General features: G+C 49.7%; 1 protein-coding gene across 3 annotated transcripts; it reads left to right on the forward strand.

Annotated features, from left to right (window-relative positions):
* Positions 1 to 1288: 1288 nt before the first annotated feature.
* Positions 1289 to 79667, forward strand: LOC141949258 (gamma-aminobutyric acid receptor subunit alpha-3). Of its 3 annotated transcripts, XM_074882632.1 has the most exons (11): positions 1289 to 1304; positions 10721 to 10849; positions 15095 to 15216; positions 41097 to 41164; positions 44971 to 45191; positions 54909 to 54991; positions 58590 to 58733; positions 60383 to 60535; positions 63158 to 63369; positions 70949 to 71161; positions 79396 to 79667. In XM_074882632.1, exons 2-11 carry the CDS (start codon positions 10761 to 10763, stop codon positions 79417 to 79419), a joined length of 1329 nt encoding a protein of 442 aa, XP_074738733.1. In that variant the 5' UTR covers positions 1289 to 1304; positions 10721 to 10760; the 3' UTR covers positions 79420 to 79667. The 3 variants fall into 3 exon arrangements, with proteins under 3 accessions (XP_074738733.1, XP_074738734.1, XP_074738732.1); XM_074882633.1 differs by lacking the exon at positions 70949 to 71161; XM_074882631.1 differs by lacking the exon at positions 79396 to 79667 and having other exon boundaries at positions 70949 to 71516.
* Positions 79668 to 105168: the final 25501 nt, after the last annotated feature.

Here is a 105168-nt window from a genome sequence, read left to right on the forward strand (position 1 = left end):
GTCTGGATACCTGGATTAGTAAAGACCATGCTTAGATCAAAGGGAGCTGAAATTTTGCTTTTAAAGACCGTCTGTGTTTTCTTCCTATTGTCCAGAAAGAAGTCATGGTGAATGCTCCTATCTCACCGAAGTTGGGATGGCTGTGGTCTGTAGGGATAAGGTAGAACAGTGATAGCCTTTAACATTCTCTTAGATGCAAGAACTGGGTCATTTTCCAATATCAAAATGAAGAGAACTGACAGTTAAACTGGATTTAATCACTCATGCGTTGAGGGGCCTTGCCCTGAAGTATGTTTGCATGCTATTTTAAGTATTCAAAAACAAGAGTATTTGGAGGAATTTTGGGGCGGTCAGTAACGCCTGCAGTTATGATCCTTTATCTCATCGCTCATCCTCAGCGCTGGAGGAATGGTTATGTACCTTGGAGTCACAGCTGCGGCGGAGTTTTGCAGTGCGTGGTTAACAAGGAGAGCTCTGCAGGGACAATATATTTTGAGTGCGCCTTACTGTCAGCTTTTGCCTTCCCAGCTCCGCTGTCGTGTGGCTCCGCAAAACCTCCAAAGCCCAGCCAGCTCTGCCCAGGGCATCCCGCATCCCCCTTCCTGCGGGATCCCCGCACTGCCACGCTGGAGCTGCCTACTCCTCGCTGCGTTTTAACCTCTCTTCCTCCTCCCCCCTTCTCCGCATGTGTTTTCCGCTGCGTGTTTTATTGAGATAGAAGCCGCAGCAATTCCAACTTGCGGGCCAAACTTCCCGGGATCCGGCCGGGCCTCGCAGGGAGGCGGCGGGTTGGGAGGGGGGGAGCTGGGGCGCAGCGCAGCCTTTGGGGTGCTGGGCACCTCCTCGCAGGGAGCACCAGCGCCTTGGGGAGCCCCCCCCCCCCTTCAACAGGTAGACCTTGGGAGCAGCCAGCCTTGCTCTGCTCATCCTCCTGCGCGGAAAGGCCGGCGGGGGCTGCGCGGGGCTGGGAGCCCGGGGCAGCGCTTGGGGTGGTGGCCCCAGCCCGGGGCAGGGAGGGCGGCAGCGCTGCGGGGGGGGGCAGCTCCGCACAAAGCGGGTGGGTAAACCCTCCTCCGGGGCGCGGAGAGGAGGAGGAGGAGGAGGAAGGCGGGGGGATGCTGCTTCCCTCCCTCTCTCCCTCCCTCCCTCCCTCCTTCTCTCCCTCCCTCTCCGCGGCCGGAGGAGCGCGCAGGCGGCGGCTGGCAGCGCGGCGGGCTCGGGGGCGCGCAGCCCCGCGGAGCGCTGCGGAGCGGGCTCCGGCCCCCCCCCCCCCCCCACCCCCGGCCGGGGCAGCGGGAGCGGCGGTGAGTGCGTGCGGGGCGCGGCGGCTGCTCCCCCGGGGTGCCCCCCCCCCCCCTCCGCTCCGCTCCGCGCCTCCCCGGCTGCTGCACCGGGCGCCCAGTAACCGCCCCGCCGGGGGCTGGGGGGGCAGCGCGGACCCCCCGCCGGGGATGGGGCTCCCGGGGGCTGCGCCGCCCCCCCCGGCTATTGTCTAGGGGCCGGGGAACAATAGGGGGAGCGGCGGCCCCGCGGGGGAAGAGGGGGGGAGGCTCTGCCCTGCTCGCATCCCCCGGGCGGGGCGGGGGGGGGGCGGGGGTGCGGTCGCGGGGTCGGAGCATCTTCACTCCCGCAGCAACTCCGGAGCGTGTTGCTCCGGAGCAGAGCGGCCGCCCGAGCCGTGCCGGGGTCCGTGTGTTGTGTCCCCGTCCGTGTGTGTGTGTGTGTGTGTGTCCCCCGGCTGGGGACCCCCGGGGCTCCAGCGCACCCGGCTGGGGAGGGGGGGGAGAGGTGTAAGCGGCTCGGATGGAAATGTCTGGCCGAGGGCAAGAGTGAGCCCCGTGCCTAGAGCCGGCCGGTGGATGCAGGGGAAGGGCTGAGCGGGGAGAAGGGTGTAGTAAAGCAAAGTCAAATTTCCCCCTGAATCCTGCAGCCAGGCCTAATGGGCACTGATGCTGTGTCGGGCTGGGGAGGAAAGGGGGGAGTCTGGGGGGCTGCGGTCTCTGAGGCTGGTATGGGAGGAAAGGGAAAAGAGCTCCAGATCTTTCCTCCTCCCCCCGGAGTTACTAGGACTGAGATATGGATCATTAAAAAGGAGTAGCGTAATGCAATTAAGCATTAGACAGTCCCCACTGCAACATTTATCCATTGTTCCTCGCTCTGCCTTCTGCCAGAGCAATTCTTGTCTGGACAAGAGAAGTATAATTGAACAAATAGTTCATTTCCCTGGCCAATTGCATCCGTAGTCTCTCCCCTGAATCTTCTGCTGAGTGGCTGCAAACACAGCAGCGTCCTCAGACAGAAACAGAGAACCGGGACCCTCTGGTGAGACTCCCGCTGCCGTGGGCTGCCCGGCCAGAGCAGCTCTGAGTGGCCGCTCACCTGAGTTGTTCTGACAGCGGCAGCAGAGCAGGTTTGCTCCCTCACCTCTTGGTCCTCTTAGCTTCCTTGTGGGGAGTGGGAAGAAGAAAAATAACAGGTGGTGAGGCAGGTCCAGCCTACAGCTAGAAGATACTACGTGTGGTTCAGGCAAGTGCTCTCCTTTCCGTAGTCTGTCTCTTAACTTTGGCTTTGCCCTGGAGGATAAAGGATTTCAGGCTGGTTTGAGGTGATGCTGTTGCGGTGGAGTTTGCCAGCCTGCCCTTCAGCCTGTGCCTGGGGTGGTGGGTGCCCTGCAGCACACACACACGCACGCACAGAGGCAGGAGTGCACGAACCCAATGCTCTTGCTCTTTTCCGAGAGCTGGGAGCAGCTGGAAGGGTTGCGGCTACACCTGGGCCCCTTGGTACATGCCTGGCTGGAGGCTGTGTCCTTTTGCCTGGAATCGCCTCCCGGTTCGCAGCACACAGCAGAGCTCAGCGCATGGGGACGCACAGATGCATTGTCTGCACCGCTGTGAGACATGCTCTGCACTGGGAGGCTGCCGCTTTTCCTCGCTTCTGGAGCTTCTTATCGCAAGTCTGCATCACGCAGCTTTCCTCCTCCTGTTCCTTCTCCTTTCCTCTTTCTTTGTCTGTAGACTGCCGCCTGTCCCGCTTCACTCTCAGCTTCTCCTTCATCTTCTCCTGCTTAATCCATTCCTTCACCTCAGTTTCTTTTTCTCTAAGTAGACCCTGTCCTCTTCAGCCTGCTTCTCAACACTGGAGAAGCAGCCCAACCCCTCATCTCAGTAGGAGTATTCCTGCCAACTGTTTACAAAAAGTAGCACAATACCCAGGCTGAATGCTGACATAATTACATACTCAGCCAGAGAGTGTAGTAAATAATCCTGCCTTTCAAGCTTTTGCCCAGTGGTGAGTCTTTTGCCATCTCCTTTGCCCGTGGGCTAAATGTATTATACTTGGCTTGCATTTATTGCATTCTGGAAACACTAAGGCAGCGCAGCGCACAGCTGTATGGGATCAGAGGGGATGTACGCTGATGGCTTGCGCCATATACACTTACCGTGCCTGTACGCACCGTGTGTCTCATACGCATCACACGGCTCTGCTCCTGGGTTCGGGCTCTGACAGCCGGGCTTGGCAAGTGCAAGGGCTGCCAGGGAAGGAACAATTGCGGAGGTGTGGATATTGTGCCACCCGTGAAGGAGAGATGGCTGTGGGGTGAAGGTCAAGAGTGCCAGCAAGATGTGCAGGGCTTGGCTAGCCATGCTTGCGTTGGTTAGGGTGCTAGCTAGTTTTCCAGGGATTTGTGTGTACATAGGATTGCAAACTGTGGGCACTGTCAGCATGGTTGTATTTCCAGTTGTGCTTGTGAGCCTGAGTCTGTCTGCAGTTGCTTTGGTTGTGAGTCAATCTGTCTGCAGTTGCAGTAGCTGTGAATCAGTGTCTGCCTGTAATTATGTGGGTGAATCAGTGTTGGCTTGTTACACTTTGAGTGCAAACGGTTTCCCATAGTGGTTGTAGGTGTGAATCACTCTACAGTCCCTCTGGATGTGTTTTTGAGTAGAGATGCAATACTGGGATTAATTTTGTTTTGATGAGGAAAAACAGTCGAGCGGCTTCTCGTTTTGAAAAATTAAAGCTGGGTTGGGAGTTGGGCACAGAGCTTGCTTCTCCATTACCAGCTTTCTACAGAAGAGATCCACTTCAAAGCTTGCTCCCCTTGATCCAAACCTGTAATTTCTTTGTCTTGTGCCTTTGGTTTCGAGTGTCTTCTTCTGCTGGCATCTCTCGCAGAGCTGCAGACAACGCATTCAGTAACCATCACGTGTGCCTCGTGCCTTATGTGTGTGGCAGATTCATGGGAAGGTTGTTTATGGCTTGTGCAGTGTGTGTGTTTGTGGGGACCAGCCAATGTGTGCCTCTCGGGTAGGGAAGCACAAACATTTTCACGCTTGTGAGTTGAAGACTGCGTGGTTCCTCTGCCATGTGCCTCTTGCTGTGAGCCAGTGCCGTTTCTCTAAGTAGATGGTAAACAGCAAGTTTGATTCAGGTAGGTGGAGGTACTGCTGCCTGTTTCTTGTTCTCCAGTTCCTATAAAACGCTGTAGTAGCTTCTGGCCTTCAGCAGCATCTAAACAAAAGCAGCGCTAAACTGAGAGGCAAGTCGGAGAAATCCGGGCTCTCTGAGCTGGTGGAAGCAGAGCAGTCCCTTCAGTCCAGACTAACAAACTGAGCCTTCCCCTGCACTGGCTGGTGCAGGTCTAGAGCGCGATGCTGGCAGGGCTGGACTGCTTCCAGTACGCACTGGTGCGGGGGTCTCTGCCTGCGCTGTGCAGTGCACGCATCCATCCCAGTTAGCTCAGTTCAGAACAAAGGGATGCAGTAGGACAAGGGTCTTGTGAAACACCACAGTACCTTATCCCATCATTTCCAGGCTTCCACATGAACCATGTCTGCTCGTTGCTGCCCCTGCCCTCAAAATAAAAGGGTGGTTTTATTCCAAGGACCCTCCTTTTAAGCTGAAGTGATTGAGAACTGAAGCAAAGCCTCCCCAACAGGAACACAGGGCAGCATGTGCATTGCCTGCATTTATTGCTGCTGCTGCTGCTGCACTGAGCGCTTGCTGCCTGCCTGTCTCTGCAGAGAGAGCTTGGAGCTTTACCTGAAGAAGTGCTAGAAGAGGCTGGTGTGCTTGTGGAGGGCTGGGGATGGTTGGGCAGAGCACAGCCTATACAATTTGGACTATTTTGGAATCCTTGAGAGGTGTTGGAGGGACCTCTCCTGATGCCTGGGACCTGTTTTGCAGAGGCTCCAGTGCAAGGAGGAAGGGCTTTAAAGAGCTGCTTGTGCTGTGCAAGTGCACCTGACTTTGGGGGTAAATATGCAGGTGTTGTGAGGTCACCTATAGTGCTGTGCTTGCCTGTGCTACTGTGCAGGTGTGGTGGATGTGCTTGGCAACCCCCAGGTCTGCATCACCCTCTTCTCCCTCCATGGAAGTGCTTGTATCTGGGCTTTTGGACTGCGGCTGCCTCGACTTCCCAGTCTGTTTTCCAGCTGGTTTCCCAGCATCAGCCTCTCACTGCGCACCCCTCCCCGAGATACCTGACTTGGCAAAGACGTGGAGCAGGTGCAGGTCCTGGGGGCTGGGGGCTGAGTGGGAGCTGGAAGTGCTCAGCACTCCTTCAGCCAGTGCCACTGGTGTAGGTGCCTGGCATGGGGCCACGCTGACCTAATGACACTGCAGGTACACACCTCGGGGCACAGTGATGAGGCAAATGCATCCTTGGGGCTGCTTCGTGAATGCTGCCTGCATGATGCGACTATTGCTAGGGGAATCAGATTGTTCCCTTGGCTGTGCGTGTTCCAAGGAGGCAGTAATTTGGGAGAGAGACTGATGTGACTCTCACAAATGTACCCAGGTGGGTTTATGGGCCTCGCTCTTACCTCTCTGATGCTTGCAGTCTCCCCCTCTCCAGGCTGTTCTCTCAGATTTTTTTGCAAGCTTTACCTTTCAGTCTCCACCTCCAGAGCTCTATCTGTCTTTCCCTTGTCAGCAGTAAGGCTGTGCTAATCACTTTTTCCTAGGAAGGCATTTCAGAATATTTAATGGTTTCTAGAATAGGGATTTCTGAAAAGATCAGGCTCAGTATGCCAAGTCAGGAGATACCCAATGTTAGCATAGTTACTAGGGTACCTTGCTGATCTGGAAGGAATCAGCAGTTTTTTGGTTCCCAAACCCACCTCAGTAGGAGCAGGGGCTGGAGCATGTTGCTGTCTTGGGGAGAAGGAAGCTTTTGCAATTCCTCATTCCAAAACTGCACATCCAACAGGAAGGCTGTATTTCTCAGGAGTGTTGTTATGCTATGATGCTCTGGAGATTGGACAGACTGCATATGTTGGAGAGGAGTCAGTATGTTTATGATGCCTTTAGGTATGTGGTTATAAAGAGACCTGCCAAAATCCAGGGTGCACAGAACTGTAAACTTCAAGTATTGCTGGATTCCAGCTGCAAAGTGTTAGCAGGGCTCCTTAGAAAATCTGCGTTTGATTCATCTGTGGAGGTTACCAGCAACTACAGAATTAGTGATGAATGCATTTGCTAACTGTGCCATTAAGAAATGAGCAATGGACAGATGGAGGAAGGAAGCGCAGAGCTGCTTTGAACATGTACCACCCCTATAGGCTCCATCTCGCGTGGGCATAGACGAGAACCAGCAGCTATAGGGTGATGTTCTTCAACTTAAGTGAAAGAAGAGTCAGTCTAAGGAGTTGTACCACACTTGTCTGAGCTTAGGAGTCTTTGCATTCTTCTTTCTTCTTCACAGACACTATGCAGCTTCCCTTCAGCTCCACCTAGTAAGACATTTTGGGTTTTTTTCTTTTTTGAGACCATTACCATACAATTAACATTCCTAAACTCGCAATCAGTTTCGTGCAGTTAAGTGCATGTTGCCTGCATCCTCCCTCCCTGCAGGGATCTCAGATCGAGATGTTGACTGTTTCAGAGCCCTCCTGAGTGGGAAGTGACAGCTGAATAGCATTTTGTTTAAGCACCTCTGCAAGGACAGCACCAGTTTGGGCTGGAGGAGCCCCAGTGTTGCTTTTCCTGAGACACGCTCATGGGTGTTTCCGTTCTTTTCCATTGCTTGAGATGGTGCTGAGCGCCAGGGGACCCCTTCCCGCTGCTCTGCTGCAAGCAGTAACTGCCATGAGGCAGGCAGTCTTCTCCAAGAGTGACTCTTTTTGTGCTAAAATCTGAGGAGCTCAGTTGCTGGGCTGTTGAAACCAGGACTGGTTTTACAAACCTGCCAGGCCAGATACCTTATTAGAGAGGCTGTGTGGCCAGTAGCTATTTGGCTTATAAAGCACTTGCAACAGCTGAGATTTTTGTGTGTTTCTGAGGTTGGTGCTGGGCCTGGGTAGCAAGAGCCCCAGGAAAGGGGAGAGGTGATGCTGAGAGCTGCTGTGCCATGGGGACCACACTAGGCTTTGGCTATGGGGAGCTTTGGAAGATCCCTTAAACTGTATGAAGGGTGAAACCTCCTCCTCTGCAAAAGACTCCTTGCATCCTCCAGAGATATGTTTCCTGCTCGGCAGTGGGGTGATGAGCACCAGCGCTGGAAGGGGCTTACTCCTTCTGCTGCTCCCCCAGAACTGCCTGACCAGCCCTGGCTCAGTGTCACAAGGCTACCAGGGTTCATCACCGACAGTTAAAGACTGTGTTAAATGGGAATGTCAACCACAATCCTCAGGACCAGGTCTTCTTCTCAATCCATCTCTATGTGTAAATGAGCCAAAGAGCAAGGAAGATGCTGTGCAGCCTCTTCTATCCAGCTCCCCAGGAAAAATACAATACGAGAACCAAAGGAAAGTGGTAGAAAACAGTGCCAAGCTATTTTGCATGCTGTGTTGTCCTTCCTGAGTCTGTAAGTGCAGCCATAGCAAACCAGCCATCCATGTACTCTCACCCCATTTTGGGGGCATTCTCTGTGCCAGCAAACTGAGCTGTGGCTGGCAAAGTAACCACTTGGGCCAGTAGTGAAAACAGATTTTTTCTCCAAGTGCAGGTATATAGAACTGGTTCTCATGCTTAAAATGAGACTTAAGCGTGTATCTAACTATTCAAGAAGCCCTGTTATCCTTGGCGAGCACCTTCAACAGAACTATCCAAAGTAAAACACTAGCCCTTCATCTCCATATAATATTGAAGGAAAACTGTATGAACAAAGCTTGGTGGAAATGCAGTTGTTTAGAGCTTCTTGGCACAGACAGGCATAGCTTACACACAGTTACATGGGCGGTGTAAGTGCTCCTGGCTTTTGTCGCTGGTCCCGACCCTATCTCTTTCTGAATTACCTTGCTGCCCCATTTTCTAGTCCTCTAGCTGCTCTGTTCCACCTGTGGTGTATAATCTCCCCAGCCCATCTAATAAAGATGGTCTGAAATGTTCTAGAGGAGTCAGAATAGTCCCTGAAGAGGCGGGAGGCACCTGCTGCAAAAACAAAGGGTCCTCGTTTGTGTGGGTATCCCTGGTCAAAAACTGCTGGCAGTGCAAATTCTGCCAAAACAAACCATTTATTGAAATCAGCAGTTGAATGGAAAAGTGTTGATTTCAATGAAATTTTTCAATGGTGGTGTGAGGAGGGGAGAGGGAAGCCAGCAATTTTTTTTTCCTTTTGACTAGTGTTTGAAATTGCCTTAGGAAAAAAAAAAAAAATCAATTAAATCCTGTTGTATAATTTGCAAGTTTAAGTGAAATGAAAGGGAAAAGTTGAAAGGAAATCTGTTGAGGAGCTGCTAATTGAAGGAGTTTTGAATTTGCCTTGTAAGAAACATCAACATTTTAGCTGTCCTTGTTGTGATTTGGAACGAGTCTCCCCTAACTGTTGGAATTTCCCACAGAACAGATGTTCAGCCTCTTAATTTGTGCTTCGTCAGCAAATACTTGAATTTCCAAGACTGCATGTCCCTTCTCAGCTGGAGGGTGGCAGGAGCTGGGGGAGCCACCCCGAATCAGGGCTTGTCTCCCCCGAGGTGTAGGTGTGCCCTTGCCAGAAGGCTCCTGCAGCCTCTGGTAAGTGTGTGCTCCTTTGGTGTGAAGGCTGCGCTTCCCTGGGCAGCATCCTGATTAAATAAGGCCCGAGCACACCGGCGGATGCTCACATGCACAGTAATTAATCCGTGCGCTGATATTTGCAAGGATTTTGAGTGATGGGGAGGAAGATAAAAGTAAGACGTCTGAGGTACGCTCTGTGCAAGGCAATGCTGGGGCTCAACGCTGTTCCTTTTTTTCCTGTGCCTGCCATTAGTGAATATCTTGCCAGAACAAAAGCTGAGGTGGGTGGATGAGGACTTGTAGTGTCTGGCTCTTACCTTCTGCCTGCGTGGCAGCTCACGTCCTCCCAGAGCTGAACTGAGCTAAAAAGCAAGGATCGGGCACAGTATCTAGGAAGGCTGGAGGGCCAAAGTGGTGTGGGGTGACCAGGAGCAGATAAATGCAGAATTGTGGTGTAACACACGACCCAGGCAGGCCTTGTGCCCCGTCTCCTCCTCCAGCCAGCTGTGGCAGGGCTAGCCAGGTCCACATCACTACACACCCCATACACATCCTCTCCAGGCGTTTCCACTCTGCGTGGCTGAGCTCCCTGCTCCCTCCGCGTGGGATTTCTGTTGGGGGTTCCCATCTCCAACGTCTGTGTGCAGAAACCCCTGCTCCTTGGTAGCACTTGCATCACTCAGCTGCCCCCTTCACCCTGGGGCACCCTCCCCTCGCTGAGAAATGCTGTTCAGGTGGTGGGGTTTGGCTTTCAACCCAGCATCTCCTTCAGCGCTGAAAGGAGCTGCCTGAGGCTCTGCAGTGTTGGTGCCTACTGAGTGGGGAAATCCAGAGGTCAGATTGGGCTGGCAACAACATCTTGCCCTGGTTTCTACAGGCTGTGATTGAAGTGTGCCTTCACTGACGTCTTTGGGGGCTCACACTGGCCGGTTGTGCCTGGCTGCCACAGTGCTGAGCCTCTGCTGGGCTGAATCCTGTGTATGCCAGACGTGAGGTGTGCTGGGGAGACGTCACGACAAGCTGTATTTATACAGGCTGTTGCTTGGCAGTGCTGTTCCAAGGTGCATCAACATAATGAGATACATAAAAGGGGAAGGCAGTTAAATGTGCAATAACATCACAATAAAAGTAAAACTGAGCATTAATGAAAAATCTGAGCACACTAAGTGCAATACAGTTGAACACTCCCACTACCTTGGGCCTCGGTGCCCAAACTTAATAATTTTTGGCAGTGTCATTACCAGAATTAAATGAGGGCCTAACTATCCAGTAAAAGATGTTTGGAAAAAATGGGTGTTGGGACTTTGCAAGTGGTTCTGCTGTGTGGGCATCCCCAAGGCAGCACAGGTAGCAGGGGATCTGAGACTGCTGCACGGGGGGGGCGGTGCCTGGGAATATTTGGTGAGGAGGAGGAGGAAGCGGTGGGTGGAAGAAGAACCGGTGTGGTCATTTTGGAATTGGAGCGCTTGCTGCCAGGTGCTGAAGCAACGGGGGAGCTGCTGGATGTGCTGTGAAGATGGGATGAGGGTTTGTATGTGTGTGTACGGGCTTGGCTCTGACCCCATGCTGTGACTTCCCCAGGGCCAGCAGTGCTGCAAGGGATGCTGCTGCCTTTGGTCCCTGGGGGGGTCTCTGGGACTTCACATACAGGACCCCAGAAATACTGACTGCTGGCTAACACGGATGAACTGCCGGGAAAAACTGAACTAAGCAGATTGCTTTCCTCCTAGTAAATATAATCTCTTTTCTCTTCTCTCCTTCCCCTCTGTGCCTACCCTGACAGGTTTTGGAGGCTTGCTTGCCAGTCGCTGAGTGCTGACGCCATGGCGCTGAGGCTCCCCGGAATGGGGTTGCTCTCCCTCGTTAGCCTTGGAGTCCTAGTCCTGGTTTTGGCTCTCCCTGCTGATGCTGGGTAAGGTGGTGAGCGCTGAGGCTGTTGGCCAAGGCTGCCGTCCTCTTGCTGTGCTTAAATGTCCCGGGGCCGGTACCTGTGTGAAGTAGTCCAGGGCAAAGCACTAAAAAATGTCTCTGCTGTGTTTGACTCTCCCCTTGTCCACGTCCCCACGGCTTTCACCCAGGGACTGTTCAGTCCCTCGTGGCTGAGCTGACTGATTACATTACCATTTTTTGAGGTGCTCTCAGTAAGGACAGTTGTCAGCATTTTTTGCAACAAAACCACTTTTCAAATTTGGCTGCTGCACAATTCACTCTGAGCAAGGACTTGGCTTGGATGAGTTATTAACCTGGAAGAGAGACTCCCCCACACTTTAATTTTTTAATACTCTTTTAAAGAAAAGAAAATGAAACTGCTTCAGCTGTTTGTTTATGGTATAATGGCCAGCCCTGGCTGGGCATGCTGCTTGCCCTCTGCCTGGGTTGGTGTCCCTGGGCGTGCAAGCTCTGGCTGTCCCGGCACAGAGCGCACTGCCACCAGCCCTGCCTTCCCAGCCCCTGGGAGCTGTCGGGAGAAGATGAAAGCCTGTTAGTCCGTGACAGGCTCTGTAGCCATCCTCTGCATCCCGTCGGAGCCTCTGTGGAGGCTCGGTGAGCTCGGAGAGCCCTTCGTGGAAGGGAGGCAGAAACACCCCCAGCGCAGCCTGCCAGCGGCGGGGAGGGGAGAGCCCTGCCCAGAGGGAGAGGAATGCAAATAATACATGACTGCTATAAAAAATTTAGAAAAGCCTTTGGAGTGCCAGGTATGGACACTGAAATGCTGTCTGCTGAGTTACAAGTCCGGCAGTGATCAAGGGTTTTCATGCATGAAAAAATGTCAGTGCCGCCCCTCCTCCTTCCCCCCGCGCACCCCCCTGTGTGCAGCCGCTTGCCCAGCTGCACATCCTGCCCCGTCCTGCCCACGCTGCTTCACCTGCTTGGATCTAACTTTGGTATAAGCAAATGCATCCCGAGCTGACCCTCATAGCGACGTATGGCTGCCTGCATAGGCAGAGGCAGCCCCAGGTGCTGGCTTCTTGCCTTCCCCCCAGGCTGGAGGGGCTGGCTCCCCATCCCCACGCTGTGGGGTGTCAGCAGCCCCTGTGCCCGCAGCCCTGCCTCTGCCTTCCCCACCGCTGCTGTTTTGCTTCCCATCACGTTTTCACTGATGCCGCTGCTCCCTTGCTGCCATGCGGCTATCGCTCTGGTCCACGGGAGGATTTGTTTCCTAAATTGCATACAAGGGCACCCTTGTTCGGAGGTTAGCGTGCCGATGTGGCAGCCAGCTCTCCAGAGAGCATGTGCACAGGGACTGGTGACGAGGTAATGACTTTTCCTCAAGCCTATCCTAATTAAATTTGCTGTAAACCTCTGTCTTCCCTGCCTAAAGGCTTTAATTATTTTAAAACCATGATACCTCTTTGCAGTTCCTTAGAGTTCTTCACTGGGGCTTTGAGAGATAAATGAGACCTGTTTTTATGCCTTGCTAAAGGGCAGCTTTAGCTTTATGTTAAGGTTAGGTGAGCCGGCCCAGACCTGGGCTGGACTGGGGAATTAGCCCAAATCAGGTGCCAGGCAGAGGTGCTGCTGGCTCTCCCCTGCCTGCCCCTTTCTCTCGCCTCGCCTGCACTGCTTTTCCCCCAGCGCCTCCCGAGTGAATCCCACGCTGCTCACATTGAAGTCGACACCTCAAATGTCAGGCTGAGTAAAACGGCTTTGAAATTTGTAAACTAATTTTTCCCATCACCGCTGAGCCTCCACCAGGAGTTCCTTCACAAAAATCTGTCCTCTCACTCTTTATATTACCGGTAATTTTTAAAGATAGCTTATAAAACATTAATGAATGAGCTTTCATGAGCATGCTAGCTATTCATAAGTTATAGATGGTTATATACCCATCAGCAGACACTGGTACAGATTGCTTTTAACCATGACATCTATTGAAAGCTGGTACAATTGAAACCTCGCTAATTACAGTAAGCATTTGTTAAATTCCTCAAAATTCTACTTACCTGCAGGGAGTTCAGCTATTTCAAATATTTCAAGTCCAGATGAAAAGCCAAAACCAATGTTTTGATTTGAATGGGAAGTCTTGAAGGCTGCGATGCAGTCTGTAATACTGGTTTGACATTTCAGATCTGACAGGTTGCATTAGGGCTGGGACAGGTGTTTTCCCAACCATACCCTATGGGAACTGCAGTTTAAGCACTTTATTACCCTTGTTGGGCTCTTGCAGGCTGAACTTCCTGGCTTGACCATTTCTCCCATGATAGCAGGTATTGGTTTGCTTAAAATCAGAGGCCAAGCGGCCTTGCGAGATGTGGGATCCGATCCCTGAAGAAGCAAACCTCAAGCACTTGAAATGCAATTTCCCCGAGTGTTTGGTCATTGATGCCGACGCAAATTAATGTAAAAATTGCCCAAAACGGAATATTTTAATTAGCTGCAGCATGCTGAATAGTATTGATTCAGCCTGACTCTAAAAATACCCATACCCTGCTCTCAATTTTTCCTCTTTTGCTAGAAAATACTTTTTCCTCCTCTTTCATCTTACAGAAGCTGGGGTTTCTGTTAGGAGAACATTTTGATAGAAAACTCCAAGCCAGCTCTGCTACTTGTCACCCTACTGACCCTTCACAGGGTATTTACAAATGGAGCAGTAGTGTCAGGAGTAACTAGTCTAACCAGAGGTAATGCAGCAGGATTAAGCTTTGAACTCCTCAAATGGTAGTCTTCTTTCTGGTTTTTTTTTCCCTCAATTGCTTCTTGATGCGTGCTTAAACCAGTGGCTGCACACATCAACTGGAGCAAGAGAAAATGAGGCTGGGAAGGAGAAGGAAAGGGGCAGAAGTGTTAGCAACAATTTAAGGGCTTCTCTTCCCCCAGCTGTGGGGAGTGGGACCCTGCCTCAGAGGGTCATAGGTGCCCTCCCTGGTAACTGTACCCACGTCTTGCACCACCAGTGTCTCTCTAGTTTGCTGCATTCATGGTCTTCACCCAGGCAGTGGTCCCCAGGCACTTATCTCTGGTCAGTGGCACGGGGCTGATTTGCCAGTCAGGGCTGCCCCGCTCCCGAGGGGTTCCTGGTGCTGCTGCTGAGGATCCTTCTGCTCCAGCAGCCTGTTCTCCCCCTGCCTGTCCGTGCCTCTTAATCTTTTTTTGGCCTCATTGGTGTCTCTTTTATTTCCTCTTCCATCTTTGTTGCAATCTCTGCATCTATAGATTTTTCTTTTGGTTTTTCTGTTACTTAATCTTCTGCCTTTCCATTTGTTTTGGTCCTAACAGCTATTTCTGCTGGGGAAAGCTGCGCTTGGAGCCACAGCACCAGTGCTCTGTGTTGTCTGAAATCTCTTTTAGAGCCAGACAGTTTCAGAAGGTTTTGCAGGCTCCTTTTCTGTTGATTGAAAGGGAGACGCAAAATGCAAATGTATTATTTGAGCCCCTTGGGCTTGCAAAACTGCATTGAAGATTTTGTTTGGTGAGATTAGCTTTGTTTGAGAAATTTACTACTTATTTTATTCCACCTGGGGCAAAAAATGACCCGAGGAAATCATCTTATTTGGGGGCTTCCAGGCTTCTAGCATTGAGCAGAGATAGGAACGTGAAAACTCATTTGATTTTATAAACAGGGAAAGTTCAACAAACCGCAGAAATGGTTCACAAAGAGTTTTAATGCTGGACTTGGGCTTCAAGCCTGCTCTACTGAATTCCTACTTTTCTGCCTCTCTTCCCTCTTCCCAGGAGCAGAGAATTTGGACATGGCTTGATATGGTAAACAGCTGGCATCACTTCTTCCCTGCTGCCTATAAGGAGATACTGGCACTTGAGTAACTGAAGCTCCCACAGCCTCTGTTCATAAAATGCCCTTTCTTAGGGGCAGGTGGGGGATGCTGGGGTAGGAGAAGGCTCCTTAAAAAGCTACTCATGGTGCCCCTGGCCCTGAGCATGGAAAGGTGGGGAGGGGGCAGCAGGAATGCCTCAACTTCCATGACAAGGGGTGTGGTGGAAGAGGCCAGAGGGGGGTTGATCTGAGATGCCCTGTGGGGAGTCCTGCAAGCACATCACCTTATCAACAGGCATGGCCCATCCTGCAGTTCAGGGGCCACTGCAGCACAGGCTGAAAAATGAACCCACATCCCTTCGTTTCCAATAACTGTTCAGAGCATGTAAAGAGTAGGTTTCTCTTCTGATGACGTTTTTTCCTCTTTTTGACCCCGCCTGCCAGGCTTTCTCAGAAGCATGTTTCAGACGTCGTCGATGACAGCAAAGATAACATCACCATTTTCACCCGCATCCTGGACAGGCTGTTGGATGGATATGACAACCGCCTGAGACCTGGACTTGGAGGTCAGTTGGTTGGAGAGATGATGTTTTCCACAGCTGTGTAGCTTTAGAAATGAGAGGCTGCATGGATGACTTATTAATAAGTCTGGTGCTGTCAGAAGGAGAGTGTGGTTCAGTGCCAGTCAGTCTGCTGCTGGTTTCCCCATTTTGAGTCTATGTTACCTGGTTTGATATTTTGTGAGATCAGAGGTGCAAGTCTCTGACTGCTGTGGTCTTCTATGACATTACATGGATAGGCCTGTAGATGGAGCAAATATGATTAAACTTATTTCTTCTCCTTTTGTGGGCATCACCATTTCAGGAATGATGATACTACCAGTTTGCAGGACCTTCAACTTGTGTTGGCATTGCTTTTTAGTCAGTGGGCTTTGCTATAGAGCCTTTATCTCGCCATCTTCTCTGTTATTTCCTCTGTAGCTGCCACCTGGCAAGCTCTACTCAGCGTGCTGGTCTGGACACCGGGCAGCCAGCCAGGCTGTGCTGCCTCCTGAGCTGTTTTTAACACAGCTGCCGTTATAGCTACTGCTGCTGAGTTTCTCTCCAAGCACCTACAGATGTTTAAGGTGCTTTAGAAAGCAAAACCACGGTAGTCACCTTCCCTCCCAACGCTTATCGCGTGATGTAAGGAGGCAGAAACAACGGGGAGGTGTGTGGGGAAGACAGACGTGAGCTGTCTTGGTGAGATGAGGGATGAGATGAGTGATGTGTGGTTTCTTGATGTGCTGTTGCCAAGGGGCATTGCTGTGGCAGAGAAGATGACCCCTCTCAGGGGCCACAAGGGCTGCTGAGGTGATGTCCCTGCACTGCTCTGAGCTCTCCTGCTTGGCTGCAAAGGTGTGCTGCCGGACCACGATTCCTACCCAAAACTGGAGTCGCCGTGTGCTCCCCCGTTCCCTGAAGGTCCCACTGCCAAGAGAGGTTGGGAACGAGCTTTCCTGAGCTCTTGCATGCTGATGGGGCTCCAGTGCTATAGTGCTAGCCTGGAATTGCACTCTGTGTTCCTCAAAGCAGCCTTGTTGTCTCTTCCCAGCCCCATGTCCACCTCTGTGCCATGGCCTTCTGCCTTGCACCTGTCCAGGAGTACTCTGATCCCAAGCAGAGACCATGCAAAAACTGGGGAAGAAGGGTTTCTCCAGTGAGCATCCTCACCTCTGATGGGCTGCCATGCTGCAGGACCCAGACAGGAGAGGGTTACTGTGTCTGCATAAGCCATCCATCAGTTTTATTGCTTTTGTTGCTTGTTTCTTTCCCCCAGAATTAACTGTGGTCCCACTAATAGCTTTTCTTCCTCAAGTCTCCCCAATGGCTGTATTGATTTAACTGAAACGAGTTCTGAAAGGGGACTGAGGGGGCATTTATGTTCACCGTAGGCTCGGTTGCAGACAACCCTGTGTGAAGTATTAACAAGAGGACTCCCAGGAGCCCCTTGCTGGGGAAGTTAAAACCTTTCTTGGAACATCTCTGCTCTGTTGCTTTAGATCCTTTAATAACATACTTAACATAATAAATTGCCTTTGCCTGAACCAGACTTGCATGTTTAAATAGTGCTTTCACCTCTGATTTCCCCTCTTGGAGCACTCTTGTGGACCCAGATGGGAGGTTTTCACAAGGGCTACAGGTTTTGGGGGCTCATGGCTGGCGATGCGTTATCCTCCATGTGTGTATGTGTGTATGGGGCAGCCTGCTGAGCCAGGCTCTTCTCACTTTTAGCTAGATCTGTTTTCCCCAAGTCTAGGCTTTTATTTCTTGGAGGTCTGTCAGGGCTGCTATCAGTAAGAGCATTAGAGGGGAAGACCTTTCCCACTGCTGCTGGTGGCCAGAGAAGCAGAAATGGTCCTGCTGCAGACTCCGGACTTAGGGGTTAATCAAATAGCCTGGGGTGATAGTCAGCACGAGAGGGGCTCCTGCTGTCCAAGGTTATGTGAGATCTGTGAAGGGGATTGCTTTGCTTCAAGATAGCAGCTGTGCTGCTGGGTGATTTCAGTGACTTAGAAGGTACGTTGGTTTTCCTGTGGGACAGCACTGGGCATTCCCTGTTAACCCTGCACTGGCTCGCCCCGTTTCCCTTGGGAATATCTTCCACGTGCTCTTCTGAAGATGTCAGGTGAGAGCATCCATTAGCACCATGCAGGCCTGCTTTGGTGTCCATGGAAAGGGCAGACGGGGTGGGATTGTGCCCATGTGCAGGAAAGATGGATTGGCCTAGATTGTGAGTTAACCGGGAAGCAGGACACACAGGCTCCCTTCTTGGCCTTGGTTTCCCTGCTCTGTAGGAGATGGAGCCCCCTGAAAACGCTGGGTTGGGATCCAAGCGGGGTGCAGGGCTGCAGCACCTCTCAGGGCTGTGCAGTACTGCGTGTGCCCGGGTGCCTGTCCCCCACGTTCGGCAGAGCCGTTTCCTTGTGTGCCAGGAACCGAGCAATGTTTGTTTAGGCTTTGGGAAGAGAGTCTGTGTAAGCAACAGAGTGTTGATGTGGCGACTTCTCCCCTCAAGATAGCCTCTTTGTATTTATTTTCTTATCCCCTCTGTTTTCACCATCTGCTGCCACCCACTCTAATAGCTCCCATGCCAGAGCTCCTCTTCCTACCAGGATGCTGCAGACACAAACTGAAGCAAACCAGTGCTGAGAGGCTTGGGAGTGCCTGGCACTGCAGAGCCAGGCTCCAGGCAAGGGTGGTCCTGTGCTTTCCTGCTGCTCCTGCTCCCAGGAGGTGGCCCAGGACATCCTTACCAGCAGTGTTGACAGCTAGTAGAGGTTTGGGACCATACTCCAGGCTAGCTCAGAAGAGGAAAGGTGGCTGTCAGCTGTCAGACTCCTCCTTCTGCAGGAACACCCCGTAGCACTGGGGACACGACCACTGGTGTCACAAAGAAGTCTTCCGTGGCTGGTAGGAGGTTTCTCCCTGTCTCTGCCAGGTGAACTGGGGCTGGCTTGCTCTTAAGGACAGAGATGAGTCTTTTGTTTGGCCCCATGACCGCTGAAATACAGTCTGGGCTAGGGGAAGGGGTAGCTGCATAAACAGATCATGTTACAGGACTCAGGGTGGGAGAGGAGAGGAAGGAACTGTCAGCAGATAACCTGTGTTTCCCTTGGGAAAACACAGGGCAGATTGGTTATTAAGTCAGAAGAGAACCCCAAGGGGATGGAGACATCTGTCGTCATGGCCAACCTTGTAGGATAAGAAAATCTCCTGCTGGGAGAGTTTCTATGGACAGTGCTGGCCTCCACTCCTGGTTTGGAGCTGTGCAATCATGCAGATCCTCTGCCCAGCCCTGCGGGGGCTGTGGTGAGGGGCATCTATTTATAGCTCTCAAATTCTCTTCGCTGGGGCTCCCTGTAGAGCTGCTACATGGAGAGGTCTCAGCTTTGACCCTGGAGCTTCCCTTGCTTGAGAGAGTAGGAGAGAGGAGATGTGGCCAGGAGAAAGAGGTAGAACTGGCTGACAAAGGGAGAGACATCGTATACCCAAAAAGAAGAGATGCTCAAGGAGTGGGATGTGAGCAATGGGAACATGAGCGATCCTCCAGGAATGAGTGATGCACAAAAATACCCACATAGCCTTGTGCTGCTTACTGTGAAGAGCGATTGAAGTTCTGTCATTCTGACACGGCCAGTGTGATGCCCAGCAGTCCCCATGAGAGGGGATGTGGTGGTTGGGTTGTTTGAGGTTCAGTGATGAAGCGTTGTGCTGCAGCTGAAACACAGCCATCTTGGGAATGCCTGGGAAGGGGCAGGAGGGCAGGTTTCCAGACTTGCCTCAGCCTTTTCCTTCCTTACAGCCTTGAGAATCATTTTAACATGCTTTGGCAATACAAAGCTATTGCGGGGCACCTTACTGCTCAGGGAGGAGGCACGTGGGGCCTTTCTGTAGCTGTTTGCAAAACTGGGTAGGGATTTCTTCCAGGTCAGCCAGAGACTTTCTGCTTCACGGGGGCTGGGGTGAGGTGCTGTTTGGTGTACAGAGGGCACCTGAAGCAGTGGTGGACTCTGTATTGGGTGGTCAGGGGAAGCCTGCTCTCCAGAAAACAGTTGGCCTTTTCCAGGGGATGCAAAGGAGGAAAAGATTTTGCCCCAGGGAAGAGAAGGAGGGAGCAGACTGTTCAGTTTTCTAAAAGATGGGCTATAAGCTTTCTAGATAAGCCTGTTTCTCCAATTGCAATTAAAAAGTAATTTGTACTGTGTTAAGCAGCTAGGCTAGGATCAATCGGTGTTATCCCTCCTGGGTGCAGCATTGCTTACAAGGTAACTCACAGTATTTCCTTGAAGCTTCTACCACATGTCTCTGGAGCCCCTAAACGGCTGAGTCGGCCCCGCTGAGGGAGCAGCGGCTGGCGAGCGTCCTGACCGTCTGTCTCTGCCCCGTCTGCTTCTGGACAGGGGAGGGTTAGGAGCCTGCTGAAGTTTTCAGAGCATGGGGTTTACTGGGACCGGCAAACACAGGATTAAAGCAATGCAATTCCCTAGGCAGAACATGCACTTGGCCCCTTTGATTTCTTTTTCCTTGGGGACACGGCATGGCACCCATTCTGCGTCCTCAGGGCTGGCAGCGAGTGGGTCCCATCCAGGCAGAGGGGGAGCCCCAGTTTGTACCTTCACAACTGGGTATATCTGGAGAGTAAAAGCAACCCAGGCGCCTGGCTGCCCCCTCTTCCTTATCTCCAGTGGATTGCTCTTTGTGGCTTGGTGTCAGCACCTCCCTGCCCATGTCCCGGCACAGATGCCCTTGGGCTCGAGCAGGTTTTGGCGTGGTCAGGCTCTGTGCTCGCAATAGGACCCAAATCAGGGATACCTGACATGGGTCTACGGTGTCTTTTATCTGGCCTTACCTACTAATGGTTTTGATCTGTAGCCACTGCTGCTGATGTACTCTTTTGTGAGTAAGTGAGGCGCACCTCAGTTGGAGTTTTTCTTGTCTCTTCTTTCTGCGGTGCAGTGTTTCTTCCTGCTTATGTAATGATGGTGTAATTTGGCAGGATGGCTTCTGAGCAAGCGAGAAACATCTGTATCCCTGTCTTGCCGCCTGTATTTCACTGATTCAAGGGCTGATGGTCAAGAGGTTTTGGTCTTAGGTTCAGAGCAGGTCCCTTTAGGTTGAGACATTCCTATGAGATGCTTGGTGTGTTACACCTCGGTGCATCTGTCATTTTGTCCTGACCTGCAGGTAAGTGCTTGTCTGTTATTATGTGAGCATTAAGGCAGGGGGGCTGAAATAATCAGAATAATTAAATTATAAACTTCCTTCTCTCGAAAGTACGGTGCTCCTCAGGCTGAAACAGTGAGGGCTTGTCTGCCTGGCAAGATCCAAGAAGAAATCTGCAGTGAGAGTAACCTAGAATAGTAGTAGAAATTGTTAAATTGTCCAGATTGAAGTTTAGAGAACTTTTATTTCCCCAAATCTGGATGAGATGTTGAAATTGTCCTTTTCTTCTGCAGATAGGTTGCAAAGCCCTGGGGAAGGGACCCTCCCGAGCTGCGGGTGCATGTAGTCACAGCGTGCAGAAGCCCAGCTTTTGGGTGCTCAGTGGTGGGCAGAGGGGTGGAGGTCAGTCTGTTCTTGGTCCCTTGGCAGAAGCATCAGCACTGCCTGTTGCTGTGGGGACACCTGAGCAGTGGTTGCAGAGTCCCACTCCCCATTGCAGCAGAGCTGGTCACTGGCACTGAGCTCTTCTGCAGGTTTTTCACCGGTGCGTCATGAAGCTGCCTGCAGTTTGTCATAAACATTATCTAGATCTCCTGTTTGTGCAAGAGAAACATTAGATGACAAACCCAGTGGTCCTTTGTGGTTTGTTATGATTTCCAGGGTTTCAGGACTGTGTTTAATCTGTTTTTTCTGACTTAATGTTCCACCTCTCCCAACTTCTCATCTCTTCTCTCTGATCTGACTTCATGCCTTGTATTGATTACACCAGGGAGGAATTTGATCCTTAGAAAAAATCCATGTCTTATCTCAGATTTTTGTCTTTGTCTGAGATTCCTTGATGAGTTTTAATTTGAAACTGACACATTGCCTGAACAGTGTTTTCTACTATTTGCCTTTCTGGACAATGGGGACCCTGCTCTGTCTTGTCAAACCTCTGAAGTGAAGATCTATGAACAAATTAAAAAAAGGTTGTCTTCCCCTTGGGTGCAGCTCTCCAAAGGCAGCTTTGCCATGGATTTGCACAGCCCTGATGCTCTCCTCTCTCATGCAGAAATCCCAGTTGTGCTGCTGTTTAAACCCACGGTGTACAGGGAGAGGGAGCTCTGTGTGGAAAGGCATGCACACATCAGAAGGCAAGTGAGGAATATGGGCTTGACAGCTATGCCTAAGGGTGAAAGCCTTCTCTTAAATAAGTTATGAATTTGCTTAGGGCAACAAGCCTGAATCAGAGCTTCAGGGATATCACAAACACTCCGCGGGGGTCAGGAACCCATTGTGAAAAGAGATTTATAGCTTTTGGTATGAACAGGCACCTGGGCTTCAGGTCAGCACCAGGTATTTGGGAGCATCTCACAGCTGCCTGTGCCCCTGCAGCGCCGCGGGAGGGAGGGACCCACCGTGGCAGGTCCCTGCCCAGCCACCCGCTCCATGGGGCAGAGCTGATCGCCAGCGACCAGGCTGTCCTTGGCCTGCTCCTGGGCTCTCCAGAGAGGCTGCAGTCAAGCCTCTGGCTGCTGGAGGTGTTTCATGCTTCTTTGGATGCCTATTTTTCGACGGTGCCTTCATTTGCTGTGTGTGGTTCCAGCGCGGAGCCTGCCCCAGGCTGCTAAGCCCTCCATATATACGTGCACGTAGGCAAGAAGTCAGATTTTTCCCAAAGGGTGAGAAATTTTTCTAGGAAAGTGAATCCATTTGGAGGAATTTTTACCCCAGTAATTTGTACTGGAATAACATCTCAGAGCTGCAATGCTAGATGAGACACCTGCAGTGAACTGGTGTGAATGTCAGCTGATCCCTGCCCGAGGGGAAGCTCGCGGGTGCATGTTGGAGAGGGGATGATGCCATTTGTTTAGAATGACTTTGGAAGAGGGGAGCTGATGTTTAAGCATGTTGAACATGTGTTAGATGGTTTTAAGAACATTAGTAGATGATGTTATAGATGGCTATAAACTGCTTGCAAGAATGTCTTTATTGATCTGTTGGACTATGGCAGCTACTCATTTATTAGAATTTCCATTCGTTTAGACACATGTAAAGGATTTATAATGTGGCTTTGATATGGATTGTGAAATAAGATTTTTTTTTATTAGGTATTGTAGAGTTTAAAAACAACTTTAATTGGGTTATTCTGGGAAGCTGGTGGTGAAACAACTGGTCAAATACTGAGGAAACAGCAGTTCTTTTATTCGTTGAGCTAGAGGGTAAAAAGTTTGCAGCAGTTCAGGTACCTATCAAGCACTGATTATGTCTGATGAGGCAAAGTCATTGATCATGTTGGTGGTGAATTTCAGCCCAGTTCCATCTGAAAGAAGCAATCAAATTACATCTACCTGGGCCCCCTGCAGTGGGGGGATTAATGCTGCTGATTCAGACCTGTTAGATTGTTAAACGCTGTTTCATTTATTTAAAGGTTATTGTTTGGTTAAATAAAAATACTGGAGTGTTTGTGAGGCTCTGAAAAATGCATGGGGCTTTGGGGAGTGAGTTGCTGCAAGACTACAAGGCTGAACTGTGCAGGGTCCCTTAACCAGGTACTGTTAAAAGTCAGAGTGAAATTCTCACCCTGTTGCAGTAAATGGCAAAGCTCTCACTGAGTCTGGTAGGGCAAGAATTTCATGTGGTGATTTCTTTGTCTGTGTGTACTAACTCGTAGCTTACTTTAAAAATCTGCCACTGAAGGACATACAGCTAATATTTATTAAAAAAAAATAATCTTTGTGAATAGTGGCAATTGTAAGCATAGAGTACAGCCTAGAGTTAGTTTTTAATCTGCAATTTGCATTGTGAGAAAAGGACACCCCGTTCCCTTTATCTTCTGGAAAAACATAATTCAAACCAAAGTTATGAGAACAACAGGCATGTAAAAAGCATATGATTTATTTTTTTTTCCCTCCAAACCTGCTGGAAAATCCTATTGATGACAAAGTTCAGACTGAATCAGTGGATGGAGTGATTCATGACTGGAGCGAAATAAATTGTGTCTGAAAATTCAAGACACCATTTCAACCTTGCAGAAGTCATTTCAGATGCCTCTTTTTTGAAAGGATCAATTTTGAAACAAGGAAAGGATCTGATGACCATAAAGTAAAAAGCCCAACACAGAAGTTTGCAAAGGGGAACGTGGCAGAGGCTCTGTACAAGGCTTGCTGCACCCATCTGAATTCTTTTTGAGGAAGTTGCTTGTATCCATACAGGCCAGATCAAATTTTTGCAGTCTTGCATTCCTACTTATTCATCTGAAGACTCATCTGGAGAGATGTGAATGTCACTTTAGCCAGTTAAGGCCACTGTCTTGAAAAAATAAAGGTGCAAACTCTCCTTTCCACAAGTTGTGTTTTCTGTAGAGGGTCTATGCGCTTGTGGGAATTGAATTTCAGGCTTTTGCGCTTAAAAGATTAGAGCTCTTCCCTTTGGAGAGATGCAACTGATCTCACCTGGCATTTGAAAAAGGCTTTTTCTGGGAAGAGACCCTGTCTGCTTGCATAAGGAAGGGTTAAAGAACAAAAGCATGAAATCTCCTTTCTTCTTTCCTGATCAATCTAGCCGTCATTATGAGAGACGCTTTCTGATAGCTTCTCTTTGTCATGTAACATTAATACCATTAAGTCCACTTTGGCAAGGAAAGCAACGTATAATTAATTTGCAAATCAGGGAAGTGGATGTGATTTTTATACAAAAGAGAAGGTCTTTAACTGCAGAAGGCACTGTGTGGGCATGGCAGTGCTGCAGATGGGACCTCTCCTTGCCAGCGGGGCAGGAGTCCCTCCTCGAGCATCCCCCTCCCAGCAGTGATGTTGGGACCCCGAGGTCCCAGGCTGGGCTGGTTCCCCCGTGTGCCCCACTCTGTGCACACACCTTCAGTGGGTCCCAGTTTGCTGACAGCCAGAAGAGGGACTGAATCTAAGAAATAAGAGGGGAACCAGGTGGGGCAGGGAGGAGGTTAGGAGTTAGCAAGTTGGTTGAGCCAGGGGAAAGTATCTTTCACCTCTACCTCCATCCACTGTTCTTTGTTTAAGGCCTTAGCTCTATTAGAATTATTTTTATTTTGATGCAGAATGCATTAAAAAAGGAAGAGCAAAAAAATCCCAAACCCTATCCAGACTGATTTGTTCCCAGAAAGATGTTTAATTTTGTATGTATAATTGAAAGGGGCTAAATATAGTTGTATTAATATTTATGGGCCTTATGTTGGAGTCAATACAAGAGTTGCTGTTCAAGGCAATTAAGCTTTACCTTTTCACATCTAGGATTTCAGCATTTGGAGATGATATTAGTTGTGTGACCTGCATGGAAGAGAGAAAAAACTAAAAGCATGCCATTATCTGTCAAATATGATACCCTGTATTTAAAGCTGTTTGCTGACAGGCAGTTTGTCTCCAGCAAGGGTGATGTCTCAGAAGCAGTACTGCTATCTTAACAGGGGCAAAATTGGAGAAATCAGGAGGCTCAGAGGCTTGCAGTACAACTGTCCCCACAGCCGATGCTGTGTTTTGGGAGGAACTGAGTGTCTAGACTGTCTCATGGCATCCAAAAGTGGGCATTGCCCACCACAGCTGCAGAGCTGGCTGCTGGGGACGAGGGGAAAATTATTATGGTGGCACTTTGTGGACTCTGTTTGTCTTCATACCACCTCCGCCCTGGAGCTGGGGCATAGGAAACGCAATCCTCAGCAGCTCCTCTGCGGAAGCGCCTGGGGCAGGGAGGACTGTTGGCACCCTACTCCTGGGCTCGGGCTATCTGTGCGTGTCTGCGGGGCTAGTCACAATCTTCATGTCATTAAAGCACAGGGAAAGCAGATCCAGTCCAGAGATCTGAGCTGCTGTAGGCAGCGTGTGCACGGGGAATTAGGTCGAGGCTGTAATGATGAAAACAAGTCAGTTTGCGTTAATAGCAAAGGCAAAATGATGATGCGCTTGATTTCTAAAGCACTGCCTTTCAGGAGAAGGGTATCACTAGGATAACGTGACAGGAGTCCTGGCAGTGGTTGAATTGCCCTGCATTGCTGCTTTTTGGAAGCTGCAGCTCCTCACTGCTCCAGTTAACAAATAAGCTGTTAGACGCTGTAAAATCTCACACTGATAAGGGCTGTCTGAATCCTGCCTTTCTACTAAATTTGATCAGTGTGTCAGATTTTTTTCTTTCTTCCGTCTGGACTCTAATAACTGCCTTTGAGAAGGAGGACTGCAGTGAGGAGCCTTCTCAGGGAGCAAGGGATTAACCTGCCCTCCGGAGGGCAGAGGCTCACAGCCAGGGCTGCGGATGGACGTTGTCCCAGTGAGGGTGGGCTTGGTGCTTATCCCTTCTCCTAGGACTCATGCGCTCCACACATTTTGAAGCTTTGTGTGGGTGTGTTTTGGTTCTTTCACTGGTGCATTGTATATTTTGGTAGCTGGAAGCCTTTTAACCCCCTTCAATAAGCATCAGGGGAATGTGTTTTCTGATGGCTTTCATTAGCTTTTGCTGTTGGAACACAATAGCTGCTTAAACAGGGAGGAAAAAGCGGAAATCAAATGGCACACCCGCGGAGGTAGGAATGGTGGCCGTGCTCTTAGTGGTTGGAAATGAGTTTTCAACTCCAAATGGCCCTTCTGAATTCAGCCTTGGCTCTGGGGATTCGCACTGGGTGACGCTGACCCCAGCAGACCGGTATTTCCAATTACAGATGACAAGATCCTTGCCAAAAGGTGTTGGCAAAGGATTGTTCCTTGGTGTGCCTGAGAGTGAGCCGGAACAGGGCAGAGTCCCACCTCGTCTCCATTCCCGAACAAGGGCAAGCCAAGCTATATATTAAGGAACAAGGAAATTGCACCAGTTAAATTTAAAAAACTCATTTAGCTAAAGCAGCACAAGCTTCCATGAATATTTATCTGATGTTATAGAAGCATGTGGACTCCCACCTACTTTATTAAATTGATTTTCAATAAAGATGCCAGTGGAAGACGTTTGATTAATGGCTGGTGGGACGGTACAATTAATGTGAAGTCTGGAGTCAGCAAGAAGTGTCCCCTAAGCCTGTGTGTGTCCCTGCTGGAGACTGGGCTAAGAAAATGTTTCTGAAATTCTCGGAGGGACAACAGCAATGTTTATCTATGTGGTTTTTGCGATGGGGTGAACAGGAGCTGCTGTTTCGCTGCTGTTTGGCTGCTGCGTGGTTTTGCTGTGGGCTGATGTCCTGACCTTGAAGCTGGTGTGTGGCTTTTGTTTCCAGTGCTCTGCCTTTTCCTCTGCTTTTCACACCCCTCCGAGCAGGCTGCACCTGAGAATTAAGCACAGCGGTGAGCTTCAGTGATCATGTTGGGTTTGAGTGAAGCTCCCTGGGCCTTTGCATTTAAACATGCCTGGGATTAGCTCCATCGGTGTCCAGATCTGCTCAGCTCCTACCAATTTACCTGCTTGGATTTGTCTCCTGAAGGAAGGCAATTTGAAGCTGTAATGTTACAGCTCTATTAGAGAGCTCTAGCGCAGTTTCCCAACGGGACACCCCCCAGGGCTGGCGGCACGTCTTTCCGATGAGCCGTCGGGAGCTCGGGTGGGAGATGCTGAGCGTGATGCAAGTGGGGGTTGTGGGCGCTGTGGTACCCGGGGCCCCGCTGAGCCGGGGAGCCTGGAAATCCCTGCGGGGTGAGGGACCCTCCCTGCCCCTGGACAGCCTGAAATAGAAAATCTCCCCAGGGGTCTCGTGAAAAATCTTTGGAAGCCGCTGTGGGTGGGATGTTGCATTTCACTTTCTCTGCAGGGGGTTTCTGAGCCAGAGGCATAGGTTTTCTGGGTGCGATGGTTAGGCGAGGGCTGTGTGGGAGCGCAGGCGGGCGGCATGCCTCGGTGTGGCAGGGGAGGCAGCGCGTTAGGCGAGGAGGCGGCTCTGCCTCAGCACCCCTCGGCTCCATGGAGCCCAGAGCAGTACCACAACTCTGTGCACCACTGCCGTGGGGGTGCCCGAGTGGCACCAGATAGCCAAGACACAAAGCACGAGTCCTTGTCCCAGCCAGTGCGGGAGCCCCAAGCACAGGGGAGCAGGATCGGTGCTCGGACGTGCCCACCTCTTCCCAGAGGGCACGTGGTCGAGGTGATATCAAGGTGCTGGAGCGAGTGCAGGGGAGGGCAACGAAGCTGATGAAGGGCCTGGAGAACAAATCCTATGAGGAGTGATTGAAGGAGCTGGGACTGTTTAGTGTGAGGAGGAGAAGGCTGAGGGGAGACCTCATCACTCTCTACAGCTCCCTGAAAGGACATTGTAGAGAGGTTGGTGCTGGTCTCTTCTCACAGGTGATTAGTGACAGAACAAGAGGGAACGGCTTTAAACTGCAACAGGGGAGGTTCAGACTGGACATGAGGAACAAATGTTTCCCAGAAAGAGTGGTCAGAGAGTGGAATAGGCTGCCCAGGGAGGGGGTGGAGTCCCCATCCCTGGGTGTGTTTAAGGGTCGTTTGGATGAGCTGTTGGGGGATGTGGTGTAGGGGAGAACTTTGTAGAGTCGGGCTGATGGTTGGACTTGATGATCCCAAGGGTCTTTTCCAACCTGAATGATTCTGTGATTCTGTGGTGCCCAGAGGGCTACGGCCAGATGGCACAGGGAGAGCAGCTGGGGCAGAGATGGTGCAGATGCTCCTGATGCTGCCCTCTGAGGCTCAGAGGCTCTTGTAGTGGTCTCTGGTTTGCAGTACTTCAGGTTTTTCTCTGCATGCAAATGTATAATAAGGCCCGTGACAGCTCTCTGCCTGCAGGAGAAGAGGGGGTCCCCGGGCAGCGCCTGTGCCAGCAGGGAGCAAGTGGGTGCAGATAGATACTTTCAGCGTGTGCTGAGTTGGTTGGGCACTCCCCTGCTGCGCTCGCATTACCGGGGAGCTGGGCCGAGACTGGGCTTGGGGGAGAGTGATGGGAACAGAAAGGAATTTGAAAAAGGGAGGAGGTGCTGGCTAATATGTATGTGGCAGAAAAAGAGAGGAGAGTTCTGGTTGAAAAGAGAAGCTGAGAAAAGGCAGATTGGCATCCAGCATATTTCTGGAGACAGCTTTCTCCTCTGTAGGCTGTGAGTCGCCTGAAAAAACGTGTCAATAAAGCACACTCACAGGCGCTGTCTCTAATAAATATATATTTAAGAGAGACATTTCTTCAAAACTTCTGCTAGGAGATGTCTAATTCTGAAGGGACGGCATGAAAAATGACATCTCCAGTGGAAGCAGAGAGTTGCCATGGGAACTGGAACGCTTTGAACACACGTCACTAAAACAAGAAAACATTCTCCCCAGCAAAGGAAATTAAAAATTACATCTGGAGGCATCTGCCCTCTGCTTGTCTCTGATGGGAGTATCGGAGTATTGTGCAGCATATCATAATTCATGTAGTGGGCAGAGCTGAAAATTCGGAATTTGTTGCTGAATTTTTGTGAGTAACTGTGATAAAAAGCCTTCCTGTCCGCGGGACAGACAATGCTGGTGTCTGAACAGTGCTGGGGAGGGGAAGGTTTAGAGCCATAATGAAATTTCCTCTAAAAGGGGTTTGCTCACCTGGGGATAAAACAACAGCCCGAGTGCACAAATAAGCCCATCTCACCCCATGTGGATCCCCCCACTGCTCCCAGGGTTTGCTGGCCAGGGACTTCCCTGGGAGGCACAGGGAAGCCAGGCAAGAGGGGTGTGATGGAGGGACACGGTGCACGTCCAGGGATTTATCTTGCGCTTCGGAGGCCCTGTTTATCCTCGCCAGCCTGGGACAGCGAGCACAGGAGGAGTTCTTCCCACGTGGCAGAGGTGGACTCGCAGCCCCTGCTGTCTGATGCGTTTCTTGGCGCGGCGGTGACGCAGGGAGCTGGGTGAGCCCAGGTGGTGAGGAGAGCTTGCCGTGCTGTCCAACAGGACCCCAGCATCACAGGAAATGCTAAATCGACCAGTGCAAGGCAATGTGAATTAAATAAGTTTATTTCTATGATGTATTGGCATTGCCATAAACTAAATGAGCGGTGGCCATGCAGCCCAGTGACCCGTGCGGGACAGAAGACAGCTCGGTGGAGACCTTGGCTCGTCAGGCAGCTCAGCGGTCACACAGGCAAAGCCGCCGCTGGGGAGCGTGAGGAAGGGAAGGCGTTTGTCTGCGTGGCCCTGGCTGTGGTGGTGAAGGATGCCAGAAGCGTCACCAGAGGCACACTGTCGCAGGAGCTGATTAAGTTCTCCTGCTGAAGGAAATGCCAGCCAGGAGCTAACGGATAAGGGAACCAGAGTGCAAATTACTGTGTTGCTCCCTGCTATGGTTTTCTTGTATCTTGTCTCAGTACCTGGCGTTGGCCTCAGGGGACAGGCTTGAGAATTAAATGGACTCTTCCTCTCAGCTAGCCCCAGGAGCCACTTTCATTTTTTTTCTTTTTTTTTTTTTTTTCTTTTTTGCACACCACAGTCCATCATGTGGTCTGGCAATCCTCAGCCTGCAGAGCAACCTGGAACAAGATATAGCCGGAGACATGGGGAGGCAGCGCTGAGGCTAAAAGGCAGATGGGGAAACTTGGGCACAGCTCAGTGCCACGGTGCAGATTAGTACCAGTGGTGGGGTCGGAGCTCAGAGCTCAGCCTGCAAACCTCACGCACTTCATTTGAGACATCTTGCTTATTCTTTCCCCCTCTGCAATGACATAAAATTAATGCAATGCAGCGTGGGTCTCATTTCATTTTTCTTGCACCTCCCTGCTTGCTTTCTGGCTTGCCAGTCTTTCCAGTTATTTTCTATGTGTCAATGAGTATCAGGTTAGCAATACCAGTTTTGTATTGCACCCTTGTGCTTATCTTTTTCCTGGGGGTCTGCCTTGAGCTCTGATGAATTACAGAGCTCAGCAATTGATTTACAAATGCTAAGAATTTTACTGGCACTGATCTGAAGTTTTTGCAGCTCCTCTTCAAGCCTGTGAGTTGTCTGTTGGGAGGTGATGATTTCTGTTAAAGACTTGCTGAGAAGGAGTTAACAAGAGGTTCAGTGTCTTTAGGAAAGGTGGTAAGCAGTAACCTTCTGCGGCCGGTCTGCAAGCTCCCTGATGGAGAAGCGTCAGAGGGGCACCATGTCCACAGAGGTTCTGGATAAGCCTGGTCTAATGACTGAGTCTCTCAGCTAAGTTACACACGTGTGAAGGGATACAGCAAAGGCAGCAGCCCGGTGACTGCTTTTTTCCAGAGCCTTATCTCTCCTGTGTATGTGCAACTTCAGCCACGGTACTGGGGAATGGGACCTGCTGCAGTCTTTCCCTGAGGCTGCTGTTCACCAAGATCCCTTGATGTGGTCAACAAGAACATTGTCATTGACCCCTAAAGAGGGAAATTAACTGACGATGAGGTCAGGAAGGCAGGCCCAAAACGAAACACGGGTGTTTTGCAGATAACGTGGAGAGGTTTGCCGAATGCTGAAGTACCAGTTTGGCATTTTTGCCCACATCTCATTGTTCCCTCCAGTGCGTACAGCCCTGCATTCACCCTGCAGTACTGGGTCAGCAAAATTCTCCCGGCTTTGGTTTCGTCAGGGTCACAGCCGTGTGTGCTAGCTGGCAATAGTGTTGTCTGAATGCTCTTCCCCTATCCACTGGGAGCGGCAGGGATTCCCTTCCCTGAGCTCCTCTGGCGTAGCCATCAAGGACAGACTTTAATACTGAATATGTTAAATTATGCATGCTAATTTATATTCACACATTTTCTCATTGTATTTATAATATATAACAAACATGTTTATGTAGCATCTCTCTTCCATTACCACAGGGTCTCAAAGCACTGTAGAACCTTTAAAAGCCTGCTCATACATACATATTCCTCCTCTGTCTTCACAGCATCTGAGGGTGTCCTAAGTCCTTAAAATAGTAACTACAGTAGCTTTGTTCATTCTGTCTTTTCTGTCTGTAGCAAAAATAGCACAACTAATTTGTAGTCTGTGTTTGTAGTCTGCATGTGTGAGAATGAGGGGTGTGTGTAAAGCCTCCATGACTGCATGTCCTCTAGCAGTTGCTGCTTCTAACTCTCTCCTCTATCTGACTCTCTCTTCTATTCCACCTGGACTTTATATTTATCAATAACTTGCAACCCATCCTGATTCTAACCTCTGGATGTGATTTTATGCCACTTAATGAAGTAATAAGAATACGTGCGTGTGCATGCCTGCATGGGGCAATGAGTGAAAGTTAAACTCCATGAGCCAAATGCATCGTTCTGTTGAGTCTTGCAGTAGCTTTTGCCTGGGCTCCTAATGCAGTGAGGCCTACCACATCTTTCTTTTCTCTTCTAAAAGCTTTTGAGCCTGTTGGCTGATCTGAACAAAACCTGACAGAGAGATAGACAGATAGATAGATTCAGAGATTTGAAGCCCCTGCAAGATTTGTGGAATTATGCAGCTGAGTGTAAAAACGCCCTGAAGTAGAGAGAGGTAACTGGATGGGATCAACTGGTGTTAGGCATCAGAAAAACAGGCAGCAAAAGCTGATCTGTGGGAAAGCAGCGTTTGTCAGCTCCGCTACTGGTAGCAGCATCTCTCCTAGGCTGTTCTGCTGGATAGAGCTCTAACCTGCATCCCCCACTCTTGGTAAATGTGAGAAAACAGCTTTCTCCATCACGAGAATGTGTGAAATCCCTATAGCACCTTCTACTGCAACGCATGGACTTACCCACTGCACCAGGTGTGCCTAGAGCCCCCTTATCCACTGCGTGTTGAGACCACGGGGCAGTGTAGCATGCTCCGTGCAGGGACTTCAGGCCAGAAAACTGGGCTACCCTGTGCTGTTATTCACATGGAAGTGCTAGGGAGGGAGTGCAGTTTCTTGCCCGAAAGGGACTAGCAGATGCCCTGTGTGCCTCTCAGCACCGTGCTGGGACACTGGCTCCCTGCTCACTTGGAATCAAGGAGGAACAAGTTGTGCCTGACTCCTCTGCTTTCAGCAGTAGTTACGCCTTGATCCAAACTCTGTAGCCAACATGTTATGTAGGTGTGGAGAGAGCTCAGACCTGGGTCAGAGCCACAAGCACATGTAGAGTGCATTTGGAGACTGCTTAGGGATTTCTCTTTCAAGAACTGAGCTGATCTTCCCTACATAACCCACGAAGTGTGTGCCCCAGGTGGCTTGTGCCCCAGGGATCGCCTCGGAATCAGACATCCATCTAGACTTTACAGTGTGCCATAAATCCTAGACAAGCCATGCTCAAGTGGTAACTGGGTCACTTCGTGGTCCTGCATCTAGCTCCTGCAGAGGACACTGGATACAGCTGTGTTTGAAAGCTGGGTATGTGGCATTTAAGACAGAGAACAAATCTCTTCATTGCATCAGCTCTCCTCTGGCCCTGCTAAGAAAGAGAGCCAGGGCAGCAGGCTGTCTCTTTGAAGGCATTTGACAGGCATCATCTCACTTCATCTGGGCTGAAAAATTAAGCATGTGTAATCGTAGACCATGCTGATGTCTCTCATCATGTGAGTGGTTTCACTGTTGGCTGTGTCTTGAGAAAGCCCCTGAAATTCTTTTGAACTTCTTGCTCCCCCTGTGCTGAAATATCCAAATTGGGGGGAGAAAGGAGAGAGAGAGCACAGCTGGAAGTGATACTACATGCGTATCTGTGTTTACAGATTTGATGACTTTTCTCTAGTCTGGCTGGAGGACATGCAGTTGTAGACACTGATGTGCCATCACAGCAGAGAGAAGGTGGTGATTAATCACCCTGGCTCACAGAGCAGTGACTTGGGATCCGGCTGTGCAGCAAACACTGGCAGTCCCAGGGGGTTCGAGCAGCAGTGGAGAGTGATAACCCAACCCCTGCGAAAAGATGCCTCTGCACTCCAGGATGGGCTGCTTTCGTGGAGAGCAGCAGATAGCCTTGTGTCCTGTGTAAATGTGATGCCATTTTGATCACTGGGAGTGTAACTGAGGGGGCCAGATCTGTTACACAGAGTTATTTCAGCTTCATGAGTGAGACAGGGAGACCACTTCTGGAAGCAAGCAAATAGCCAAGCAAAACTGCATTAGACAAATAGTTCATGACACATAGGCAGAGCTAGATACGGATCTGATCCAAAGGTCTCATTGGCAATCCACCCCTGCTTTTGCTGAGATAAGACATTTATTTTAGACATTTATACTGTTTCTTTCCTCACTGAGTGGTTTATTCTGTGGGTACAAATTTCCCAGTGCTCAGTCTTTCGCTGACCCCACTTTGCAGTGCATGAGCATCCTATCATCTTTAAGCATGTTGTCCCACGGGGGAGCATGAGCTAAGGTCAGCCTTCATCCATGGGACCCTGGTCATCCTCATCTCTACACTCACTAGAGAGAGGCAAATGCCATCAGAGGTGGTCAGGTCTGGGCAAGCTGACCTACCTGTGGGATTACCCTACCCCCATAGACAAAATGGACCTAATGGAGTCTCTGTTGTATCTTGATGCTTCTGCCGAAGTGAGTTTTCCTGGAGATGTGTTGATGTTTTAGGTAGTTCAGGGAATTAAACCTGACACCACCGTTAGCTCTGTCTGGCCTGCAAAGGGCTGGGCCAGCTGGCAGCCCTCCTGGTGACACTCTTGGCCATGATCACTGCTGTTCAGCATTGACTTCTGTAGGCTGTGTGGTGTGCTACCGAAAGCCTTTGCTTCTTACTGGCTTCAACTATTTCCATTCTATATAATTCTATGTCTGGAGGCGGTTACAATTTATTCCTATGTAACGAAGGCTGTTGACAGGACTGAGATACCCTATGTATGTTCAGGCTTATTCTTCTTCTGAGAAGAACATGGGCATGCTGCCGTCCACTTTTGAGAAAGATGCCCAGGCTGAAGTTGTCAAACCTGGGTGAATGTGACGTGAGACTTGACTTTTGCTTCTGAACAAGGAATTTTGTCTTCAAGTATGCTGAGGCACTAAAACAGCCAAACAACATCTGAAAATATGTATTTTTACTTTGGGACTGGGAGTTTGAAGAGGTTAACTGTGACCTCTCTATGTGTTGTCTAAGATCCCCAAGTCAAAAACAACTGAGGAGAGAGAAGGGGCAGTACTGGGAGCTGCCCAGATCTCTCTGCACTCCAGCTCAGCTCTCCCTTTTGCAGATGCTGGAGGAAATGTCAATACCTTGGGTTTTTGCTGTCTGTTCCCCAGTCTTCCCCTCCTGACTCCTGCACAGCCTCTGCTCTCAGGATGTGAAAACATCCCAGGTGCAGTAGGGGTATTTGTGGTCCTGACATCAGTAATAGCTCATGCTGCTTTGTGGCCTTTGGGTGGCAGGAGCTCCATCAGTCTATGTCCTTGGAGTCAGCTTTATCCCCTGGCTGGGCTGGACAAGCCTTGGAGGCATTAACAGCACTGCAGTGATGTTCACCAAAATGTTTCCTTCTGTGCTGCTATTCCTGAGCTCCCTAGCAAAAAATGCAAGAAAAGCATCTCTAAAGCATGTGGGAAAGTCTTGCTGGCAGGAGTGCAGCAGTAAAGGCTACGTCAGGGGTTTCTTGTATGTGGTTGGTGATGTGGAAGATGTCACGTCTCCATTTCTGCAGCTCTTGCGAGGGAGGTTGTGGGGAGAGGCAAGGTTACCCTCTCCCCTCAGGCACCTCCCTCTCTGCTCGTGCCTCCCTGCCCTCTCCCAGTACTGGCACGGCAGTCCCAAGGGCAAAGTCAGAGGGTACCCCGTGCCACACCATCCAGAGATGTGCCCTTCCTTCTTCAGTGCCTCTCTTCTTACTGAAAGGAGACACGACTCAGCTCCTGCTTCCCAAAACAAGGCACCACAGGTTGAAAGGCCACCTGGAAAACCAAGGCAGGAACTGGCAAAGGCAGCAGCCCTGGTGCGATGGGAGTGAAGCTGTCAGAGAGGGACCTGAGGGTGGAGTTTCTGGCTGGGGGCTGCAGTGTGCCTGGGTTGTGGTGCGGCTCAGCTCCAGCGGGCTCATGGGACTTGTAGCAAAGATCACGGAAGCCTCTTTTGTTCCAGAGGCTAAAATTGGAAGGAAAATTAAATCCCCCTAGTGAGAGGCTGAGAAAACAAAGAATGAAACACCCAAAAAGCTTCTGTGTGCAGCTGCAAAAATTACCTTCTGCTTATTAATTAGCATGGCAAGGATTTGGGAGAAGGCATGAGGTGGAAGTTGGTAGTACAAACCAACTTCTTGTGTTTCCCTTCCTGGCGATGCTGGGTTAGATGTAAAGCACCATCCTGTCCGGTGTGCTCACTTTGGGTTACGTGACATGGGAAAGAGCTACACAGCATCCCCTCTCTCTTCATGTGACACTGTTCTCGCCGCAGGCTGATGGGAGTCCTTCCCAAAGGATTTTGTGTATTTGAGGGGACACTGGACAGGTCCTTGGAAGAGGATCACTGAATAAGGGGATCTCCTCAAGCTGAGAAACTCTTGAGCTTGTATCAGCAATAGTGTGACCAGCAGAAGCAGGGAGGTGACAGTCCCCCTGTGCTCTGCACTGGTGAGGCCACACCTGGAGTGTTGTGTCCAGTTTTGGGCACCTCAATACGAGAGAGATCTCGAGGTGCTGGAGCGAGTGCAGAGGAGGGCAATGAGCTGGGGAAGGGCCTGGAGAATAAATCCTGTGAGGAGAGTTTGAAGGAGCTGGGACTGTTCAGTGTGAGGAGGAGAAGGTGAGGGGAGACCTCATCACTCTCTACAGCTCCCTGAAAGGACGTTGTAGAGAGGTTGGTGCTGGTCTCTTCTCACAGGTGATTAGTGACAGAACAAGAGGGAACGGCTTGAAACTGCAACAGGGGAGGTTCAGACTGGACATGAGGAAAAAATTTTTGACAGAAAAGTGGTCAGAGAGTGGAATAGGCTGCCCAGGGAGGGGGTGGAGTCCCCATCCCTGGGTGTGTTTAAGGGTCGTTTGGATGAGCTGTTGGGGGATGTGGTGTAGGGGAGAACTTTGTAGCGTAGGGCTGATGGTTGGACTCGATGATCCCGAGGGTCTTTTCCAACCTGAATGATTCTGTCATTCTGTGAGCTGAGGCTAAATGTGGTTGCAGTCTGGGAGGGTGTTAAGGGGCTTTATCAGCTTGTTACTGCACTTTGTGGGTTATGACCATGGTTGGAGATGGGATATTGGGCTGTCTGGAGTCCAGAGCACTTTATAGGGAGCCCAGTGCAGAAACATATACCCCCAGGAGTGGGCCTGGAGCAGTTTGAGGGTTTGTACTCCTGGGTGCCGAACAGCCTGAACAGCACTGTCCTCCTTTCTAGTCTCCGCCATGCCATCATGCACAGAAACACCAGTACAGACAGGCTTGTCATCTCTGAGCTCCTTTAGGTCCCAACACAGCCCTGGGGCAGAGCTGGAGCACAGCCTCATGGAGGTCCCCATCCCTTCGCTCACCCAGCTTATCTCCGAGATAAGGCTGTGCAGCCTCCGTGACGTCAGCGCAGCAGCCAGGAATCCCCTGCACAAAGCCGCAGTGGCTTCGCCCCTGTTTTAATCGTGTACATCGTTTGGGAGCCTCCAGCGCTTGGATGCAGGCACATCATTTCTGCTAGCTTGCAGCATAGCCTCTGGGAACCCCCGCCTGGGAAACGTGACTGTGTTCAGCACATCCGCAAACCTCAAGAGCTGAAACACAACCAGCCGAGTCGATTATATTACGACTGAGATTCTTAAATAAACAGCACTTGATGAGTGCAGCGGGATGTTTAATAAGAGCCTCCTCAGCCCCCCGTGCCCCCCGCCTCCCATAATCACTTGTAGAGGCAGCCCTACAATCTACAGTCGCCGAGGGGAGAGGCAGCGAGGCAGTGTAATTTGTATTCCAGCTCTGCTACTGCTCCTAGTGCTTCCAAGAAGCAAGTAAAAATAGCACTCCGTCATTTTGTAAATAATAGCTATCTCCTCACAGGCCCAGGGAGTCATGAGCACTTAAAAGGGAGATTGTGGGAAGGGGGAGATGTCTGCCTTGAGCCAGGGCTAGGAAGATAGGCCATGCGGACTTGGAAGGGGGGGGGACAGAGGAGGGAGGGGTGAAATGGAAACCCTGAAGCACCTCAGCAGCAGCTGCTGCTGCTTTACACCTTCTGCGTGCTCAAGGGAAGCAACCAGCCCCGTGATGTGGGGCTTGGGGTGGCAGGATCTGGCCCTCCACACATTGCTGATAGGGATGTTTGTTGCCTGCACAAGCAGCGAGATCTGGTGTAGCAAATTCTTGGAGAAGGAGCGGGGTAGCTTTTAAAGAGCAGGCAGGTGTAGGGAGTACCATGGTAACACTGTGGGAAGGGATGTTACAGCTTTTGTTTTACATTTGCATTGCAGATCTGCCCAGCTGTGGGGGATTTCTGCAGGCAGGAGCAAGGCAGCATTGCCTGGCAGGCAGGGATCAGTCTTTGTACCGTGTGGGAGAAGGGGCAGCTCTGATCGACCTGCAGCACCTTGCTCCTGCTCACACACCTGCTCCAGATAACCATCTGCACAGTTGTGCTGAAGCTTGGGAATAAGCTGAGCTTATAAGTGGGAAAAGCCCCCAGACAAGGGATTCAGCCTCAAACAAATGTCTTGGGAACATGGCATGCCACTTGGGTCTCTAAATTCTGCCCATGTTCAAACACTGAAGCTGAAAATCTCTTGCTGTTCTAGTTTCGTGACTGCTTCAGGGTCTTTTTTTTTTTGCTTTCCTGGTCCCCAGGTAGCAGCAGCTTGGGGCACATTGAGACGCAGCAGTGTGGCTGGAGGGTGCTTGTGCAGCCCGCCAAGAGCAAGACCGAGCCCTGCGCTGGGCGCAGTTCCCCAGGGCAGCCGGATCTGGGCTCTGCTCCTTGCTCCACTTCAGCTTCCTACCTGAACCAAGTCTCTCCTTTTTCGTTTCCCCAACTATAAAACAGGACTGGCAGCGTCCGCCTGCCACCCCAGCAGGCTTGAAGGCTCAACTCACTTGTGCATGTAAAAAAACCTTGAGTCATAGGGAAGGATGATGTTAGGAAAGGAAAAATGCCATTTAATGTTCTGCAACAGCTCTAGGGAAAGTGCCTAACACTCTACAGTACAGTCCTTAATTATTAAATCTCTGGTGAGAACTGGGCAAGACAGCCAAGCTGCAGTGTGAGCGTGTTGGATTGAAAAGGAGATAAGGATTTCCCTGCCATGTCTCTGAGCGGAGGCAGATGCTCCTCTCTCAGCTTTCACTTGCTGCAAAAGTAGATGCAGTTTCTTCTTGTTCAGGTTCAGGGTGGGTAAGTGTGAGGGTAAGGAGGGGGGAGGCTGGCTGAGTAGCTCCTAATTACTCTGGAGGAGAAGATCTCACCACAGAGCTCATCAGCTTGGGCAGAGCCACAAGCAGTGCGGATGCTCTTGGGCTGTAGGATCATGAAGGAAGCGAGTCTCTGAGGCTGGAGCTCACGCTGTTCTGCTGGTGTTTTACTTATCTCTGGATTTCTCAGCTCTGCTGAAATCCCTGCATGTGTAGCAATGATTTAATTTCAGAAATCCCTCCAGATCCCAGCCAAATCCTGCCCTTAGGAGCACGTATTAACAGGGAAAGTTCAGTCTGGCTTTTGCCATGAAAGGTGCAGGGAGCCCATTTTTCTAAGTGCTGGGGAACATTGGTGAGCCAGCGACTGAGCCATCCCCTCCAGCTCATCCCTGCACCGGGTGCTGCCTTGCAGGCACAAAGGGATCCCACCGAGTTCAGCAGTTTCGCATGATCTGGTCCAGGGTGTACGTCTGCAGTCTGGAAATGGGGGATCCTCTTCAGACCCGGGCTGGAATTAATTATTAATATTGTTTAATTATTAATATTAATAAATCAATTGTATTTATTAATACCATTATTTTTGATTGTATTTGCCAGTAGATTGAAGGTGTGGGAAGGTGCCTCTGGAGTTCTGTGACAGCCAGGTCACAGCATGATAAGGCCATAAAGGCTCATGTAAAGATAGCAGGATCATATCAAAAGGTGTCCCAAAAGTTCTGCCTTTTCACCTCCTCGTCACTTCCTGAATCCCTTCTGTCGTGCTTGGATCACACTGTAAAGCACGGGTCCTTTCATGGACTGCTGTCCTTCTGCACCCTCAGGTGCAGGGGACAACTCATTCTGCACCTCTCAAGGACTGGCTTCTCCGGCCACGGGCAGCATGGATCCTGATCTGATAATCATGGCTGTAAATTATTATCTTGGACAAACTGAATGCCAAGAAGGGAGGAGGGGAGGGGAGAGAGTTTGTGTTTTCTCTAAAACATAATTAGCTTTCTCTCGCCACATGTGTTAGCAGAAAGAGCCTTGCTTCACTAAATGTTCTTCTCCGCTGTGTATCTATCTCAGCTGGGTACTTGTTTGGAGGGAGACAGAGAGAATACCCCGAGTGTTTAAGTCTTACAGAAGTAACTCATTTTGTTCAGGATGATGTCTTCTTGGCTTCTGGGTGCTTCAGAGAGTGTACTGCATACATATTTCTCTTTAACCTTCTTTTTATTGCATCAAGACGAGATCAAGGGTTACTTATATAGCACAATAATATCAGCCACAGGCTGCGTCAGAAGCTTTCCAGCCATAATAACTAAAGACATGTATACGTATATTTTAGCCATTAAGGAGAAAACCCTGCCAGAATGCATTATCTTATTTTTGGATACAAAACTTTGAAGCACAAAACTAAGCTTCATAGCTCTGCAAAATAACTGTCAGGGGACAGAAGGATTTCCATAACTGAATTGAGCAATGGGCTATCCAGGCTACTTGCAAAGCTCTTGCAGTGGCCACCAAAAAAAAAAAAAAAAAAAAAAAAAAAGTGGTTCTTTCATTGGCAAAGCAGCTCTGAGCCAGTTAATGCCATCCAAAAGAGCACAATGGCATGATCTACCCCTAAAGTGGTGAGGACTTACAGTAACGTAGTGCTAAACTCAAGGCATCTCATCCATCATTTTTTCAGTACAACGCAGTGGGCAGAGCATAGGACCATGAATCACTGTGCCTTGATTTCCCTGCAAAAGGGGACAGCAGCAGAGATTTCAATTCGGAAACACGCCAAAATCATAATGAATCAAGAATGAGAGCTGTATGTGCTGTTTGGCATATGTGCTGGTGGCTGTGTTCTGGAAAGCACTCCAGTTTATCTTTACCTGAAGGCAGGTGATTAAGATTGGGCCTGGGTTTGAGTGCTCAGGGCAGGAACCGTGGCAGTTTTGTGTGGTTTTGCTGGGGCAGTGAGGCTGCTGCAGCTCATCATCCATGAGGGCAATGCAGCCTGGGATGCAGGGGAGCGTGTGATGCAGGCAAGCAGCAGCTCGCCAGGAGCGAGGCACTTAGGAGAACAGCAAACATGATGGCAGTAAAAGGCAATCAGAATATTGATTCTTTTTACATACAGATAAGCCTGAAGCTGTAACAAACCCAGGGTTTCCTAAAACTGGTGGAAGATTGCTAGACTGTTTATCAGGCTGGGAGACACAAAGGGATTTCAGATTAAAAGGAGTTTCAAAGCAGCAGGGCTTACCTCTGTATTGAAAACGTGGATCTGTACCATGTTATGTATTGTGCAGCCGCATACGTTTTGTAAATACTCATTGTCTGGCTGTGTGGGATGTATTCATCCTCGGTGTAAGTGTGGAAAGCAGCAGAGCTACACCAGAGATGAATTTGCCCAATTAAGAGTGATAAAGTCAGCCGTTATTCAGGGCACAGCAGAGAGCACGATGCCGGGTTGCTGAGGGCTTGCCAGGGAGGCACCTGGCAGGAAAAACCACCACGTAACAAAACCCAAACCCTTCCCTGTACAAACAAATTCAGTTCTCTAATTGCTTTTTTCCCTTTTTTTTTTTTTGTCCTAGACAGCGTAACTGAAGTCAAGACAGACATTTACGTGACGAGTTTCGGCCCTGTCTCGGACACAGATATGGTAGGTGCCACTGGCTGGTTACCTCACAGGGAGGGATGGTTTCTGCAGCCACAGCAGACGTGTCCCACCCTTATTCCCCAACAACCTGGGCAAAAGCGGGATTTTCCTAAATTACAAGAACACAAGCAAGCATCCCAAGCTTCTTGCCTGGGTACGAGTGTGCCTCTTCATCTTCTCTGAGGCCAGGGGGAGCTCAGTGCGGGTGGTAGACAAGGATTGTTTCTCAGGTGCATTTGGGCTTTTAGAAACCAATTGATAATGCAGCCTTGGAGGGTCAATGCCTTTGCACCGCTCAAGCACGCTGCAGGCTTTAGGGTCATTTTCTTTCCTGCAGGAGCAACCTAATGAAATGGGGAAGTCTGCCCATGGGACCAAGACCTGTACCTTCACTGTAGCCAGCTTTCTTTGACCTGACTGGGCGTGGAGGAAGGAGTGTCCTTCCTCTGGGAAGTGGAGAGGATGCCAGAATCTGGCCTGTTTTGGTGGCAGTGCCAGAAGAGAACAGTTCACCATCAAACTGTCCATAGTGCTTGAACCAGAAGAGAGGCGAAAGAGAAAAGAGAAAGAGTGAACTGATTGCAATATTTTGACATGCTCAGGGAAAATTATTAATGAAAAGGCCTGAGGTCTGAATTTAGGCTTGTATTCCCACAACAGTTTGTCTTCTAATTAAAACAGGACTGTGGAGCATAATTAATAGTGAGCTTTCTCAACTGCGTTTCTTGCAGCTCGTATTCCACATGCGCCCAGGCGCACAGAGAAGAGTTGGCTGTTGATGGTTACTCAACATTTCAAGGGTGCCACATGAGGACAGTCATGCATTCAGGATGGAGACCCTTCTGCACATCCAGTCCCAGAGGTGACCTGGTGCTGGCATAGCCCAGGCCAGCGATGGGCAGTCCCGGCCTCAGAGGGAGCCCACTTTGGAAGAGGGAGCAGACATTGCTCTCACCGGCTGGGTCAGGCAGAAGCAATGTCCTGCCGCTCTCATGGCCTTTCCAGAGCTGGGACGGTTTCATTTTCTGTGCTGACATGGCCATGAACATTTCTTCAGCTGCCCCACTGACAGTCCTGTGATAGCAAGTGGAGGAGTTGGGGGACAACAAAATCTCTGTGTTTCATTGAGGTGCTAGCCCCGTCAAGCAATCCCATGTTGCTTTGGAAGGACCACTCCCTCCAGGGTTAGAGGTTAACTTGATGCCAGCATAGCCAAGAGTATTAATCTCATCTGAGTTCTCTCTCTATCTCGCTTGCTTTCCTACTGCAGCAGAGATCTGTAATATATTCAGCGATCTTAGCCCTTGGGGAGTATCTGATAATTACTTCCAAGGTGGAGCATATTTGATTAAGGGAGTGTGTATAATGAACTGTGAAGAAGAAATATGAGGTATTGAAAAGAGGAAGGTATTCTCTAAAATGTGATTTGACAAAATGAATTTAAAATTAGGAAGACAGTTAAAGAATAATAAATTATTTTCCTTTCGTGTGCTTTAGTTCCGTGTACTTTACAAATGCATAGCGAATGTGTTTTAGCGTGCCGTTCTGGTGCTGAATGCGCTCAGACGTGTGAGAGAGAGAAACTCCATCTCCTTGGGAAGCGTGGGGAGAGCCTGCTCTTCTGCGGTATTTCCTTTCATCTCGGGAGTGGGGAAGTCCCTCCTTCTCCGCTCACATCTGCCTGGTGATCTTGCTCCTGTCCCTCCCACAGCCATTACCCATTGCGATGGAAAGCCACTCCTGCGCGTCTTGATGCAGACAGAGACTGTAATTATGATGATGGAGGAGAGGCAGGTAAAGCTGCTGTGGAGAGTGGAGGAGAGCAGCTGGTTATGAAGCATGGAGGAGGATGTGTAGACCTTTTCCCTGAGATGCTTCAAGGGACTTCTAATCTCTCTTTCAGTTTGGCTTGGAAAGTAGAGCCTGATAGGACCTGACTACTCTTCAGTAGTGAGCTCTTGCAGCTTTGCCTCAGTCCCCAGGAATTTAAAAAAAAAAAGTTCAAGGGAGTTTTATATTTTGGTGGCTGGACTCTGGAGACAGACTCAGTCTTGATGGTTTTGATCACTTCTATAAGGTGGAGAACAGCATAACATAGAATTAAGTGTGCTCCTTGGAAGGAGTGACTTGGGAATGATGACTCCTCATGGAAAGAAGTATGGAAAAGAGGGGAAGAAGCTGAACATGATTTCTCTTTTCTTCAGGAATTATTCTTAGCATAAAAGAAGGAAAAACAGGGCTTGGGAAGTTGCTATAAAAGTTTTGCTTCTTCATTTGTTTTTTTTTTAATAGGAACAGGGAGTTCTGAATATGAGAGCTCTTCTCATGATAAGGACTTCTCCCAAACCTCCCTCTTGGGACTGCACACAGGCTCATTCCTTTGGGTTTCTCCCTTTAGTGAGCTTCAAGCCACAAAGTGAAGATCACTCCCATGAAGGGGCAGAACATCTTGTACAGGGCAGAGCCTGTGGGAATGTAGGTTCTTCTCTTTTCTTCCCCCAGACAGACTCCAGAAACTTCACATTTGAGCAGGAGTGACTCTGTGGCCAGGGAGCAGGGATGAGTTTCTTTACCAAGATACTTTCATTCAGCTGCCATCTGCTGCAAAACCTGTAGAAACTTCTATGACCTACAGGAAACTGATGCGCAGCAGCTTTTAAATGCTGCTGAGAAGAGCTGCAGGAAAGAACTCACTCACAATGATAAGTTTAGTTGGTCCTGCAGCCTCCAGGAACCCATAAATAAAGACTATGAGTCTGCAATGACAGGGGAAGAACAGCTGGGACAGATAGATTTTACCAAAAGCCCCCATCTCTCTGAAAGCCTCATGAGATAATGAGATCCTTCATTAGCAAGAGGAGGTGTGTGTTGTAGAGGTTAGCAGCAGTGCCGCTCATGCTGATGGGCTGAAGACATGGACCCTCAGAGGATACAGGGTGGCTCAGGTTACAGGGAACAGCAGTCCCTTCTGCCAGGCACTGGGCAGACTGGTTTCATTTTGCCTTAAGGTGGCCGGTGGAGATGTAGCACCTTTGTTGCTTGGTCAAGTGGTTTCTGAGGCTGCCTGCACCGAGGGAGGAGCTGGCCCTGGCTGCAGGGTTTCAAAGAGATGACTTCTAATTGTCCCAGATGGAATTTGGTCTAGGACATGGGTTTCTACACTAGCTGAAAGAAGAAAAAAGAAGAAGAAAAAAAGGGAAAATCAGGGTAAAAATAGGAAGAAGAAGAAAACAAAGTCATAGGATCTTGTAATGCAAGTTTGTGAGGTCCTTCAATGCTTTTCTAGAGGTGGCCTGGGGAACAAAATAACATCAAGACAATGGCATGAAACTTCATTTATTTGTGGAGTTTTTTATGAGCAGGGGTATAATTGCCAGTATCCTAGCCAAATTCCATCTCCAGGAACTTTATTTTTGCCTTTTTAAATTCCTGTGTAGCTGCACACAATGGTTCCCTCCTCTGAAACATCTGGGTAAAGGTGGTGGTGCAGCAGGGCTACCCCAGGACTGGCCACTGGCCACTGTAGGCTGTATTGCAGCTTGTCTGCAGCGGTCAGAAGCACTGAAACACAAATTTTGGCATCCTATGTAAGTGATTACACGAAATGTGGTAAATGCCCTTTATCCTCCATGGATTTCTCCACTGCCATTAATCCCTACTTCTTGTTGCATCATGTTTCATGTCAGCCAAGGTGTGCCAAAATACAGTATGCTCAACAACCGAAGATATTTACCATTTCTTGCAGCAGCTTGTTTGCAATGAAGAGCTGAGTAAAACAAGACTTATTTTTCTCTCCTTTCTCCGCAAAGGAATACACTATTGATGTCTTTTTCCGGCAATCCTGGAGAGATGAAAGGCTGAAGTTTGATGGTCCCATGAAAATACTTCCCCTGAACAACCTGCTGGCCAGTAAGATCTGGACTCCTGATACTTTCTTCCACAACGGGAAGAAATCTGTTGCCCATAACATGACAACACCCAACAAGCTGCTGCGCCTGGTGGACAATGGCACCCTCCTGTACACCATGAGGTAAGGTTGTGTCTCCTGGGCCAGGGTCTTCCAGGTCCCTATACACATGCAGGCAAGGGTGGTACCTCAGGGTACATCACAGCAGGGTTTTTGGAGGCTTCCACTGTCTCTGTTCACACGCTTGAGTTGTACCCTGCTGCTTTCCCTGCTATCCTTGTTTCCTACCAGCATCACTGATACTCGAGCATGTTTTTACAGGTAGCTTTTTTCTCATCATTCATGTTGATATTTTTCTCTTATGTGATGAGGTAGAAGTGTTGGAATCTATAGTTTGTGGAGTTGGTGCACCACCTCACTTATTTTTGTTCCTGACCTCTGATGGGATACAAGGTCAGGTTTCCATTATTGGTGGGGGAACATTAGGATGGGAGAATTTGTTACTCTCCAGCAGCTTGAGAGTAGATCTGGTTTTCTTCAGCATGTTACACTGGAGCCATTTGAAACATTTGAGCCCAAGCTTTCTTGTGGGAACAATGTGAGGTTATTTTCCTACTTCATGGAATCAAAAATCCAAATCTGTGTAATCTATACACATCATTAGGAAAAAAAAACAATCACCAGCTTATTAAAAACTGTGCTTTGGAGGTGCCGGGTTTGGAGAGGCCATTGGAAGTTCCCTGTTTAACTCAGTCCATGTTGTCCCCAGCTGAGCTCTCAGTGGGAGCCCTGAACATGAGGTAGCCCTGCAACATGAGACCCCCCGGCAGTGATACAGCCTGTGCAACCCCACTGTGAGCTCCAGCAACTGGGGCCTTCCTTCTAAAACACAAGTCACTGCTGGGGAGCCATGCTTGGGCAGTCATCTTCTCTGGATTTCTCAAGAACAGCCCTGGTACATACATTTATCACTAAACTACAACAGGTGGAGAGCATGAAGAGAAATGCCTTTGGGTTAATTGTACGTTTGTTCCGGAACTATTCAGATATTTTTGTATGTTTATAAGCTATTCACCCACATAAATAATGTTTGCCACCTGAGGTTGATGTACTAATTTGCCTTCCAAGATAAATGGGCTTATAAACGAAACAACAAGCTACTCATAGATGCACAAGGAAAGTGTTGAGTTGGTTTTGGAACACGGCAAATCTTTGTTTTCAAAAATTATTTCCTCTGCCTCCATCTTCAAGCCAACCCTAACTAATACAGGCTTCGCTGTGGATTTTCTGTGCTGAGATGCTACACTTTCACCTCTGTTTTTTGAGGACCAGACAATTTCATCTCTTCATAGTTAAGCTGGCTGTGAATCTACATAGTGTCAGCAAGTTTTACAACCTGCACTGATAAACAATGCTCTGCTTTTGTGCAGCAGTTCTCAAATATGAGCTAACCCTGCCAGAGCCCTGGGGGTTTAGGTCTTCTCCACACATCAGTGACCTCACGTTACTGAGGCAGATGGGGTAAATGAAGGGAGAAGCCCAACTCAAGTTAAGGGCTGGGTTCTGCTTCTGGCTCTGACCTGTGTGTGGATGACTAACACTCCCCCCATTTGTATCATTGTCTGACTGTAAAGTATTATAGGAGCTACTGGCAGAAGGCAGCAAAAAAAGGACTCAATTTCAGGGTTTTTATATCATTTCACTTCTTTATTCAGCAAACAGCTATTAGCTTCAGCAAGTTTTGTGTGACTGAGGAAGTATTGGATTTACTTTTCCATTTAGGGCTGGGCAGGTGCCAGGATGGCAGCATTGAGAGGCTCCTGGAAATGAGCTTCTTGAAGAAAATGGACTCATGGGATGTTTTAAATAAATTCAACACATCCTTCAGTTTAGCTGTCTCCCAAAAGCAGGGGTGGATGAAGGAGAGTCTGGACCTCCCTTTGTGTGGGCTCCTGCCCACCTTAAATGTACCTTTAAGGCTTTGTGAGAGGTGAAGAGCCCACTCAGAGGTACCCAAAGGTTGAGGGTTGGATATTTTGTCATGTGTTGTATTGCACAGTCTGAGGAGTTGTGGTGCATGGAGATCTTTTCCTTACCCAGCGGAGATTGCTGCTGTGCAGATGTGTGTGAAGCTATCCTGGTGGGGCTCTGGGCAGTACCGGACCAGCCTGATGCTGGAGATGGGGTTAGAGCTGGCCAGATGGCCACCTGGAAGGCACTGCCCACTGCACAGGACAGGGTGTCCCGGGCAAAGCAGGGCTCCTCTGGGTTTGCAGTTCAACATGTCCAGGATGGGACGTCTCTCCTGGTGCATCTGATGATTGCTCTTCTCCCTGCTGCTGAAGGAAATGCCTGCTCAGCGCCACACAGGGTCTTTTGAGTGGGGGCTCAGAAAGGAAGATACAAGGGCACAGAGTGCATGGTCCAGGACTGTGCGCCAGGTTGAGGCTCAGACACCAAGTTCTGGCACTCACACCTCAGTTCCCTTGTAGAATGGTGGTGATGGTATCGCTCTCCCTTGTTAAGTGCATTGAAACCTCCTCCTGGGAAAGGGCTGAAGGAGACTCATGTTTTATGTCCAAGTGGCACATTTTCTGTTCTCCCCCATGCCCAGGGGTGTGCACATGTGTCCTCAAAGGAAAGAGGCAATCTCAACCAAAAAGCCAATCAAAACCAAAAAGCCAATCTCAGCCCCACACAGCTGACATCCAGCAAAGTGCAAGTCCCAAAGAGGCACGCTCTGTCCTGCTGACTACGGAGCAAGTTTGGACCTCCACCAGATTTCCCCTAGACTTAGTGGGACTGCCCAGATGATCCCTTGCAGGCTCAGTCTAGACTGGTACATTGCCATGCAGTTTGACTCCTGACACATATCCTACTCCTTTACCTTGTACCAGCCAATATCCTTGAGGGATCAGTTCTGCTGATGTGCAATTAGAGGCATGTCTCTTGCTATTTATCCTGCTGTGAAAGCCAACTTCTCTTAGTCAAGGCTTACATTTATAGATGAAGTTGCTCTGGTGGAACAGCAACTCTGACACATGCATCCAGCAAAATTACACCTGTGTGACAGTATTTATAGCTCCTGGAGAGAGCCTCTTTATCACTGACCTGAGCTTCAAGGAGTCACACACCAGCTGTAGCTGAGCGTCCAGAGATTTCCTTTAGTCACGGCACAGCCTCCTCACGGATCAGTGCAACGTCACGGTGCAAACATCAGATCACTGACTCAGGCCTTGGCAGCTGGGTGACAAGATGGCCTTTGCAACCGCAGCACAAAATTGCATTTCTCTATTCCCCTCCTTCTGAGGAAGGGACAGAATTACTGATGCCTTTGCCTCTTCCCTGCTACTCCAGCTGCCTTAGAGGGCATGGGGAACACAGCTTTATCATGTAGCACTGCCTCTGCAGTCTTGTTTGTGGAGCTCCTACAGGATCAAGCAGTTCACAAAAGTCGAGCTGGGGCCTCAAAGCTCTGGTGTCAGACCTCAGTACAACAAACTGGGAATTGTGCGTGGATTTACATAAGGTACAGACAAAAACTCAGCTGCTGCAGCAATCTCTGGGTGTACTCTCTGGCTTGAATTGTGTGGGGCACATAGATAGTGTTATGGTTCTTCCTGGCCTTGAAGCATCTGAAAATAGTGAAAGCTCAATGCTGTGCCGATGGGATTCAACTTTGTGAATCCAGGCTTTAAAGAGCTCTCCTGCACTTCACAGGGACTGTCAGAGTGGCATGTTGAGGCTTTGTCGTTATTGTCAGAGTGGTTCCCAGACAATATGTGCTCAAGTTATGCACTTAAAGGATGTTTTCTTTAACTGCCAGGCTGACGCATTCGGCTGCATGCCCAAAGACTTTGCCTCAAGAACCTGTATTGCTAAAGACAACGTGAAGCCCTTCGCAGCAGTGCACAAGCACTTTGGAAGGAGGGTCGGTGAACCCTTGGGTGAGGCAGAGGCAGAACAGAAGGAAAAGCTGAGTACAAAGGCACCCAGGACACGTGCAGTCCTACCGGGGCTGTTCAACCCAAGATAACAAATCTTGTACCTCCTGCGGCATGCTCAGGGGGTTGAGTTTCCCAGGCTGCCTTTTGAAATCACAGAACTTCACAGAGTCTCTCCCAGCAAAGGCTTTGCCTTGTCTTTACTGCCTGGTTTTTTTAACCCCCGGGGCAATTTGTGAGAGCTGTAGGCTGGAGCTCACAGAACCCTTCCACACAGCGGAGGTGCAACCACCATTCTCCTTTCTGCAAGAGCAGCAGCTGGGATATCCCAGCACCACCTCCTCTGGGTAGTTCGGACTGGCAGCTGTTGGGCTGCATCCCCATCAGGGCTGATCCTAGACAACAACATAAATGGACCCGAGCAGACCAAAGCTAGACTGACTGCTAAACATGCAAGCAGACAAATAGATGAGATTTGCATAGCCTGCTTTTCCCTGCCTTACAGATTCCAGAGTGGATCCAAAGACAGAAATTATCTTTCTTCCAGGCTTGGTTTTGTAGTCAGACTTTTGTAAGGAAGCTATCCCAGGAGGGAGAAATCTTCAGAGATCACCTTATCTCGCTGCATTTCTGCCATCATGGGCTGAAATCTCCAGGGGTTGGGGGAGGATGCAAACTGAATTCAGCGCTTTCAGATCCAGTACAAGGATCCTAGAAGCAATTTGGCTTTCAATCTCAAACCCCAGCAATTAAACCTAACCTAGATTCTCACACAGCCTAAACGGTAAACACTATTTGGCCTGACTGTGGTTATTAATGAATCTCCTAGAGGAGAAATCAGGACAAAACTCAAGCAATATCCCTGGCATAAACAAAGTCAGTTCTGCTGTGCAGGGTGCTGTCATGTTTTTGTACCACACATACACCAAGGGATTATTACATTTGCGTCCCAGAAATTGGACTGAGACTCTCGCTCATCCTGCAGCAAGACGCAGGTAACGACAGGGGCTCTAATGACACATCAAAGGCTTTGCTAAGCTCCTGGTAACCATGAGAACGCAGCTGAAGTGGTTTGTTGTACCGTCAGCCCTGGGAGAGGTATGTTTAGCCTGATTCACGCTTCTTGCCATTGTGTTGAGCAGTTCAAAGGACTTCCCATGACTTTAAAGAGAAAAACATGGTTTCCTTCCTGGATGTTCCACTTTTGGTGCCATTGTGGCAGCAAAGTGAAGAGAAGACATGAGGAGTTTGGGGTTTGATTTCGAGACAGTTCTGCGTAAGTTACTGCTAGCGCCTGGGACAGATGAGCCAAAGGATACAACGGCTGGATTATGTGATTGCTGGCAGCTTGGCTATTTTTCACATGCTGTTTTGGCTTTATAATGACATTTTAGGGCTCAGATGTCTGGACCTGAACACTGGAGCAATGAGCAGACCTCTGTGGCTAGCTGGCCATAAGCTCCCTTGCACAGGCTAAGGGGCAAAGTTGAGAATTTCTGCAGCATGCTCTTTTACCCAAATGCTGCAGAGGCAGTGGTAATTGTCTGGGAAGCAAGATACATTCCTCTTAGTTTGACATTTTGACGTTTCATTAGGCAAAGCATATGGTGCTGAGGAATCCTTCGCCAGCAACAGGAGGTGGCGGGGAAGGCCAGCGGGCGGGGGAGCGGAAGGGGACTGTGAGCACTCTCCTGAGCAGTGATTGATTCCACAGCTCACCTAAATACCTCTGCTAATTAGCGCTCTGAAAGATGAGTGTGTGCAAGAGAGGCTGCAGGAGGGGGGTGAAAGATGGCTGAGGGATGCGGGGGGCAGAAGGGGGAGCAGGAGCGAGCAGTGGGAGAGCATCACAGGGAGCCGGCACACCCCAGCGTGCATGGGGGCAAAACGAAGAGGGTTGAGGCAGGGGAGAACACTTGGGAGGGGGAATGCCTGTATTGCTTCCCCCTTCGGCAGGGAAGCTGACTCCCTTCGTGTGTTATCTGTGAACGTGCTGACTTCTGCCTGGCTGAAGTTGCTGGACCAGACTCATCTCACTGGAATGATGTGGCATTTTCTTTTTGATTTAATTTCAGGAGACTTAAAAGCTCCTTCAGTTGTAGGTGGAGAAGTGGCAGATTAGGTTGCTTTTTCAGTGGTTTGTTGATGGATTTATTGTGTTATTTACTGGATCAGCTAATAAAACACACTTTAGATTTAAAATGTGACTGTTGCATTCCCACATACCTATGGAGTCATCCAGCATCCGTATAAAGTTGTCTCCTTCTCTTGACAATACCTGTTCTTGTTGGCCATGGCCAGGAGAGAGCAGGAGGGTATGGCCAAGGCCAGTTTGTGCCCACATGGTCTCTGCTGCCATTCTGGTCCCCTCTGAGGCTCTTTCTGACTGCTCTAAATGGCACTCAACCACCAGACCCACAATCTGCAGTCCTTTCCTTATTCATAGTGGCTGTTGATCACATCCAAGACTTGCAAACAGTATAGTGGATGAAAAAGGCCTGTTTTTTGGGGGGAGTTCAGGATACATCAGAAGGAAAGCACTGATCAGAGGAGAGGTCCTTTGGAAAAGCCGACTTTGGGAACAGCCAGCTAAGAGCCTTTTGAAATAATAATTAGTGAAGCCAACGAAGGAATAAGAAGGTAAGAAAAGGTCTTGTGTGGCCTGCTGAGGAAGATGGGGGAAATGCATCAACATTTCCTTTACACAAGTGACAGTGACAAATATTAGAAGAAAAAAGTCCATTGCAGTTGGAAAGGACACAGAAAGAATAGAGTGGTAAGATTTGTGAGGACATGCTTGACAAGCTTGCCAACCATGAAGCTCCCCAAGTAAATTTTGAGCTGACAGAAGAAAGCATCACAAAAGAAATAGAACAGGAGGAGCAGGACTGTTGAGTCCACACCTTACTGCCAGATTTTCATACCTGCTTCTTGAAATCCTCATCTTCACGCAGATTACAAAAGAGAGGCATTAGAGCAACTGAACAATTTGTTCATGGTGACCTTTGAGTGTCCAGAAGAAAGTACTTCCAATGATGTGCTTGTAGGCCTGTCAAAACCACTGTCAGTCTTTCCGCTGACTTCAGTGAGTCTTGGTTGAAGACATAAAGATCAGGTCTCTCATGTAAAACAGGTACATTCAGTCCGGAGGTGAAGAAGAGATCAGCAAGTCAGAGTGATTTATTCCCAAGGAAGTTACACTGGCCACACAGCGGTTCTTGGATTGGCTGAGAAAGCCAAGCTGGGGCCAGAATAATGCAAGCAGGACAGTCATCACCTGTTTGTGAGTAGAATGCTTACTACAGGACATAGTGGTCACTGTTCATGGACATGGATTCAGAAAAGATTGGCAGACTCGGAGTAGAAAAGGTCCGTGGTCTCTGGTGCACTCAGTCACCTGGATACAGCCTCTGACTCATGGAAGCTATAAGCCACCAGCTGCTGGGAGACAACAGCAAGGTGTGGTTTGCTCTGAATTCACCCATGTTTCGTGCTTCTCTATAAGTATCCACTGGCCTCCTCTACTGGAAGGGGAGTCAGCCTGCATAGACCCAATAAATCTGCTGTGATTAATCTGTTCAGAGTAGGGAGCATTGCATCAGCCATGGCTGGGCTGTGAGCCCGTGGGACCCAACAGTGAACGGTGACTCAACAGCCACCTCGTCAGGGCTTCAGCGCAAGGAGTCCCCATGGGGCGTATGGGGACAGTGTCCTGCTGATGCTCAGTAGCTGAGAGCTCTTCATCAGGATCATACCTGTCCTGATTGTGGGAGCTGCTTTTATAGGGGCTTTTTTCCCACTGTGGGGTGGCTCCTGGGGCACAGGGGGGTGGATGTGCCCAGTGGAGACAGGACAGTGGTACCTGGCATTGAAAAACTGCAGAAATTAATATGGGCTGCTGTTGCATTAAGGAGCAGAGAGGTACCACGGAAACACTGCGGGGCTGTGTTCAGAAGGTCTGCGGGAAACTCGCCGCTTTCCTTTGCTAGCTGATACAAGAATAAGGCGTAGACTTGCCCATGGTGCAGTCTGCTCTGCAGCACTGTGACCCCTGCAAAGGAGACACATGCCTCACCTCCCAGACGTTCCCAAAGGCTGGGTTAACTGGGATTTAAACCCCTGCTGTGGGTGCTACAGGGGCTGTGGGTCACACAGGAGGGTTTTGGCCACCCAGCCCTGCCCCATCAAAGTTACAGCAGCTTCCAGCTCTGCTCCTCCAGTTCTTGATTTAATGCTTCTGCCTGTCTCTCGTGGGATGCTAGCTTTTCTTAAACCCTCTAAAAGAAGCAGATGAGGTTGAACGTGGGTCTGAAATCGCGAGGTTCGTTTCCTCACCTGGCAGAGCAAAATTTGCAGCCAGCGCAGAGTTCCCAGTGCAGCCGGGGCTGCTCTCACAGCCAACATGGAGCGTCTTTGCAGAAATTTTGTTGCTGCTCCATCCCTCGCCTGTGCAGGTGTCCGCCTGTCACAGCACCATCTGCCGCCCGCAGCCACCATCACTGCAGCCTCGGAGATCCTCTGCCACCTCCAAGCCATGGGGATTCTGCTTTGTTTCCCCCGCAGGAGTTTTTAGAGCGATTTGTGAAGCGCTTGGTTTTGTCCACCAAATTTTTTTATGCCAAATTTAAAAAACAGTCCTCTTTATTTTTGTAGAATCATTTATGGTTTATCCACCTGAAAGAAATAACCTTTCTTTTTCTTGCCTTTCTTTTTTTTCTTCTTTGATTTTAGCAAACAAATTCTGAACCCTTTATTTTTTTCAGGGTTTGTTTTGCATTTGACTAAGCCTCAATATTTTCTGTGAAGAATAACTTACCTGACCGTTTTTCCAGCTGAAGGAAAATATCTCAGCAGAAGCTTTCCACTGTGCTTCTTGACCTGAGTTTTCCACAAGCCACCTTCAGCCTTAGGTCTGTGCGCTTGCCCCTTGCATCCACATGTTGCTTCTGTCATGGTTTATTTGTTATTTTGCCGAGCCATCAGAAGTGGGTAGTTTTTTTTCTACAAATGGTTCCTTCAGAGAAGATTGTATTAGACGTCTCCTGGGAAGCTCTCTGTCCTGGCTCCCCCTCCTAGGCTGCAGGCTTTGCGGTGCTTCAGGAACACGAGCTTAGAGCTACCTTTTTTAGAGCCTTTTATAACGGATCCTTTTATGTCTGGCCCCGTGTTCTGCAACTCGCTGCTTTTATGGTTGTGCCTCCCTCACAAAACCGCTTCCTGACGAGGTATCCTGTTGGGATTTGGTGGATGCGTAGAGCGCACAAGTTGTCCTGCACCCCCCCAAACAGCCCCAGGACATGCAGTTCTGCGTCTGCGCACAGCATCCTCTGCAGTGCCACCAGCAAGGAGAGAGCCGGGGGAGGTGGGATGAGGTGCCCTACATGCCTCATGTACGCTGGTGCAACACCTGCAACTTCATGGCTCTGGCTGACTTTGCTCAGCAAGCCCGGTAGTGCTGTGGCTTCCTGACTGAATGATGTGCCAGCCCTCAGCTCCTTCCAGTCCACCGGGAAGAACAGGCTGTGTTCCCGGGAAGCCCTTTCCCTCTGTTTTCCAGCATGGTCCCTGAGATGTCCCCTGGCCTCAGGCATTAATGAGCTCTTTGTGCACAGCACATAAGCAAACAGAAGTGTTGGGCTTTGGCAGATTTTCTGATTGCACTGAGCAATTAAAGATGAACGCAGTCAATAGGGTTGAGTTTATACAATGGGAAAGGTTGCCAGACCTGTGTGCCTGCTGTTCTCTCCACAGCTGATGGCCTTCTGCCCGGACACCCAGAGGTTAGTGACCTTCGTTGCCTTTGATGGGTGCAGGGCAAAGATGCTGTGGCAGAAGGGCCAGGTGGGAGCCTCTCCAGCCGGGTGTTTCTGATCACACCCTGTGTTTTGTCTTGTAGGCTAACGATTCATGCAGAGTGCCCCATGCACCTGGAAGACTTCCCAATGGATGTGCACGCTTGCCCGCTGAAATTTGGGAGCTGTAAGTACCTTGATCAGCCTCTGCAAGGAGGTGGGTACAGAGCTGAAGAACAGTCCTTTGTGTAGCTAGTGTTTTACAGTATCTTAGTAAAGGGTGTTATTAGTTATTACTAATGATAATATGACCAAAAATTTGTTTCTGGTATCTCATACATGCAATTCCTACCATTGTTAGAAATGGGCAGCAAGCAAATCTGTGGTCGATTCAGGCTCACAGGATGGGTGAGACACCTATGGTTCTGCTGTAAGTTTAGTAGAGAAGTGGGAAGAGCAGCTTCCCATTGCCCACCCTGCCTTTGGTGGGCAGTCCTGCCTCTCCAGCGCTGCCTCAGCAGGACTGGAATTGGTGGAAAACTCAGAGATGCTTTTCCTTCATCACAAGGTGATCCTGGGAGGACAGATTTGGGAAGACAGCAGTGGTGTGGGCTGCTAGGTGTCCTGTTCAGCTTCCCTACACCACTCATGCTAATCTGGGGAGAGTCTGAAATCTCTGGTTGCTCTGGCTCCATGCTCCAGTGGAGCTTACAAACCCCTTGCTCCTCTTCAGTCTGTCAGGCAGGCTGCTCTCAAGTTAAAGTCTTGGAAATTCTGGGAAAAGCAGCTCCAACACCCAAGGGTCCTAGTTTAGGGCAGATTTGCAGGCTGCTGGTGAGCTGAAAGCTGCTCCCAGGCTTGCAGCTGCTCATCTGCCTGGGCTTCCCATACCCTAGGAATAAGTTCCCTCTTCTCTCCCATACACAAGTTAAATTTCTTTTGGTTTAGTTCCTAGAGTGGGAACCAAATTCCAAGCCACTGGTTCAGGAAGTAAATGTCCTATCCTGCTCTGCCTGGAGTCTTCTCCAGGTCCAACGAACTGAGCACCACTCCCAGTCTATGCATTAGATGGAAGAGTTACCCACCTCCAACTAAAGAATGAGCCCCCACCAGTAATCTCCCCTTCTGGAATCTAAGAAAACAGAGAAATCACAACCTTTCTAAACTGATACTTCCTTCCTGCAGCCATTTGGGAGTTAACTAAGGAGAAGTTGATAAGTTTGATTGACACCAGAAGAAGTCATGTTTATCATGTGCATCTGCTCCTTTGCCTCATGACAAAATGCATCCATGAAACTGGATTATTCAAAACTACTAAAATAAATTTATTTCTTAGGCAGCACCTAATTAAATGTAGAACTCATTGCCACAAGACATCACTAAGGCCAGTAAAATAGCAAGCCTTAGAGAAGGGTGAATTATTAATGTTAATTGACCTTGTGAGGAGGGATATAAAATCTCATACCTCAGGCCTAAACTCTGGGATTATTACAAGACTTTCAGGAAGGCAGATTACTCCACATCTAATTGCTTATAAGGTTTCTTGGTGAGGAAAAGAGATTAATGTGCATATTTCTGCTGGAACACCCTTTGGGGTTCCTTCGGGTATTTTTACTGATCTGGCCTCTGAATGATGGGAGTTTTGATACAAGCAGCTCAGAGAGCTGTCCCTGATTAACATTAGTATGGCTCTTTCTAAAACACCCATCCACATAGCATCTGAGCTCACCTCTCCTGTGTTGGAGTAGCATTAAACTAGCGTTTGCACCAAAAAGCTGTTGACAGCTGGAAGCTGCTCATTTGCAAGAAGCTTAGAGTGGATCAGATTTGTAAGTAGAAAGACAATGCCAGGGCCAGACACGTGCTGTTCAGAGGACAGCCGAGTTTGCCTCAGTGACCACCTTCCAGTGATCCCCACAACCCGAATGGCTCGTCAGTGGCCTCCTGTCCCCGTGCCACTGTGGCAGCCACCCAGAGAGGGAAGGCAAAGTGCTTGCAGGAGAAGTAAGACATCACTCATTTCAGATAGCTTCAGCTGTCCACCTGCATCCTTCCCTGGACCAAGCGCAGTGAAGGCGATGGCTTTACCTATCACCGTGCTCCCTAGAAGATGGTTGTACGCAGCAGGGAACAACTTGTACAGCAGCTGTCTGAGACTAGGCTGGCAGAACATGCTGCTGAAGTTACCAGCTCCACTAAATGTCAGTAAGCCGTCCCCGTTTGAGTTGGACTAGACTGCGTTGCAAGCGAGGCATTGAGCAGAACCAAAACAGCTTTGTGGCATTAAATATGTTCCAAGCATCCATGCCATGCCTACGTGACACCAGATACACTTCTGTCCCAGACGACCAGATACATAAACAACTGTGTTTTCAGGGATGATGGCAATGAAACTGCGGGCAAGTTTGCTTTGTAGACTGAGAGTGACAGTGGGTGAACCGTGACCTGCTGAAGCAGAAGATGCTGCCCATGGCAGAGCTGTACAAACCTAAGCCTGAAGGAGGATAGAGGTCTCCAGACGCATGTTGAGAGCTGGAAGGAAGGGTTGGAAAAGCAGAGCGTTGCACATCGGATGAGAGGTGCCAGCCTGCGTCAGAAGTGCTTAGGCAGCACGCTGGTGTGCTGAGAAACATTGGCTGATCATCAAAACCAACCCCCCGCCCCCAACTTTGCATAGCACTTGCTTAGTATTTAACAGGTTTGCCAAAAGTTTGTCATTATCCCAGTGCAGGGATAATGGTGGTTGTTTTAAAAAGATCAGAGAAATCTGTTTGTCTCAGGACACAGTCTTCCACAAAGCAGGAGCTGAGTCATTTCTGTAGTAGACCTGACCTGTTGCTTGACCTGACCCCAGTCAAAGAACTCTTTAATGTCTTAATAGGAGAAGCTGGTGGTAAAAATGAATAAAAAACTTGTTTTAGTGAGCTTTGTTCTTGCCAGAAAAACTGGTGCAGAGTGGGTATGGACAGGACACTTGGGCATTATGGGGAGAAGTAGCTCCTAGTAGAGTCTGGAGAGCCTCAATTTCTGGATACCATAGGGCTGGCAAAGCCCAAAGGATGCAGGCCCTGTTGGGAAAGGGAGTGGCTGTGAGGACAAGCACGGGTTTGGTCACAAAGGCTTGTGAAGGTGATGGTGACTGTATGTGTTAGAGAGAGGTGTCGCATATCGGGAGCTGGGCAGGGGGGATAGAGAGGATGCCCTGGCCCTGAGCCCAGCCCTACCCCACGCAGCAGCCCAGAGGCTTCTCTCAGCACTGCCCTCCCGCCCTGCCTGGCAGGTTGGCCTGTAGGCCAGCAAACACAGGGTTGTGCAGGGGAAAAAGCATCGTGGTGGGAGGGCACACCACCTGTAAAGCCGAAAGGCTTGGACAAGGTTGCTTCTGAGCGAGGGTAAAGATTTTTAACTTTTTCTCCTCAACCTAAAATTCAACCCCATTTGCATTTAGCCTCTCTTGCCAGCTAGCTGCCAGCGTGACTCTCCCGGTCCCTGGCACGGCAGGGCTGTGGCTGTCCTGCTGCCCCGGCAGCCAGCTGGTCTGGACAGCGTGTCTCTCAGCGACAGTGCTCTGCCCCTTCTTCCAGCTCCCTTCCGAAAACCCCAGCTCCATTTTGCTCATTTGATTTAACAGTTGCTGAATTGCCTTGGTCTCTGGCCGTGCTTGGCTGTGCTCAGCCATGTGGCTCTGAGGAATGCACAGAAGGGATTAATTTGGCTACAGGCTAATTTTGGTATATTTTAGGTCAGGCAGAAGCACAAACTTCATTCTTCTTTCTCCTCCACAGATGCCTACACAAAGACGGAGGTGATCTACACCTGGACACTGGGGAAGGATAAATCAGTGGAAGTAGCGAAGGGTGGATCTCGCCTGAACCAGTATGACCTGCTGGGCCATGTTGTTGGCACAGAGATGGTTCGATCCAGCACAGGTACTTGTGGGACCACGATGCGACGCGTGGACTGAGCACACTGTCAGATGAGATGGACCCGTGGGCTTTGACTGCCGTGATCTGGCATGATTAGGTACCTGTGGTCAGTGAGCACCACGGTACTTCCCAAGTCACGTGCTCTTGGAGAATATGTCTGAGGACATCTGGAGCAGTCACCAAGAGGCAGTAAAGGGTTTAGCTTTCAGTGGTTTCCACTGAAAGCCTTATCGCACATACCCTCTAGAAAACTGATTTCTAGCATCTAAAAATGATCTGTTGTGTGCAAGATTTGCCCCACCTTGCCCAGCTGGTTCTTGGTACTGTGGGTTCATTTGTCTTGGATCCCTTTACAGTCCCTCAGGAGAGCACTGCAGGCAGGGGAGGTGCATGCACATAATGTTCAGTGTGATTTTCACTGCATCTGCTTACACAAATATTATCACAGCTAATAGAAGATTATCCCAAACAAATGTTTCCGCTGATTAATGACCAATATTAATCATCTTTCTCTCCCATCTGCTGCTCCTCCCTTCCCCTTGGAATCCAGGTACTGATAGTTTCTGTTATCTCCTGTGTGTGTCTCATCCTTCTTTTTTTCTTTTATTTTCTTTTTTTTATCCCTCTGTATGCACCAGTAGTTCTCTCATTTGAGGATATTTCCTCTCTGGTGCACTTGATTTTAATAGTGTCTGTCTGTAACAACTCATATCACCTCCCTTGGGGAAATGTGGGGAGTCCAGGGAACTAAATGTCATAATATCTGGCCCATCTCTCTACTTAAGTTGTAGTAAAATGTACAGATGAATAACCTGAAGTGGCAAGAAAGCTGCTAAAGGCTCCTGTGTGTAATGATTTAGCAAAGCCACGCTCACAACAAAAAGGCACAATAATCCAACAAAATATCCAAAGCTTTGAGGGGAGGAATAGGGCATTGAGGGAAAACAGGGACAACTGGTTTACAGCCCAGACCTTTAACAACAGAACTTGCCCTGATTTTTGACATGGTTACAGAGAGGAAAGGTGAAATATTTTCAGGATCGTCAGAGCGAATAAAAACTTTTGTCCTGAAATCCTACTGAAGCACTGTTAGTGTCTCTAGGCTTAAGGGATCTTACCCACAACATGGCTTCCTGGGCTGGAGCAGAAAAGGGATGGGAGCTGGGTCAGGAGAGACCCCCAGAGGCATCTTGTGCCTGGGGTGAAACAGGAAAAGCTATTGCCCGGCTGCTTATTGGCATTGATTTGCCTTTGTCCCACAACCGTTTTCTAGTGAATTAATGAAGTCTCCAGAGAAGTGTTGTGAAAGGACAAATGCTAGGTGGAGGTCACCCTGGCTACACTGGGGCACGCTCCTGGCATGGCCCAGCAGTTGTGTGCGTGTGTGCGTGCAGGACGTGCAAAGTCAGTGCTGACAGTGTGCAGCAGCACGCACCCCTCCTTCAAGCAGCTTCAGGGTGGCCTGCAGTCCTGTGAGATACCAAGGCATGGCAGCCAGCAGCAACAGCACACACACACGCTGCAATTCCATCCAAGGACTTGAAGGTTTGCTCAGGACAGATCTTTAGTGGTTTAGAGATGGATTGGTGGTCAGCTGGCCCCATCCTGGAAAGCACTGGTGGCTCAGCATCTCTAACGGGCTGTCTCTGCAGGGGAGTATGTCGTCATGACCACACACTTCCACCTCAAGAGGAAGATCGGGTACTTTGTGATCCAGACCTACCTACCCTGCATTATGACGGTCATCCTGTCCCAGGTCTCCTTCTGGCTTAACAGGGAGTCTGTTCCTGCCCGAACGGTTTTTGGTGAGTCTGGGAGCACGGGGTATCCTCTCAGGTTGGGGGGGGAAGGCACCACAAATGATGGCAAATAGACTGAGCATCAGAGCTGGTCTGCTTCAGCCCTCGACCAGAATCAGTGAAGCTGCTGGCCATTTCCCTGAATAGCTCTCACTGTCTTCACAGTGCCCCTGCTTCCACTGAATCACTGCAAAAATACTTCTGTCCATGTTTCTGCTAGAAGCCAAGCCATAAATATTAACAGTAATCAAGGTATTGATCATCTAATTATATGCATTTGGCTGTGTCTGCTTATCTATATTGGCTTTTGAGTTGAGGAGAGGATCGGTACATGGGGAGGCATTTAAAGCTCTACCTTTGAAATTGCTGATGTGCCCCTGGTCAGAGCTCCACATAACAAGTTCCTGGGCTGAGGCAGTATAACTGCATGGTAAATATATTGTTATTATTTTCTTCAGCTGGCTGCAGATGCTCTCTCCAAGGCAAAGTGTCAGGCTGGAATTGCACGTATATTAATAGCTTTTACAAACATTTAATAACAGAATTGCTTTCTGCTTTCCTGCCAAGACCTTTAGTTCACACACACGCTCACAGACAAGGTGTGATGCTGCAGGATTGTATTTCCTGGAAATAACAGTGCTCAGCAGATACCACTTAACAAAGAGTATATTGGACAAAAGACACCAAGCAGAGAGGGGATACATGGTACCACCTGTTCGTGTTTTTGAATAAGACAGAAAGTGGTGTGGTTTCAAAGATCATGAAGCATTTTCTCTGTAGCAAGAGTCCTGATGGAAATAATCCCACAAACCCAGCAAGGCTGATGTCCTCCTTTCCAGACCCTCTCTGCAGGCCTGGACCTTGTTCCTGTGCTGTGGACTGGAATGGGATGCAGGGAGGGTCACAGGTAGTTCTGCATCCTCCTAAATGAGCTAGAAGGGAATCATTATGGTTTTTGTGTTCACTGGGACTTGTGAAATGTAGGTCATGAACAAGCTTTCAAATTTACAGTTGACCCCAGCTTCTCCCTGTTAGCATCAGGTTGCCTTCCCTTCCCCGGTGAGGCAAATCCTACAGTGATCCCGGGGGTGGAGTGCGGCTGCGGGGAGCTGGGCAGCTAGTGTGAGCAAACTGGTTTGTGTGATCCAGACTGCAGCTGCTGCATTGAACAGTGATAACTGTGAGGAAGAGGGGGTGCAGCCCCTTAGCACTCACGTTTTGGGTGTTTTCATCCAACAGAATAGAAAAGGTGGGGCTCAGACAGAAATCACGTGGAAAATAGGAGCGGCTCAGGCATACAGAGTCACTGGTGAACTTTCCTCACTCGTCTGTCCGTGAATCATTTGCAACTAAACCCCAGAGTGCACAGCCAGACCCCGTGTCTGTCCATGCCCCAGGTGGGCTCTTACATCTGTACTGGTTCTGGAGTATCTCTGCATTCCTGATACTGGGAGTGAGCCCTTCTCTGAGGATATTTGATTCCCTCCTATGTTATCCTGAGATTTGCAATTAGACAGGTTTCCTCGAGTAGCAGCTCCGATTGAGCAGGAAAGAGCTGACTGAAAAATTAAAACCTACCTTTGTGAAAAATGTCTTTACTCACAAATTGCCTTGCTTTCCTATTAAGAAAATAATGAGAACTCCAATTGTTTATTCCTTTTTTTTTGCCCCTCAGAAAGTATTGTCAACAATATTGTTGAAACTCTTCAATTACCAGGAGTATGGCTTAAGGGAAGGGAAAATTAGTCAATATTTTTATAATGTTTTTAATGCATTTTTAATTGAAAAGCACATTATTGGGGAAAATGGATAGCAAGGGTTGCTTGCCTTAATGAAAAAAGCTTTAAAAGGCGTTCTGCAACAGACCATTTTATAAAGATAAATCATTGTGACACTCATTCTGGCAGCTTGGGCCACTGCCGGGTGCCTGGCCATGCCAGCAGGACCCAGCATCCCAGGTGTCCATCCATGCAGGTCACAAGACACTATTTCCAAAACGCTGAGAGAACCAGATTGAATGAGTGGCCAGTTTTTGGTCCTCTATGGAGTTCCCAACCATCTAGCTGTCCTTTTTACTGTTATTTTATTCTTTTTTACTGCTATTATTATTTTTTATTGCAAAAGCAACCAGAGGCTTCTCCATGGCATATTCTACATGAGGGAGGTGGGTCTAGCATCACACAACTTACCCTACTAGCAGATGAGGAGCTGAATGCTGGTGCCTACCTATGAGCTAGGACTCATAGTGAGCAGAGATCTAGTCAATGGAGTTTGGGGAAGATTAATCTCATCCAAATGCAGATGTTTGCCATTGATTATATGAATTGGAGATACTCAAAACTGAACCAGAGGAGGTCCTGAGCAACCTGAAGTTGGCCCAGATTCGAGCAGGGGTTGGACAAGCTGACTTCCCCTCCAACCTGGACTGTTAAGTTATTCTATGAATTGCACCACAGACTTGTACTGGGTAAGGGTCCCTTAATTATAGTGGGAATGTGGGCCACGTGGCTGAGAGGATGGCTCCTAAATTTGCATGATGGAAATGCCAACTGTGTGGTTCGAAAAGAAACTGGGTGGGTGCGAGCATATAGTCTCAGAGCATCCTTGTCTCCTGCTGTGTTTCCACAGGTGTCACCACTGTCCTCACCATGACCACACTAAGCATCAGCGCAAGAAACTCTTTACCTAAAGTGGCGTACGCGACGGCCATGGACTGGTTCATAGCCGTCTGTTACGCCTTTGTGTTTTCTGCGCTGATCGAATTTGCCACCGTCAACTACTTTACCAAGCGCAGCTGGGCTTGGGATGGCAAGAAGGTGCTGGAGGCCCAAGAGATGAAGGTCAGCCCTGTGGCCAAGGCCGGGGAGGAGGGGGCGGTGAAGAAACGCTGCACGAGAGAGCTGCGCTGGGGCCAGGAGTGGGTAACATGCAGCCCCGCAGCACTCCAGGAGGCTGGATGCTACTTACTGGGGTCCCCAGCTCAGGCCTCGACTGGAGCGGTTCTTGAGGGTCGAGGGAGGAAGGGCTTGGAGGGCTGGTTGCTGTGCTTAGCTGGAGGACACCCAAGCATGACCGCTCACTTCTCCCTCTGTCCTTCTGCATGACCGTTTGCCGGTGGAAATGTGAATGTGTGCATGTTTTGGTCTTGCTCTCCCGGTGGTCTCTTCTCTCCTTTCTTCTCCCTCCAACCCATAAATGCCCCGCTCCATGTCGCTGGCATGCCACACAAACCCAAATATGCCATGCCAGTGGAGATGGTGCCACTCTGCTGTGTCCCCTGCGGCTAGTAACCCTGACTGTGGGTCTGCCCTGGCACGGGTAAGCGCGGTGCAGCAATGGGGAGCTCTAACGCTTGTGCTGTTGCCCACAGCTGCCGGCAGCTGCTGCTTTGTAAGCTCGGGCAAAGAGGGTGGGTGGGAAGCAAGCAATCAGAAACAGCAACTGACAGTAAATTAGGGCCTGGCATCACCCACATTTTCCCTTCTCACTCGGGATCAGCCTCTCTGGCAGCTTCCTTCCTGACAGCTACCGCTACCCCTGCCTGTGCCCCCTCCCTCCTGACTGATTTAATCTCGTCTGTGCAGAGAAATCGCTTACTGTAGCATGCTGCTCCTTGTTTATATTTATTGAATCAATTTGAAAATCAGCTTTGTCCTTGTTCTTGCTTCTGGAGCCTTTATATTTTTCTCCTTTGCATTTTAATGTGTTGTTTAAAACTGTTGTGGGGCTGTGTGCAAATACGTGGCAGAATTGCAGTAACTTTTGGGAAGACAACAGCCAGTCATCTCTCTGGTATGGAGGTCAAAGCAGGAGAACAGAGGCCTTATGGAGAGCCACAGCCATCGCTGGGTGTTGAATGCCTCTCTTGTGTTTCTTGGACTCTCTCTATCTGTTTGCTTTTGCAGCTGTGGTCTGAGCAACAGACTCATGGCAGAAAGGCTCCACAGGAGGCCAGTTGATGGTCTTCCACTTCCATCGTGAACAATAACACTAATCTCACCTCTAGAGATGAGAGAAGCCTTCCCTGGGTCATTGGCACGAGCAAAGGATCAGAACAGGTCCTCAAAGCAACCGTGTCCCTTTCAGGGTTGGACAAATCAGCACAAAGTCAGGAATCACACAGTCTTGGGCAATTATGTGACCTGGGCACAGCCGAAAAAGCAGCAAAGGCTCAAGAGCTTCAGTTTGTCATAGATGAAGCATGCTCCTTAATTTATTCATTGATCCAGCACTGCAAGGCTAACAGTGCTGAAACAATAGGGTAAGAGCATTCACAATGTTTGCACACGTGGTAACCAAACCAGAAAACAAATCAGGACCAGGAATATTTCAGCGGTAGTGCTCTTTGTGAGTTTGCTGCAATTGGTATCAGGCTGGAGAGTTAGGAAGGACTCCAACTTTGTGGATGCTTTTTCAAGCTAAGCCTGATCTTTATCATAGAAGGCTAACCCACTCCTGGCCTCTGCATCTCAGAGAGCTCCCTCAAGAGTGGTGGGCTTTCAGGGAGCTTGGGGTTACAACGTGTCACCATATTTGCTTTTACATCTTTGTTCCATTGAATATTTACAAGCAATTTGCTACACAATGAAGGTGCCTCATTGGCTCAGTTTCAGCCTTTAATTAGCTCTTCTTGAAACAATTGACAAGCCAGGTGGTTGAAACCACAAAAGAAAGAGGAGGCAGAAGAGTAACTATTGGCATTTTAAAGTGTTTGTACCAGGAGTAAAACTACCAGTGACAAGCCCAGGCTGAGCCCTGGTCTCTGGAGAGCCTTCCTCACAGCCAAAAAGAATGCTTTTTATTGATGTGATGGCAAGGATCCTCACTCCAGGTTTGATTGTTTCCTTGCATGAACATGGAAAAAAAAAATCAATAAGCATCAGCCCTTCCCTCACCTCAAATGTAGGCAGCAGCAATGCTTCCCATCCCATTTGAAAGAAATCACCTTGCAAAAGCTGCTGGTTGCTGACAGGCACTCCCAGCGTGCTCACTCTCTCAGGGCTGGTTCCATTCTTTCTTTCTCCTCTTCAGCCACCCCATCGGTTTAGATGGGAACAGAGCATTTTTTAAGGTAGAATCTAACATGATGGGCTGACCTTGGTGAATGGCTGATCTCTGCATTGTCAATGATCATGATGATGTTCTGGCTATAGCCACAGTTGGGTTCTGGTTCTAGCTGGGAGCTACTCTGCATGTTCTCTGCAGTTCTCCTCTCATAAAAGGTAGGCAGATTTACTATAGATGTCACTAAAAACTGCCTTTAGCATGGACTCTGATAAGATTTGACTGATGCTTCTCGGACCAAAGATTTTCCAAGCCTTTCCTGCCTGCCACCAGTGGTTGCTAATTGTGGATGAAGGATTTCCTCTCTTTTTGTATGGCAGAGCGGCTGCAACCAACCTAGAGGTGTAAAACAAATTGGAGAGAGGTATCTGGACCCAATGTGGAAAACTTGTTAGTAAAGATGATTTTTAAAAAAAACATCAGGGGGAGGAAAGTGGGAGATGGCAGTAGTTTGAGCCAGAAAAGCTCCCTATCTCCAGCATCTTCAAAGTATCTTGTTCAAAGGATCCACTTCAGGACAGAAGGGCTGTGTCTGAACAGCGATATCCATCCGTCCCATCCCATCCATCCATCCATCCATCCATCCATCCATCCATCCCATCCATCCCAACCATAGGGGTGGCCATCTCTGGAGCCAACAAGGTCACTTCCTGAGCAGCTGTTACAGTGAGGATCCGGAGGAACAACCATTAACAGTGTCTTCACCACTGGGAAACTCATGAAGTCTGCAAGGATGACATTTACCAGGGAGTTCCCTGCAAGCCTGTTCCTCAGGGTGGAAGATGCTTTGGATCTTTGGAATACACTTACTTAAACCCAACACCATGTCTCTGCATAAAATCTGATTTAGCTCTGTATCTGTGCTTGTATGATATTGCCCTGAAGTCCTGGGTGGCAAGAAGCAACAAAACCAATACAAGTAGCTGCAGTCAGACACATGAAAACAAGGAAGAACACACTTTGCATGGAAGAATAGTCATGGATCTTTATCCTTCTCATCCTTAAGACAGTAATCTTGTAGTGCTTGGTGAGAAGGTCCAGGCTTACTACGTACTTTTCATATCTTCTCACTAAGAGAAAGTCACCAAAAAGCATCCTTCAGACCTCTCTGTTGATATGATCATCATGGTTTTCTTTCTTGTATTTTGAAAGTGACAGGCATGATTGCCTATTGCACTAGGTGCCTTTTCCACTGACTGAGTAAAGCTTTTTGTCCAACCCACCCTTCAGCCATTCTGAAGTTTGTCCGTTGGGAATCATTCTTCTTTCTCCTTTGTTTCTTTCCATTTCAATCCCCTCCTTGCCAACAGAGAGGAACTAGAACCAACCTTAACAGCCCACCATTTTCAACCAGTTTGAAGTCTTACAGACTCATGGGGTGGTTCAAACCCATCTCTCTTTTTTTTTTTTTTCTGTCTCACTATGGTAAATATGTTTTTGCTGGGACTGTCCCTTGCTGATCATGCTCTGCAGCCCATGTGTCCTTCATCCTACTGCACCTGCAATCACCTGTAGCTCTCCATAGCAAGTGATTTTATATCCACAGCACCTGCACTAGAGTCCATGTATCATTCTTCAACAACATTTCACCCTCTTTCTCTCAACAGTATCTGGGTGGTGTGTTGAGCTGATTATTGACTCCATCCAACCTCTAAGCCTTCATCTGGTGATCCAGGGAGCATGAGATCATTGGGCTCAGTCCCACATGATCTGAATGAAGAGATAGGAGGGACAAGTGATGCCAGAGGTTACGCCAGCAACTGACAGTAACCTGGGATTGATGTAGCTTACCTGTTAATGCAAGATTGCATCATTCAGAGCATTTGGCTGAGCTCAGGGTACAGGCATCTCAGTGTAAAACGCTTTGTTGCTATTCTCTGGTAGGATCAAGTCTCTGGCACACTGCAGAGGGGAACACTGCCTGGCATGAGGAAGGAGTGACATGTTTGCTGGAACAGCAACTGCAGTTGCTGGGCTTTGAATTATATGATACAAGTGTGTTGCAGTCTAGAGCTGCTTGGAGGTCATTAACGTGAGTTTTCTCTAGACAGGCAAGTGGCAGATACCTTGCATTTCTCAAGCACTGCAGATATTAGTGACGGTGACCTTCAGAGTGACCTGTCAGAGGGATAGTGCTTCCAACCCAAATTTCTAGCCAAGGGGCAGATGCAGAGAACTAAATCTCCAACAGATCACAGGCAGAACCAACAGTTCCCATCATTTAGAGGTTCAGCCATTAGGTCCTCAACAGAGAGGCTTGAAGGCAAGAGTTTTAACAAAAATGCTATTATTTTCCAGTATGTGTGTTGTGGAAGAACTTGTCAGACTGCAATATCCAGGGAACATATGTATCTCTAGACCAGCTTTCACAGCTTTTCCCTCAGGAGAGCAGCACAGGGACAGCTTTGTGCAGTGGTTCAATCTCTCTGTGCCCAAACTGGGCCATAAACGCAGGAATTTCTTTGCAACATAGATGTTCTAAATAGGACAAGTTTTCATAGCAAATGTTGGGGGTTTCCTCCTGTTTTTCCACTCTTTCCTTCTGTTTCAGTAGGACATGGAACTACTCACAGATAAAGGTGCAGGAGGAAGGCTGAAAGCTACTTTGCAGCTGACAGCAATAAGCACATTTTGCTTTGTTTGATTGTCAAAATCTTGCTTGAAACACTTATTTGTAAAGCACAGCCCAGTAACCTTCAGGCTGAACCATTTTTTCTGACATCTCGGGAGCAGAGCACATCGAGAGGATAAGCCTCTGCACCGCCTGAACAACCTGGTCTGAGGGCCAGAGAAGCCCTAGTTGATGCCTGGGGGCTCTGGATCACACTAATAAGAGCAGTAGCTTGCTACCACCACCCACAGTATTCATACTTGCCTGAATTTACTCCATTTCAGCCTGCTATTTTCAGAGGCGTTTGGCCAGGCAAGACGGATCCACTTTCCAAGCTCTGGGGCAGAAAAGCTAGCCAGGTTGAAAATGTCATGTCACCTGGAGTCATCTTATTCCTGTAACAAATAATGTGGCTGATTAATACTAAAATAATCACAGGGCACTTCAAATTACATTCTGTGAACAACAATCTGGTTTTCATTTCATTACTGATTATTAATTATTTTATTACCTCCCGTAGCTGTGTTAATAAGTAATCATACTTAAGCGTATTTAAATGTTTTAGAAGGTGAAACATCTTTAGTCCTTTATTTGCTTCTTGTCAGCTCTTTAGCAGGAAAAGTTCACCTGCTGTGCTGGGGATACAAGTTAACATGGCTCTAATGACTGAAGAAATCAGTTGCTCAGTTAATCGTTAAAGATCATAACACCCTCTCCCATAAAAGACTATGAATATGATCTGATCAGTGGTTTAGCCTGATCTGGAGTCTGAAGACATTTAGACCTCCTTCTAACAGCAAGTTAATTTCTGTAATTGATGGCATTATTATGAGACTGCAGGCCTGGCTGTGCTGTTACTGGAGAGGAGTTTAAAGATTGCACAGAAGTCTGCTTTTAGTGTCCCTCTGAAAATCACTGTGGAAAATTCATTTCCTAAGGTAACCAGAAATATCCGTAGTGATTGTGGATACATTTAAAATGGGAGTACAGCATGAAAGCTAAAGCCTTTGGAATATCTCTGCAGAGCAGCCCAGGCAAATCTGGCCTTTCTAACTCCCAGTGCTACCCAGCTGCCTGTTACCGATTCCCAGGCTAGGGTGGGGAGGTGAACAGGACCCGCTGGCTGCACACTCCTCCCTTCTCCTGATGATCACTTTGTGTGTGGTTCCCTCACACATACACGCAAGACTGTGCCAAGCACCCCTGAGAAATGCCTGGATGAGCCTTACCTTGTGTTTCAGTTGCTTTTTAATAGAAAATGAAATCCAAAGTCACACCTTGTTCTGAGTTTAGATACTAGATTCCCACCATGAGTCATTGCTGTGTCTAATGCTAGCTCTTGGTGTAATTACAGTGGACACTGCATGGAGTACATGAGTGCTGGGATGTGTAGAGTGCCTGATGTCTGCCCGTGAATAGATTTCATTCAGTGGGCTTCTCCTGGTAGACCTGGATTGCTTTATACGATATGGTGCAGCTGGTCTCAGGTCCCTGACAGCAGCAGGAAGATCCCCAGAGTGGGGACAACACCCATCATCACTTCCTAGCTCTGTCTTCCTGTCCACTCATGTCCATTAACATCTGAACTGTCTTTCTTCATCATCTTCCATCGTTCTTCAGTACATCATGTCTGACACGTAAGTGCCTCCTTTGCCGTTTGCTATGCAAGCTCTCTTCCCTTCAGCACAGACAGCATGGCTGTCCCTGGAGCCTTGTGGGAGGGGTGCACGTATCTCCCTTGATTTGCTGCAACCCTTAGATATGAGGGCAAGATAAAAGGCTTACCTCTGCCCTATAGTGCTGTGCTGAGCAATCCTGAAATGCAGGGCTAGTGCAAGTGCCTTCCATCTGTTCTGTAGCTTACCTGAGTAGGTCATGAGGAGTTCTGAAGGGTCCCATTTTGTACATCATGATGTTAAATTGTGAGGTATCCCTATGAGGTATTCAGGGCACTGAGGTAGTGTGTGATATGGCACAAAAATATTGCAATGCTGACACCCACATTCTTAAATCCACTGGCTTTCTGCTACAAAAAAACCTATAATCCTCTGTGATGTCTCCACCTCTCCCCTGACCCAGGAATCAGGCCAGCAAAGCAGAAAATCAAGTTTGTCCCCCAGAATGACCACAAAGGGAGTCATTCCTTTCTAAAGACTACATTCCTGCGTCGTCTATCCATGGCTGAACCTTACATGCAACAGAAAACACTGTCCAGTTGAGAGATAGGACAAGGAGTCTGTGCAGTTTGAGCCTGCATTCACTTATACTGACCTGGCAACATGCAGCATAGACCTGGCAGCACTCAGGCAACCAAGGAGTCACCCATCTGGGGCAGCTACTGCTCAAGTGCAGCTGCACACATCTTTTTATACCACTACTCTGATCCAAGGGGCTGCAAGGAGGCTACAAACCCAGATATGTGGCTTCAGTTATTTGATTTGCAGCAGGACCTAGCTGCCAGGCCAGGACTTCTTTGTGCTACAAGCTGCATGCCAGGCTTACCTGGAGTAGCTGGTCCACCCCAGTCCAGCATGTCCTTATGCTCCAGCAGGCCTCGAGTGGCAGATGTCATGGGTTCTGGCCATCTTCTCACCACATCTTCCTTCCCTTCCACAATGCCTTCTTCTTGGTCTCTTGCTCCTCGCACCCTTTTCCATCTTCTCATCCAGGCAAGCAGGTAAACTCAGAGGACGAAATGTTCTCCATGCATCTCTATATTGTTTTTTTTCTTCCACCTTCCCTAGAAAAAAGAGCCAGTGGCACTAGCGAAGAAAACCAACAACACCTACAACATCGTTGGCACCACGTATGCTCTCAACATTGCCAAGGACCCCGGCCTGCCCACCATCTCCAAGAGTGCTGCTGCCACTGCTACTGCCACCAACGTACCCCCCAAGCTGCCCCGCATAGAGGAGAAGCTCCCAGAGAGTAAGAAGACATACAACAGCGTCAGCAAGGTAGACAAGATGTCCCGCATCGTCTTTCCAGTCCTCTTTGCCATTTTCAACTTAGTCTACTGGGCCACATATGTAAACCGGGAGTCAGCTATCAAGGGAATGATCCCCAAACAATAAAACCGGTCACACAAACCTTCCATCAGTGAGCACCATCCAGGCAGGAATTCTCCAGGGCTTTCTTCTTTCCTGTTTTCTTTAATTATTATTGTTCATTTGATATTATTATTATTATTACTATTAGATCATTCTTTTATAATGTAAACAAAACTGCGATTTTAATTTAATCCTGTGTACTTCAGTTTCACTTTACTTTGTCTCTGATGACGAAAGGGGAAAAAAAAAAGGATCATAACAAGTTGTGCCTCTAACATTGTGAGTCTGATGTCCCCCATCTGTCCAAGTCACCCTGTGCTTCCATCTCACCTCCTCCACCTCCTGCCGTTCCCATGGTCTGCATGCCACTGCCATTCCACTGTCCACTCTGCTGGGGGCTGCTGCTGTGGTCCACCCCCCTCTTCCTCTTCTGCAGTGGACTGCCCTAGCATGGTGGATGCTCCTGGTGGCCTGGGCTCAAGGATGGGGAGGCCTCCAGAGTCAGTCAGCCAGCCAGGCTGCCCTTCAGTGCCTGGTGCTCTGTGCTCGGTGGCTGTGGATGCAGGCAAGCTGGTCCACTGAGGGAGTGGCGTGGCATGGGCCAGCTCGTAGCCCAGTGCCTGCTGGGGGCGAACCCACCACTGCCATGGTCCGTGGAGCCATTACAAGGGTGGAACAGGGTGGCAGCGTCTTGTAGGTATCTACAGGGCTTCTTCCTCTCTGTCTTCACCAAACCCAGCTGCTGGTTTCCTTGTGTCTCCCCAGACAAGAACAGGCGAGAAAGATCTTGTCCGTCTGCCATCCTGCACTCTTGGGGCAACTCATGTTAGAGGGTGGGATGGTTCCTACCAGAGAAATAATTCTTCTCAGGGCCAGTCAGGAAGTCAAGACAGGAACTTCATAATGCCTTGGAGGAGATAGAAGCTGTGAGGCCACGTGCATTCAGCACCAGGACTGGAAACCATAGAGTTTGTGTTCAGATGGGTGGTTTACCACTTTCTCTTGGCCCCATCCACTTATCCTTCTTGGCATCTCCTCTCTGCCCAAGCCCCTTCTTCCAGATCCCCATTCATCTTCCTTTGGCTACTCAGCACCCCTCAGTCATAACTTGTTGTTCACGGGTGAATTTAGGAAGAGAATCCCCTACCTCTTGGGTAAGCCACGCTGACTGGGAGGAGCACAGCCCGGGGAAGCCCAGCTCATGGAGCAGCAGCGATGTTGGTCCAGGCCAGCTCAGATGCAGGCTGTCTCCTGTGGGACAGAGGACAGTCGGTCCCCAGGTACCTCCCTGCCCCTGGGGAACAGATGCAGCTGAGCATCCTCAGCACTATGGGACCACAGAAGGGGATCTTTGAAACAGCAGGGTGATACTGCTGTCCCAGAGCACCATGGGAGCCAGGTGCCATCCCACAAAGCCACTGAGATAAGACCCAACACTAACACCTGCACACTCTTCCAAGGAAGGCTCTTCAGTGCCTTGGAAAGAGGTTTTTTTTCTCCCTTCCCAGCCACCACAGTCAAGAACCAAAAAGATGGTGGCATTCAAGCCATCTGTCCCCCCTTCCCTGGTGCCTGAAGCCATGGACACACTGTCCTGCTACAAGGAAGGACATCCTGTGCCTGGTGAGTTCTTGTCCCCAGCACTGATCCTGCTATCGGCCCTGCTCCCAGGGTAGGATGCACCCCCTCTTTCCTGGGCCTCCCTCCAACCTTGTAGCTGCCCCCCCCTGAGCTGCCCCCAAGCACATTTCGGGTGCATGCAGCCAGGCCCCAGCACCCCCAAGGTGATGTCTTCAGCATTGCTTCGAGCCACTGTGCCAAGCTCAGTTTACCCCTGCCCGCACAGAAGCGGGGCTGAGCACAAGGCACAGGATTTGCCCCACCTGGAATATCCATGGGGATGGCAGGACAGAGCGGGGAAGGCCAGGACACTTTGTCCTTCAGTGTGGGTGACATTGGTGCATGTCCTGCCAATCCCTTACCAATCTTGCTGGCTCAACAGCAGTGCAGTCGCTCCCCCTGCCTACAGCTGTGGTGAGGAGAGGAGCGAGGAGACATTTAGCTCAGCCCCTGGTGCATTCAGTCCACGACCGCATCCACACCAGCAGGCAGCATCTGGCAAGAGATGGCAACTTCCCCCCCACCCAGAGCGATGCTGAGGAAACCAGCTTGCTCCCCATCCTCCCCCACAGCATCTGCACCCCAGAGTGTCCATGACATTTCTACAGTGCCTTTCATCCCCGAGGGCTCCCCGCTGGGTGGCAAGGAAGAGAAAGCCAGGGAGCTCTCCCCCTGTGCACCCCGCGTTGGGTTGGAGGAGCAGAGGGAGAGTGTGCTGTCCCCAGACCTTCCTCTGGGCAGGGGGGGACATCCCAGCTGCTTTTGCACCTGATTCCTCCTGGCACTGGCCTCCTGGAGCTACTGCAGCCCCCCGGCCCTGACAGCCCGGCCACCCCAGCACTGCCCTGCCGCAGCCCCCTGCCCCTTGGCCCCGAGGCGCCCTGCGCTCCCACCACGCCAGCAGCATCCCCTCCAGGAGCCAGTGCCACTGCTGCTGCCCTCCTGCTCCTCGGGCTTTCTGGCGGGAAGTGCTACGCTGACTGGCTGTGACGCTATTTGTTTTGGAAACTACTTGGATGTCATTTTCTTAAACAAGCTATATGAAGTGTATCTTATAAAACATTCATGTCACTATAATACTCAGGCTGAAGTGAATGGAATAGAAACCCTATAAAAAGCAAAACAAACACAATAAAATTGTAACAAAGAGTATATTGTGTTTACTAGCGGAATCACATCAAAGGCAAGATTAAATACTGGATCCAGTGACTTGAGCTAGCCCTGGTGCAGAGGTGGTCTCCTCTGCTAGCCTGGGCATTCCCCAAAATCCCCTCTACCCCGAGGGCCACCTCCTACCGCACATCACCTTGTTACATGTTCGTTGTCTGTCAGGGCCTGCTCCACAGAGCTCTCCATAAATTGTCAGGTCTTACCATCGGCTTCTCAGCAGCCCGAGCACCTGCAGGTGCCGCCTTTGCTGCCTGTCCAGGGCCACACAGGCTCACTGTGGCAGGGTGATGCTCAAAGTGCCAGGGCTGGACCTCTCTGTGGCACCGGGCATAGCATTGGGGCATCATCTGAGCCTCCTCCCTTCCTGCAGGTGATCCGATCTGTCTCGACTATCTGTCAGGGTGAATCTCCTGCCTGTTTCTTCCCCTAGTCCTTCCCTCCCTGCGACACTGAGACTCTTGTCCCTCCCCAGGACACAGCCCACCAATCTGGCTTGCTGGTGACACCCATCTGCTGGCTCATCTTTGCTCTTCCTGACTCAAAAAACTTTGCTCTCTGCCTGATAAAAGGCTGCCTTCCTGGATCTGTGTTAGCACGCCTTGAAAGCCAAGTCTATTCCCACCAAAGCCTGGCACTGGCTCCAAGTCTTTTTGCCAGCTGGAAGCAGAAATACCGGCATCCTTTGGTTAAAGACAACAAACCAAACAGGATTTGTAGTTTGGCTTCCAAGCAGGGAAGCATTTCGGGAAGATAGTTATAAATAAGTGGTTTAACATCTCCTGCCAGCAGACATCACAGAGAAGATAATGTTCTTTTTTTTTTTTTAAATCTGTCAGCAGCTCAAATTGGGACGTTTCCTTCCCAGCTAACCCAAGGTTGCTGATGGGGGCTTCTTCTAAGGGCACGCTGGGCCAGAGTTAACCTAGCATCAATTACTGGGGTTTACTGCTTGCTGTGATAGTATCTAAGGGCTCCATTTTTATAATTGGTCCTATATAGAAATAGATCTGTACGTGGCCATTGATAGTCTAATCCACACTTGTGCACAGAGTGGGCACTTCATTTCACTGTGAGCCTCAATACTCCAATATTTCTTTTCTTCTGGCAAGGTCCAAAGCCTCCCTGACTTTATGAGAGTCTCCCAGGAAGAAATTAGAAGTCTTTGAGGGTGATAAAAATGATCTGTTCAGTCTGCACTCCTGTTTTGTAGCTTGCACCACCTGGGACACACACAGTGCAGTCCAAGCCTGCAGTTGCATTCCTCCTGAAAATGTCAGAGGGACATTTTGGTGCTGGCAGCTTGCCCCTTCCCTCCTCTGAAACCGCACACGGGCAAAAGCAGTGCGGCTTTCAGGAGCTCTGCGCCCCGGGGAGGCAGAGGACGGTTCGGCTGAGGTCCTCCAAGCAGGCACGGCAGGCAGCATGTGGTGGCTGCGAGTGCCATGATAGTGCTGTGACATTTCTGCGGGGTGATATGAGAGGGATGGGGCAGAAGAGGTCCCTCAGTGCCACCCGTTTTTCTAAAGGGCTGATGGAGTTACCCCCACACAACGTCTCAAAAGCTTCTTGAACGTCACCGAGCAGGACTGTGACACCCGAGGCAGAGCTTCCCAGCTCTCCTCTGTGCACAGAGCTCACCATAAGCAAAGCTGGCTTTGCCACTCCCTGGGTTTTACAGACAAGTGCTGTGGCCAGCACAGCTCACCCCCATCCTAATCCTTGCCATCTAGGTGACACTGGGTCCTACTTTGTTTGCTGTAGGACATCCCTTGTGCAAGCAGACCCCATGCTTGCTGTTCCCAGACACAAGCCATGCATGCAAACAAGGTCAGGACCAGCCTGTTTCTGCAAGCCTATCCTATGGATAGGTGCAGGTGCAGTCATTTCTTATCCTCTGCCTTGATTTCTTCTGTCCATATCTTGTATTCCTTTCAGCCATCTCTTGGTGGGGATTATAGGGCTGCATCACATACGAGGAAGGGGTTTCTCTTGCTCCAAATCACCTCACATAGGAAGACCCTCTGTTCCACTAAGAACCTCTCTGAGACCTTCAGAAACCTGGAGCTGTTGCCTCCGTGGAGGGTGCTGCAGAAACGGCCTCCTTGCAGTGTTCTTTACAGCTATTGGAGGAACAGAGCAGTTAAACACACGCTACTGTTAACGGAAGGATCACGGTCAAAGGCGAGTGGCTACTGAGGACAGGTACTGTGCTCTCCCAGCTTGCCAGGGCATGCCATGAGTAGGAGAGGACCAGGCAGCTCTCAATGGTCTCACTTAGGGAATGGTTTGGCAGGGACATGCTAGTGCCCCCCCCCCTTCCACATGCTTGGACCTGGGGGTGGTGGAGAGCCAGCGTGAGGCCGTGGGACTGCACCATCGCAGCATGCAGCATCAGGCCAGCCCTCATTCCAGGCCCTCTTCCCCAAATTGTGTGTCTGTCTGGGGTCACTATACCCCACCCGATTAAATTTCTGTGTGGATTTTTCAGAATGGAGAGAAGCAACATTTCCCTCACTCCTTGGTGGCTGTTGGGGGTGGGGAGGGCTCAGCCAGGGTGAGGGGCACATTCATGAAAACATAAATGCTCTATTAATGTCAAAGTAGAGAGAAAAAACCCTGAACAATTCATCAATCCTCTTTCCATATCAAGCTGAACTACTCCTGAAGGCATTTTTGGCAAGAGGCCACAACACAAATGAGATTGATGGCTTCCAGGTATAAATATTTACTTTTTGACCTTGTTATTGTTCAGTCAGCCAAAGGTTTTTACATATATATATATATATCTCTATATATATGCATGTGTGTGTGTATCTTTATGCTCACAAACTCTTTATATCTAAAAGTCAAACCTGTTTCTCTTTGAAAGAGAAAATGGCCACTTTCAATTATTTTACTTCCCTCTCATTCTCTTTGGTAAATCTCCTGGAAGGAGGTGCGTCCCTCTCTGCTGGTCTTCAGATGGCTTTGGGAGGCACAGGGAGCAAAGTGAGCCTCTCTCCATGCTGGGGTCTCTGTGCAGGCTTGCTGCCTGGACCAAGGACACTGCTGGCAGCGCTGTTTAAAACCTTTCAGTAAAACTTAGTCCCAGATGTCAGAACTTCTCCAACACAGTCCTTGTCCTGCCCTGGTCACTGGGATGTTCCCAGGAAGGCATCATGGCTTTTCAACAGCTGAATGCCATAAGCAGTTAGTCCTTATGCCACAGCAAAACCAGGGAATGTGTAGCTGAGCGTTGCAAAGGGGTGTGAGGTCTCTACCTGCTTCAGGAGGGAGCACCAAACCTGATGGGATCCATTCCAGCTTTCCCTAGCCAGGGGAACGCCGCAGGGAGGGGCTGCACTTCAGCTTGGGCTGTTCTGCAAAGCAAAGGGAGGTGCTGGCAGTTGGTCAGTGCTGGCTGCTCATCCAGGTGGGTTGTACTGGTATGTGACTATGTGCTAATGGTGGGAGGGGTCAGCAAAAGCATAGGCCTTTGCTGCCACTGCGTCCTGGACCCACACCTTATCTCACCTCAGCACAAGCAGGACCAAAGACAGATGCTGGCCAGCCTGTGAGCAGTGAGGCCATGGTAAGTGAGCAGTGTGCAGCCCCTAGCAATGGTACCCAGCATCAGCTCCCTTCCCTTCCCTTCCCTTCCCTTCCCTTCCCTTCCCTTCCCTTCCCTTCCCTTCCCTTCCCTTCCCTTCCCTTCCCTTCCCTTCCCTTCCCTTCCCTTCCCTTCCCTTCCCTTCCCTTCCCTTCCCTTCCCTTCCCTTCCCTTCCCTTCCCTTCCCTTCCCTCCCCTCCCCTCCCCTCCCCTCCCCTCCCCTCCCCTCCCCTCCCCTCCCCTCCCCTTCCCTTCCCTTCCCTTCCCTTCCCTTCCCTTCCCTTCCCTTCCCTTCCCTTCCCTTCCCTTCCCTTCCCTTCCCTTCCCTTCCCTTCCCTTCATCTCCCCCTGTCTTAGGAGAACCATTTAGGCAGTGATCCTGCAACTGCACTCGTAGCTCCCATCTTCCCTCCTCTGCTGCTGGAGAAGGGTTCTCGCAGGCAGCGGCGATCGCTGATCTGTGTCTTGTGGTGTCCCAGCCATGAGAATGAAGGATGGCAGCTCCCATAAGCAAAGCTGGTTCTCTTTCTGGGTCTATGCCTGCCTCCCACCACAGGAATCTGTGCTTCGTTAAACAGCAGAGAGTCTTAGGCTTGTATTAGTCCTAACATTTGACCTGTCATCCTTCGCCACAAGCTCGTGAAGCTCTAGGGCAAAATATGATTTTCTAGCCACTCTTTCCTATTCCGCACTGTCCCAGTGCCCACCAGTGCAGATCTCTTCTGTACACAGCTTTAAGAATCCCATCTGCCTAGGGAGGGAGGCCTGGTCTCAGGTTTGCTACGTGAGCCAGGATGCTCCCAGTCTTCAAAGGCTCTTGGTTCTTTTCTTCACCGCTGCTTGAAGGTCCTGCCAACCTGATAAGTCCATTGGCTCATGTTACACTTCTGTCAGCACTCTGTTTCCCCTGGAAAGTCTGTCGATTCCTCCTGTCTTTTTGCAGGGCACCCAGCAAACATAACGACGATCATACATTGAACGATTCGATTCTTGCAACGACAAAAAAGTAGGGGCAGAGTTGGGAAACCTGAGTCACATTGCCTTTTCCAGGCTGTGTTTAGAGTTGAAGGGCTCATCTCGGTTGTCACAAGGGAGTTTCTCAGCCCACCAAATCTAGTCAGGTGACCACAAGTATCCCTTCATGAACTAGATTTTCACTGTCGACTGACTTGGGGATAGCCACAGGCAAATGTCCTATCTGAAGGTGAGGGCACCTGCTGCTTCTTTCACTGCAGCCCTGGTGCCCAGGGTAGGGAAAGTGGCATTAGCATCACGCTAGGGCAGCCCATCATGGGGAAGAGCACACCACAAGTCGCCAGAGAATTCGCTTATTTTCACTGCCTCAGGTTCAATCCGTGCCCCGGTATGTCTTCTGCTTTGTTTTCCATCTTGTGAGACTCTCTTTACTCCACTACGAGAAAGAATCTAGCCAGCAGCAGTTTAATGCATGACAATCCTGTTATTACAGCTGTAAATAATTAACAACTAGAAAAAAATGCTTTTTTTTTTTAAATTTTTTGTTGACTTTATTTTCTCTATTGACTAGCTGGTAGCCACTTTCTTAAGGGATTTCTCACGGAAACTGTGACCTTTCTTCTCTCTATTTCTCTCTCTTTCTTTCTGAGATTTGTGTTTCAAATGCTTTTTGGTGCAATGTTCAATGCCTGTTTGTATTTTTGAATCGTATTTTTCAACCTTTGCCGGAAAAAAAAAATTTGCCCATTCTAATTGGCAGGATTTTGAGTCCTGCAATTTTTTTCAGCTTTTAGCTTTTTCAATAAGTTAAAGCAACAGAAAAATGTCTCAAGAAATTACAGTGAAGTTCTGAAGAGAGATTAGAAAACATCAGAAACAAGAACTACGTGAATAAGATCAGCAAGCTGAGTGGAGGAGGAGGACTCTTCTGACCACCTACTAACCTCGTGATCTAACACACAAGGCGGGACTAGACCTCTTCACTGAATTAAATCACTCCGCTTTTCCACTCTACCCACTCTCTCGAACTCCAGTCAAAACAAATAAAAATTCATATTTTAAAAAAAATCTGTGTCATTGTTTTTTCCATGGTCTGTTTCTCAAAGCTAAATGATGTTGACGTACAAAGGGATGGGGAGCCCCGGGAGCCAGTCCTCTGGGTTTGAGGCTACCTGCTCATCTGACGAGTTTGTCCCAGACAGAGGTGAACAGACAAGCTACCCAAGAAAAAAGAAATATTCCAGGGGAAAATAAAAGAGCTTGAAAACATCCCACGGTTCCCATCGTGTTGTGTTTAAAACACTTTCCCTTCCCGTGGCAGGGGAGTGGAGGGCACAAGGTACCTTCAAGGCAGATGGGCTGGGGAATTTGGGAAGACGGGATGGTGGTGGTGTGATGGGTGGGCAAGAAGGAGGCCCTGAGGCGTGCCCGTTCCCCGCGGTGTGTGGCCCATGGTTAGACTTTGCTTTTCCAGTAGAGCTTTTTGGCATTTCTCTATGTACAACATGAACTGAGCTTTCTGCTGCTCTAGGGGCAACCAGAAGAGGCCTTGGCCAAGGCGCTGGTTTATCCAACCCACCACATACACTTCAGCTGAGTCACGCCTTAAAGAGACCCTGGTGGGCATGGAGGCCCCTAGCCCAAGTATCTTTGGCCACATGGTAAATCAAATGTGTGCCAAGGAAAGGTTGTGGGCAGTTCAACCCACCCTGCTGTGCTCTTCAGCAATGACCTCCACTGTCACTTTGGTCCACCCAAACAGCTTCCAGCATGACTTGGGATTTACCATGGTACAGAGACCTTTGCTGCAGCAAGTTTTGGTTTTGGCTACCCTGTTTTGGGAGATTTAATAGCAAATAGCTGGCCATGCCATGTCACTCAGGCAGTGTGACACGTGTCCAGGTGACTGTGTGGGCTGCTGGCAAGGAAGTTCAAGGTGTAAGGGCTTATTCGGACGCTTCATTGCATCTCCCTGGATGCACAAAAAGTTATATTTAGCAACTAATAGAAAGAAGGACTTTTCTCGCTAGATCTGAAATGAAGTAAATCTCTTCAAATGCAAAACCAGAAGAAAAATCACCTGCAAGAAATGCTGAAGTTCTTCCTAATGCACTAAGTTTAAAACATCCTATGTTCCCCTGTGATTTTTTTCTGCAATTTTGGCTATGTTTTAGTTAAAAATATTGATGATTTACTCAAATCCCACATATTCAATGAGGACTTTTTCCTCTCTCAGTTACCACTGGGAAATAGCAGGAGAAGCAAATAACTCTGGTGACATCGTCGGTTGTTTTCCACGCCTGAAGAAGGAATGAAACACCCTCCCCCCCTTCTCCGGATTCCCTGAGCACCATCTGGATGCTGCACCAGGGACTTGCTGGCAGGACAATATCTCCAAACATATTGCAACCTTGAACAAAAAAGTTACGCATTTGAATTTGCTGCGTTCAGCTGAATCCTCCTTCTTGCTCAGAGATTCGAATGACAGAAGAGGCTTGGGAGCGCCGGGGCTCGCAGATGCTGTGGCAGATGGATAGTTTACCATGGGTCTTAGCAATACAGACTGCATGCTTATGTCTTCCCAACGAGGGAGCATAGCTTGTGACCTCGGCAAGAGCCAGCAAGGAAGGACCCCCCCACTGGTTTAAACCATAAAAGCTGGAACCAGAAGTTTTCACCCCTTTCCCCACCACCCCCCCGCCCAAGTCCTTCCTCAATCAAAACCGCACAGGGTTGGTCCCAGCCTGAAAAGATCTTCCTGACTCAGAAGACAAAAATAAACAGCGATGTGAAAAGCTTCCCTGCATTATCACTTCTCTATTTGAACCTGGAACAAGGGCTCTGAAGAGGAACAGAGTGTAATTGCAGTGTCCACAGAAAAGAAATACTAATGAAAACAGGCAGAGCCAGGAGAATTGGCAGAGAAGAGGCATAGCTGAGCAAGTATTTATTAACCCAGCACTTAGTGCTCAGGCTGACAGGTGTCTTAGGAACACAATAGCTGGGTTTTATTATTAGGTGCTTATACTACAGCAGTGCTCGGGGAGGGGAACCGTTGATGTGTGGCTCCTGAGGTGCCACATGTTGGGGAGCAGATAATTGTGTCCCCTACGCCAGGCTGTAACGTGGCTGGTGAGGACGGCTCAGGCCCACAGCCCGGTGAGGGAAAGGGTGCCCTGGGGCGCAGTGGTCGTCTGCCTTTGAAGGGGGCTGTTCCAGAAACCTCTTCTGTGCACTGCCTCCACATGAGGTGGGGTGAGTGCCCCAAAGCCAGCCCTCAGCCAGCCTTCACGCATTTGGGTGGTATGATCAGAAACCCCAGCATCAAGGTAGGGGTCCCTCCGTGGAATGAACTCTCTTCTCTGGTTTCTCCACCGTGTCAGATGAGTAGGTCTAATGCTGCGTGACCCCTGTTCATGGGGCTCTTCCAAGGACCATTGCTAGGCTGGCTGCCTTGTAAGCAAACGGTGCTTTCTTCTGCAAAGTGCAATTCTTCCTGACTAAACTCGTCCATCAGCAGCTTGTCAGCAGGAACATGGTTTGAGACTTTGCGGTCACCCTACTCCACAGAGAACACCCTCGCTTGGCAGATCTGTGCTTTGCTGGGATTCATTCTCCCTTACGCTTTCATGTGTTGGCAAGCTGTGGGCTGCAGGGGCCTCGCAGGGGATCCCAGGCTTCACCACCACAAGCACATGCTCACTGCAGCCGGAGGTGGGAGAAAGTGGCTGTGACTTTCCTCCTGCCCCCACCAGCTTCCCTTTTCACGCTCAGTGGATGGATGATGTGTTAACAGCAGCCAGAGCAGCAAATGAGGCTGCTTCCCAGCATGGATGTGCTCAGCTCCTTCTGCAGATCCTCAGTGTCCTTCATGGGGATGAAGATGTCCTTTTCTCCCCCTCCCCTAAGCAGGCAGCAAGTGATGGGCTGTGGAGGGCACTGGGTGATGTGCCTGGAGCAGTGGGTGTGGGTGTCAACCACAGCAAAGCTCCTTCAGCCCACCCCACCTCAGGGAATGTCTCCTTGAGCCCCCTGGTCAGGGGAAGCAGGAGAAGAAGCCTGCTCCAGCCCTGCTCTGAGCCCAGGGCAGGGGAGACACCTCCGGTGTGGGAGCTGTGGGGCTCCTTGGGTCTCATTCTTGGACAATCCTGCAGTCTTACCAACAAAACAGGCGTCTACCCCACGTACTGCCGTGGTCCGTGTTCCAGGGGAGAAGTTCTGCAGGTGAGATTCAGGTCTCCCCCTACACCCCACCCCGGGGTTACAATGGGTGTTTTGCAGTGGGGGGTGTGGAAGACACAGCCACAGGGCACTCGGGTGGGACAGGGGAATCAGCAGGCCCAGGGACAGCAGGGACCCTGCACTGGACAGGGCTGCACCACCCCCATCCCCACGGACGCCCAGCAGAAAGAAAATGTCTCCGAAAAACAGCACCACATGATTTTCTTCAGAAGGGGAGAGGTGTAAGAGCTAGCTGAGCATTAGGCATTTTATAAAAGCGCTTTGAGATCCCTGATAAATAGCAATCTAGGAATTGACAGCAGTGGTTTCAGCAGAAGCAGTATTGCAGCCGTGATAGTCTAAGGACATAAGTGAGGCAAGGCTGGTAGGAAAAATCAACATTTTTTTATTACACAGGTAGCACAGCTGGGGAAAAGAAGGCAAGCTTTCAGGCCTACAAACTCTCATTCAGATGTGGTGCTGTAGACTTCAGGCTTAAGCCTGCGTAGGACTGGTCTGGGCCAGCTTCATTAGCGAGGCAATCAGAAAGCAAAGGCTCCTAGCTCCTATGCAGAGTGGCAAGTAGCTTATAGAGGGAAAGGTACTTCTTGGGCTTTTGTGAAGAATGGGGGAGTATAAGAGACAAAATAGTATTGCTGAGTTTATTCAGAGAAAGAAAGAAAAGCATGCAGTGATATGGATTAAAAAAAAAAAAAAGATAAAAATGCATACAATACAGACAGAAACCTTCTCTAAAGTCAATGCACATTTTTTTTCAGCACATGCAAGTTTTACACTTGCTCAAGAAGTCTGGGAGCAGTAAGTCTCCGGTCTGACCCCAGCTCAGCTATACATCAGCCCAGACCAGTTGTGGAAATGACCATAACTCATCAGCACATCCCCTGGCATTTGAGGGAAGCTGGTTAGGCTCCTCTTACAATTTCTCTTTGCTATTGTGAATCTTAAAATATCTGTGGCAGACTGTAATCCCCAGTTTGACTGTAAAGCTAGCCTTTGCCTTCATCCTGCCTTATTACACCCAGCTTAAATTACGAGGGGTAGCAAGACAGGGTTGATAAGGAGGATTTATTATGCTTGAATGACCATCCATAGCAACTCATTGCTGAGTGACTCTATCTCACTCCCCTGGAGAACAGCTCCTGCCAGAATACACTCATTTTCAAGTGTGAACCCTCAATCAAGTAGGATCAGAGGATCTCGTTCACATCCTCATTGGTTACAAAGGGAAACAACTCTAAGCAACGGGCTTGTGAGGGCCCTGGCCCAGAGGAGATGTGGAGTTTGAGCTGCAGGTGGTCTGGGGCAGGAGAAGCGCTGAGTGGGGGTCTGTCATCACATGGCAGTGCTGTGGTGTCCTAGATAAGGAGCAGAGATGTGTGGAGTTACTTACCTTGGGGTGAGGATGCTTCAGGTGCTAGGGGGAAGGAGCCCTGGGTGCATCATGCGATGGCCATGGGGAGCTCAAGGTGGCGAGAAGCTGCATTTCACCCAAGGCAGCAACTCCTCTCCCTCTTTGGGTTTCCATGTAGATAACATAAGCAAACCAGCTTCCTGGGAGTGTGCTGGGAGGCAGCATCCCCACTGGGAACACTAGCAGTTGTCTGCTGGGATGTGCAGGCAATTATGCCACCTCCCAGGGTGGAAATCACGTCCAACGTGTGACAGGGCAGAGCTGGTCTACTTCCATAGCCCTGCAGGGGTACTGGGAGGCGGTCAGCCTTTTTGGTATGTTTTTTAAAGAAATATTGCTGAGGAGTTGGGTGACATTTTCTTTCCTTTGCTAAGTTTAGAGTGTAATTGTTATGCTGCTTGTTCAGGCTTTTTGCAGTCCTGCTGTCTGGGGATCTCATTTGTGTAATTTTGTTGGGCCCTGGCTAATAATGACATCACGTGAAAACAATTCATTCTGCTGGACCAAGAGTGGGCTTTGTTGTCATGGTAACCTTTGATTCAGAGACTTGTGGGAAGGAGACAGGTAAGTGCTTGAAATTGCCATATTTCAGTATGGTTTCAAATGCCTTGGAAATCCAAGGCCCATTTTCCATAAATGAAATTTCAAGTCTTGTTGAAGTACTTTGTAAACAAAATTCATGTATTGCCTGAAGAAAATGGAGTGGAATTTAGTTGAAGAAAATACTTTTAGAAAAACTAAGGTTTTATGAAGCACTCTACAAAATAATGCGAGTTAAACACAACCAGGATGTGCTAATGCTGCTTTGTTCCCCAAAATTCAGCCCTGGATAGAAGGCATCCTTTCCCTGCGAGGGGACATAGTCCAGTGGCCCTCAGGGCTGGCCCAGTGAGGAGACCTATGTGCTGGAGGGGTATGAAGAGGCACAGAAGCAGGTCTGATGGGAGCAATCTTTAATTTCAAATGTGTCCCCCACAAGTGTGCTGGTTTTTACCTAGTCTGAATCAATGAGCCTCTCTGTTCCCCAAATTTGGGTCAATGTGTACTACATTAGTCAAAATACTCTGGAAGCCAAGATATTCACTCAGAGCTAGATATCTACACGCTTATTTGGACATCTAATTATGAATGCTTGTGGCTTCTCTGAAAATCAAACCGGGATGATGTTGGCCCCTCTGGATATGAGTTAGTCTGGGGTTGTAGGGAGACATTTCCAGCTGGAAAGTCCTGGGCTTCTGAGGAGAGATTCACAGTTTGGAGACACTGTGTAAAATCAGCAAAAGCTGTACCGTGCTGACTTCCTTTCAACGTGACAATCAGCCTGAGCCAAAAGGCATGCCACAAAAGGCAAAAGTCAACATTTGGCATCTGGATCCAGCCAACGCTTTGGTCAGGGCTCTTCGATTCCGTAGCCCCATAAATATTCTCACAAAGGGGACATCCAAGGGTCTGCAAGTCAAGTTGTTTGGCCAGACCACAGTGTGAAAGGAGGACCTGGCACATTGCTGTTCCCAGGATCTGGGTTGCAGCATTTATCCAAACCCTCGTCGGCATAACTTACACCACCCCCCACCCCGGGAAATGCTGTGTGTCTTCCTCTGCCTGGCATAGGGTGGCCATTTTGAGGAACTTTCCTCCAAAGCTAAAAGAATCCCTTGGCACTTTAACTCTTGCATAGAATATGTCATTTTCTTCAAGGCATGTGGGAAAGGAACCTGTTTCTGCTCAGCTCCAACTGATGGCTTGGGGAGGGAGGGGGATAATGAGATGAAACCCAGGTGGGCCTGTAGAAATCAACTGCCCAGCGCCAGCTTGTTGAGCCCCACAGCTGCTGCAGGAAGCAGAGGCACCATGTGGAGAGGATTTAGGACACGGCTCAAGCAAAGAGGTCTCTGGGGCCTGGCGTGCAGGCTGGAGAGGGCTGAGCTGGTGCAGGGGCTGTGCCAGAGCTGGAACCGCCTGCTCAGGGTCCTGCTCCAGCCCCATGGATGTTCAAAGCAACTCCCGTGATTTGCACGGGCCCTGCCAGGGTGAGCGCAGGGTCCCGCAGTAGGATGGAGCATGGTGGTGAGGAGGGAGCTCTGTGGGGATGTAACCCCAGGGGAGAGCAGCAAATTGGGTCTGTGTTTCTTGGGCGTGCAAGGAGCCTATCCCTAGTGTGTATGGGAAGTGTCTGAAATAGAAGCATTTTGGAAATAGCAAAAAAGGAGTATTTCCAAAGGACTCCAACCCTTCTCCATGTGATTTGCTCAACCCTTCAGAGCGTTTGTTGCTTTTTTTGGTGGCAGAAGCTATTCAGGGAACTTGACCTGAATTTTTGCATCACTTTGGATGCTTAGAAATTGCATTTATTTAAAGCAAATAAGTCATTTGCTGAAAAAATATTGCCCAGAAAAGGCAGGTATTCCTAAAATTAACCCAACGTTAGTGCAAGTGTTTGCCTGGCGCACAGTCTGCAGGTACAGAAGAGCTGCCATGCAGGGAGAGCCCACAGCCTTGTCCAAAGAGTGTCCGATTTCTGGTAGCAGTCAAACAGCAGGTGTTTCCTATAATCTTAGGCTCTCTTTCACTCTCACGCATCTTGCAGAGCTTCACCAGCCTCTCCCAGCTTCCAGCAATCTGTGGCTCAGGGACTTGCCTGTAAAAGCCACATCCTTATGTTTAATTATGTTACCCTTCTGTTAAGGAGGCTGAGGGGTGACGACATTGTTCTCTACAGCTTCCTGAGGAGGGGAAGTGGAGAGGGAGGTGCTGAGCTCTTTTCCCTTGTACCCAGTGATTCAATGTGTGGGAATGGTTCAAAGCTGCACCAGGGGAGGCTTAGAATGGACATTAGGAAGTATTTCTTTACAGAGAGGGTGATCAAGCCTGCAACAAGCTTCCTAGAGAGGTGGTCGATGCCCCAAGCTTGTCAGTGTTTAGGAGACATTTAGACAAGGCCCTTAATTTGTTTTAGCTTTTGGTCAGCCCTGAAGTGGTCAGGCAGTTGGACTAGATGATCATTGTAGGTCCCTTCTAACTAAAAATATTTTATTCTAATAACTTGATGGATTGTTGTTCTGCGAGTTGGTCCAGCTGCTTCTTGAGCTCATATCAACTGTGCCCACAACAGCTTGCAGAAAGCAGTTCCCTGGTTTAATTGTGGTATAAACAACCACTTCATTTAGGTTTGGGGACTATGATTTTCCCCTTCCATTTGATGTCTCCTTGTGCATTAGAAGAGAAGGTGAGCCCTTGATCCCTGTCCATCCTCTGCGTGCCTCACACAATTATACAACCTTTATGCACTATGTCCCATCTTGAGTATCTCAGTCATGGCTCTGGGGGCTGACGGAGCCAAGGGGTCTGCACAGCCAATGATCTGGCTGGGACAAGCTGTGCACACAAAGGCGCAGTGTGTTTCCTTCTGCCTATACCTCTGAGTACAGCAGCTCCCGAGCAACAGCTGAGTGCTGCGGAGCTGTAGCATGGTGTACATATGGCCAGTGCCCAAAGAGGCAGGGTTAATGCGACACCAGTCCAGTGCTATTCAGCTGTGTGCGTGCTGCTTGGTGCCTGACTCGGGGCTTTTGGAGTGATGTTTCGCCCAAGCAGAGCCCCCAAGTTCCTGTGCCCATGTGCTGGGATCTCCCCGTGGCCTGTGGGATGTGCAGTGCTCCTGCAGCAGCACACCGGAGGATGGTTTCTAGGACAGCACTTCAAAAAACGGGTTCACATCAGCCTGGGAAATCCCAGAACATGCTAGGACTTCTCATGTGGTGTACAGGCTTGGTGCCCTTTGATCCATTACTTTCCCACTGCCTGAAAGGGCTGCAGCTCTGTAATAGTCTTGCCCAGGTTGTGGTATTCACACTGATGGTGCAAAGTGGCTTCCCAGACAAAATTTCGGTAGCAGGAGTTGACTGTAGCTCTCCCCTCTGGGGAGTGGTCACCTCTCCCCTTGGTCTTACAGGCTGCAGAGGCACAACGTGTCGGAAGATGCTACGGAAGAGCAGAGCCTGTTTTGCAAAGTGCTGCATTTTGCAGGAGCCAACTGAACGAGTATTGTCACGCTGCTGCTCCTTCCTCTTTGCCGCATGTGAGGTAAATGAGGTTTATGGAAATGGGGGACAGACGAGAGCTACGTGGAGGCAGCAGTGGTGTGCGGAGATGCTGCGTTGGAGACTCCCCCTGCAGCGCCAGCAGTGGCCCTTTGCCTTGACCCCAGGTTCCCTGCTATTCTGGCTCAGGCTGCTGATGATGCTGTCACAGTTCTGACGAGGTGCCTCCACCCCCATCGGTATCCCCTTGCTATTCCGACCCTCTCTTTGCCCTCGCTCTGCTCAGTGGGGGCACTTCAAGCTCAGGCTGAAGGGCTTCTACAGTTTTGCTCCTGGCTGCTGGCTGCCAGTCATGCCCAAGAATAGCAGGGAGTGTTAACAGTCTGGATAAATATTTCTTGAGAGCACAGAGTTCACTTTATTAGTGATCAGGGCAGCTTTTCAGGGACAAAACATGGATTTAGAGCTTAATCCTTGGCTCCTGCTGTGTTGCAAGCACTCCTAAAACCTTTGTGGACACCAAGGCCATTTTAGAGTTTCAAAGTTAAACAATCCCTCTCTCCCCCTCCTTATAAACACCAGGAGGATTGGAGATTCAAAGCCTCAGTTGTGAATATATCCTGGTTCTTGGGTGTGTCCCTGCCTTGAACCTGCTGTGTGGCATGACTCCAAATCTTCCTAGCTTATTGCCTGTGCTCAGCGCTAGAGCTGGTCAGAAAAGTTCAAAATAACCACAATGCCCCTGATGCAAACAAAACAGTGAGTTTTAGCGTAAATAGATATTAATTTGTTGTTTTGAGGCTTTTCATTTATTTACCATCTGTGATTCTTCTGATTAAAAGAAAAAATCATCATCCAATCAAAGACAGGAAAGGACTAGCTGGGGCTTTGCTGGCTGTCCCTGGGGCACAGAGATCACCTTGCAAACAGATGAACCCAACAGTTAATCTGTGCCTAACAGGCTGAAAATGGGCTAAGAGTTAAAAATTTGCTAGGGTGAATTCAACTGATGCAGTCAGACTCCAGTGCAGCATTAATATCCCCTTTAGAAGTGGAGGTTCAGCTCAAGGAAGCCCTTGCTTTGAATTACACTTTCCCAGCCACCCCTAAACTTCTGGAAATATCCTCCAAATGACGTAATATGAAGAGAGAGGGGAAACAAAAGGTAACCAATAAAGTAGTCTGCAAGGAAAAAAAAATAATCAGTGGACAAAAGGCTTTGTTTTGCCAGCAGTCAAACCATTCAGCCAGCCACAATAGCATGCTCCCTTCCCATTCTTTGCACCCCAGCCTTGTGCATTTGTGGTTATTATCTCGCCTGGACCAGATTGGTGTTGACAAACAAAAACCCAGGTAGCTTTGATTTTCCTTGTGTGCACGGTCAAAGGGAAGGAGTCATCTGCCCCTCAGTGTTTGATTTTTCATTGTCCTCACTCTGCTTTATTCCCTCTACATCATGGTATGGAACAAAGACTTGAATTATGGCAGAAGATGAATGAAGTCTTTGAAAAACTATTAGAACAATTAGGCACTGAGGCATGGTGCAGGGGGAGAGCAAAGGGTCACCACTTTGAGGGCCTGAATGCTCTGAGTTTTGGGAAGGTTCGGGCTAGCTGTGGAGGTGGTTCTCCTGAGAGTAAGCAGAAGGAGAGAAATAGAGAGAAAAGTCAGGAGTGGTGGTGGCAGCTGCTGCTATCAGCTCTCCTGTGACTGGCTACCTAGATAAGGTAGCCTGACAGCAGTCAAAGCTGGTTTTGGCTCTGCTTCTCCATCCTGAGCTGGTGTGGGAAGAAATTCCCAGCCCTGCCAAGGGAGAGGGGGGAGCAAGAGCCTGGAAAAGCAAGGAGACAACAGGACAATGGCAACTCATGAGAGATGACTTGCTGAAACATGGAAGCTCCTCCTGGAAAGGGAGGAACCATCCATATACCTGCCCCTTTCCTTAGCATCGCCTCTGGGCAGACACTGGCAGATGGGACAAGAAACACAGCAAGGACTCGGCTTTACCTACTGTGGCCCCTTCTAAAATGTGCTATTACTGTGAGGATCTCCTTCCATATGTACTTGGAAAGAAAATTTCTAACAAGGTGTTGTGGTTTGAGCCCAGAGGGAAACTGAGCACCAGGCAGCCACTCACTCACCCCTTCCCTCTCAGGAATGGGAAGGAGAAATAAAGTAAAAGGCTTGGGAATTGAGATCAGGACAGGGAGGGATGATTCACCCATTACAGTCACAGGCAAAAGACAGACTTCTCAGGGGAATTAAAAAAGAACATCAATTTTATTCAAACACTAACAACACACCACTTAACAGACAGAGCAGGACAGTGAGAAGCATTACCACATCTTAAAAACACCTTCCTCCCACCCCTCCCTTCTTCCCGTGCTCAGCTTTGCTCCCGATTTCTTTATCTCCTCCCCACCAGGGGCACAGGGGTCAGTCCCACTGCCTCTTCCTCCTCAGGGGGAGGACTCCTCGCCCTCTTCCCCTGCTCCATCGTGGGGTTCCTCTCATGGGAGACAGTGAACCTTCCATGAACTTTCTCTGGCGTGAGACCTTCCCATGGGCTGCAGCTTTTCCTGTGCTGCTCCGACATGGGTCACCCCCACGTGTTGCAATCCTCCCAGCGACGAACTACTACAGAGTGGGGGCTGCTTCTTCCCACAGAGTCCTGCCCTTCTTTGGGAACAGTCACCTGCTCCAGCATGGAGTCCTCCACAGGCTGCAGGTTGGCATCTGCTCTACTGTGGACCTCCCACGGGTGGCAGGGGAATGGCCTGCCCTCTCAACAGGTGCTGCAGGGGGGCTGCACTTCCCCCCACTTCCTCCTCCTTTCTTCCAATGACCTCAGTGTTCACACAGACGCCCTCCTCACAACTCCCCCTCCTCCTCCTAGCTTTCCCCTCTTAAATACCTTATCACAGCGGTGCAGCCACCGTCACTAATTGGCTCGGCCTTGGCCAGAGGTGGGTCCGACTTGGAGCTGGGGGAACGTCGAGAAGCTTCTCACAGGGGCAACCCACCACTACAGCCCCCTGCCCCACTACCAAAACCCACATACACACACACACAAACCCAGCACAGGGAGCAGTAACAAAGACCCACTGAGTCAAATTGCTGCTGGAGAAAATGCCCTGAGGGTGAAAAGCTAGAAAAGGGAATAATCCTAGCATAGCACTGCCATTAATGTAATGTTCATCAGATGGGATGGGAGGTTGGGTGGTGTATAGGTTTCCTTTCTGTGCTACCATCCCCAGAGCACTCCCTTTATCCTTTAGTTCTGGCTTGGAGGAAAGTGTTTACACTCCCCCCACCCAAATTAGACTTTGTGGCAATGGAAAATGAGATCACGATTCTCTTGCTGGCAGAGTGGTGTGAAACAATGGTGGTAGAAAAAAATAGTAATCTCTTTAGAAGGCCTGGTCTCGCTTGGCAGGTGTTATTTTTTTTCTAGCAGAGGGAGCAAGAAACTGCAGCTGGAATCTTCGGTTGGCTTCCCAAGGTACTACTGTGACATTTTAATGATCTAATTCCCCTCAAAGGTGGCATTTTCACTTGTTCCTCTGACCTATCGCTGTACATTCACTGTGAAACAAACTATCTGCTATCAGCCCTGACATCTCAGGCTCAGAGAAAAAAAAAATAAGGCGGTGATACTAATGGACTCTTCACCCTGTTATGAGGATGTAGCTGGCTGTCTTCCCCCCATGCTCTAGGGCCATGGGCTCTCCAGGAGCACATCAGCATAACAGCATTCACTTTTGCAGCTCCCACTGGCAGAAGCTGTGACTCAGGATGCACCTGTGTGATGTTTCCTGGCCCATTTATACTCTCTTGCTGCACAGCTAAAGGCGATGTTCAGGCTGGTGAGACCCTTTTCCTGCTCTGTAGTGTGGCTCTGCTCTGTTTGGAGGAGTCGCACCAGGCTGAAGTATTGTTTGTGATGGCATGTCTTGGACAAGGTGACCTGCAGAGGCTTGCAGGATGCCCTGCCCCACAGACAGGCTCTGGTTTCCATTCTCTGGAGATAAACTAGTTCACGCTGGTGTAAAATGTGTGCAATGAATAACACAACTACAGCAAAATAGTTTATGTAAAGCACTGATGTGGGAGAAGTTTCATAAGAGGTTTCATACCTCAAAAAGGCCTTTTGTCAAAAATAGAAGCATTTTCTCTAAGAAAAAAAAATCAAGTTTCTTGCACAGTCTTACTGTCATGCTAGTGCTGTTCCTAGCTGCCATGGAGACCCTCTTTTCTCCCAGAGTGAGAGATGCTGTTATGGTCCTTTTCTGAGCAGGACAGAAAGCAGAAGCAGCCCTTTCAGGATTGCCTGGGCTGGGGACACTGGCTGCCATCCACCGGGGCAATTGGCCCTACAGCAAATCCCGCTGGGGGCTGAGAGGTTTTGAGGGGGCAGGCTGGTTAGGAGGCACAGACCGGGGCTGCCGAGCAAGCTGGTCGGGTAGGAAACAGAGCCCAAGGACAGGCGAGCTGCTGATGTGACCCGTGAGGGACCAGCATTGGGAAAGCTGGTTGGGAAACAGTATGAAGAGAAACATCCGCCTCGAGACTGGGGCAAGCAAAAGCAGCTCAGTGCATGTGCTGCTAAACCTGCAGGTAAACACTGGTGTCCAGCACCAATATTTTGTTTTCTTCCTCTGGGAAGGCAACAGGGATCCAGCAAAACCCCAAATAGGCAAGACGCTGGTGCTCCAGCTCCAAAGGGGCAGGGCGGCTAGAGGGACAGGGAGAATCCAGGCAGAGAAACCAGGCCATGGAAATCAATGCAAATGACTTTGATCGCGGAGTTTCAAGCCCATTTGCTCCGTAGGAAGCACGGCTGTCAGCAGGGATAGGCAGTGCGAGGGGTGGGATCTCACATCTTGCAAGATGAAATGGAGAATGTGGCAGATGCTTTTTTTTTTTTCCTCGCTTCACAGGGCCCTTAGCAAGAAGCCCTTAACATCACTTTAATGGACCAAAGGGGGAGGATGCCAAGCTCCAGCCCCTCACCCCTCCATTTCTGTTGGCGGAAGGGGCAGCGCGATGGGCAGCGTCGGTGCTGCGCCTGCACGGTGATGGGGCCAGTGAGTGGTGGGCAGTGGATGGGACTGGGGATGGGGAAGCAGCAGGGCCCCAACACAGCACCTCTCGCTGGGGCAGAGGGAGGCTCGGAGCACCACAGCCCTGCGGGGATGCCCTGGGAGTCGCCCAGCCAAGCGGCAGAGACCCTCTGTGAGCCACAGCCGGCAGTGTGGGAAGGGAAAGTGCTCCCTACAAGCGGGCTCCGCGCCCTGCGAACCGCCCCGGGGAGCGCTCGCGTGGGGAAAAGCTCCAATTGTGTCAGTCATCATTTCTAGGCATTTTTTAAAAGAAACCCCTTTGGGGCAGGAGATCTGTTTTCATTCAGAGCTGCATGTGATGGGACATGTGCCTCTGCTCTAGTTTCTGAGTGCCACTGTTGTAGGTTAATTATCATTAGTAATTAATCATCACCACTCACAGAAAGGCTTTTCCCTGCTGGTCAGGAGTCGCACAGAGCATCAACAGCTTTTTTTTCCTCTGCAAACACAGCTCCAGTTTGCCCCAGAGACTCCTCTGGCCCCCAGCAGCTGCCTCGGAGCCTGGCAGACCCTTGGAAGGTGGTTGGGGGGAGTCTGGGTTGACCTGCCTGGTGACTTTTTTTTTTTTTTTTTAATATAATTTAAATACAGCTAGCTAAAATCTCTCCATGCTCATGTGAAGCTCTGCACTGGGTCTCCTAGACTAAGTCTTGTTGACTTTTTCCTTCTTTAAATAAGTTTCTGATGCGGTGAGGCAGCTGGAACAAATCTGGTGATACGTCCAGTGGTAACACATCAGTCTTCAAAGATGTAGCTGAAAAAAACCTAATAAGCATAGTCATTGCTTTCACTGTATTTAAAAAATAAAAGAAAAGAGGAGGAAGGTGGCATCAGGATGGTTCTGCTAGGGTCACCCCAGGGAAGGAGAGACCCTGGGAGACCTGCTGGCCTCGGGGTCACGCAGATGTGGCCACGGCCAAGAGCCATCTCTCCTGGCAGGAGCCACTTCCAGCACTGGCCTCTCCACAGCACTTTGGGGTTGCTTTTTTTTTTCTTGTAGATCCAGCCGCCAGATCCTCAAACGGGTCAGGCATATGGAATCATGGCATGAGCAAATTCAACTGGCTCAAGTTCAAGTTTATAAGGAACTCAGTTGCCTTTTTATCTTTTTTTTCAACTCAAACCAAATCCCAAACATAAATTATGGGAACCAGGCTCTTCCTGGCGCCTGCAGCTGCTCAGCAAAATTGACTTTTCCGTCAGCGCTGCCGCTCGTAGCGCAAACCTGGCAGCTGAGCACCGGACCCAGTTGGAGCCCTGCTTTTCGATTCAACAAAAGTTCAGCCAACTTGGAGCATTTCAGACTCAGCGAATTATTTTCTGACAAAAATGTTGGTTTATTGGGAAATTTCCGGCTGGCTCTAATTGGGACAGCTGTTAAGGCGGCAGTTTTCACAAGAACTAAAAGTCGCTTTCAGATGAGTACAGCTCTTAAAACGGCTGCTGCTTTGATAGCTGCTCATTGCCTTTCTTGTCTGATTATTGAGCTTAGTATCTCCCTGCAAGCTTAAAAAAAAATCTACTTTGCCTGTCTCATCCTTCTCTTCTCTTTACCAAATATTATCTTCTGCCCCTCCTCCTCCTTCAAGGAGACCCTGTCAGTTCAAATTTGACCCTAAATTTGAGCTTTGCAAAAATTAACGTGTATAGCATTCCAGATGAAGAGAATTTGTCTTTTTTCCCCCCCCCCAAGCTTCCCAGGGTTCACAAACACTGTCGAAAAGTCAAAGCAAACATTCGCCTTGTTGCTTTAACATGGGAGATCCTGCCAAGAAAATTAACGGGGCCTATCTCCACAAAGGGAACAAACTCATCTAATTCTGACGGTGGTACTGAGAGACGTGCAGCTTGCTAGCTTTCTGTAATGACTTGTTTTTTCATTTAATTGTTTTTTCTTTCTAATCCCACATACGTTTTTGCCACCAAAGCAAGGAAGTTGAATAAAGCATATTGAAGGTTCCTAAATAGCTCATACAGTCCCAGAGTCTATGAGCTGGAAATTTTATATCCTTAGGGAGCTGTAAGGGCTTGATGAAAGTCCTTGATAAAACAGTATTATGAATCTTACGCTGATCTGCTGGGAATTCTCACCAAACCCACCTTGTCCCCCACGTGGCAATGGGAAGACCTAGAGCTCCAGAAGCCCCTGGCATGTCCTGACCTTGTCGCTCTTGCAGGAAGGATGAGAGCAGAGATGCAGCATACCTGGCTTTAGCCCAACAGTCCGGGGTGGTGGCAGCCCCTCTTGCCTGGGGACAGCACGATGTCCCAGTCCCAGCTGGGGATGTGCTGCTGCTGGGCTTTGCACGGGAGCGGGGGCCAGGCTGTCCACTCCCCCTGCGCGGGCCCGTGGCCTTCTCACTGCTTAGGGGTCCTAATCTATGCTGGGGGTCACTATTTGGCCTCATGCTGGATACATGATTGCTGCTGAGCTGCTTGAAAAAACTGGCCAAGTGTTGCTTGAACATCCCCTTCACGCCAGCTCTGGCTGTGCACACTGAGAGTGCGCGTGGGGCTGGGGCTGCAGCGAGAGCGGCTCTCCGGGGAATGCACATTGCAGATATGGAAATTGCTCTGGAGCAGAGTGAGGAATGGATTAAATTTGGTTCAGATGGAATCAAAACATCTCTTTTTTTTTTTTTTTTAATATGGCTTTCCAGTGAAACAGGAAAAATGAAAAAAATTCATCTTGTCATCTCAGTATGTTGTTCAAACCAAAACAGTGGTTCTTTTCCTACCCTTTTTATTTAAAGAAAATCGAGTTTTAAATGAACAATGGTGTGCTGAAGTGGAAAAACTTGAAGCACTTAATTTAGAAAATGGATCGATGAAACATTTTGGCATTTTTAAGCAAAATATTTTATTTCAAAACAGGTTGGAAAAAGTACTTTGATAGCAGTTGTTTTTTCTTGGACTGTGGTTTTGTTTGTTTTTCTTCTCGCTTAAACTAATTGCCAAATTCTGCCTAAATTTGCCAATCGTTTAGATGCCTCAGGACTCTGCTGTGTACCAGGTTTGCAGTTCATTTAAAATGAAAAATCTTTGACTGCCAATCACGCATGTACAAGATGCTAATGGGAGACCCCTGACTTTATGGTCCTGATGTGCAGTTTTCTGCATCTTGTGCTGCGAATGGCTACCCGAGAGCTGTGCAGCCCATAATTCCCCTATAGGCAATGCCCTCTGGAGTGCAGTTTTGCTCCTGTTTATAAATAGGCTGCTAGAAAAATGTGTAATGCCAGCGCTGGCCCTCTGGGCTCTGTGCTAGGGCATCTGCTGCTGCATGGCCCATTCTGACAGGAAAAGAGCCCAGCAGCTCTCACTGGGGTCCCCAGCCCTCCCAGTGGGGGGGGGGGGGGCGGGGGGGGGCGCTTCTTCAGGACTCTGGGACCTACAGAAGAGGTACAGTGCCTTGCACCGAGCTGTCGGCCACAGTCGTGCCCCTGGGTGGCAGAGGGAAGGAATTTAAATAAAGAGGAGCAAAGTTTATATTTAGAGCTGGAGGATGCTCCTTCATCAGATCACACCAGTTTTAAGTAGGTCAGGCAGGAGACCCAAGATATCCAAGTGCCCTTCAAAAGCATCCGTCCGGCCATCGCTTATTATTCTAGGCATTTCCCTCTCGCTCTGCCTTCCTTTCACAGCCCCGGCCCTTTGTCGCTGCTTCTGGGCTGCACTGGCTCTCGCTGCGCTTCCCAACACTCGCCCCTTTCATTGCCTCTCCAGCCCTCATCCCCCCTGGCTTCGGTACAGCGGTGGCCTCAGCCGTGTCATTAAAAGCCACCATTTTGGGGTGCAGCCCAGCAGCTGGAGGCCAGAGGGGAGGCTGCATGAATGGGGTGCTCCTCGCAGCACCACTCTCCCCCCTGTCTGGGTTTTTAACTTGAACACAAATGGTTTTAGGTGAGAGCAAGCAATGATAGCAATGAAAACATCCAAAACACAAAAGAATCCGCCAAAGCTTTTATTCTGGGAAAATAATTGTCTGCCCTGACCAGTCTGAGACCGCCTGCCTGCTCTCCCCAGCAGCATCGGCATCCAGGCATCCTTTCCAGCCGCTTTCCCCTGTAATCCATCCTAATAAAGGCTCTGGACATGTGCAGGACCCTTCCTGCGTGTTCCCAGGCTGCCTCGCAAACAAATGCTCAGCGAGGAGAACAGCTTACGGAGTCTTGTCACACGGCTCTGAAACGCAACCCTGTCGCCTTCATTACCCAGAAAGACTTAAATCCCCTCTCCTTCCGCACGGACAGGTCTGACATGGGTGAGGGGATGGGCACGGAGCAGACCCCGAGGCTGATCCTCCAACAAAGCACTTCAGTGTGCATTAAGTCGGGTTTTTTTCCCAGCTGACTGGGGTTATTTGAGCTCTGTGATTAGGGGCTTTGTAGGGTGGCGGCAGGGATCTCGCACCTGGGAGGAGCGGGGTTTGCTGCTGATGGGGCCAGGGATGCTCCAGACCCTTCTGTCGGCTGCGCTGACACATTCCTGCACCAAAATCACCAGCAAGTAATACCCGCTTGTTTTTATCGAGCCATTTTCCTCACTCGCTCTCAGCCTATTACATTTTTCAACTCTCGGTGGAATTTTTATTTTTTTTTAAACGCAAGGCCTCCTTCGAGCTGATCACAAGGGAACGCTGAGTGCTTGTTTTTTAATATTCTGACAGGTGCTATTTTGCTATTTGCTTGTGATGATTCAGGACATTTGCATCTCTTTGTCCTTAATTAAAAAGCACTTCACCCTTGCTGCAGGGGTATGGCAGATTTCTCTTGATCTATTCATTTTGGGGGACTTTTAATCAACATATCCACTCTATCGGTGCGGGTGCATTTCTGACAGGGGGGTGAAGCTTAGCGCAGTGTGGAGAGCTGTGTGGGTGTAATTATGGCTTGCTCTTTTTTTTTTTTTTTTTTTTTGGTGAATTTGACTGCTGTTGAAAGGCATTTTCTAACAGCCTCCTAGAAGACAGGAGTCCCCTGTCCACCAAACACATGGGCAATGACAAAGGCAAAATTTGCTGCAAAGCCTGAAGCTGGCAGAGCTGGGGAGTCAGCACGTCGCCTCCCTGCCATCGGCTCCAGCTGAGAGCCTGCGGACAGGCTCCCTCCACTTTGAGGGACCCCCATCAGATCCCACCCTGCCTGCACAGACATGATCTGGTTCAGATTATGTACGTCTTTGCACCGTGACCCCCGCCGGGGCTGGGCACGTCCCTCTGCAGTGCGTGGGACAAAGGTGTGTGTGCTTGGCATGCCACACTGGGGTGCATTTGGAGTACGCCAGGGATGATCTCTGGTCTCTTACACACACACACGCACTTTTTGCAAGGTGAAAGGGCCTTATTTAATGGCAACACGTGTTGCCTTGGGCTGTCAGGAGGCTAAAAGTACCTGTGAGCTGCAGAAGGGATTCAGCAGCAGCTCAGTGGGCAGTGACAAGTACATAGTCTGAAAGCGGCTTCCACTGCAGGAAGCCCCCCCAGTCTCAGGGGAGGATACAAGGAGAGGGGAGACCCCTCCATGCGTGTCCCTTGGGTGAGAGTGAGAGGGTGCTGGCACGTGGCCGTCTGCAGGGATGCTGCAAGGCAAAGGGATGCGGGAGGGATGTGGCAAGCCCAGGCAGGGTGGTGGGAGCAAGGTGCTGTGCTGCCCTGGCTCCTTGCCCTGAGAGCTCGGGTTGATGGGCAGCAAACACTCTGCCTGGATGCAGGCAGAGGCCGTCTGCCAGAGGCAAACCCTTCCATCCCCCAGAACAGGTTGTTTCTTTGCAGCCCTTTCCAGCTGGCTGGATCCCGTCTGCAGGTGGGGCAGTGGGAAGGGACCACAGACCGCCCCCCCCCCAGCCGGGAGAACTCACCCAGGGAAAAGCATCCCGCTCCACATGTGCCGCTGCTCCAGCTGGTCCCCAGCCCCACAGGGAAACGGGAACCAGGCTTTGCCACGGGACCGGAGCCTGCCAGGCAACAGTGACGCCAGGAATGGGGTCCCAGGGGAAGGGGTCAAGCCCTGGGTGCTGAGATCCTGTAACTGCTTTCTGATATTCCAGCCTTAACTCCTGTCTCCCGCCACAAAGTACTAGACTAAAAAACAACTCCAGCAAGGCTCCAACTGCTGTTCTCAGTGTTTATCTGTTCCGTTTTTCCAGGCCAGTGCGTGCAGGCTCGTGGGAACCTTTGAAGATTATTTCTCTTCAGTTTTCTGAAGAGACTTCAGCCTCCTCTTGAATCTTTTTATTTTACCTCCTTTCAACGCATCGGTCTGATTTCTCTGAGACTTAACAGCGACAAACAAGATTAAGATTGGAGCTTAGTGAGTATTAGGAGAAGATCTCTCATTCCTGACGTGCTGGCAATTACCAGATCCTAGTGCCAGCATCTCTCTTTTGGAGAGGCGCTGTGCGTGCAGGCATTTCTGCTCCGATGACTTTGGGAGTGCAGAAGCTGGAGGGCACTGAGCGCAAGAGCCGCGGCTGACAGTGTCGGCTCCTTTGCACTTCAGCTGCCACCGATTGCTTTCGGCAACCAGAGGGGTTGGGATCAAGGGGGAGAAAACCAAGGGGGAGAGGGACAGTGGATGCTGGGCACTGTGGCACTGGCTGCGTGGCCAGATGGCCTCTGGATTTCCACCTGATGAGGTGTGAAGCCTATTTGGTTGGAAAGTAAAATCCCGAAGAGGGGAGGTACCTGCGTGGGGCTCGGCATGCCCGGCAGCCACAGCAGCACAGCCCAAGCTCATGCATGGTGCAGGGTTAATCTAGGTCAGTGTTTCACAGGAGATCCTGGAGCTGAGGAAGAGAGCGGTGATGGCATCTCTCCACGTACTCTTGTGGGCACAGGCTGAGGAGCATCGCAGATGCTCATGAGGGTGTGGAGGTGGAAAGGGTGCAAATGGCAGTGCCAGCAGTAGAGAGCAGCTGGCCACTGGATGGAGTCTGGACTAGGAGAGCAGCCCTGCTCTGCCATGGACTTGGGGGAACCCTGCCATGGGGGCCAACTGTCCCGCTGTGTCTCACCTGGGCCAAGGGGAGATGGAAGGAGAGACAGTCCCACTACTTCCCCCCATCTGGGAGCGGGTAACAGCATCACAGAGGATGATCTCTTCCCCCTGAATGAATTATGCTTCGAGCCAGGGGTGGAAGAGGGGCTGTCAAGCTGATCCAGGCGAGGAGCAGGCGCTGCCCCTGCCCTGCGCTGGGGAGCCCACGTGCCGGATCAGCAAAGTGCGTTGAGGTGTGCTGAGTCTGTTCTCAGCTGGGCACCTCCCCGGTGAGCTCTTGCTAATGCAGCCCTGTTGGTGTGGTATGGTGGACTGCAGCGCCACAGTCCCAAGCACTGCCTCCCTACAACACAACAAAAAACAGCCCCTCCAAAATGCGTCCCTTGAGTTTAGGCACTTGAGCGAGAAGGGCATAAATAAAAAGGCCCTGAGAATGCCTAGAAGCTCACAAGAAGGAAAGAGGTGTGAGAATATGGGCTGATGGCAGGTATCTGTCCTGGGGCTTCAGAGTCACTCCCATAGCAGACAGCAAAGCAACACAGCTCGGGTGACCCCAGGTCACCTGGTACCTGCCACAGGAGGGACTGTGGTCTTCCTTGGCTCTGGGAGGAAAGCTTCTTTCACTGGTTTCTCCTCTTGCCAACCACCCTGTGTTATCCTCAGGCTGACAAAACTTCAAACTGCCAGGCAAACCACAGAGCCGGGGCAAGAGGGAGAGCAGAGTGCAGGACCCAGCCCAGCTGCTGGAAATGGTTGTAATTGCAACAACTAAACTTGGCCAAAGATGAGCAGTTAACATTATTTACTGGTGTGCAAACATTCCCGTAGAGAAGGAAGTCGTTGAAATCCCCGCATCGCTGGACAGCAATGCCTAAGGGTATCAACAATAAAAGGCAACTGTGCCTCCCTCTCTCACTCTCTTAAATCCTGCCGGGGAGGCCAGTGGGTGATGATGCTGTGCCTGCAGAGCTCCAGTGCAGAAAGGGTCAGGCAGGGTTACTGCTGGCCAGGTCCATCCATGGGGTTTTGGTCGTGAGCACCATCCTCTGCATGTGTAGGCTCTGCTCTGAATCCCAGCATGTCTTCTGCAGAGCCCCAAGCCCAGGTTTCTCACAGCTCTTGAGCAACCCTGGGATGAATCGCTGGGTGAAACACAGTTTGCATCCCAGTGATGGTTGTTGTTGCCTCCATGACCTTCCTGGCTCCTTTTCCCCTTTCCTGAACTACTGTGGCACAGGTTGACGAGGAGCTAATGTGTCTCCATCCAGAGGCAGCCGCACTTCCACAGTGAAGAGAAGCAGCTGCTCCTGTTCCTGCAGCTGCATGTCCCCAAAGTTTGTGTCAGCAGTTGCACAGTATTTGAAATATGGATGTACTGCCTGGGAGTTATTCTGGGGGAGTCACGCCAAGCTGCCAGCTCATGGTCCTGTACTGGACATACAACATCAGATGTATGGATGGCATAGCTGCAAATTCCATTTGAAAAAATATTGAAACACCTGGTGCTCAATTTGCTGAGATTTTGCCCTTTTTTGTCAAACGCTGCCAATTCTCTTCCCCTTCCCACCCCTTCCCATGTACGTTTTCTCTTTTCACATATTGATCCCTAGGAGGAATGTAATGTGTTAAGCCCTGAGCTGGGGAGAGTGCCAGAAGAGCAGAACCATGAAAGCTCAGGAAATGGCATCTTTCCCATCCCCAGGATGACAACGAGAACCATTCTGACACCCAGGATCAGATCACCTATCAGTTAGGTGATCTCTTCCCACTAAGCAACTAATCTTGAAGAGGGAGTGTCCACAGTGGAAGGGATGTGGAGACTCCTTCAGGCCTGGCCTGACGCAGCAGCAGGGGATGAAAGTAAAGTTCTCGCCCCCATCCACGCTCTTGTCACCCTCCGGGACAGCTTGCACCAGCTCTTGCTACGGCCTGGGCTGTCCTCCCACACCCTTCATTCTCCTTGGAAAATGTTCACGTCACATTTGTTCAGGCTCCAAACACATTTTTTTTATCTGTCAGCACTGCAAGTTCACTCCAGCACCTAAAAACCAAACTGTGTCCTGTCTGTTTCATATATCATCACTGTCCATAATGGTGGGAAGCCAGAGCCCAGCTGGAGCGGTTATTGATGTCGTGCGAGCCCAGATGCAGCATCTGCTGCTGTGCCTGGTCTGCCTGGTGATCCTGAACAAGACAAAACCTCGGCTGTGTTGAACAAATGCCCTGGTAGAGTAAACAAATGTTTCTACCATGCAGGACGTGCCCCAACTCAGAGAAAAGGGTTGAGGATTATAGAGGGTTTTTCACCCTCCAGATTTTCCGGAGCGACCCTGTGACCAGCTTCTCCTCAGATGTCCTTCACCGCTCTCATCCCAGGCGTGTCAGCATCCTCAGCCTCACAGATGCTGCTGGAGGAGACTCACAGCCTGACCAGCCTCTGCCTTCTGCCAGAGCCCCCAGCTCTGGGCACAGGGAGATCCATGGGAAACCTCAGCGTGGGAACCCGCACTGCTCCCGGAGGATGCACTGGCTAGGTAACAGCACGAGCCCCGGTTCCTTACCAGGAGGAGAGTATCAAGGACAGTGGCTCTAACTGTGCTCTGTCCTCAGACAGATGATGTGGAGCAGTGACGGGAGGAGGGGAAGGCAAATTCACCTCCGTGCAGCCCTTCAGAGCTGTCTGCTCCATGGCCCTGGCAGCGGCTGCCTGCAAATACCCTGGCAGCTACTCGTCCTGGTGTCCTCAGCACTGCCAGCAGTGCTCTCCTGCAGAGCCCTGTGGGATCTGTCTCTGCCCAGGGTCCTCCAGTCCTGCTGTGGGTCGCCTTGCTCCTCCACCCTTGAAAGTTATCTGAGGAGGATTTTGCAAATGCCAAGAGCCTGGGTTTTCTCAGAAGCCAGCTCCTAAACACCTTGGGTGAATGCTTTTCTTCACTTGTATTTATTTTCCCTCAGTGCAGCACTCCTGACATAGCCCAGGAGAGCAGTCTCCTTGGAAAAAGACAATCCTTGTCTTTGGCATTGCCTGAGGCAAGGAGTGACCAGCTCCTCGCACAAGGAAGAGGAGGGCAGAGCGTTGCCTCCTGCCTTCACCTGCTGCTCCAGCCTGCAGTCATAAACACCACCCACCAACGCAGGAGCAGGCAGCACAGATTTCATGGCTGAGACTGCAAAGGAGCATTTGAGAGAGCACAGTGGGATTCAGAAAGGGTTGCAGATGTGCCCAGACTCATACAGGACTCTCTGGCTGTGGGGAGGCTCCCTCTGAAAGCACTGCCAATTCTGCAAGGTTTGGGATCCTGGGCCAGGGCTGGACTTGTCTCCTCATCTCCCAGGGCTAAATCCTGCAGCGAGGACTGCATGATCAAACTCTTGCTTACTGTGGCAGCATGGCCCCCAGGCTCTCTGCTCATGAGGACTCTGTAAATAATAGGTTTTATTAGTTTGCCGGTTAAACTGAAATACCAGAAGGGACAGAAAGCATCTTGAATAAAACATTTCATCTGTTTAAGTTAGGAGAATCCTCTGACAGTAGACCTCAAAACAAATGTCTCTTCAAAGTGGAAAATAGGGGCTGCTTCCTCCCAAAACACCAGTGCAGGACATTTTGTCCTTCTCACCATTTGGACTGAGGGTGGGTTTTCCTGGTCAGAATTGTTCACCGTGGATTTGCAATGGGTTTCTCCCAGGCTGAACCTGTGCTGTTGGTAAATAAGGTGTTTCCTTGAGGAGCAGGACTCTCCCCTTGCTCTCCTACACCACCAACACGCTTCATGCTTATCCTTGGTCCAAGTAGAAGACTCGGTGCCAGGTATGACAAGAGACCACTGTAGATGGAGAAGATTGGGGAGGACAGCTGCTCGGATGCTCCCGCTGCATGCAACTGCCTGGAAGGTATCCCCAGAACTACATCATCAGTGGGTGTTATGGTTCCTTATCTCTGCTCAGACCATCTCCAGCTCTCCAAGCATCAGTCCTCCCCACATCAATCAGTTCTCAGGTAGCACGAAGGAGTGGCCAAAAGAAATCTGTCCCGTGAATTTCCCCACATACCACTTCACATCCTGCGTCTTGAGGGGGAGCTGAGAGCACACATATGAACCCCTGGATTTTCTGTGGTCTGTTCATGACCAGACTCCTCGACAGCCACATCCTCCCTGCGACTGCTCTTGCACCTTTCCCAGCTCCATCTGGATCCCTGAAAAACTTCAGGGGGCAATGCAGTGGCTTGCTCTGAAGCCTAAAGGGCTCTTTTCACCTTCACTGCTGCTTTGATATTCATTATTTACTCTTTTGACACGTGCCTCCTGTAAACTCTGCCATTCCCAGAGCTGGCTCCTTAGCATGCAGTAAAGGAAACACGATCTGCAGCTACTCCGTTACAGGGAAATGCCATCTCGGAGCTGCGGTGCCTGCAGCTGGCTCCTGTGGTTTGAGGCTGCTCAGATCTCATGCTTGAGGGCTTAAGGTGATCGTTGCAAGAATCAGCAAGGGAGAGGCTGCGTGGGAAGAGCCCTGAAAAACCACCCGGGTGTGCTGCTGTTATTTACTGCTTGTACTCCTGTAGCACTCCTCGTCCCCACCGAGGCTGGTCCCGGCTCTGAGGCACTGAACGTGCCCAGGGACCGAGTACGTCCCCATCCTGCCGAGGAGAAGGAGTGAGACAGTGGGTTCTGCAGGCTGCAGACGCAGAGCAGAGATTTGCCCGTGCTGGTGCAGCGAGGGCTGTGACAGGGCCAGCAGTGA

The sequence above is a fragment of the Strix uralensis genome, chromosome 13, assembly GCF_047716275.1.
Source record: "Strix uralensis isolate ZFMK-TIS-50842 chromosome 13, bStrUra1, whole genome shotgun sequence".
Lineage (NCBI taxonomy): Eukaryota > Metazoa > Chordata > Aves > Strigiformes > Strigidae > Strix > Strix uralensis.

Excerpts from the sequence above, each read along its gene's own strand:
- LOC141949258 (XM_074882631.1), top strand. The coding sequence starts at position 10,761 with ATGGCGCTGAGGCTCCCCGGAATGGGGTTGCTCTCCCTCGTTAGCCTT. Across the intron at positions 15,217-41,096 it reads CCTGAGACCTGGACTTGGAG|ACAGCGTAACTGAAGTCAAG; the intron begins GTCAGTTGGTTG and ends TTTTTGTCCTAG. Across the intron at positions 63,370-70,948 it reads TGGAGGCCCAAGAGATGAAG|AAAAAAGAGCCAGTGGCACT; the intron begins GTCAGCCCTGTG and ends CACCTTCCCTAG.